Genomic DNA, 121,896 nt, shown 5'->3' with positions numbered 1-121,896 from the left:
TATTGACTTTGTCACCACGTCTAGTCTTTATTCATGAGGGGTGATCGTTAACTTGCTTTTCACATTATAACAAAACCTTCAATTTATTAAGTCCATCAGTCTTTTGTGTGTCATTATTATGCTTGAGAAAGCATTAGTCCCTAATAACAGCTTTAAAATTTTCGTGCTTCTCCATCATCTTTATTCATTATTTTTACCATCTCAAGAAAAAAGAATAAACTCTATTATTTCATGGAAACTTTCTATAAAGAAACTTTTAAGGAAATTTCTTTACAATCTATACTGAGATGACTAAAACTGTATTACATTGTCGGTTTTTTTTTCTTCTTCGGGAGAAGATATTTCACCCCCTCTGTAGTACTCGTTCGCCCACCTTAAACGTGAACAGTGGGCAACTTTAATGCTTTTTGACGTCAAATCACATTATAAGGGGGCGAATGCATACTGCAGGGGGGTAAAAATACCATCGCCCTTTTTCTTCTTGTTTTATTCCTACAAGGAATATAGCACACCATGTAGAACAATATTAGGACAAAGGATCCTCATGTTCAACGGCTAAAAAAGAACTAAATTGACATAGTTTATAATAAATAATATTTTCAAGAATCTATTCTTATTTAAGGACCATATCATATTCTAATATTTGACCTTTAAACTGTAATAGTAATACATAGCTTTTTTTACAAAGAATTATATGTGTGCGCACGCGCGCCACACATGAAGGAGCAATCTAGTTCCATAATTGTTTGTTCTATAATAAGTTTTATTTCCATGCATCAAAAGCAGAAAAATATTACTTGTAGTGGCAAAGATCCAAGTTAGTTTGCAATCCACTAATTTATATTCTTCAATTACTATATTCATGTTATGTACTGTTCTCTCTAAATATTTTAAAGAAGTGCTCATCATCGAATGATTGAATTGAAAAATCTTCCCTAGGTTTAGGCATTTAAATTATCTATATTGTCCATAATCAAGAAGGAAAAGACATATAATATAAAAGAAAGTAGATCTAATTAAATTCTTAATCACCTCGTATCAAGTACCCTTTTTAAACCCTTCCTTTTCATACTTTGAAGTGGGCTTTTATATTATCTTGATAGACAGTAACCAAATATATACGGCCTCTTTTATTATAAAACTAGGATATATATATATATATATATATATATATATATATATATATATATATATATATAGGTGTGCTGTTTTTATTCTACTCGATTAACCCCCAAATCTTTTGAAGTGAATGTGATTAACTTTTAAATTATGAAACTCGTTTTGTTATATTAACTAAGAGGTTTTGTCTTGTTTTGAGAAGCATAGTGACTAATAAGGTGACAATTAGGCTTCTCATGGAAAACACACACACACACAAACCCCCGCCCCCAAGAGAAAGGATATGGTGGCAATGTTGAAATATTAAAGCTAGGCTATGTAGATCAATATATTAAAATGATTATTGAGAAGACAAGGCTAGTGGGGACCCGGACTTGAGCAAGTTTAGGAGGAGTTAAAAAAGAGAGTTAATGTCCGATTATGTGGATTAACTTGTGGTGATGTTATCATCGAGGACCTTTAGTCAATTTTCTAAAGAGAAAGACGACAAATTAGCGCTAGCCATTAGGTACCTTGTCCACTTACAGGGAAGAGTCACAAGGACACAAGTGCTCCCAGTTAAAAACATGTTGTCAAGAATTTATAAGCAGCAGATAGTTGTATGTTGTTACATATCAGCACCCTTGATTTTTATTTATTACTACACCCAAGTTTTGAAGGTCTATAGAAATCAACACCTACATATTTTAATAGATATCGGTAAAAAAGATACCGGGAAATCACTATTTAGTTTGCACAACTAGATATCAACAAATCATAAGTTTATAACTTGATCAGAAACATTAATCTGAAATTTAATATAGACCAAAAGTAACTAATCATCCCACTCGTAACATAGCAATATAGTTCAAGAGAAATGTTTAAAACCTGACTACTTAAAATATATTTTGTTTCTTCAAACACATAGAAGGACAAAAGATAATGCACTGAGAAGCGATGCCTTTTCCCCTTCCTTTAAACCATTTCCTTTCTACTAAAGACTAGAGAGCAGTGAACAAAAAAAGGTTCTTCGCCTCTGGTGTCTGTATTTATGAATTATGGCTAACTTTTTAGTTTTTACACTACAAGGGGGTGGCCCAGGGAAGAAAAGGGGACGGATATATCATCTCTTTAACTTTTGTACCACATAACCCACTCAGAGAGAAATTGAGAGAGAGGTGAAGTGACGTGTGATGTGGACTTGGGAGGGCATGGGGTTGGTGAATTGTCCAAGGACGGATCGGATCGGATCGCCAACACAGCTTTATCCCCTTCTCTTTCTCAGGTTGCGCCCTAAAACCCCGGGGTTTTTTCCTAGAGCCTGGACAAGACCCCCCTTTATGTATCTCCGCCCCTCCCCCCTCCAACTGCCCAAGCAAAGAGGCAAAACTGCTGCCCGCCATGGCTCCATGTCGATCGACGCGACGAGACTTAGAGCCCCATCTGCCCGGGTTTCGCGGGCAGGTTGACCAATTCCCAACGAAAGCGACAGCTGCCTCGTGGCCGACAGCTATACCTCTCCTTTGACTTGGAGACCGCACGTGATCTACCCTTATTAACCCCTGCCCTCTCTCTCTCCTCTTTCTTCTTCCTCTTCTTATTATTAACTTCAGGGTTAAGAGAAACTGACCGTGGTCGAGTTTAAAAGCTATCGGCTCGAAGCCGGCACGAGGAACCAACCTGCGCCGAGTGAAGCCTGCCCTGGTTGATTGTGGTGTGGGGTTTTGGGTAGGTGGTGGGATCGTCCGATCCGCCTTTTACGCTGTTTTTCTTGTGGGAGTTGGCAAAGGGAGTGGCAGAGTTCCCAAGGTAAGGGTTATTGTCGTCATTTTCATTCAGCTTTGCTTTTCCCTTCTTGTGTTGTGAGGGATCTGTCTGCATTCTTCTGCATTGCGATGGCACTTATCAGCGCAGTGATATCCCGCCCACCGTAACAGTTTTCGTTAACTTTTATGAAGTTGGAGAAGCAACCGTAAACTCCAAAAACATAAAAGTTAACGATTTCTGTTAACAGGGGCGATATCACTCCCCCTTATTATTTGTACCCCCTCCCCCAATCTTTTAGTAAATTCCTCCCCTATCTCTCTACTCTTGGACTCTGCCCGCCCTCTGTTTTGCTAACTTCCACTGCCATTATTTTTTTACTTCATGTCTCATTCATGAAAACTATTTACTTCTATTTTGCTAACTTCCATTGCCATTATTTTTAAATCATAAGATTATTTGGCTTCATGTCTTATTCATGAAAACTATTTATGAAAGTGATTATAAAGAATAGCTGCTTCTATCTTCTCAGCTTATAATGAGAGAACGAAATTGAGATAAGTATTGATACCTATTATCCTATTATACATGGGTAGAAAGATACAGATTGTCACGCCCCAAACCTCACCCTGGACGTAGGACGTGGCAGCGCCGTACACCTGCAAGACAAGTCCCACAAATGTACAAGGCTACAAAGCAATAACAGAAATAACCTGGCATTTCATAACTAAAATATATTAAAGTTCAATTGATGCGGACCCATCAAAGTCAAATCAAATCTCATCTCTCTCCAGAGTCAAAGCAAAATAAAATAGTAAAGTTTTTACATCTTATTCAAAGTACTCACTTCATAATAAACTGAAAAAAGCTAAACTAATCTCTAAACCAAAGTCCAAATCCAAAGCTAAGCGTCATGTTCTTCGTTAACCTCACGAGGGTCAAGACGAAAATATCATATAACCACAGTCTGCTGAAAAGCTCAATACATAATAAAGCACTACTCTAAGTATAGTCTATGCATGCCAAGGTTCAATATGGTTCAGATAACATAATCAAAGCTGAATACTAAGGTCTCAACTGAATCAACAGGCACCAAGCAGATACAAGTGCATGTCAAACAAGGTTCTAAATCAAAAGTGCAGCAAGGCAATTCAATGACTTAGTTATGTTCAAAGTCAAAGGTTTTCAGAATTCAAATACACGTCAGAGTCATCGGCATGGTTTAGAAGACATGTTATTGCTTATACACCGACAGTCAACGGTGTTCAGAACTAGTTCATCAAGTTCATATAAAAGTCGATAGGGCCAACGTTTTATCCCACTGACGGGCAAGAAGTTTCAGTGTACTACCCCCACGGTCAACGGTGTTCAGAACTAGTTCATCAAGTTCATATACAAGTCGATAGGGTCAACGTTTTATCCCACTAACGGGCCAGAAGTTCCAGTGTACTACCCCCACGGTGGGTCCATAGTTGCCAATTATTTTACCCCCATATGGCAGGGTCCTGAATTGCCAATTGTTTTACCCCCATATGGCAGGGTCCAGAAATAATCCAAACCTCCACAGAAATGTTCAGAAAGTGTCCAATGTTCATATTCAAATAGTTCTAAATATTCAAAGTTCAAACTGATGGTTCTCAATAGTTCAAAGTTCAGAATAGGTTCAGAAATCCATATTCAAATAGTTTCAAAGATTCAAAGTTCAAACCAATGGCTTCAAAGGTTCAAAGTTCAAAACAGTTATTTCAAAGGTTCAGAATTCAGAACAGTTATTCTAAAGGTTCAGAGTGCGGAACAGTTACTTCAAAGGTTCAGGATTCAGATACTCCTAAATATTCAAATAGTTCTAAAGATTCAAAATTCAAAATGTTGGTTCCAAAGGTCTAAAGTCCAGACAGATATTCATACAGTTGTTTCAAAGGTTCTAAAGTAGCAGTAGGTGAAACAAGTGGCATGCTAGACTCAAAGCTAATTCATAAGTTCGAAGATATCAATCACAGGGTTCCAAAGTCAATTCCAATTTCAAGTAAAAAGGGTGTATGAAATAGCCAAAGTAGTACGTTATTACGTACCTCAATGATGAAAACTTTTTATTTTTCTTAATCACCTTAGTTACCTGCAATTAAGAATATGGATATTCTCCATGAGTTTCATTATTAATTTCTTTCTTATCGGACCTATATGTTCTCATACTGACATAAGACACCATTTGGTGTCCCTTCGAAAATGAATCGGTAAACCATCCTAGGGTTCTTTTAGTATTTTTGAAATTTTCATCATTTAAGAGTCTCCAAAACTTTTTGAACTATTTTTAACAGGAAGTACTTGTTTCCGGCATATCCGTAGTGTACAAGAGCATCGAAAACGTACAAGAAACGAATAAGTTATGAATTTTCGAAGTTAAAGCTGCCGGGGGAAGAACTGTTGTGCCAGACGTCCGGGAAACTCTCAGTTATCCTGAATAGGTTCAGACGGACGTCCGCCCCATGCGCGGACTCCAGTTTTCCCTTAAACGCAATTTTCACCTTTTTTTACACTAAAACGGTCATAACTCATTCGTTTGACATCCAATTCGCGCGTGGTTGGATCCGTTGAATTCGTATCGATGAGAGGAATCCATCTAATCTAATTTTACGCTTGAAAATTCTCAGATCTAATTACCAAAAATTAATCAAATCTTTTTAGGGATCGATTTGAACCCTAACCATATTTCTAAAATCAAAGTTCTCTTAGGGATCCATGAATTCATCTCTTAGAATCATACACCAAATCTAATCAATTTAAACTTTATCAAAATCTGTTAATCTTATTTTTAGTTTGTATCAAACGAAGAATATTCAAAGTTCTTGCTCGGATTCACGGTCGAAGGCTCTGAGATTGCGATCTCCTTGCTCTTCTCCTTCAATCAGGTTTTCTCTTTCTTTCTCTCTTTATTTCTTTCTCTAGGGCTGAACAAAACGTTTAGGGTTTGTTTAGCCACGAAACGATATATTTATAGGCTTTCCTAGGAAGCCCTAATCAGAGTCAAACACAAACAGACAAAAACTCCCCTCTTAAAAAGAAGCGGACGAAAATTGAAAGGGGGGTTTTTTGGGTATTTACACAGATCGAAGCAAATAGTTCTTAATTTATTTATAATTCCTTGTTGGATGCTACAAACACGTTATGAAATGTAACAGCCAATAAAATGTATTAAAAAAAAAAAAAAAAAGGAAGAAGAAGAAGAAATTAGCGTACACATGTGATACCAAACTCTACCAAAGAAGGGTATATACTATAAAGATTTGGGTATGTTTGGTTGCACAAAAGTTGGATGGCTTAAGAGTTTTGCATGCCATTTCGGTGCCACATCAGCAAAAACCCCTTATTTGGTTGTTCATATAGCATTAAAATCCTTGGAGACTACAAGAGAGATGTCTGGTGGTTAATCATTTCATGCATGTTGACTTGTCGCCCCTGTCTCCTCCCAACAAAACCCAATCAAATGGATAAACCAAACTATTAACTTCTAAGTATATAACAGCTATCCTAAGTTACTAATTATTTTATGATCAAACTAATGCTATATCAAATCTGCTATTCTCAAGTATTTCTCTAGGTCCTAAAATATATATCAAGATAGTTAAACAACACATATATAAAGTCTCACACCATTATAATAAGTTGAGTTGTTGCCCTTACGTGTAATACATTCATAAAGTTTCAACTTCTAAGTGTCAAACAACTATTCATACTTAAAAACCAACTAATTATATTTTTACCATATTTACATAATTTTCTTACTGATCTTCTTATCCATCAAGGATGGCGATCCCAGACAACCCAAACAGTTCAAAGGATGGCGAGTTCTGCCTCCGAGGTATGTCGTCAGTTTCTAATACATATACATCAGTGTAAAAAGAATCAAAATCCAGGTCAAAATTTAGCTGACCTTCTGTGATTAGAAAATTTAAATAAATATATTGCCATTAAAAATAATAGAATATAACAAGTTGAATTCTAGGGTGACGAGGGTTTTTTTTTTTTTTTTTTCTAATTTTTGGTTTGGTAAAGCTTTGGTCGCACATGCCATAGCGCTTCCATAGAGACAGGGTTCATTGGATTCGAAGTCATGATCTCGTTCGGGACAGTCAGTACCCAATTAGTACCAACCGAATTAACTGCCGTACTAAAATTAATAAGAAAATTCCAATTAATCACGTAGAAAAAGAATATTGTGTAATTTCATCAATATTTGTAGCTTGTTGAGAATTTTAGCTTTGCTATCCATACTGCACCAACCATGTGTGAACATTTAACAAACATCATTGGTCGAGAGAGGGGACCCCATGTGCTAGCTAGAAATGGTCCCACTATCTGCACCAACCACATTACGTGGTTGGTGCATCGGTTAGTATTTTCTTATCAGAAGTAATAGAATATTCCATTAAAATATATTAAAAAATAAAAACAGTTTTATTAGTAAGATTTTTTTCAAATAACTTTAAAATATATATTGAAAAAAAAAAAAACTTCCATGGGATACACTAGGGACCATCGCAGAAGGCATTTTGTGGACCGGCTGTTGCATGAGAGTGCAGCTACCTCAGATGAATTAAATGAATAAGACAAAATCTGAGCATATGTGACTGCGGTCCATGCAACAGCACATCTGTGAAATGCCCTCTGCAATGGTCTCTAGCAAATCCCTACTTTTATTAGTAAGATTTTTTGTAAAATCAGGGTTCCTTAGGCAAGGATTCTTAGAATTCAAACCTTCATCCAGTGCCCCCCACCACACCACGTACAGAGATCCTATATTACAAAACGACCCATATGGAACAATTTTAAGCTTATGATGCCTTGATTAATGGCTAGGTTCGTCTATTTGAACTCCAAGGTGGGCCCATTTGGGTCGATGGATGGTAACTTGGCCACTTGGGCAATCAGTAGGTGGGCTAAAACAGAATGTGCCTCAGTTAATTGAATCCCATGATTTCATCCGACGTGATCGAAAGATGGGGAGATGCCACGACTGAGGAAAGTAGTGCTACCGAATGGATCCGAGCCGTTCAATCCTTCGAGTCTTGCTAATGAACGGTCGAGAAAAAATGAGCGCGGTCCACCGTCCACGTTCAAGATGTTGACAGAATGGGTGGAAATGTTGGAATGGAGAGTGATTTCCACTCTTTGAATTGAAAACAAAATTGCTATCGGCTAAAAGCCAAGCCGACGGCTACAAGGAAGGCAAGCCGAATGAGAGAAGGCCGCCCAAAGAGACAAGATGGGGCCCACCCGCCGCAGCCACTTGCCCTGTTGCCCATACCGTTCGCTTGTAACCGGGGCCCCACTCACGTACTAACCCTAGGTCAACTTCTTAACTAGAGTTAACCACTCATCTTTCTTTATTAAAAACCTTAACAAGTCTTATCATATCACACACGGACACACAGATACATACGCCCCGTCTCTCCCTCTCTCTCCCTTATTATTTATTAAAATCGTGTTCTAAAAGAATAGCTTCGTTTCTACAGACGACTCCTCTCTCTCCCTTTTCTCTGCACTCGATCCTCGTTTTCTATTTGGTCTTAGGGTTAGGGTTCGATTTCCGGACCTTTCGTTTCTCTTTTTTATTTAATATTAAAATCCAAATTTCATTTTTTTTTTCTTTCTTCTTCCTTTTTTCTTTTCTTGCTGTGGATGTGTAGATGGCGGGGTTGGATTTAGGCTACATCCACCAGCTCCACCGGCAGGAATTACACCGACAACAAGATTCCGACGATGATAACGCACGTGCTCACTATTCCGGCGACCGAGACGACAACAGCCAAGGCTTAGACCTCGTCACAGGCAACACCGGCCTAGGCGACATCGTGGGCCGCCGGCCAAGAGGCAGACCTCCTGGTTCAAAAAACAAACCAAAACCACCGGTCATTATTACAAGAGAGAGCGCCAACACTCTCAGAGCTCATATCCTCGAAGTAGGCAACGGTTGTGATGTGTTTGATTGTGTTGCCACGTATGCTCGCCGGAGGCAGCGAGGCATCTGCATCTTAAGCGGCAGCGGTATAGTCACCAACGTAACGCTCCGCCAGCCGGGGGCTGCCGGAGCGATCGTCACGTTACACGGCCGGTTCGAGATTTTGTCTCTATCGGGTTCATTCTTGCCGCCACCGGCACCGCCGGGTGCGACTAGTCTGACCATATTTTTGGCGGGCGGGCAGGGACAGGTCGTCGGAGGGAGTGTGGTGGGAGCGCTGATTGCGGCGGGGCCCGTGATCGTGATTGCGGCGTCGTTTACTAATGTTGCGTATGAGAGGTTGCCGTTGGATGAGGAAGAGCCGTTACAGATACAGCCGCCAGTCTCTGGCGGTGGCGGGATCGGTAATCCGTTTCCGGACCCGTCCGCGGCTTTGCCTTTCTATAATTTGCCGCTTAATATGGCGAATTGTCAGTTACCGGTGGACTGGGCGGGTAATGCAATTGGGCGGCCTCCGTACTGAGAAAGATAAGGAGTTATCGATCCGAAAATTGGCGGCAATGGATTTGTTGTTGTAATCTTTGGGGTGAGGGAGATCAAATTTAGGGCGGAATCGATTTCGTCTTATTGATTGGAAAGGTCAGGATATTCATGGATTCTGTACAATTAGTTTTCTTGTTCATTATGTAGTTTTGTTTTTTGTTTTGATCCTGATTTCCTACAGATCATCTTGTTTGTGTTCATGGGACTTTCTCTCTTTTTTTTCATAAGCAAATGGTTTGTGTTTTTGGGCCTTGGTGCTTGATTACAACCATCATCTTCGTGTTTAGTACTAGCAATTAGTATTTCTTCTACTCTTCATAGTTGGGCACTGCACTATGATTCTCTGTTTAAGAGCTGTAGATGATGTGGGGTTTTTTGTGACTCAACTGTTCTTAGATAAATCTTGCAAGATTTAAGGTGACGGATTTCTACTTTTCAATTTTTAGTCTTTAGTATTAGAATTTAAGAAGGTAGGGTTCCTAGCTGTTGGGATTTTTACTTGATTTCCTCAAGTGGGCTTTTATGGTATAGTCTACGAAATATGATGTCTGTCTTGGAAACATTGCAGATTCCACGTTTGGATTTCACTAAACTGCATTAATTGTAGTGTGACTTAAGGTGTAAAAAAATAGCTTACAATGCTGGCAAACTGGTTGTTTTTGTAGATCTAGTAGTTCTATATGATAAATGTAGCAACAAGTTCTTTAATCAAGCATCTTTATCTTTGATAAGTTTACAAACCTAAAATACTCTTTGTTATAAGTTGTTCTTTTCTTGATTGAAAAGAATAATACTCAGGATGACATAGCAAAACTTTATATTCTTTAACTTGCACCAACTTTCGTTCAATATTTTTCACTACTTTCCACCTATCCTTTTGTTGTTATTATGGAGTTTCTATTATATAAGCTCTCTCTTGGTCAGGCATTGCTAGAGTTTAGATGACGGCCTCCTGTTATTAGTTGGAATTCCAAATGCAAGGTTCCTTTGAGCTCATAGATTTACTTGGATTTTACACTTAAAGTTCAGCCAATAGAAGCCCAGAAATGTTCTCCTCTATTTTTTCCTACTTCTCGTCTCTTTCTCCTCGTCCACCACCACCTGGTGTCTGTCTTATAAACTCATGAATATTTGCTAATTGCCTAACAATTTCATGTTAACATTTTGTTGGGTTCCCATATATAAGCGATCAGTGATATGAAACTCAGTGCAAATTTTTGTATTTTTAGTCTTTATTACCCCTCTCCCTTGCCTTATTTTTGGTGATAAATGTTGGTGACTTCAATGACATAATTTATAGTAGTTTATAGTCACTCTTTTTAATTCCTTCAATTCTCATGTTCTCTAGAAAACAACCTACCATGGAATCGATGGTTGGAATGGTTGTGGCCTACAGTAACAATGAATTCAATCTAGTATTCCATAAGTTATACTAACTCTTGTTCTATAGTGAAACTTCTCATTAGAAGAATGGGAAAGTCTTAGCTGTGAAGGAAAGTCCCATAGAAGAAATTATAACCAATCAGCAATGAGTGCTTAATTAAATCGATTGCCATGTCTACAAAAAAAAAAAAAAACTTTCATGGAAGATCAAGAGTATCTATCAATTTGGAATTCAGTCATCCCATGGTGAAAGATCTTAGATGCAAGCTATTGAGATTTTCTTTAAAAAATCATATCCCTTCAACGATTTATGTGTTATTGAACCTCTTTTGCAGAATTTCCGTAGCATATGTATTCATACTTAATTGTAAACATGAAAATTAAGAGTCCTAATGTTGTTAATAGACTTCTGATTATATAAGATTAGCCCAAATCAATGGTTATACCTGTTTTCATGGAATCAGAGCTAGGTTATCGTGTTCATCTCAGACTGTTTTCAATAAGATGGATTTTCATGGTCTCCCAGACAATAAAAGGAATTAATATATCTAGTAAAACTTCTCTATACATGAAATTAACATTTACATTTAAATGCTACAAAAGAAAAAATCCAGAAAATTGGATCAAATTAGCCTCAATCTCTAAGACTGTGTTCAATGTATCTGACCATTATAACTCTACAGAACATACTTGTCCTCCATCCATTCATTCTTCTACACTCCTTTTTTTTAATGGCTATTCTTCTACACTCCTTCTGATACAACCTTACAGTTTTGATGCTTGACAGCAAAAGAAGTTTTTAAATTCAATCAAATTTTGCACTTTACGGTTAATGTTCAACAATTACACACGAGGATACAGCGTGTTTGTTAATTCAATTCAATGTGAATAGAAAATAATCGAGGACACCCAAATTGGGTTCTTATGGATTGCAGGTCATATTGTTTTCAAAATAACTTGTGGTCTTTAAACAATTTTATAACCAATATTTGTGTTGTTTATTTTCTTATTTTTCCACGAAGTGAACTTTTAGAAGGAAAAAAATTAATAGAACAAGGCGATGGTTGGTTTTATTTTTAATTTTCTTGGGTGAGTCAGCTGGGGTCAAACCCTGACACATTGACGCTGCAACTTGGATCCTTCTACCTAATCGCTAGATCACGAGGCTCACCCGGCAAGTTGTTTATTACAGTTTGGAAAACGAGAATGAAGAAAATGAGAACTTGGAAGAAAAGAACCACCAAATTAATTAAGACGTGAAAGAAAGAAGAAGATGAAGTAATAATAAAATAATAAAAATTGAAAGGGTTTACAGAAGACCTGGTCTTCAGCCTTCCAGCTTGACAATTAATTAATTAATGTTAATCATTATTAAACAACTGCAGTTTAGCATTGTTAGGTATTCTGTCTCCAACTTGTGTCCCTCACAATGATCAACGAGAACCAAATTCTCAAACTCCCAAGTACTTCAAATAATTGTCAAGCACACTAGCAACATTTATATATGTATGCGTATATCAGTCCAATGAATGTAGAGATTGTTTCACCAAGTGGCTACAAAGTGTAACGCAGCGGCGTTGGCTGTTCGGCATGAAGTCACGGGTTTGCTCCCTGTTGACGAGTGTTCGAATCCCGCCCCCGACTTACCTTATACACGTGGTGAGTGGGTCGTTGCATGTATCCGTAGGGACTAGTCCTACTCCCGAAGGGGGTGGGGACATCCTATGTCAAAAAAAAGTGTAACGCAGCGGATCAAACGTGGAATCGTACTTAAAGCATACGATCCGATAATTGTCCTAGAATCCACTAGGAAGAAGAAGACCCTAGAATCTACTAGGAAAGGGGAGAAGAAGAGAGAGATGTCTTTGATATTATTTCATTGATTAATTCTAACTCACATATTCCAACCTTTATAAAATAGAAAAGCAATCTCTAAAGAAGTAAACTTCTCTTAAAAGAAAAATCTAGAATCCTAACACATAAAGAAAGTAACTAAATTAGAACACCTATAATTAGAAGGGTAATCCTACTACACTTAGGAAACAAAAACCTAATAAATCAAGAAACTAATGACCTACTTTCTAAATGATAAAATCCAAAGAATTAGTAACTAGTGTCCTACATCAGTCCCTCCCACTTGAAAGAAACTCGACCTCGAGTTTAGACAAAAGGAAGAAAACAAGCTTAAATTTACACCCTTAGTGGAATAGATCTTTGTGGATAAACTGTTTGCTTCGACTTGGAATTGAGATCCTTTCCATCGAACTAGGTACTTCTATCTGCCTCGTAGAAGGTTAGACTTGATTCGACTGCAAATCAAGGCCTCGATAAACTCTCTGATCCTGGGTAATTGTGGAAGAACATATCCTTCACTTTGCTCGGTATCAACATCGTTGTCATAGAGAGAGAGTTTGTCTGCCATTTGTGACTCGCACGCTCCAACTAAGAATTTGATCACGATTCTCCGTCGAGTGATCTTGGCTCTCAAAGCTTTCTGAATGATGTTTGCGGCATATTTTGTGCACAAATGATCAACTTGGGCGATCTTTTCACACCACCAGCTTTGAATCTTAATTGCAGAGCTCACGTACCTCTTATATTCGCTTCTGGCCCGGTATATGCGCCATGTCTTTTGTATTAAAAGACACGCGGCTTTTCTCTTTGCACGAACTTTGTCCTTCCGGGCTTTCTCTCGCCTCATTTTAGCCTGGATCATCAAAGACTCTTGATAGGCAATTTGCGCGAATTCTTTTATAAACAAATCACGTAATTCATACCAACAGTTGAACGATGATTGTCCCAATCTATACCGTCCTTTTTTTTCAAGAAAGATTTTGCATGAAGGCCAAAGGTCGCCTTTGTACACTTAATTGCTTCTGCGTGGCTCAAGCCATATCTGTATATATAATCTTCAATGGAATCAATCCATGCCGACTCACAATCAACACATCCAAATAAAGGAGGGACAAAACTTAGATCCATGGATAGTTAAGGTGAATTTTGCCTACTTTAAGGGTTAGGAACAAAGGTGGATAGGTTTGGAAAGGATGCTTGCACAAGGTTTCAGGAGATAAAATAGAAGGGTTTTGCGGCTAATACGTTAAATGGGAATGAGCTAATTTGTTTCTAAACAAGGCTTTGCAACAAGTAGAACTTGATATTCTATGTGAGGTCAAAAGTTGTTGACCCTGGGTTGTAATATTTTGAGATTAAATTCTCCTCTATCCAAAAGTTAGAAGATTTTGATCCATTCTAAAGTCATTATGACAGTTTAAAGAGGTGATACCAAATGAGTAAGAATAAAGAAAAGAGAAATAAAAGTTAATGTGATCTTGTTTTATTTAGTAAAGAGAAACTAAGTAATCTTAAACTTCCATCATGAATAGAGTATTATCCTTAAGATTATAAAGAGGAATTGCTATATATATATATATATATATATATATATATATATATATATATATATGAGGAAAATGATTGTACGCTCGAGTGCTCAATCCCATGTGGGCTCACTTTGTTAGGATGATCCAAAGCATTCATTTGAAAGGCCCTTACATAGATGGGGTGTGTACCAAAAATCAGCTCCATAGGACCATCCTAACCCATCCGTTTGTGGAGGGCAAAATGGACAGACCACAAATCTGCCCATTTTTGCCCTTCACTTTTGGAGGGGTTTGGATGATTCAATGGAGCTGATTTTTGGTACACACCCTATCTATGATAGGGCCTTGTAAATGAATGCTTTGGATCACCACAAAAAATGTGGGACCCATGTGATTGGGGCACTCGAGCGTACCATAAGCTTGGTACGCTCGAGCATACAATCCTTTTCCTCTATATATATATATATATATATAGAGAGAGAGAGAGAGAGAGAGAACGGTTCCTACACATATGTGTAGAGAGTTCTCTACACACTAGCTTAAAATACAGTGGGGACCCACATTGTTTGGGTGATCCAAGCCATCCATTTTAAAGGCCCTCACATAGATAGGGTGTCTACAAAAAATCAGATCCATAGGATCATCACAACCCTACGATCTGTGGAGGTAAAATGGATGTCTTTAAACCTTCACAAATTAGTTCATTTTTTGCCTCCAAAGTTCGAATGGTTAGAATGATCCTACGGATCTGATTTTTTGTGGACACCCTATCTATGAGAGGGCCTTAAAAATGAATGGTTTGGATCACCCAAATAATGTGGCCCTCAGTGTATTTTAAGCTAGTGTGTAGATAACTTATCTACACATGTGTGTAGGAACTGTTTTCTCATATATATATATATATATATATATATATATATATATATATATATATATATATAGAGAGAGAGAGAGAGAGAGAGAATCTATTGTAGAATGGAGATAGTAATAAAGTAGTGTGGGAGCTAAATTTTCGAGGTTTGTTGACAGCCAAAAGATACGAATTATTGGGTCTTGGCTAACAAGGAAATGTGATTTTTTATTTTTTTTAAAAGGTGAAACTAGGTTGGGATAGCTGATATGGAGGTTTGGATCAGATGGTTAATGTTCTAAGAAAAACAAGGGTAAGAGCATTGATTAGAACATGGCAGAATCGATGGGTTTTTTTTTTCGTGTGGTGGATGGTGGTAGAGATGGGAGATGAGATTTGTTGATGGAGTTTGGTAGGATAAAGATGAGATTGAAGAACAAAACCTAGATAAATATCAGAAAAACTTGCTTGTGCGGGAAGTCCGTGTCTTAAATCCAAGCCTTCTTGACGGTGGTGTTTGCCGTTGAAGTAAGATGGTCCGATCCGAGGAGACCTCGCTCTGATACCAACTAACGCAGTGGATCAAATGTGGAATTGTACTCGAAGCATACGATCCTATAATTGTCTTAGAATCCACTAGGAAGAAGAAGAACCCTTGAATCCACTAGGAAAGGGGAGAAGAAGAGAGAGATAGAGAGACAAAATGTCTTTGATATTATTTCATTGATTAATTCTAACTACAGCCTTTATATAATAGAAAAGCAATCTCTAAAGAAGTAAACTTCTCTTAAAAGAAAAATCTAGAATCCTAACACATAAAGAAAGTAACTAAATTAGAACACCTCTAAGTAGAAGGGTAATCCTACTGCACTTAGGAAACAAAATCCTAATAAATCAAGAAACTAATGACCTACTTTCTAAAATGATAAAATCCAAAGAATTAGTAACTAGTGTCCTACATCAAAGTGGGTCACTCATAAATCAGCCTTTCACTTTTTTGTAAAGGGCTGGGATTGAAAAACATGTTTTCCAGTGAGCCTAATCTCGATCCTTCACATATTTGTCAAAGGCTGATTTTTGGGTGATGCACTTAGTCGTGTAGGGGGTGAAATAAGCCCATGGATATAATTATACATTGAAAACCACACGTGGACATACCAAAGTTATGTGAGTAATTGATGTGAACGAAAACTACCAAGAACGTACGGCGTGTAACAAGTATCATATTCATCAACTTCTATTTTTATCATCTTACTTGTGGCCTACTTTTCAGTCATCAAACCATGTCTGCTTGGCTTTTATTCCTATCTAACGAGCCCAAGGTCAAGTGATTTGGACATGATTTGACGATGTTATGAATGATTTACGGATGTAGTGCATAACTATTACTGGATTTCTATTTTAGGTTATTTTATTTATATTTCTTTTATTTAAGTTGTTTTAGATGGAGGATTCAGATTAGTTATTTCAGTCTTAAGTTATCTTTTAGGGTTTCTTAATCTTATATATAATGTTATGAAAGTATTGTAATGAACTTCTTTGAATTATTGAATGAAACTTTGCCTATAGTCTTTTGAGTTCCTTGAGAACTTTTGAGTATTTTCCAGTTTCAATCTGAGAAACTCGACTTCGACAGAATCGAAGTAAATCTCTTCATGTTCAATGATCAAGTATTATATTCCTTATGACGGGTGATTGAATGGGCATTTTTCTTCTTTATTATGTTTATTTGCCTTCGTTATTGCGCAATGAGAAACCTCTAAGTTTTTTTACTACATCAGTTGGTATTAGAGCTGATTCTTTCCTTGGGCTAAAGAAGAAGTTTGGTAGCGAAGTTTGTGTCGATTTGTGATGGCTATAGAGTATCTTTGATCACTTAAAGGAGAGTCGTTGAATGCTAAGATTAGGGGTAACATCGGGCTTAAAATCATTTTATTACTAATTAGAGCAGGAAATCATAAATTGTGAGTCACCACTAATATATGATAAATATTCAGAAGATGGATATTAAATCTTTCTTGAAAGTTACGATGGTGAATCATTGACTTTTGATGGTGACAAAGTGATCAATGGTTCACTTGAAGATTGATGTGTCCTATGAAATCATAAACGAATAACTTAAAGAAACTAGATCCGACAACATGGAGATTGGAGTGATGGGTAAATGCAGAAATATTAGGTCAATTTCTTCGTTAATGAGTATCGATCCATTTTTATTAGGTCATACACTGAAGGCTAGAACCGATATTTATGAATTAAAGCCGGTTCAAGATAGAGAGAGATTATATTTTTATCTTTGAAATTATGCAGCAGGATTTGGTCATCGAGATGATTAACATTCTTCGACACTTCAAAATTCGAGGATGATTTTTTCTGAACTAGGGGAGAATGATTTTGACAAAAACTACCTAGAACGTACGGCGTGGATCGAGCCTCATATTCGTCAACTTCTATTTTCATCATCTTACTTGTGACCGAGTTTTCAAGCATTAAACCTTGTTTGTTTGGCTCCATTTTTATATCATTAGAAAGGTTTTTCGATTACTTATCTAACGAGCACAAGATCACGCTATTTGGACATGATTTAACGAAGTTATGAACAATTTACAGTTGTGCTATATGCCTACTACGAGATTCTATTTTAGGTTATTTTAGTTATGTTTCTTTTATTTGTGTTGCTTTAGACAGATGATTTAGATTAGTTGCTTAGGTCTTAAGTTAGCTTGAAGGATTTCTTAGTCTTGTGTGTGTGTGTGTGTGTGTGTGTGTGTGTGTGTGTGTGTGTGTTATGAAAGCATTACAACGTACTTCTTTGAATTATTGAGTGAAATTTTGCCTTTAGGCTTTTGAGTTCTCAAAGGACTATTGAGTATTTTCCAGTTTCGCTCGGAGAAACTCAACTTCGACGGGATCGAAGTAAATATCATTCCCTTCGAGGGTGATTGAATTATTCTATTCCCCACGACGGGTGATTGAAGGGTCTTTTTCTTCTTTATTTTATCTATTTAATTAGCCTTTGCTGCCATGCAACGAGGAACCTCTGGGGTTTTGGACTGCATCAATATGACAGTGTGTTGCAACCGTGTGCATGGAAAAAGAAGAGTTCAACTCTTGCATTTGTGCTATCCATGAACTTACAAGAGGGACAATTTGAGGTCTCTCAAAATATGAATAGCAGTATCAAGATGAGGTTTACGTAGTTGGTGTATGAATTATCAAAGAATATGAATTGAGAAAGTGATTTTTGACTGATTGATGATGAGGTATATGAGTCGATCAATTAGACAATAGTAACAAACATGATCATCTAGCAAGTCCTCATCTATAAAAGTGAGTTTTGAGGTTCCGTTCCATAAGCAAAGTGAGCGGTCTAGTTCCATGGAGTACCATGTCATGCAATATTTCCATTGAGTGAGAAAGATCCCTTGGATCGAGTAACCCCAATGCTAAGAAAATACTTTAATGGATCAAGGTCCTTAATGTGAAAATGGTTGTGAAGAAACACTTTTCGATCATCAACAGAAATTTGATTGTTGCACCAATATAAACCCGGACAACAATGCTTGTGGATAAATGGATGGAAAGTAAATAAAACATACAGTAGTTGGCTTTGGATTGCTTGAAGCTGGCGTTTTGGAGCGCGGTGGAAAATTGGTAGAACAACTCTTGGATGTCTATTAAAGCCCATAAGAGAGACTTATTAAGATGAAAAAAAATCGAGATGAAAAAAATTGATGCTTCCCTTTTGAGAAAAATAGGCGGAATAGCCATGTAAACTTCTTTGTCCAAATCACAATGTAGGGATCGAGGCATTATACACATACATCTAATTGATAGAGGGAGCAATTTTGAATAGTAGCTATAGCAAGTAGACAATGAACAATGACATGGTTGACTATTGGTGCAAAAATCTCGTAGTAGTTGAAACCATATTTTGGGTAACCATTAGCCACAAGACGTGATTTGAATCGTTCAATAGTCTTATGAGAATGATACTTGATTTTGTATACACATTTAATTGCATGAGAGAGAGAGAGAGAGAGAGAGAGAGAGAGAGAGAGAGAGAGAGAGAGAGAGAGAGAGAGATTTCCACATTTTTTCCCAAATTGAAATTTTGTCTATTTTCTAAGAAAATTTCAACACCGATGGACCCTGGATTTTTCCTTTTCATAGAATTTCAACCCGAGTTGCACCCCTATGGCCCTATGTAAAATAGGGGTGTTTGGATGACACGGGAGCTTTTTGATCATTTTCTATGATGTAGTCTATTTTCTTCTCTTAGAAATTTTGAAGTCGATCAAAAAGCACCTTTTGAAGATTCAAAATAGTAATTCCTCTTGTTTTCAAAAGCTCTTGTTTTTTGTGATGAGTTGAAATTTGAACCCAAGACCTAGGGGTGTGTGAAGGGGGTTTCAACCCTAATGCAAGAATATTTAGTCCCACATTAGAACTTTCAAGAAAGTTTCACCTTCTTATAAGAGGTGGAGTGGAGGTAGTGGCCCGAGGTTTGAGGTCCGGGTCGAGTTTAGGTTTGGGTAAATTCTTTTTTTTTTTTTTTGGAAAATGAGGTTTGGGTAAATTCTTTTTTTTTATTTTTTGGAAAATGAGGTTTGGGTAAATTCTTACAGTTGTGAAGTGTTTCATCTTCTCGAATAATCACAAAAGTGACGAGAGAGAGAGAGAGAGAGAGAGAGAGAGAGAGAGACGTTTCCACTCTTTAGTGGGGAGTTTTCATATTAAAGGCAAAACTCAAGATGGAAAAATCAACAATAGGTTTGATGTCCTTGTTGAGGAGGAGGCTGCTCCTGTGCATAATTTGCAAAGATGATGATCATTGCGCCCTTATTCGAGCTAAGATCTGTACTATTCACTTATTAATGCAAATAGCAAGGAGCCTCATATGATTAAAGTTGTTAAGATACTTATCTTTATCCCAAGAGCCCCAATGCGTTGTTGATATGTATACAGAAATAATATATACTACAAATATGAAGAGGGATTCGCTAGCATCCATCGCAAAAGGCATTTCGTGAATGGGCTGTTGCATGTGAGAGCAGCCACACAGGCTCAATTTTCAGCAGATTTTGTCTCCATTCGCGAGGTGGCTGCTCTCACATGCAACAGCCCATTTGTGAAATGCCTTCTGAGATGGATGCTAGCAAATCCCATATAAAGAAGAGCTTCAAATTATTTTTATGAAGGCTTGCATGTGAGAGCAGCCACACAGGCTCACTTTTCAGCAGATTTTGTCTCCATTCGCGAGGTGGCGGCTCTCACATGCATAGACCATCCGTGAAATGCCTTCTGCGATGGACGCTAGCAAATCCCATATAAAGAATATCAGTAAAGAAGAGCTTCTATTTTTATGAAGGCACCCCTGAAAGGAAATTACTCTATTACTATACATCGGTTTTTGAATGGATTACACTAGCAGTCAAATGTTTAAGTAGAAGCTTTAGAGTTTAAATGAGCCCAATTCATCCTTTATCGACAAAATTATTACCAACCCAATTCTTTTCTAGGGAATCTCTTGTGCATCAAGTTTGAGCTTCGAAATCTAGATGATTCAGATGTTCTGTAATTACTTTTATTTGGATGACATTGTATGCCCCATCATGGGTGGCGGAGCCAGGATTTATACATAAGGGGGGCAGGCTTAAAATTTTAAAGGAGACTGGGCCCAATATAGTTGGGCCTATTAAGGAGTTTGGCCCAACTCAACAGGGGCAGCTCCCCCCAACACACACACACACACATTATGCTACATGTAGCTCCGCCCCTGCCCATCATCTTGATGTGCTCCTATCTAAGGCCGTGTTTGGATTGCAGGAATTTTCTAGAAAAAGTTTGGAAGCAAAAATTTTTACTAAAAATTCCTTTTTTTTTAACACACGGACAAAAAAGATAACTTGAAGTCTTGAACCATTACTACTTTTCACCTTTTAGTTAAGAGGGTTCTTCAATTTAATATAGTATTTCTCTAAATTAACGATAATTATATCATTTCCCAATAAATCATAGAAAAAAAAAAAGGAAAAATCCCCATGACAAATTTTCCTAATAATTTTTTTTTTTCCTGCAATCCAAACGGGCCTACATGTTTTAAAATTGACAGCACCATTGAAGTCACAACATCGGATTATAAGGCATTCACAATTACTTATGTATCAGGGAAATTAAAGTAGAGAGGAGCACCACTCAATTGGATTATAAGACATGTAAATTACAAGTCCAATCGTGTATGACTTCCTCAATCATCTCTTTTAGTGTCTCGAACATTGTTTGAAAACTCCAAACTCGGCTGAACCCGAATTGTGCCGAGTTGAGTGAACCCAACTAAGTTACAGTTTCAACCTATTGAAAAGTATAAAAATTCAAATGGGAAATCATATCCTCCCCCCCCCCAAAAACGGTTTCTGTGGGGAAGGTTCACTGCTTGAGCATAAAATCACCCCCTGTAACTTTTTCCTTTTCCTTTAAAACTTAATGGATAACGTTAAGGGGGGGATTTTTCCGTGGGGGGGGGGTGAATATCATTTCCCTTTCAAATTTGTGCATGGTCCTTACGTATTCTTGCTGAAAATTGCCTATCGGATAGTTTGATGACTACAATTGATTTGGGAAAACAGTTTGAAAAGGGATTCCATTTGGAAAATAAAAACGGAGCTGAAATGACTGTTGATTTCACCCTTGTCAATGTGTATTTATTGCTTTTATGGGATTTGAGCTCCCTCCATTTGTCTTCTAGCAGACGTGGTTCCACTTATAACTGCTCCTCTTTTTTTTCCCCCAAAACAGGATTCCGTTTTCCTACCAGTGCTCGTTGATTTTTACGTGAAGCTGACTTATGACTACAATTGATTTTTCCATGGAGTTAAACTAGCTGAGTTTAGAGTCAACTTGTCAAGTTAAACTGGCTGAATATCATTTCCCTTTCAAATTTGTGCATGGTCCTTACGTATTCTTGCTGAAAATTGCCTATCGGATAGTTTGATAACTACAACTAGTTTGATAACTACAACTGATTTGGGAAAACACTTTGAAAACAGGATTCCTTTTGGAAAATAAAAACAGAGTTGATTTGACCCTTTTCAATGTGTATTTATTGCTTTTATGGGGATTTGAGCTCCCTCCATTTGTCTTTAATGCCCCTTTTTCCCAAAACAGGATTCCGTTTTCCTACCGATGCTCACTGATTCTTCTGTGAAGCTGAGTTATGACTACAATTGATTTTTCCATGGAGTTGAGTTAAACTGGCTGAGTTTAGAGTCAACATGTCAAGTTTTAGTATTATGAACTCAAACCATGCACCTTCGGGTCCTACCTGTACACCAAGAGTGGTCAGGGGTGTTAGCCTTTTTGAACAACCCCCCTCTAGCAACTCAATTAGATGTCAAGTGCAATTTTTTTTTTATAGGCAAACTAGGTGTCAGAGAAAATCCGTAGGGCAAATCGAATCCAATCGTGCATAAATAAACAGAAAAATAAAATAAATAAACAACCCGTAGGATGAAGACCGGGATTTTAAGTAGTTCGGCCAAGATGCCTACATCCATAGGGAAGAACATGATCTTCCACCATGAGAAAAACAAAACTATACAAATTACAATGGGTTAACCTGAAACCCACAAACCCGCAACCCTTTCCGTTGCTTTCTCAACCAAGACTGTACACAAGAGAAACCCATGAAAACCCAACATGAAAAAAAAACCAAGAAGAAGTCAACTTCTTCTTTGGCGCCGCCAAACAAAGAGCCTCTCACCAAAGAGAAACATGTTTTCTCTCCTTTTTATAAGGGCGATGATAAATTCACACCCCTGTAGGGTGATTCGCACCCTTTTTACACGTAAAAAAGCATTAAAGTCTGCCACAATTCACATTAAAAGGGGTGCGAATCATCCTAGAGGGGGTGCAAATTTATCATCTCCCTTTTGCAAACGTAGGTTTTTAAAACCCAACGAAAAAGAAAACTTTCATCTTTTGTTTCCCACCACATCTAGATTACCTAGTTAATTTAAGAAATAAGGCAACTTTTCCAACAATCTACATCTTAGCTTGTTTCCTAGCTGCATAAAGATTCTTTGTTGATGTTGCCACCAGTATACTGTCACCACAGACCACCATTAGCCTTTCGAAGCACCAGCTACACATCATCGAATCATCATGGTTTGACCTTAGATAACTCGGTCAACTGTAGCTGTTAATCCATTGACTCACCCAGTCAACCCTGGAGAGAGATCTCAATCCGTCCTCCCCATCACAAGTACTACCAACTCACCATCGGCTGCAACTTAGAAACTTGTCTTTGCACCAACTATGAAAGAGACCATACCCATGCGCATGCCACTCCGTTTCCAACCAGCCATCCAGATCTTATGAATGATAGTCACATTGTCTCCGACTAGACGATATAATCTGCTACACTCGATATCCGTCATCTTCTCTGGCGTCACATCCATCAACCTCAAAGCCTTAACTAGGCCCCATTGAACATGGATACCCATCACCCTCATCTATCATAGGGTAAAACTAATCTTTCCGTTAAATCTATCGATGCTAAATTGGGTAGAACTGATTTTACCGTTAGCTCAAACACCCTCAGTGCAGAGCTCCACCTTGAACAAGAATTTATCGAACAATCTTTCTACCACCAAAGATCATTCTAACCGTGATCCCACTACAACACCCATGATCGCTTCAACCTTAGCTCTTATATTGCTTGTTGAGAAAAACCGTCAGGCAAATCCAATCCGACCGTGTACAAATAAATAGAAAAATAAAATAAACAAACAAGCCGCAAGACGAACATTGAGATTTTACATGGTTCAGTCACTATGCCTACATCCACGGGCGAGAACACGGTCTTCCACTATGTGTAAAACAAAAGTACGAGGATTACAATGGATAAACTTGAAACCCACATACCCGCAACTCTTTCCATTGCTTTCTCAACCAAGATTTTGTTGTTCTTAATGTACATGTCGGAAATAAATCAGTAATACCGAACTTGTATTAAAAGAAAAGAGAAGAAGAACTGAACCAAATTAAATAAAATTCTCACCGTTGGATCCTTTTGGAGTTTGAGTGGGCAAGGTTGTTGGATGAGGTGACCTAGATAGATTAGGCATCTAGATTGGATTAGAATAATCCCTTTCTACAGTTATTAGATTTGATTATATGTTTATCACATAAGTGCTCTATATAATGACTCTCTGATTCTCAGTAATTCATCAAAGAATTAGTAGAAATTCCCAACTTTATCATCTATCACAATGGGTGATCCAGACAGTTCATCTGACGGCCCCTGCAGATAGTGGGGCCCACTAGTGAATGGTCTGGATCATCAAACAATTGCAACCCCTTATCGGCTTTGATCATTCTGTTCCGTTGTTCTATAATCTTGCAAAATAGCAAAGTTGCTTCGTACAGTGTTTTGCTGTGCTTAATTGAAGAAAAGACATATATTCATCCTCCTGTTTTGGTACACTTACGTGTGTTCATATTTAATCTAAGAGGGCTGCTACCAAAACGGATTTCCGTTTTGTAAAAGAGACAAACCCTATGTTGTGACGCATGTGCAAATGACAAGTGAACTCCAATGCCCACGAAATGCAAAGAAACATTGGAAATGACCAAATCGTTGGTTAATTTCAGTTTCCTCTCTTATTTTCCAAACAAAATCCCCCTGTGGAAGTGTTTTACTTAATCTAATACCCGGCCAAAAAGAGAGAAACGAGAATTTGTTTTGTTGGTCACTATACTAACGATGCTAACCTTATTTGCAACATGTCACGTAGCATATGAGGACAACCCATTTTTTGTGAATTTGCTTAATCATAGATTCTAATAAAATGCGTATGATGTGAACTAAAGTTGTGCCACTAGGAAATTCACAATCTCCCCACATTTTATATTGATCATTGCCATGAAAACCCAGCATTGGAGCCAAGAATCACATCATCAGGTGTATTGGAAATGTGGATCATGATTCCTCTACAGGCTTTAGCATATCATTCGATCTTAACCATCCATTTTCACTAGCATCTTACATCTATTGATGATTTTAGCATATTTAAGTCTGCTTCATGAATTTGTTAGGTGGGTCATCCCTCCCTAGTCGAGGCTTTGCCATATGATTCGATCTGGACCATCTAATTCGATCTGCAATTAGCATCTTTAACTACTTTCCATATTGGTGAAGAGGGGTGGGGGGACTGTTTGTCCCCATGGCCCTCACCCATTTGTCTCATTTGCATTTACAAAGCTCAGACTCTCTTAAATATGCTTCGATATAATAACCCTTTTGACTGATACATATAGAGACAGAGTAGTAAGTGTTGAAATGTATTTGAGAGTGGGAGACAGGATGAGGGAGTGCATGCCACATGCCTACACAAAGACCCAAAGTATTTGAACATTCAAAATAAGGAGGGAAAAGGCAAAAGTGGTGCACATGTCCAGAAGACGTGAAATATCTCAGCACTAAAAAAAAGAAAAAGAAAAAGAAAAGTAATGAGACAAAAAAATTACACTACTAATAAAATGTTAATGTTTTATAGAGGAATAAATAAATGAATATTAAAAAATAATAATAATAATTAGGAATGAAGAAACGTTATAATTAAGGACTCGTTTGTTGTTAGTTGTTACACATTTTAGGTAGAAAGTAGGCGCACTCCATTTTCATTTCCCTTCTGTCATTTTCCCTTTTTAGGAACGCGAGGGTCGGTGAAAAAATTAAAAAAGAAAGGAAAAGAAAAAAAAAAGAGGTCTCGCTTAAACCCTAAATCCGAAGCCCCCCCTTTTAAACCCTAAAATATTGTCTCCTTTGAACCGATTATTGTACCAGGTAACATTCTCTTTTCTTCTTTTACTTGCATTCTGTTGTTTTGATTGTTTCTTGCCCTATTTTTCTACTTTTTGGGGTGGAGTTTGGTTAGAAAAATGAACCTGTTTTGCTTGGTATCTGCTTGATTAGATGTGGGTTTGAGTTTTACTTTTCGTTTTTCCTTGTTGGGTTGGTGAAAAAGATCTGAAGAAAAAAAACCCATTTCCGATTTTACATGATTATTTGTGAAGAAAAATGTGTTTTGGATAGGTAAGAAGAAAAATGTTCTTCATGATTGGAACTAGTTTGACAGAAATTCCAATCGCTGTGATATGTTTTTCCCTTTTTTTTTTTTTTTTTTAAATGTCATGTTTTTTTTTTTTCTTATGAAATGCAGTCTACTGTTTGGGAATGATTGAACCCTTTTTCTTTCTTTTTGCTGTTGTTGCTCTTGGAATTACAGCTGTAGGAACTGAAAGAAGGGTTTAAACGCAAGAAATGTAAATTTAAATAAGAAATTGGATTCAGTTTTTAGATTCCCTAAATGGATGCGAGGGAAGCTATACGACTAGCGTCTTCTGAACCGCAGGGTATGATGGTAGGTGGTAATTCTTATGGTGCAAGCTTACAAAATAATTCTATGACTAGTCAGAATTCAACGGGGATGATTCAAAGCATGCGACTTCCATTCAGTTCAGTAGTTCCTCCTTCCATGTCAAAACCAATGGATTCTTTGAACTCTCCGTACGGTGAGGTGTCATCAGGTGTGAAACCGGTTGGGTTTAGCATGAGTGATCCTATGAAAAAGAAGAGAGGAAGGCCAAGGAAGTACGGACCCGATGGTAATATGGCATTAGGCTTTAGCCCTCTCTCACCAGCTTCAGGGTCTGGGTATTCAAATACTCCATCATCAGAACCATCTGTTAAACGAAGAGGCCGCCCCAAAGGGTCAGGAAAGAAGCAGCAGCTGGAAGCCTTGGGTACTTTCTTATGCATTTCTCAAGTATGCTTGCTTTGTAGAGGGCACATTTCTAAGAAACATACCCAATGTTGATCTTTTTAAGTGTACCGTTGTTGACAGTATTATGTATTTTATTTATCAGAAAATTACTTTTAGATTTTCAAGTAGTTTGAATCTTGTAGTTTTTTCTCAATGTGACAACTTCTTTCTACAAAATTGTGAGGAGCATTCGTTAGAAGTTCATTTCAAGAATAGTCGGGATATCAAGTTGGTTATCCACTGACATTAATTACATAAGCTTTTACCCATGTCAGTTCACTGCCGCTAAATATTCATGTGCATGGCTATGTGTATATCTTCTCATTTTTACTGATATTTATGCACACATTTGTTTGCTTAATTTGTGAAAAACTGGTGCTTATTGGTTGTTTTTTGACAGGCTCTGCTGGTATTGCTTTTACTCCACATGTTATCACTATTAAAGCCGGCGAGGTAATGGATCTCTAACAGTATCTATTTTTCTTTATGATTACTAGCTGAGCAACCTTGCTACTTCTTGATGCTATTTATTGCTGGCATTTCATTAGACTTCTCATAAGCAAGGTTTTAAATTTCGGTTTTGGAAAGCGTTTTGGTCCTCAACGAAACCGAAATTTTAGGCTGGAATTCCTAAATTTCGGGCGAAATCCACGAAACTGAATGCAACTGTTGTTTGATGGCGTAACTTATTTCGACGTCGAAATTTCAGGATAATATTATATAATCATAAAAAAAACCAGATTTTTTGGTGAAATCCCTTAAATTCTGGCCGGAATTTCTGGGGAAAGAAATTTCGACCCAAATTTCAATGGGAACGAAATTTAAAATTTCGACCAAAATTTTCTAAATTTCGGTCGAAATTTTTTAATGTTTCAAGTTTACATGATTTCGGTTTCATTCTCCACCGAAACCCGAAATTTCGGATTTCAGTCGAAATTTGAAACCTTGCTCGTAAGTCACAACTCATGCTGTTAATTCATCACCTATCAAAAGAGATCATGAACATCTTTAGTTTTATATCAATGTGATGCATCATTTTAAAATTAGCTTGTAATTATCAGTCATGTCATCTGCTGATAATAATGTTTATGGAATTTTTGGGACTAAATCATGTAGATTTGTTCTCTGATCATGATCTCATATAGGTTTACAATTTCCAATATGCCATAATCATTATATTGTCCTAGTTCTTAGTTATATTTGCATAACATACATGCAATTAAAGTCAGCCTCTTTTAACAATCTAATATCAGTTTTATGACATGGGCAAGTTGGAATAAATTTGGCCAAAAGAGTGTCGGAGAATGTAATATTACATCCCATAAGAAGATGTGCAGCACGGCACTATTATAAGTTATTGTAATGTTTGCTTTCAAATTTGGAGGGATGTGGAGCACTCCAAGTCCGAGTAACTTGGGAATTGGTGAAACATCAATGTGTCGACTTCTGCAATTATTTTATCGGCCCTATCAACAAGACTAAGATGTGTAAAAAAAAAAAACTAGACTTAGATGCCAGAAATCTTTAGTGCCTGACACTCCGACTGATTTTTTATCTACAATAATTGAAGTAATATAAGCAGAGCCCTGAATGAAGTAAAGGAACAATGACAATAGAAGATTTCGGAAACATACCCGGCTGCCATGTTTTGAATGGTCAAATTTCTTAGAAGATTTGAAGGTGCCAAGGTGGCCATAGGAAACCTATTTCGGCCCTCGGCATTCTGCCTTTCAAAGGAAGACATGGTTCAATTTCCTTATACAAAGTCTTAGAAACATTGGGGCCTGAAAGAGTAGTATTGTGATTTTGCGCAAATGTTCTTTGCCTGTTACTATATTATGTTGGGTGTCTTTTGGTCCGTAATAGTTATAACTCACTGTATAATGATGTAACTTGGGGGAGATACCTTAAAAAAAAAAGATATAACTTGGGGGACCAAAGGGGCAAGGCCGAACTCATGCTATATGCTACTCTTTTTTTAATCTGTTCCAAGGATTGACACTTCTTTGGCTTCAGATTTTGTCAATGTGCACCATTATTGTAAAAATGATAACGGAGCAGGATGTCTCTCATGCTATATGCTACTCTCTTTTTTAATCTGTTCCAAGTATTGACACTTCTTTGGCTGCAGATTTTGTCAATGTGCACCATTACATTTTTTAATAGGTTCTTCTAGCTCAGATCTAAGTCCATATTTATCAAAATTTCAATCGCAAGTCGAATGAAAACATCAGCTCTGTCTATATATAGTTTAAGCATCTGCAGATCAACCTTTTAGATGGATTCTGCACAGAATAATTGCATGTTCGGCAATACTTCTCATTCTCGCCTAATTAATCGGGCAGAAGCGGACTCACGAGAATCGTCGGAAGCGACTCTTAGTCAGTCCGAAAAATCTCAGATTTTAGCCGAGATAAAAGCTGGAAACTTGGAAACAGACTCAAAGTGGGTCGGTAGCCGAACGGCCCGAACGTGATTTTCGATATTTCTTTGCTTTTGTCATACTCGGCATCTAATAAACCGGGAGAATCCCGTAAAAGAATTGTTGCCGAACACGCCCTAAGCCTCCAAAAGTCAGACCTACTGCATTTCTTTTGCCTCCAAAGATTCTATTTTCATATATATGTACTTCCGTGTCTAAGCAATGCTCTGGACTAGTCAAATGGATCTCTCTCTCTCTCTCTCACACACACACACACACATACATTCTCTCTCTCTCTCTCTCTCTCTCTCACACACACACACACACACATTCTCTCTCTCTCTTTCTCTCTCTCTCTCACACACACACACACACACATTCTCTCTCTCTCTCTCTCACACACACACACACACACACACTCTCTCTCTCTCTCTCTCTAGACACACACACACACACACTACATGGGCGTGCATGTGTGTGTGTGTGTGTGTGTGTGTGTGACTAATCAGAGAGAGAGGGAGGGAGGGGCTTTTGGGGTTGCCCTATGGGCACTAATTGCTATGATCAAGAAGTCGTAGGTTTATTTATTCCAATTTCCATGCACATGCACAAATACATGGAAGTGAATTGTCACATTGAAAGAATTAAGGTAATAGGTTAGATCATCAAGAGTCCACATATGAAAATAGAAGATCGGTTGGCAGTTGCCTTCCTGAAGTGGTTGGGAAGGAAGGCCAAGGCTCATCTCTTCCACTCATCATTGATGTAAGCCGGAAGACCAGCCCCGCAATATCTCACTTAGAAAAGGTAGGAACTTCCATTCTGATACTTATAGAAGGCATTTCACTCACCCCTTCAATCTGAAAAAGAGACTTGAAGTGATTCAACACCGTTTCTTCTAATTTCTTACCCTACATTTGCTCTAGATTCCTTCCCTTCATCTGAGTTACCGCACCGGGTTTTGCCTTTCTTTGGAGTCGCGAATGGCTCATAACAATCCTACACTGTTGACAATAGTGCCTAGATCTTTGCTAGAAAAAAAAATAGAAGGTTGCTTTCTAAGCACCACTTGAAAGTGTGTTGGTTACCCCATCTTTAACCCACCCACTGCCACCGCACACACAAGTACACAGCCATCAACTTAAGAGTTAAGTCCTAGTTTGACAATTGGCCATTCCAGAACTAGTTCAAAACCCTAGAAAATGCTCTTCGTGCGGACATCCGATTTGTATATATTGCTGAGCCAGTCTGCTCATCAAAACTAGATTGACCCACAATTTAGCTAATTGGTGCATCCCACGGTGGAGTGATTGCAACAATCCAATCCATTCAGATGTAGGGAAGGCTGTGTCAATAGAAAAGATGAATTCAATGAAGCAGGCCTAGAGGGAGCACCATGAAGGTGGTGTTGATGTGCACAGGGTGGAAACCAAGATTAGCAACAAGAGTGGAGTTGACGGTGTTGGATAGAGGAGGTGGAGCTTCGCCCAACAGAGAGATGGGAGAACTCAGTGGCACACGACAGTCAAATCAGCCTGCCATTTCTAGCTATGACACTGGTAGAGGCGAGGGTCGGGGTTCTAATGGAGGGTGAGGCTGACTGAGTGTGGCAAAGGTGGAAGACGGGTGATGGTGGCAGAGGCGACGGCTGGGATGGCAATGAAGGCTGATGCCGAAGGAGGGGGAGGCAGGGCCCGGGGCGACTTAAGAGAGATGAGTGTGAGAGATTGAAGTTGATTTTTTGCGGAAACGGAGTTAAGACTTATATCTGAATCAAATTTTATGTGGTTTTTGCCTAGAATTCTGATTAGGGGAAATAGATTTCCGCAGAAATTGGACTCTATTCAAATAGCGCTAGATCAATTTCCACATAAGCCTATTTCGGGCATCTGACCACCACTACTATCCCCATCTCTGTTTTCGGGCAGAAGCTTCATGAACAGCCTACACATTTCTTGCAAATCCATGTGTGGGGTGGAATTTGCCAAAATGAGGCAACCATGTAAAGCTTGAAATGTCATAAAAGATGTGTGTGATTAGACTGCAACAATAATGTCTTCCAACACAGTTGGCATGGAGAATGCATATTTTTGCATTCTAGGGCTGCTGCACACTCTTGTGTCCTTGAACTTCTCCTTATTGTTGTGGGACTGTGCCTCAATAGCCATCTAACAACATTATATAGGCATTGGAGAGCTGGATGGCTTCACCTGTTATCTCACTAACCCAACAAGCACTTCCAATTTACATGCTCAGCCATCAAATTTAGATTTTTTTAGTCTTTTAGTTGTTTTATATCACAAAATTTGCTTTTCCTTGAACTGGGAGTATATCCTGTAGATCTTGTAAAATGAGCATGACATTCAGTTATGCTTAGTTTTTTGAATTGTGTTCATGTTCTAATGATGAGGAAAATATAGTAATGCACTCTTTCTTCTACATAGTGGTTTTCGTTGTTAATTTCGCTTAAGATAAGAGTTCTGATTGAAATGAGAGGAATCGAATGATTCATGATACACAGTTGTTACTTGTAAGTATGCTATCTTATGTGTTGCTACGGTGTCATTTTCTTTCGCCAGGATGTAGCTTCAAAGATCATGGCTTTTTCACAGCAAGGGCCGCGCACAGTTTGTATTCTTTCGGCAAATGGTGCTATTTGTAATGTCACTCTTCGCCAACCAGCGACATCTGGTGGGACTGTGACTTATGAGGTTTGAATGGAACTGAATTTATACAACCAGTTTTATTTTAATATTAGTTCAATGTGATATTGATACTAGCAGTAACCTCTAAAATAGATTCTTTATATTCTTGTCTGCTTTTTAATGATATATTGATTCATATGATTAGCTAATTTTAATACAAAGGATTCTTGGAATCCGATGGTCCATACAATAAAAGCCATTAAACATGCAAACCAGACAGCTTTGTATGTGGCATGGGCAAAAAACATGGAGACCAAAAGCAACCAGAAGGGATTTCATTTTAACAAATATGTTATTGTAGTGTTAATAAATAGTGTATTAAGATTCTAGTAACATTCAAAAAAAAAAAAGTGTATTAAAATTTTAGATAATCTATAATGTTGAGCATCGAAGCCATAAACGTCATAGGAAGGTGGGAAACACGTTTCCGAAACGGAAACAAAACGCCTAATAAAAATAGAGGAAACGTGCGGGAAACGTTCGTGAAACGCATGGAAAACGCACGGGAAACGTTCGGGAAACGCGTAGGAAACGTTTCACTCCTGTTTCCCTTGTGTTTTCCCACCTTCTTGGCGTTTTCCACCTTCCTCGCCATAGTCAAATGCATGAATCTTTCACTCGCGTTTCCGTCTCGCGTTTCCCAAGACGTTTCTTAGTGTGTTTTCCAAGACGTTTCTCTATCGTTTCCCGTTTCTCATTTCCCCTTTAATTTTTTCGCGCATTTCACGTTTCGCTTCCCATATCCGTTTCCCGACCTGGTAACTATGTGTCAAAGTAACATTCGAAAGCTCAGGAATTTCCAGTCAAACTTTAATGGATTGTAATTGATCATATATATATATATATATATATATATATATAGGTGTATGTGTGTGTGTATTTGAAGGAAATGCAGTAAAATGTAATTGTGAACTGTCCTGCTTTTCAGCACATATAGGTGTGTGTGTGTGTGTGTGTGTCCTGCTTTTGATAAAATAGAAGACCTATTAGCTTTTAACAATTAAGCGCAACGCTATTGTTGATGAACTTGTCATGGATGCCAAAACTTTCGTCTGTTTCAGTTATCAACAAGAAAGAGGATGTACGGTTCATATCAGTTAAATTCAACATCTTCTGAGAACGTACTATCATTTCAGTGTTAACGTCTCAAGAGTTTGACCATGAGAAACACACCTTTGTACTATCATCACCCTGACCTGCTTCCCTTGCAAACACTAGCTGAAATGGCCACTTCTAAGTGCCTACTCTTTTAATTCATTGATCACAGATATATTCATGGTTAATCACATTATCAGTGTTCTTTGTGCATTTCAAACACTTCCTTGGAACTGAAGGTGTGTGATCCTTAGTTCTTATAGGTGAGGGCAAAGGTCTAACCATCACGCTCTAACCATCACAGTCCCATGCATTTTATTGGTCCCAACTTTTTTGTTTTTTGAGAAATTTGGTCCCAAAGTTTATGAGTAAATTATGTATATTCCAAGCAAATTTCTTGCTCCCAAAGTCAATGAAGGTTGTGTGAGTTCCTCATTTTGGCAATTGTGGTTCTTAGTTCTTACAGGTGATGGCAAAGGTCTAACCATCACTGACCCATGCACTTTATTGGTCCCAAAATTTTTGTTTTTTTAGAAATTTGGTCTGAACTTTTATGGGTAAATGCGTATATTCCAAGCAAATTTCTTGTTCCTAAAGTCAATAAGGGTTTAGTGTCAGTTCCTCAATTTCGTGATAACCTTTATTACATGTTTGTATCTACTTTTATTTTTTTTAAGGTAAGGATAAATTTTATTGAAATATCATGGAAAAACATACAAGAATGGACAAGATGTCCCCAGTATTACATGTCATCCAGATAATACGATTGAGAGATACATGTTTTAATAAAACATGTAATATGTTTTAATACATGTTTGTATCTACTTTTTTTTTTTTTTAAGGTAAGGTAAATTTTATTGAAATATCATGGAAACATACAAGAAGGGACAAGATGTCCCCAGTATTACATGTCATCTAGATAATACGATTGAGAGATACATGTTTGTATCTTGTCTAACCAGTTGATTGAGCATCTTTAATTTCTACTTGTCTTATCTCAAGAAAAGTTTGGCATCATACGGATTGACTGTTATGGGACTATTAATTATCTATGAGAAAAAGAAAAACAGTATTTGTTCTGTTTTGTTGGTAATGAATCCTAAGGGCCTTATGTCATGATTGGTATTTAGCCATGGATACCAAATTTCCATATCCCAGTTTTATGATTCATAAGCTTTCTAAAATTAATATATTTTTTATGTTTAGTGTTTATCACATGCGTCTTTCAGAATCTTTGAATTATGGCCTTTCATAGTTACTCTCTCTCTCTCTCTCTCTCTCTCTCTCTCTCCACACACACACATACACACATATACAGTACAAAACACAATTTTATTTAACAATAAAGGAAAATGTTACAATAAGTCCAGATTGGAAAAATAATATCAATAATTACATATTAGGCATAGATTTTGTTTCATCAATGCAATGCAATCAATTCCAAAGTTTGCTAGCTTGTGTGCCAACAAATTCACTTCATGGTGAATGTGTAAGATACACACTAGTAAAAAACTTGAAACTTCTCCTCTCAAGAATATTTGCATCGATTGCACTGCTGCTAGGAGGCTGATGCACTCTCCAGATGTCCAAGACTTCCAATGTCGCAAGTTGCCAAGTGCACTTACTAGATATTAATGTAGCAATTGATATAAATCAATGTTGAAGGATCAAATTAGAAAGAGCTAGAGATCATGAGAGAAAAAGAGATAGAGATGAAGAAGAAGAAGAAAGAAAGAAAAAGGGGAGAAAAGTGAGAGAAAAAAGTTTGTGTGTTTGGAGGAAACCCAAACCACAACTAGACATCAATGTAGCAATTGATATAAATCAATGTTGAACGATCAAAGTAGAAAGAGCTAGAGATCATGAGAGAAAAAGAGGCATAGATGAAGAAGAAGAAGAAAGAAAGAAAAGAGAAGGGAGAGAAGAAAGTGTTTGTGTGTTTGGAGGAAACCCAACCCACAAACCTCTTTCTTTATTACTTGTGCAAGAGAGAGCAAACTCAACCCACAAAATTGGGCCTACACGCTTAAGTCGTAATCATAAGTTAATGATATGCGGCTTTACAAGTAAAATGACAAAATGACACTTCTACCTCTCCACTAAAAAGCATATTTATCTAGTGACAATGCAAGATAGGTCCTATCTGTAGCCCTTAATTCTTCTACACTCACCCTTAAGCTAGAACATAAATATCACACATGCTGAGTTTGCCAACACTCATGCAGACGAGCTCCCGTCATAAATATATAAGCTAATTGAGATGCAGATCAAACGAATGGAGTAAAGAAGGCCTGAGAAGACTCACAAACAAACTGAATGTTCACCCCGATGAGCTTAGTCCTCTTATGTAGTACTGGATTAGAGGTAATACATACATACATACATATGTGTTAGGATGGGCAGATTAGAAGTAATGGGCAGATTTTTGGACAAACTGTGTCTGTCCATTTTTTCCCATTTTTCCCTCCACTATTGGATGGGTTAGAATGATCCTATGGATCTGATTTTTTGTGGACACCCTATCTAGGTAAGGGGCTTTCAAATGAATGGTTTGGATCACCCAAACAATGTGGGCCCCCACTGTATTTAACCCGACCGAGTAGATAAGCTTACCTACAAGACCGAGTAGCAACACTCCCCCCCCCACCACACACACACACACACACACATATATATATATATATGGCGGCTTGATTATTGCAATGATGGTGCATTGGAGTAGAGACCTCAACATCCATATTTGTGAGATTCTAAGTTGTATATTTCGTTTCGTTTCGGTCGAAATGGGTCAAAATTTTGGTTTCAGTCTGGAAACCGGAACGAAATCCGGTCAGAATTCGTTTCGGTCCGTTTCGGCCGAAATTGTTTGAAAAGGCAGAAAAAATTAAAAAAAATTACAGGAGCTGTTGGGACTGTTTTTGGCCATTCTACCCTCATTTTATGACTGTTTATGACCGTTTTATAGCCGTTGGAAGGGTATTTTCCATCTTTTCGCATCCGCAAGCATTCGCACCACTATATATACCCCATTAACCATTGTTTTTCCACTCTTCTCTCTCACCCTTCTCTTACAGACTTCATTTAAAAAATTTCCTACCAACTAAGATCTACTCTAAAATCTTCTTTTAAGCTCTTCAAGCTTCTCTAATTTTCTAACAATTTTTGATTTCTATGCATTTTTTTCATATTTTTAAATATTTAAAAAAAAATCCCTCTGGAAAGCAGAACGAAAAGTTTCGACCAAAACGCGAAACAAAACGGCCGAAACACCGAAGTGTTCTGCTCCGGTCGCCAAAATGAAACGGCTAACGAAATGGATTATACAACTTAGGTGAGAATTGTATAAAGCTACATTACCTCAGATGTAGCATGAGCCATCAATCAATATTTGGCTAAGGAGCAACCATTGATTGTTTCTTACTCTTCCACGTTACCAATTTACCACCAACAAACATGTAATAACTATTGGTAGATCTTCTATCATCTCGTAAGCCAGCACATTCAGCATCACAGTACCCTCAAATAGCCAAGTGCCCATGATTTTGATGCAGAATGCCTTTATCTGGTGTTCCTTTTAGATACTTTGAAGTACATCCTCATGATGATGTTTGTATGACTCATGCATGAATTGACTTACACATCATAAGTAATGTCACATAAATGTGTACCCAACCATTCTCTTATAGTGCCTAATATCTCTTAGATGATCTGAAATCTATTCATGAACCTGATGATTCGACTCAACAGGACTATCAACGAGTTTTACTCTAAGAAGACCTGTGCTATTTAGAAGATCTAAGACATATTTCCTCTGATAACAAAATCTGTCTGTCCTCTGTAAGACATTCCGTCTGCAAGTTTTATCCCACCAAAAATTGGAACAATAGATAAAAAATCATCTCGTTTACCAAACATGTGATTAGGTGGGGTAATGAGACTAGTTGGAAGTGTGATGTGCAGTTGCATATGCTGATGTAATTAAAGTCTTCTTTGAATTGAAGGCTAATGATAGACTTGAGGGCAGCAAGCTTTTTATTAAGCTCTTGAATCACTCAATCCCCCGGATTTTGAATATCCTGAGGTAGAAAGAGTATTGGAGTTGTACTTCCCCTCAACTGGAGCAACATTAGCATTGAAATTTCTCTGCTGCAGTTTTTTTGGACGATGTTGAGGATTCAGAACCCATAATTAATCTTTAATGTTCATTACTAGTCAATTCTACATTTCTCAATCTCCATGGTATGGATCATCTCCTTTTCGGCTCTTTAAATTTGCCCCATTTTTTAGGCTTTTATATAAACATTCTTGTCGACTGAGCCCATTCAAGATAATTTCTTCCATTCAATCTAAACTGTTGTGATCATCAAACCTGGGTAGTAATAGTGACTTCAGTTAGACTCTTGCTAGTCTATTATCAGTCAACTCACTTATAATAGCTTTAAATCATTCTTCAAGGATAAAGAAAAAACACAGAATAACCAAAACCTAAATGACAAGTTGCATTTATTATTCTTATTAACAAACTCTAAAAACCTCCACGGGAAAAAATTATGTCGGGTTCCAATCAGATTTCAGATAAAAAAACTGCTCCGATACCATGATATAAATCAAGGTTGAATGCTCAAAGTAAAAGAGCCAGAGATCAAAAGCAGAGAAAAAGAGAGAAAGAGATGAAGAAGGAAGAAGAAAGACGAGAAGCGAAAAGGGAGAAGACATTGTTCTTGTGGTCTTAGGAAAGCCAACCCACAGACCTTTTTCTTTATTACTTGTGCAAGAGCGAGTAAACCCCACCCACAAAATTGGGGATTTGGGGCCCACCTAGTCACAAACTTAAGTTTTAAGATATGAGACTGAAGTACAATGAAAGATGAAATTACATGTCTTCCAATGACCCATCCACTAAAACCGTCGACTGAAAAGCTTATTTACATTGTGACAGTACAAGCCCTTGATTCTTCTACAACTATCACATTCTAAAGGTCAACCTCCATCCATAATTGGACAAATAACTCCTCTACATAATTTCCCCTCATTTGATGAGCTCATTTTGAGTCCACATTTTTTGTTTGTTAGTCCTTTGTTCTGACTAATGCAATGCTCAGACTTTTAGAAGCGTAGTTATTTCAAGGACAATCTCCTCTGAGCCATGCATTGGCTCATAATCACCTCATTCTCGCTGTGTGGGGCACAGATGTTCAGGTTACTCCAGCCTTAAGCCTTTCGGCCTAAACCCTCAATTCCCTACCATCTATTGATACACGCACTTGTCATTTGAACATGAAAGCAAACACTCCACTGTTGTAACACACTAACATAATGTTTTATATGGATTAATGGCCATGTCTTGAAAAAATGTGTAAATCAGATTGTGTTTTCTTATTGGAGTTTTGAATTTGGTTGTCAAAATAAGGATAAAATGCTCACAGAGAGATCTCATTTGTGCAGGGTCGTTTCGAGATTATCTCTCTATCAGGTTCCTATTTACTTACAGAGAGTGGTGGCACCCGCAGCAGAACTGGTGGTTTGAGTGTGTCATTGGCAGGATCAGATGGTCGTGTTTTGGGTGGTGGTGTGGCCGGGATGTTAATGGCAGCTGGCCCTGTACAGGTCTGAAATGCTGAATACTCCTATTGTAATGATCCATTTCTTTGTGCTGATTCTTAAAGTTTTCTCTCAGGTTGTGGTGGGCAGTTTCATTGCAGAAGGTAAAAAACCAAAGCCCGAGTCCTCAAAACCTTTATCAACGACACCACAGATGTTAGGCATGGGTGCAAGTGCCGCGACCAGCCCACCCTCTCCAGGTACCACGAGTGAATCATCTGATGAAAATGGTAGCCCCCTTAACCAGAGTGCTGGAGCCGGCAACAACACTGGCCAACCTCTTCAACACATGCACACATATATGCCTGTTGGCTGGCCAGGTTCTCACTCTGCCAATCAGCACAGGCCACAGGCTTGAAGTATTTTCATAAATAACCATATTTGGTTTCGACATTTTAACATAGTAGGATTCTCCTTAGCTCGTAGAAATCGACTCTTGAAGCTAACCGATGGAAGTGGGGAATGTTGAGGAGATTCTTTCAGTAGTCTGAACTTGCTGTTCCATTCCACGCACAAAGGGTTTAGTGTTTCTAACACGGTTTTTTTCTCTGATGTGGAACATGTTTTCGTGTTTTGAGAGCCAGAGTACATGGCTTCTGTGGCATGTGCAGATCTTATTGGTCTTGTATCTTTAAGAGTTTGGGTGTTTTAGTTCTCTTAAAGTGAAAGTGTAGCTTAAGTTAAATTTGATGTGGATTCTGTAACCTGAGCTGCATGAAGAGGCTTCTCTATGCACTTTATATATTCCTTCAGTTGTGTTGTTTGCTAAACAAATATCATCCTCCTGCCTTTTGAACGGTGGCTTTTGTGGATTTTTAAGATTTGGCAAGGCTTTGAGCTCTGCCCTCTACCCTTGGGTATATTGAGCTTGTGCCATCTGATATGATGCCTCATAAGACTAATATGGGTATCTTTGGATAAATCTAAAAGCCATTTGCATATAATCCTACGAGGAATTGCTCGCTACAGACCAACATGCAGATGCATATCTATGTATAAATTTGAGTCCAATAAACCGATTTGAACTCACAATCTAAAACGAACAGGCTTGGGATGATTACAGTTAGAAGTGAAAGGCTGATTTCTGGGAGATGCACTTGGTGACAATGGCGGCAAAATAATCTCCCAATTCTATCATCTTATTTCATTGTTGTATTGATGGGGTTGGTAAAGCAAACGCATCTGATTGTAGAGTGATATAAGCAATTGCCTTCGCTGAACATTTAAGAGCATTGCTGATTTTGGGAGCATTTTTAGTAGCTTAAACATTCTTTACGACCCACAAAATACAAGAAATAGACTCTTATCCACACAAGGGAGGCCAATTTATCTCATTAGTTAAAGAAAAACATGCAAATCAGATTCTGTATTTTCTTATTAGTTTTGCATTTTGGTTTTGGAACAGGGTTGAAACGTTCACTGAGGCATCTCATATGAGCAGGGTAGCTTTGAGATTCTCTCTATTAGGCTCTACAAAAGTTGGTCGTGTACATGTCTAGCCACAGTTTGTCCCCCTCAATCTCAAATCTCAGCACCCAATGGATGATCCAAACTCTCATCAATCAGATGATCATAGCCACATGTTCAGTGGCCAATTAACAGTGGATGAATAGTTCCATTCACTGTCACCAAAACAGCTTTTTCCACTGTTTCCATATTTAACTCCGAGAGTAAACACTAAGGCCATGTCTGGCCACCATGAAAAAGCAATCCATGAAATACTTGTGGGGCTAATTGTGACATATGGGAGGAGATGGAGAACTTGAGAAGGTGGGAGCATGGAAAGCTCCTAAAAAACAGGAAAACAAAAAACAACTAAAAAATTGGTAATTTTTTCATTAGTTCTTAGGATTTTTTATGCGAACTCCTCTTGTGCCAACTCAATTCTATTCCTTTCCCACTTCTTAGGATGATCCTGACCCTCAGATCTCTAGAGATTTCTACATTGTCGCTACTGTTTTGACAGGATCTATAACATGTGAATAACTAGTTTCCCTATCCTGACTTTTATGGCAAATTATGGACAGAGGTTTGGAACAATTTAAATGGTATCTCAACAAAATTTAGCATGGATATTTTTTTTCCCATGGAATATTAGCTTACCAAGTGCTGAAAGAGGGGTAGGGAAAGTGGGAGATGGAAAGAATTGAGAGGCATGAGTGAGGAGACGATGCAAAGTGGCTGAAAAATAAGGAAAAGAAAAGGTCAATTTTAAGTAGAGTTTTTCTTTTCCCTGTTTTTCAGCCACTTCTCACCCTCACCTCACTCTTGCACTCTCAATTCTTGCCCACTCCTATTCACCTTGCCCCTCTCCCACCACTTGATAAACTAATATTGCATGGAAAAAACTTTCATGGTTGCCAAACATGGCCTTTTAGTTTCCCAATCTGATATTTCCTCCTATTCACATAATTTTCAGGAACTGAACAAAGTAATGGGTCTCAAGGAGCTTCATCACAAACCCAAGAAAATGGCTTTTCAAGATTGTTACTTTTCCACAGCAACTGATTCCAGGCGCTGGGTAATTCTCTTTAATGACTCTTTCTCAACAAAGACATTCACATAAAGTATAAACTATATTAGATTTTAAGAATTGCCACCCATACTTGCTAACCATGTTGAAAACTTAATGAAAATTTCTGTCATGTTCATATTTTTACTAGAATGAAAAATTAATAACAAATTTCAGGTCATACATAGCGTCTGTTTCTATCAACAGATGCAAATTCTTCATCATTCCCTGCCAAGTCATGTAAGAAAAAACTTTTATCAGGAATGTAGCCTTCATCCTTCATTTGCAATATCAAACTCTCCAGAGTTCTATGTATTCTATCAAATTGCAAATGAGATCTATCTCTTGCAATAAATAAGTGAACAGAACATCCCACCTGAATCCAGCTATTCCCAGGTTTCTTTATCAAACCCCTCTCTTTTATCATTGTTCTAACCTTTTTTACATCTGCCCATCTCCCTACAGAAGCATATATATTAGATAAAAGAACATAATACCCCGGATCATCCGGATTCTTACTAAAAATCAACTCCCCAACAAGCTCAGCAAGCTTGATCTTCTTATGAACTCTACAAGCTCCAAGTAGGCTTCCTAATACATCGATACTTGGTTCAACAGGCATTTTTCTTATAAATTCCCATGCCTCCTCAAGGTGCCCTGATCTACCAAGAAGGTCTACCATGCATGAATAATGTTCCATATCTGGAAGAATACCATACCCATCAATCATGGAATTATAAAAGAACCAACCACTACCAACTAGTCCCCCATGACTACAAGCTGATATGAGTGCAATAAAGGTGACTTTATCAGGCTTAATTATTTCTTTCTTCATCTTATTAAAGATAGAAAAAGCCTTAATTTCATGTCCATGCATCCCAAGTGCATCAATGATTGTGTTATATGTCACAATATTCTTATCAACCATCTTTTCAAAAACCTTCATTCCAAGTTCTAAGTACCCACATTTGCAGTACATATCTATAAGCGAATTCTCAACAGAAACTACAGAGCTAAGGCCACTTCTAAATGTGTAACCATGGATTTCCTTTCCATGTCTAAGCTCGGCCAAACGGGTACATAGTGGAAGGACACTCATAATGGTTATAGAGTTCGGACAAAATTTTGATTTGTGGAATCTCTGCAATATCTTGAAGGCTGAAGCAACATCTCCAACTAAGCATACCCCGCAATCATTGAATTCCACATCACGATGTCTCTATCGGAACTAATGTCAAAGACGAATTCTGCTTTGTTAAGGGACCCAAATTTGGCATACATATCTACCAATGCACTTGCAACAAATACATCATACTGGAATCCATGTCTTATGACATAGTTATGAATCTCCTTTCCTTGTTTGATTAGTTTCAGATCAGCAAACCCGGGAAGAACGCTCGCAATCGTAACAGAATTGGGTCTTATATCTGATCCCTTCATTTCAAGATACAAGTCCAAACTTTCATTGTACTCGCAGTTTTGTGAATGACCAGATATCAAGCTACTCCAACTGACTACATCTTTTACTTTCATTCCACTAAATAGACGACGGGCTTCATGGGTATTTGCACATTTACAGTACATATCAATCAAAGCATTTGAGACATACAAATCACTCTCTGCTCCAATCTTTATAGAAAAACCATGTAATCCCATTCCTTCTAACAGAGCTCCCAATCTACTGCAGGCTGGAAGAACGGTAGCTATGATTACTGAATCAGGACTGAAACCTTCTAATCTCATCCTTCTAAACAGATTCAGAGCTTCAAACCAGTCTCCATCTTGCACAGCCCCACAAACCATTGCACTCCATGACACTAAATCTCTCTGAGACATTTGATCAAACACTCGCCGCGCTTCGTTCAAGCTGCCGCATTTCGCGAACATGTCAATCATGGCACATTCCACAAAAATATTGGGTTTCATTTTGTGGTGAGTTTCATTGAAGTAGATCAATTTCTGTATCTGTTTGCCTTGTTCTAGTGCACATAATTCAGAACAGGCCTTTAAAACAAGAGGGTAAGTGAAATTATCAGGTATCAGATCTTCTTTCAGCATCAAGTGATAAAACTCAATTGATTCTGAGAACTGACCCACATTGATCAAACCTCTGAGAATTGAATTCCAAGCAAAAACAGTCCTTTTAGGCAGTTGGTTAAACACAAGCAGAGCTTCTTGGAGACTGTCAAATCTAACATAAATGTACACAAGTTGTGATCCCAACTCATTACTACTACTTGGGTTGATAAATCCACTAACCAACAAAAGCCCATGCATTTTTCTAACTTCATGTATAGTAGTGGAAGATCTAAGAAGGACAATGTGGTTATGAAATTGGGTTCTTGTGGAGGTATGCAGAGATTTTGGCAGCTGTTTGGTTTGAATTAGAAAACCCAGATGAGAATTTTGTTGAGTGGTGTAATGAATGATATGTTTGGTTTGGGTTCGACATTTGGGGAGTGAATTAGTTAGGATTGTTGAAGTGGGTTTGAATGTTAGTGTTTGATTGGCTTTGGTGGGTTTTATTCTGTCAGAAAGTCTAGCCAACGAAAGCATGTTCTTGTGTTTGGGTTCTACATTTGGAGAGTGAATTAGTTAGGATTGTTGAGGTGGGTTTGCATGTTAGTCTTTGACTGGCTTTGGTGGGTTTTATTCTCCCAGAAAGTCTAGCCATGGAAAGCATGTTCTTTTGTTTGACGTAGTAGGATTCTCCTTGGCTCGTAGAGAAGCTAACCGGGTAGTAGCAGGGATTGTTGAGGAGATTCTTTCAGTAGTCCTAACTCTCTTTTTTTTTTTTCAGAAGATATCGAAAATTGCATTAAATCAGAGTTCAGTAGTCTTAACTTGCTGTGTGTCACCAGGAAATCTGGCTTTCAGTGTTTTTTTTTCTTTTTTGAAGGGCTTAGATTAATCTTAAGAAGAAGGTTTTTAATCTCATTCAGCCCTTCACAAATCTATCATCCGATTTCATTGTAGTATTGATGGGGTTGGTAAACCAACTACGGTTGATTGAAAAAGGCAATAAGCAAGTGCTTTCGCTGATCATTTGAGGATATTGGTGAATTTTGGACAGCATTTTTAATAGCTCATCTACCCTCAAAATATAAGAAGACCACCCCATCCACACGAGAGACCAATTTATCTTATAATTTAATGAAAAACATGTAAATCAATTCTGTCCTTTCATTTTTCAATCTCCACTCTCAGTACCCAATGGATGGCCAAAATCTAACCAATCAGATGATCCTAGCCACAGGATCAGTGGCCAATCAACAGTGGATGAACAGTTCCAAGGGAGTTCTTGAACCCGGCACTGGCACTGGCACTGGCACTGGCACCAAAACAACTTTTTCCACCGTTTCCATATTTTATTTCCGAGTGTATATACCAAGGCCATGTTTGGCCACCATGGAAAAAAATCCATGAAATATTTGTGGAGCCAATTGTGATTGTGACAGATGAGAGGAGATGGAGAGCCTTGATATGGTGGGGAGCTGAGGGGAGCATGATAAGTTCCTAAAAACAAGGAAAACAAAAAACCAATTCAGAATTGGTAATTTTTTTTCATTAGTTTTTAGGAGCTTTTTATGCTATCTCCACTTGTGCCTACTCAATTCTCTTCCTCTCCCTCATTCTTTGCCCCTTTCACACAACTGGGCCCACGAATATTCCACGAAATAATTCTTCATAGTTGCCAAACATGGCCCATAAGATTTCGATACTATAGGAACCAGACCGAATATCAATTCATTATTTATATGCAAACATCTTGCAAAATTCTGAAAATCAATGCTTGCTATAGATGGAAAAACTGTTATTTCTTTCAAATCGACTGTGTCACTCGAGATAGTTCAAACACTTCCACAATCCCAACTGAGGATCACAGCCTTTACAACAGCACAACTGAGAGGAAATTCCTCTCCAAAGAATCAAATGCCCTAAAGAAAGAAAATGGTACAATAATAACAAGACGCTCTCACTTTCCACAGGAGAAAAGGATGGTGTTACCTGACAAATGAGGCAAATTAATACTATGTCGCCCCGGGTCTGAGGTTCGCTTCTTCAAACACTTGCCCTCATCCGCCCCCACGTCATACAAGTCTTCACAAAGCTGCCAAAGAAAAATCCCCGAGAGTCTATCTAGCATCTGACCTTATACGACCCAGCTTTGGTAATATATCGGACCGACTCAACTGTATTGTATCCAGTCTTTTCCCACACCTAGTTTATGAGATTACTACAGTTGATCAGGTTCCACAAACAAGTAGTACAAATGAAGCTTAGCAAATTACTGACATATATATACCTTGAGAAATCGTACTCGTAAACCGGATGCAGTAAACATTGGAACCTGAAGAAAGCAAGTTTCCAATAATCAATTATTGCCAACATGCATTTAAGATACTAATTACTGATTAGGAGCAAATGATATTAATATGGATGGATCAAGTGGAACCCACTTATGAAAATGTGCTTCAACTACCATACATAAGACAAATTTAGACACGTATAAGCCAAGTGACACCATGGCCATAGGAGAAGACATTCTCTTTCTTGTTTCCTTGCTATTGCATGTACATTCATATGGAAATTTTTACTGCCACCCAATTGTTATTTTTCTAAGATAGGAGATTTTATTGTTCATTAGCCGACCCCAACTAGTTTGGGACAAAGGCTTAGTTAAGTTAAGTTGAGTTGATTTGAGTTGAGTTGAGTTGAGTTGAGTTGAGGAGATTTTAATGTACAAGAACCTGATTGGATGGATAATAAAATATTTTCTATTGTAGCATCTTTATATTGCACATGTGAAATATAATATATTGCAAGAGGAAACACATTCTGTTATGAGATATTCTCCCCTTGGGGACGTGCACAATAAATTCATTATGGAATATTTTTCCATGCAATACTTTTTTTGAAAAATATTTCCAAATAAAAATTATATTTTGCATATGCGTAATATAAAATTATTAAAATAAAAACATATTTAGCTTGTGTATTCAATCAGTCAACAAACCTACAAAAAAAGAATCTAAATAAAGACAAGGGTGAGAAGGATACCAGAAAATTAGGGTGGCAATACCACTCCAAAATTTTGTATAGTTTTTATATGCTTCCATTTATCAAGACAAATTTCCTATACTTTGCCTTTACGAACTAATATTTATGTGAGTATATTTTTCATTATACCATATTACTGTATATAGTATCAGCTTCTTGGGGTTTTCAAGGACCCCTATTTATGACACCTCATGTCCATGCTCAACAGCGACATGCACCCACATCTAATTTACATAGGATTTTGTTGTGAGGGGACTTTCTTTAATAAATTTGAAGAACTGGCATTGATCAAAAAAAAAAAAGCCAGGCGACCTGTGTAAAGGCTTCCAGGGCACCCTCAACTCTCACGTGTAAAATACTAAACGGCAGCAGAGCATGTCCAGTGGCTTCAATTTACTTTTTCCTTTTTTCTCATAATTAGATGACCAGCAAGAACCCAATTTTTGGAAGACTCGGCATATCATAGAGAACACAATGGCTTTTTGTTGTGTGAAATTCCTAACAATTTTGTTAATGGTTCTAATGGCTAAATATCTACTTGAAATAACAATTGTAAAGTAAAATGTATCAGTTAATCAATACAATATTTTCAATGTTCCCGTTGAGGTCTACATAAAAGAAAAAAGAGAGCAAAATTAAGCAGTGTGCATGTGTAAGAGTGCATTAAGCAGTGTGCACGTGTAAGAGTGCACAAGGGGAGCCAATGTTCACAGTAAGTACAAGATACACGGGGCATATGATAGGAAGCAAATACTCAATATGCCAAAAGCTCACGTGAATACAGTGTATAGCTGTGCTACATGTACATATGCTATAGATAGATGTACAGACTTCTGTAGTGGTCCTCAAACACACCAACTGTCCCACTGTAACCTTTTTATACATGGGGCATATGATAGGAAGCAAATACTCAATATGCCAAAAGCTCACGTGAATACAGTGTATAGCTGTGCTACATGTACATATGCTATAGATAGATGTACAGACTTCTGTAGTGGTCCTCAAACACACCAACTGTCCCACTGTAACCTTTTTATACATGGGGCATATGATAGGAAGCAAATACTCAATATGCCAAAAGCTCACGTGAATACAGTGTATAGCTGTGCTACATGTACATATGCTATAGATAGATGTACAGACTTCTGTAGTGGTCCTCAAACACACCAACTGTCCCACTGTAACCTTTTTATCTCAGGATTGAAAATTATAATAAATAATCATCTATTCAACAAGGAACCTCTCAACAACAATATGATCATGCATCCACTGATCCTTAAGATATAAAGGAAAAAGATTTAAAGACACTTTATGATTGTCCAAAACAGGCACCTTAATGTTGCCAACTTGCCATGTGGACCAAAATAGAGCACGTTTATCCTTTTACCAAAAAAATAGGGGATAGTTATAATAAGAAAAAATTGTTATTAATGTGGTGTCGCATACATGCCAGAAAAGGGAGGTCCGGCAGGGAGGCAGGGACCTCCCTGAAACGGGCATGTTTTCATAACAGCTCTCAGATATAAATATAAATTATGGTGCCAGTATGAATTGATAACACTTCTTTTATTTCCTTATTAGGTAATGAAGTCGGTGTGTTTGATAATGAAGCAGTATTTCAACTAGCTTAAGAGGTTGCAACTGAAGATTAATACGGCACCTGAAATTCCATTTGAATCGGCGGCCAAGTCCATGACTTCTTTTCTAGTGGAAATCAACTCTACCTCGGCACTCATGGTTGGCTCAGTTTGTCCAGGGAATTTTCGTATCCTGCAAAGTTTTGAATATTTTAAATGCTTCAAAGCATCATAAATGTACTTAACTAGGAAAAAATGGTACATAACAGGAAATTCAGTAATAATTTTTTTGAATGGTGAAATAATTCAGTAATATTGAAACATGTGTATTGACACTACGATACTTTGTTTATAAGAAAATTACTGGATTGAACTGCACGGAAAAAAATATAGGATACTTTGTTTCTAAGAAAATTACTGGATTGAACTGCATGAAAAAATTCAGTAATATTGAAACATATGTATTGACACGAGGATACTTCATTTATAAGAAAATTATCCATATGCATGCTCCTTTCATGGCCAGTCAAGTTCCCAAGGAAATCCATCTTCCTTTCTTGATGATTCCAACTATTACCAATAAGAATGCATAACATGCAGGGATCTTTTGTTCTATGTAGACATGAAAGGAGCTTAGATTTTTTATTCCTTCTCTTTTTTGCTTTTCCAGAATTTAGAAGGATTAGTTTGTGTTCTGACTTCTGAGTACTTTGCATATGTTTTAGCAAAGCTTAATTGTAGACTACTCGGCATCTCTAGGAATCGAATAGGCCGGTAAGAGTTGATGGGATAAAATTTATGTGAATAAAAAAACAGTAGACACCGAATGGATAGGACTGTTCCTGCAGAATTATAATTTGACCAGTAGTTAATGTCCACCTAATGGAATTATGACCAAGATAAAAAAATTCTGACTATGGCCATTCAGGTAAAAAAAAAAAAACTTCTGAATATGGGCCAAATGGAAGAAACAAGCCTAACTAGAGAATGTATGCATCTATTGATGGCACATGGAAGATAGAATGCCCTTAGATTTTTCTTGGAAGCAATTAGGTTATTTTCTTAAGTGCAAGGGGACTGATCATTTCATCAAAGATAAGGCTACTATCAGAAGTTAGCAAAAGGAATAAATCTAATGATATTATGGCAGCTTCATGGTTAAAACTTTAGGATTTATAAAACCGCGGGACTGGAAATATAGATGAGGAATGATATGTTCAGTCATTGAATAGCCATCTTTGGGTGCATGCAACACTAGAAACATGAAAGGAGGGTGGGGGTGGTTTTGTGTGTGGGCATGTGTGTGTTGGGGTTTGGTTGGGGGGGGGGGGGGGGGGGGGGTGGGGGGGTCGGGGAGGGCTCTAATTTGGGTTGAGGGTGATTCAACTAATGTTTTCTCTTGACATATGGGAGAAATGGCGTTCCATGGAGTTTCGCTAACTATGTTCTGCAGATCAGAGAGATTTTAGCCAAGATGGATTCTAACATCGTACTCATTCCCCGGTTGACAGAATAATGATTCTAATGTATTCACAAAGTTTACTGAAATTTCATAAATATGGTTGCCTATTTAGGTGTTATAATCTTGTTCAAAGTAAGGTAGCCCCTCTTCATTTAGGAGAAGCAGGTGGCTCTGCAGCTACAGTGACTCCATCCAGAACAAGTTCTTGTGCAGTCCTTTGTGGCTCCAAATTCTATACCTTCTTCCGGTAGAGGAAGGCTCTCCGATCTCTTCGTCTAACATTGAGGCAAGCTCTGCCGTGGTCTTAGTGTAGGCACATTGTGCCTTTTCGCTTGTAGTTGGAACTCCTGGTCCCTTTTGCTTAGTCTAAAACTTTTTTAACTTCTTTTAAAAAAATTCTGATTATCAAAAGGCAAAATGATACTTTTCCCAATGTATGAATGTCAGAAAGTGAATCTTCTTGAATTACGGAAAAAACAAGATGGCATTATGAAGCACATAAGTTATGTCAAAATTGTAGAAGTATTGAATACTCACTTCCAGACTATGCAGTCAATAGATGCATTGTACTTGGCTCGACCAGATGTCACTTGAAAACTTGTCTTTGCTGTTTGCCTTGGAACAGGAACCTGACAACCACTCCAAGAGCAAACATTTTTGCACCAAAGACACTCTTCACCTGCAAAATTACAAGCAGTAAGAATACTGGTGAATCATGAAAAGATGAAATATGCAACATATTAATGTCAACTACAAACCTTAACATTTACTTCCATCCGTGTTCTACCAAATTCCTTGATTGTTGGCAACACCCGAAAGGGAAGTTTTACACCCTCAGTGATACGATACCTATGAAAAACCACAGGAAATGCGATATGATAAATGCACATGTGGTTAATCAAGGCAACCGTAACAACAATCCTATTCCATAGTGGTGTAGAAAAGTCTATGGTCTGCATCAAATTACAAAGTCAAAAAAGAAGTTGCTTCCTTTAGTTCACTAAGAACATGCAATCTAAACTTACATTTGCACAGAGGGATGATGTCATTCAAAATTAGCGGACCTCAGTTGATGATCAACCAGTGAAACAATGGTCCAGTGAATCTATCAACTACTGAAGATCATCCATCTACGAGCAAAAAAACTACTCTAGCTAGAAACTCTCAACACCACTATGGTGGACTAGAAATACCTTGCAAAAGAAAGGATTTGCGTCATATAATCAGGAAATGTTTTGGATTCCTAGTCCCCTACTTCAGAAAGAAGTTAAATGGACACTTAAGAAGAAAACAGGATGCCACTGCACACTCGTATGTGTTCTGTCCTTGTAAGAATGAGTCCATGTAATGAGATCTCTCTTTTCTAATGATTCTACACTGGTAAAAACATGTCCATGAATCTTCGAAAGGTCTTCCCGGGAAACCACACCTTCCACATGATTTGTGTTGGAAATTGACAAGTATGGATGAGCAGCCATAGAGAAAACTTGAGCATGACATAATGAAAGGAAGACATTAATACGTGACAACATCAGAACATCTAACCCCTACAAAATCACAAGAATCAGCAGCTTACTCTCCAGTAATGCAAATATATGGTATTGGGAGGACGGCTTTAATTTCAACATGTATATTAGTATATCAAGTGGATACATTCATGTCAACTACCCAATTCAGCCACTGATGTACCGATGTTCATTTAACAACCATCCCTATACGCAAGGGGTATGCCAGATCCACAGATACTTTATTAAGAGTTTCACAAACGTTGATTTTCCTTAGCTACAACCCATCATATAGAGCACATGCACTGGCCATTCATATGATAATGGCTTAAGGAAACCTAATGCACTGACTTGTACTACTAAGAAAGTAATTGAAACCATATTCACTCGTTGCAATTCAAGAGTCTTTAAAGCAAACAAGATTCCATATTTTCCTCAGTTCACTACAAGTCATTTCAAGTCTGCGACATTTGAACGAAACAGATAAAAAGAAGAGCATTGGATAAGATATATGAGAGAAGAATATTATGCTTACTTCATTAATTCAAATTCACCGTCAGGTGGCACAAAACTCACAGTCTTCTCTGAGTTGAACCTCGTTAAGTTTACACATTGGTGGAAAGTCACATCATCGAGCTCAATGGTCTTTCCACTGCAAAAGAGAGCAACTTCCAATGCTAAGTTAACAGACAACCAGAAGAATATCAGCAACTAACAGTTTTAACCTAAAAGAGACCACATATAAAGGGGAAACAAAGACTAGCAATACCTTTAAAAGCTACCAATGCGAATTTACTACGCTAAAATCCAACTCAAAACATTTTAATGGTTAAAAAATTACTAGCTGAAGAGAGAAACAACAAGATGAAATAAGTGCAAGCACTTCAGAATTCACAAGATGAAACAACACATTGACCTACCAACGTTAAGGGAAAAAGCACCCTGGAGAATGACCAGTCAAAAACTACCTTTTAGCAGGTCGGGATTTAAGTTGTGATTCCTTTTCAAGGCCAATTTTGTCGTTTAAGCCCAACTTTAGATCCGGCATTCCAGATAGAAAGCACTTCATGAAGAATATTCCCCGTCACATCACAACATAGAACACTGCCTATAATCACCCAAATAATTGGCGGAAATAATTAAACAACCAAATTAGAAACAATAAAAATTTTGCAATAAGAGAAATCAACACCTGGGAATCCATTACATACCTTTTGAAGACATAAGAAGATTCACACTTTCTACAATATCTAGGGAAACCTACAGTGTAAGGACATAAGAAACCTTTTTGTCGGTCGATTGTCTCGCCATACACAACTGATAACAAGAAGCAAAAGAAAAAAATGTCACCTCATTCTTCTTATACAAGAGACCCTCATGTCTCCAACCAACACCACCTGTAACTTGTAGAGTTGTGTTGGGAACAGGCTTGTCTGCAGGCTGTAGAATATTTTCATATTGCAGAAACAAATGGTTAGAAAAGTTCCAATTTACAATAAATGTTAGACATTTACATCGAGCAGTCCTTATCTGTATGTTTAACTAAAAAGGGGTCACCTAGGAGACAGAAATTATAGCTATGCTAAGATCTGACATTGGATGAGAATGGTGAACGAACTCCTTCCTGCTTGATGTAAAGCTTCAAAATTTCAGGAGAAAGAATTTTGGGGTAACCAAAATCCATGATTTCTACATGTTAAATAGCATTTGTCATATAACAATCATAACACCAACTGAATGATGACACAAGATAGATCTTTATTTGCAGAGAAGTATAATGTGCAGTAGAGAAACCACATAATAAAGTCAGCTTCTTGCATACAAAAACCCCAATGCCAGAATAAGAGAAAAACTAACACATCAGCTCCGCAGAAGTAACAACTCAAAATTTTCACGTCAACCTCAGTAAAAAGTAAGTACAAAGTTACACCATAATAACCTTGTTAGTTTAGAAACCCATGGGCCAGAACAAAGCAATCGATTGGATCCGGTACAAGCATTTTCAAACTTGGAAATATAAATAGATGAAATCAACGGAAAATAAAAAACATATAATATTTGAAATAATTGGTGAACTGGACTGAACAGCCCAAAATACAGAATGCTAAAAATACCAAACCCCTGAAAGGGTCCAAAAAAATGATTTGAGGGAACAGCGAAAATTACATTATGATTTTACTGCACATGTACAGACAAAAGAGCTGCGTTAGAATCCTCGGAAAAATTCTAGGTGACCATAGAAAAATTGACGAAGCCTTCAAATGCTAAATAGAATTAAACGGAAAAGGCAGAGGAAAGCAGCTTTATTTCCTACAAGATATCCTTAGAGTCGCACTAGCACAATTCTCTTACTTCAGCCAAAATCCCATTAAGTACAATTGGAAATTCCAAACATTGTTTACTTAAATAGTTCCTGCAAAGCTATGTAAGAAAATAGATAACACCAGTAACTATATTGCTATCCAATGACAACAAATCTCAAAACAGCCTTAGCCATAATCTGATAACAAACCCATCCCTCCACTTTTAGCAATTAATGTGGGTCAAAGATAATTAGAGCAAGAAAATCCCTATAATACAGATAACTAACTGATTGTACAAACTTACGGCAAAAAACAGAAAAAAAGAAGAAGAAAATGAAAAGGAATGCCTCTTGAGGTTCATTGCATCAGCACATAAAGAAATGGGATAGAATGAGTACCATCCAAAAGTTCATAAATCAGAACGAAATTGTTACGAATAGCATCTTCATCAAATGCCCCACCAAAATAAGATTTGAACAGTGCAACCGCCTGTTCCAAAAATAAAGCACCCCCTTTATCAGGCTATATGATATTAGTAGTAGAAGCAGAACAACTTATGGCTTAACTGACTTAGATGACCAGGCCAAAAATTTATTACGGCACAGTGGCAGCCTCGAAGTGGTGAAATTTTATTAAAAAAAATACCAGAATCAACAAAATCACAACGCGTCTGTATAATAAATCCTACAATTTGAAACATCCTTCTGTTTTCAATAAATTAAATACTAACTTATTGCTGATTGATTAAACTTAGATTTCTAACAGCATCAAGGATCCAAAAGCAACCTAACATCTTGATGTTTTGAGAGAAATTAGATTTCTAAAAGATCTAAGAGCCAAAAGCAACCATAAACTAAAAAACTACAAAAGGGGTGGCGTTAAAGGTATATGCAATGTAGTCATTGTAACAAAGCAACCATAAACATAAACTACAAAACAGGTGGTGTTAAAGGTATGTGTGATGTAGTCATTGTTGCATCAGCAAGTGTTGGGAACGAGAGGAACCAAAGTTATTAAATTTGAACTACTAAGGATGGGACACAATACCATTAAATCATTCCAAAATTTTGATAAGAGGATGTGTTCAACTCAATGGCCCAAAATTTGATGGTTTCTGATTCAAGTTCTACATTCGTAAATTGGTAACCCCATTTTGATACTTGATAACCCCAATCCCAGAGACTTGAAAACCCCCTTCCAAAACTCCAGTACCCTCGGTCAATTTTCAAGGACTTGATAAGCCCATTCAGAAATTGGTAACCTCATTTTTTATACTAGATAACCCCAATCCCATAGACTTGAAAACCCCCTTCCAAAACTCTAGTACCCTTGGCCAATTTTCAGGGACTTGATCACCCCATTCAGAAATTGGCAACCCCATTTTTTATACTAGATAACCCAAATCCTAAAGACTTGAAAACCCCCTTCCAAAACTCTAGTACCCTCGGCCAATTTTCAAGCACTTGATAAACCCATTCGAAAATTGGTAACCCTACTTTTGAGAGTTACTAACCTCCTTCCAGAGAGTTGATAAACCCCTTCTGCCACAAAACCCCCTGCCTATAGCAACTCTTCTAATGGCATTACAATTTTGCTCATGATAGAAATAATAAAAGAAATGGATGTTGCTTTCATTAAATGTGCTTCATATATTACATCCCAATTTGTGTATTACAAAAAAAAAAAAAATTAAGTAAATCAAAAAATGTGTAGCCATCCGTTCATGTATTACATCAACTTTTTCTTATACAACAACTTGTCTTCCAAAAAAGTGAGTGAAGCCATCAATGCATTATCTCCAGAACTCACCCTAAAACACAAATCGCTTAAACCATAAACAAGATAGATCAGAAATAGAGGAATGAAAAATAGTGCAAAACCCTAAAAAAAAAAATGAAAAACAAAACCTAAATACAAAGAGATAGATCGTAAGAACTCAACATTCAAGTTTTCAAGATTTGCCAGCAACAATGGTGGCTGAACATGGAGGAAGATGACTAGTAGGATAAAAATAAAAAAAGTGATAATGAAAAAGTAAAAGAAGAGGGAAGAAGGAAAAAACAACGTCAAAACATGTTGTAAATGCCAGAGGGCATTTTCGTCCAGCTTTAACTAACAAGACCTCTTTTATCCCTCGTTGATAATTTTTGAAAAGCATGGTTCTGTTGATAATTTTGCCTAATGTTTGGCCTCCATTAGTAATTGTTCCAACAAAAAACTCTTTTTACCCTCTAAGGATTTGGCCCGAGGAAGAAAAGGCGGCGAATATCCCTTTACTCTTTGGAATAAGTTTAGGCATTATTAGTCCAAAAACTCTTTCGTCTTGAGCTGTATTTGCGTGACGTGATAGCATCATTATGACTCTCTGTTGGCACCATCTCCACAATACAAGTGGCACAGGTTCGATCTAGACCGCCCATCTTTTCAATTACAACATCCGGATCATAGAGATATCTTATCCATCAGATCAGGAACAGGCAATTAAGTAAAACTTGGACAAACATGAAGCATGGTCCACATTCAAATCACATCAATCGGACGGCTATGATCTTTCAAGGGCCCAACACCTCTCTACAAATCACCAAGCCCCCTTTTTTCTTCTTCTTGTCGGTTCGGTTCTGTTGCCGCTCTGATCTTTTATTTATTTTGTCTTTTGAGGTTTGAGGGTTTTGGTCTGAAAACCAGATGAGATTTTTGAGACGGATTGCCGGCATTTTCGGATTCTTGAAGGACGAAAATCACGAAACGAACAATAACGAAGAGGAAAACGACAACGAAGATCGTGGGGAGAGAGAAGAGACGCGTCCTCGTGGCCCTATGAAAGGGTTTAGCGTCAAGGTTCCTGTCCCCGTTGAAAGAGCCCATCAGGGTCCGGTTCTCGCCCCATGCAATCTCGGAGAAGGTGGAGTCCAGGTACTTCTTTTTAATTATAATTTTGGGTCTTTTATCACTTCCTTATGCAATCTTGTCTATTTAATTTCTGAATTTAACCCTAGAATTTCCCTCATTTTCCTTTAATCATCAAGGGTTGTATTTGATTGCTGGGTTACACGCACAAATGTTTTTAATTCAGTAAAAGAATCTGTTCCAATTCTGAACATACTCTTAGTTGTGGTGGGTATGCGTTTTAGGGTTGTGAGCCTGTAAGTGCGTAGATAGGGTTGTGATGTGGCGCTACCTTTTGCTTGTATTTATGAAAAGTATATTCTAGTGAAAATGCAGAGAATTTTGAAACCAAAACAGAAACTTTCAAGAGACTCATGGTTCCTCTTGAATTGAACCATTATCAGGTCCGTTTACCTCGAATAATCTGGGCTCCCAACATTTCTCTATCCATGCTAAAAGCAACTGCCACATGTATAGGCTCGAGACCATTTGATACTCAAAAGTCAAAACCTTGCACCTTTCTAGGGAGTCAAAAAATTTTCCCCAACGGATCTATCTGCAATTATTGCTTCATCAATCTCCATGCGCCCCCATATCGATAGCAGTTTTTGAGGCAGGAATTTGGTCATCCAGAAAAATCCTTCTCCCCCTCGAGTAAGGACGGGGGCAGGTGCCCAAGGGCTTATGTGTGGACTAAGGATCGCAAGCCCTCTATATCCATTTCTCATGGAGTGTGACAAATTTGGATTGTCGATTTCTTATTTCTTTAGAAACATGCACATATATACATAAAGTGTGAGCTTTGAATCCCTGATTAGTAGGGATTTATTCCTATCCTAGCATGTATATTTCTATCTTTACAAATGTGTGAATAGGTAACTTTATATACAGCCACAATCAAACAATACGGTGAGCAAATCACGTGATATCATGGATATCACAGTGAGCTTTCCTAATACTCCCCCTCAAGTTGGAGAGTGAATAGAACTCCCAACTTGCCAATAAGATGATGAAATTGAGCTTTGCTGAGAGGTTTGGTGAAGAGATCCGCAACTTGTTGCTTACTTGGAAGGTAACGAGTGCGGAGTAATCCAGATTGAATCTTCTCACGAAAAAAATGACAATCAAGTTCAATGTGCTCAGTGCGTTCGTGGAAGACGGGGTTGGCTGCGATGCGTATGGCGGCTTGATTGCCACAAAATAGGGTTGTTGGTTCAGTTAGTAAGACACCCAAGTCGTGTAGGATATATGAAAGCCAAGTGAGTTCACAACTCGCTGCAGCCATGGCACGGTATTGTGCTTCTGCGGAAGAGAGAGAAACCATGGGTTGTTTCTTTGATTTCCATGATAATGGAGAGTTTCCGAGCATGGTGCAGTAGCCAGTCGTGGAGCGACGTGTCATCGGACAGCTCCCCCAATCAGAGTCACAAAAGACTTGCAATTGTAGGGTGTTATTAGAGGGCAGGAGAAGACCTTGGCCAGGAGATCGCTTTAAGTATCGTAGGACCCGCATGGCTGCATCAAAGTGAGGCTTACGCGGTTGATTCATGAACTGGATTAAGATGTGAACAGAGTAGACAATATCGGGTCGTGTGATGGTGAGATAGATCAAACGCCCCACAAGACGCCGATAGGATGTGGGGTCATGTAAAGGATCACCATCATCAGTGTTCAGCTTCAGGTTCTGTTCCATGGGAAAATCGACAGGCCTAGCTCTAAGAAGACCTGCATCATCAAGGATTTCAAGATTGTATTTCCGTTGTGAGATGCATATTCCTTGACGAGATCGAGCAACTTCAATTCCTAAAAAGTATTTCAAGGGGCCTAGGTCTTTAATGCGGAAGCGATGATGAGGGAAGGCCTTAAGAGATGTGATGGCGGCATCATCGTTGCCGGCTACAATGATGTCTTCAACATAAACCAAAACTGTTGTGAAGGAGGAGCCATTGTAGCGGGTGAAAAGTGAGTAGTCAGCACGAGATTGTTTATAACCGCGTCTTGAATGGTAGAAGAAAATTTGGAAAACCAATTTCGAGAAGCTTGCTTTAGTTCGTAGATCGATTTGTGTAATCTACAAGTAAGATGCTCCCCCTCACGAGAATATCCAGGTGGAATATCCATGTAGACTTCTTCGTCAAGATCACCATGAAGAAAGGCGTTGTGGACATCCAACTGGTGAAGTGACCAATTGCGGATAGAGGCAACGGCAAGGAGACAACGAACGGTCACTAATTTTGCCACAGTTGTGAATGTCTCATGATAATCCAAACCAGCCGTTTGAGTGTGGCCTTTAGCGACAAGACGAGCTTTGTATCGTTCAATGCTCCCATCAGAACGATATTTGATTTGATATACCCATTTGCAACCAATGCGTTTTTTGTCTTTTGGAAGAGGTACAATAGTCCATGTATGATTCCTTTCAAGTGCATGAAGTTCAGCCGCCATGGCTTCACGCCAAAGAGGGTCCTGCACAGCTTGAGCAAACGTTGCAGGTTCGGAAGTAGTAGAGAGGGGGGTAAACGATCATATGAAAGGAAATTAGATAAAGGAAAATGAGTACCTTTGATAGGAACCTGCGATGAATCAGATGATGAAGGCTGGTTAGATGACGTGGCGAGAGAACAATGAAAATCACGCAACCAAACGGAGGGTTGTCGTGGCCTATTGGAATGTCGAGTGGTGGGAATAGAAGAGGTGGGATTGGGAATGGGATTGGGAGTAGGTTCGGTATCAACAACTATGGGGAGGGCATCAACATGTGGTGTGGATTGGGGAGATGGGGGTGTTGAGATATTGGGTTTCGAAGAAGGGTCAAAGTCGACGGCTGAAATAGGTAGAGTGGGATGTGTAGAGGAGGAAGTGGTGGAAGTAGAAGAAAAGGGAAATGTGGTTTCTCGAAAAATAACATCACGACTGGTGAAGATTTGGTGAGATTCGAGGTCGTATACGCGGTAGCCTTTTTGTCCTTGTGGATAACCAATGAAGATGCATTTTGTGGCACGTGTGTCAAACTTATTCCGATGAGAACAGGTGTTGGTGGCAAAGCAAAGGCAACCAAAGGTTCGTGAGTGGGAATACGTAGGCCTTTTATTGAGTAGAACTTCATGGGGGGTTTTGTTAGAGAGAAGTGGGGTAGGTATGCGATTAATGAGATACGTAGCAGTCAAGACGCATTCTCCCCAAAAAGTAACGGGCAAGTTTGCTTGAAAACGAAGGGCCCTTGCAACTTCAAGAAGATGTCTATGTTTACGTTCAACAACCCCATTTTGTTGGGGTGTTGCAACACAACTGTGTTGGTGTAAAACGCCATGTTCTTGAAAAAAATCTCGCATGGAAAGAAACTCATAACCGTTGTCTATTTGAATGGATTTTATTGTGCAATTAAATTGGGTTTGAACAAAAGCAAAAAAAGACCGTAATAAAGATTGTGTTTCACATTTAAATTTCATAAGGTAAACCTTAGTGCATCGAGAAAAATCATCCATAATGGTGAGAAAATAATGTGCACCAGAATGAGGTGTGGAATAGCCACCCCATATATCACAATGAATTAAATGAAATGGTGTAGTAGTAGAAATTGAACTAGATATAAATGGTAAACGAGTTTGTTTTGCTAAAGGACAAATATCACAAGAACATTCAGAATTGAAAGAAACATCAGGAATAGACTTAGAGAGTTGTTGAAGCCGCGTAGAGGAGGGATGACCAAGACGTCGATGCCATAATTCATGTTGATGAAATTGAGAAGTTGTGCCAGCAAACAGTGTTTCTGCAAAGAAGTGGTAAAGTCCGCCATGTTCTCTACCCAGTCCAATCATCTTCTTCGTTGTTAGGTCCTGGAAGACGCAAAAATCAGGAAAAAAAGTAACTGAGCAATGAAGAGAACGTGTGATTTTGCTAACAGACATGAGATTAAAGGTAAAAGAGGGAACACATAAGACATTGTCAAGATGAATATTAGAATTGAGAGAGGTGGAACCAATGTGAGTGATGGAGGCTGTGGTGCCATTAGGTAATTGAACAGGGTGTAGTGAAGTGGGTGCAGAAGAAGAGTGTAATAAGGTGGGAGAAGAAACCATATGATCGCTCGCACCGGTATCAATAATCCAAGAATAAGGGCTTGAGAAAGAGGAGTTACAAGTGGATATACCTGCAAAATTTGCCATAGGTTGTGAAGAACCTTCATTAAGCATATACTTAATTTTTTGATACTCCTTTGGCGTGAAAGAAGGAACAAATGATTCAGCAATGTCGGAGACTTGCTTGGAGGAACTTCGACTAGATTTGTGCAATCGATGTCCCGGTGGATAACCAATCAACTTATAACAACGAGCTTTGATGGGTCCAACCAAACCACAATGTTCACACGTGGAGCGTTCTTTGCGATTATTGCGAGTGTCAACGGAGGAAGAGCGTGTGACGGCATTAGCAATAAGAGCAGCAGCCTCAGTTGTGGGAATCGATGCCGTAATTTCACGTTGCTTCTCTTCTTGAAGAACCAGGGAATATTCTTTATTGCGTGGAGGCAATGGGTCCATGAGGAGTATCTGGCCGCGAATGGCAGCATATGAATCGTTCAAACCCATAAGAAATTGGAAGACACGTCTCGTTGTTCATGATCTGAAAGAGCCTTGAGAGCCCCACAACTACAAGTGGGTAAGGAAATGTAGGATGCAAGTTCATCCCAATAACCTTTTAATTTATTGAAGTAGGCTGCGATAGAAGTTTGTTCTTGAAAATGAGAGGAAATGGATCTTTTGATTTGAAAAATACGTGGACCATTACTCTGAGAAAATCTTTCTTTGAGATCAGACCAAACTTCACGGGCAGATTCAGCATAGAGAACACTATTTGCAAGGTCGAGAGTGATCGCATTAAGAAGCCATGATAATACCATGTGATTACAACGAATCCAAAAAGGATAATCAGGAGATGTTGTGGCTGGTTTAACAATGGAACCATCGATAAAACCTTGTTTATTTTTTTTGAACTAAAGGCCATGATTATGGCACGACTCCAAGAGGCATAGTTGTCGCCATTTAAAGGTTGAGAAACGAAAACAGTATCCGGATTATCCGAGGGATGTAGAAAATAAGGATTGAAAGAATCAATCGATGGTTTGATGGAAAGAGTACCTGAAGCGGATTCGGATTCACGAGGAGCCGACATGACGAAGTTAGATGGGAGTGCGTCAAAAAAGAAGTCAAAGATTGACGTGAGTGCTTCGAAAAAAAATGATGGCAACAATGGTGAAGATGTGCCTGTAAGATTGGATGGGAAAAAAACTGTTGGAATTGCAACGATGGAAAGAGAACGATTTTCAAAATCTTAGATTAATGGCAGACGGAGGCTCTGATACCATGACAAATTTGGATTGTCGATTTCTTATTTCTTTAGAAACATGCACATATATACATAAAGTGTGAGCTTTGAATCCCTGATTAGTAGGGATTTATTCCTATCCTAGCATGTATATTTCTATCTTTACAAATGTGTGAATAGGTAACTTTATATACAGCCACAATCAAACAATACGGTGAGCAAATCACGTGATATCATGGATATCACAGTGAGCTTTCCTAATAGAGTGGGAAGGAAGGGAAGATGATCTTGGTTGGATGGGTGGAACCAATAGCGAGAATCCTGGGACAGACAGCCACAAGAAGTGTATAGAAAAGTCTTGGCCTCTCTATCTAGTGTTGTTTCTGCCACTTTAGATAATAATAACAAAGTGATGTTTTGACTAACTTTGTTGGTAAAAGCATTTTTTTTTTTTGAATGGTACTGTTGGTAAAAGCAATTAATATATCCTTCTCATAATCTCATTAGATATTGTTGTTACGCTTTCCAAATAGTGTTTTATATCTTCTTGAATCTTCGAGAAATTCTCTCTTGTCGAGTCAATTGGTTTAGTTCATAATAGACCAGCTTCATATATGAGATCCAAAATGTTGGGGTTCCACACAAACGCAAATAGTCCCACATCGGATAAGTGAAGTGAAGTGGATGTGCACCCAGTTATAAGGGAATGTGCACCAAGTTATAAGGGAATGTGCACCCTCCCTCTAACGGCTAGGTTTTAGAGGTTTGTTCTACCCTTTTAAATTCTCCTACACAAAACATACTTCCGTTGGGAGGTTGGCACCAACTCTAGAACGAGCTACTTCAATTCCAAGAAAATGTCTTAATTGTCCAAGATTTTGGCTATGAAAATGTTGCTTCAGATATAGCTTCAACTCCTCAATGCCTCTATGATCAGTACCTGTAATTACAATGTCATCAACGTATACACTGAGAGAAACCACTATATCTAGTTGTATTCCAACGACCAAATAAAGAGTGATTTGCATGACTCCTACGCTCTCATAGGACGCAACATTCTTATTAAATTTGTCAAACCAAGCTCTAGGTGATTTGATTCAGGCCATAAATGGCTTTCTTTAGTTTGCAAACAACATTCATCTCCCCATGAGCAACAGACCTATGTGGCTGCTTTATATGTACATCCTCTGCTAAGTCTCCATGCAAGAAGACATTCTTTACATCGAGGTGAAATACTGGAAAACCTATGTTCACAACAATAGATATCACGACCTGGACATAACTCGATTTGATAACCAAAGAGAATGTTTCTAAGTAACCCGCGAACTGCTAATGTAGAGTTAGTTGGGGTAATGGCACCGGCACACTATTCGTCTAAATAAGTTCTCCTTCGTCTTTTGATAGTTCTGACATCCAAAGTGAGCTCCGAGTCCACACCATATGACTGAGTAAAGCCCTTGGCAACTAACCGAGCTTCAAGATGTTCAACAGAACCATCCAGATGATACTTCATATTATAGCTCCACCTACAACCAACCACCTTCTTCAAATGAGGTAACTGAACTAAATCACATGTTTCAACTTCAAGGCAACAATCTCCTCTTGTATAGCACTAGTCAAGCTAGGATGAGACAATGCTTCATGATGAGAAATAGGAGCAGAACACGAGGCCAAAGAGAGCAAAACTGCAAAAACTTGGGGGAAGGCCATCAATAGAAACAAACTTAGAAATATGGTGGCAATTACATGAACATTTACCATTTTGAAACTCAACAGGAAGGCCATCATCTAAATTTTCATTAAGAGAAGAAGGTTGCAGATGCGGATTATCAGCCAAAATCGATGATGGTGGAGCATCTTCGGTGGTTAGTTCTTGTTTTGTTTGAAAATGTTTCCGGACATGGACTTTGGTGGCCCGAGGAGATACCTTACTATGCGATAAAGTTGGAAGAACAAGACCGATCCGGTTGGCACGAAGATGTCAATTCCTCAATCGAATTCAAATAGAAAGGGGTAGATTCAAAAAATGTAATATCGGGTCTCACAGAGTGTTTATGGAGAGAGAGAGAGAGAGAGAGAGAGAGAGAGAGAGAGAGAGAGAGAGAGAGAGAGAGAGAGATGTAATGATGATTTCCCTCCTGAATACAAGAGTATCCAAGAAACATACACTTAGTTGCACGGGGATCAAACTTGTCATTCCCAAGACCCAAATTATGAACAAAACACGTGCAGCCAAAAAATTTTGGTGGAAGATAAAAAAGTGATGCTGTGGGAAAGGGAATGGTGAACTCCGATTTACCATGCAGAGTTATATAGGAATATTCACATGAAGCATGAGCGCTCTAGAAACATCAAGAAGGCACCATTCAAGGAAAAAAAGAAAAAAAAGAAAAAAAAAAGGAAGAAAGAAACACCAAGAAGGTACCGAGTTTTCCTTTAAGACACTATTTTGTTGCGGAGTATGAACACATATTTGATGAATTATTTCCTTATCGGACAAATAGTTTTGAAAAGTGTGGGATATATATTCTTTATCATTATCAGATCTTAAAATTCACATATTCACACCAAACTTATTTACAATTTCAGCATGAAATTTCAAGAAGGCAGAAAATAGCTCATGGCTATCTTTGACCATAAAAGATAACCACGTAATCGCTGAGACTAGGGATCTTTTGCGTTTAATTAAACCACAAATAACGCACATAAGGAGATCTGCTAATGAGTTGGCCGACCATTTGGCGAAGGAAGAAGTGGAGAAGCTAAATATTGAGATGTTTCAATCTCTCCCACAAGGTGTTAGATAACGGATTTCGGTTATTCTCTCCATCTGATGCCTCAGTGTTGATTGTCATTACACTATTGATGCATACAAGTAATCTCTCTTATGTAATCTCTGGTGGGGGACTGTCACATGCTTTCGTTCTGCTTGGTTAGAGTTGTAATCTGTACGGGGACAACTTGTCCCTCTGCTGTACTTATGTTCCCCATGAAATGAATCTTGTTACCTTTCAAAAAAATAAAAATGACCCTAAGTTGAACAGAGGTCCTCCTATTATTTGATTCCCAATACCAGTGGTTATGCAAAGCAAACAGTTTTTTCTATTTTTTAATGGCTCAAAACATACAGCAATCATGATATTTAGGGAAATGGGGGGCATTGTTGGAGGCTAATTTTGTCCTCAATTCTATGTGGTGTTAAGGTGCACAACTATAAAATGTTAAATGCTTCGATGGCATTACTTCTCAGTTGATCATCACTACCAATTGCATTATTAAATGGGTTTCCTTTTTCCCTGCCTTGATGTGTCTGTCTTTACTTGTTTAGCCTCAGAGTGAGTTTGATTCTCTGAGGCAAATGAGGCGGAAACAAGAGCTTTGTCGTAGGGCCTGAGATGGTTTGCATCAAACGGCTCAGGTCCTCTCATAGTTGAAGGAGATTCATCCCATGTTATATCATGGGCAAGTGGCAAAGCAACCAGTCCTCGGGCGGTAGCTAACATCATTGACTAAATTAGAGATTTGGTGGAGCGAATTGAGATAAAATTTCAACACATGAAGAGGTCGGCAAATGAAGATGCAGATAGTTTAGCCAAAGAAGGGGCGGACAGAGAGGATATGGTAATTATACAACGCATTAGCTGCCACAAATAGGGACTACAATTTTAGCGGTAAAGGTTTCTCCAATACAGCAAAGGGGTTGAGTGGCGTGGGTTGTTCACATTTTTTAGTTGAGCGTGTAGCTGCTAGGGCCTGGGGTGCGGAGGCCGGTCACATTCCTTTTATTTTAATGTTAGCTGCGCGGATGTACTAGAGGACGTCTTGTCCCCACCATTATTTTATTTTTTGAATGGTGAAAGATATAATAAAACGACCGAGATGGTCGAAAAATACAAGATAAAGATACCGGGAAAAGATAAAGCTAAACAAACAAAGAAAGAGAAAACAACAAATAGCTCAGGGAGGGAGGGAGTCGTATTTTTCCAATGACTCCAGATGAACTCCACTCCTAGCAAGCTTATCCACCACACCATTGGCCAATCTTCTAATATGATTTCTCGTCCCCACCACTATAGTGTAGCTTTTGTCTAATTTAATGAAATCTTGTTACCTTTCTCAAAAAAAAAAAAAAAAAACACTCTGTGGACTAGAACCTGTAGCCCACTTTGGTAGTACAACATTGTCAACCTCCCCCCATTGGTTTGTCCAAGCTATACTTTGATGGTTCTAGCCTTGGTAATCTCGGGCCCATTAGTATAGGGGGTGTCCTAAGGGATTCAACAGGGGAGGTGGTTTGGGCCTTTTCAGGGCCTATTGAAACGATGCCAGCGAAGCAGAGATTAGGGCGGTTTATCATGGTTTAAGGCTTTTGGATAGAGATAGCATGGCCCAAACTATTGTAGAAGGGGTCCTCTTGATCGGCCTATGCTCTGATGTTCGTCCTGACATGCATGAGATCCTGTGTTTCTCCTATCAATGGGAAGGTAGGCATTCAATTGATAGCTCCCCTCTTCCGGCTGGTATTCCTTCCTTTGATGCTTGGGTGAAATGGGTGCTCGGCCCATTAGTAAGGCCTCTAGTTCATCATTGATTCCCCTCGTATGGGTATCTCGTGACCGACCTTCCATCAACTCATCATGTTGTGGCTCATATGATGCTGCAATCTAATCTGGTGGGTACCACTAAACCTCTCTCAATGCTGTAAGGTGGCTTAAGCGCTCGTTGAGATTTGCACGGTTCTTTGATGAGATAAAGGATAGAATGGAAGGCTCCTCTCTCACTTTTGTGTATGTGAGGAGATCGGCAGATGGGAGTGCTGACAAACTAGCTAGGGAGGGAGTACGTAGACAGAATTTAGAGTTCGATTTTTTGCCTCCTTGATTGGCCTTTTTGGTTATGTTTCGGTTGTTGGGCTTTTCTGTTTTGTTTCCTTTATTGTTAATTTTCCCACTGTTTCTTCTCTTTGTATTCTCGGGAAGCCTTCTCAGTCTGCTCTGTTTTCAACGAAATTTGTTACCATTCAAAAAAGAAAAGAAAAAAAGAACCTGTACGCCCTCAAACTCAGTGTTGTTGGTTCCACCGGATGGGGTACTCCCACGGTATGAGGTATTCCTTGTTTAACCTCAGAGTGAGTTTAATTCTCTGGGGACTAGGACCTGTAGAAAAATAAAGGGCGGCCCAGTGCACGAGGCTCCCGCCATTGCAGGGTCTGGCGAGGGCTAGATGTACCCGTGTACGCAGCCTTACCCCTGCTTTGCAGAGAGGCTGTTTCCGTGACTCGAACCTGTGACCACAAGGTTACAATGGAGCAACCTTACTGTTGCACAATGTGACCACCAGGTCACAATGGGGACTAGAACCTGTATGCCTTCAAATTCAGTGTTGTTGGTTCCATCGAATGGGGTATTCCCATGGTATGAGGTATTCCTTGTTTAACCTCAGAGTGGGTTTGCTTCAGGGTGAGCATTTGCAGGTTCATCCAGAGACACAAAAGCTACGATGGAAGGGTTCAGACGTTATATCTCCTTCTTTAACTTGTTTATTGGACTTTGCCATTAAAGTTTAATCCCACAATTGCATCAGATGGCTGAACGGCCTCAGTGGGGGCCAAACTCTGGATGCAAGCCTAAGGGGTAAAACAGTATTCTAAAACAGTGGGGACTTATGCCACAGTTGTGCCTTAGCATTTATGTTAAAGTTATTGTGTGTGATTTCAGCTGATAATTTTATTAGAGAATTTTGAATTATTAGGTGTAATGATCCATATAGACTCAATAAGTGCATAAATTGTCAAAGCATACTAAGCAAGTTATTCCATTAACTCAGGACTGTTTTCCCTTCATAACATGATTTCTTTAGCTTCATCTATATAACCTTGTAACCCCCCAATGACACTCGAATCCCCCCATAGTAACCCGATGCTCGTGGTTTACGGGTGATTGTGCGCATCCAAAGGGATTAGTCCCGCACTAAAATGGGGTGGGGATGCCCTATGTCATAAAAAAATATCTATATAACCTTGTTTTATTTTCTCTCCTATGTTGAATCAGGGTCTGGGGTGGTACGTGAAGCGCCTAAGAATAGATGAAGACGGGGATGTCGCAGACGAGTTCCTCGATGAGGTCTCGCCGGAAGCGTCAGACAATCAGAAAGTTTTTCCCAAGTTTGAAGTGAAGTACAGTACACGGCCAGCTAAAGTAAGGAAACAGATGATTTCCATGGATGGAAATATCCACCTCAGTGTGGAGCACAAGGGCAGATTGCAGTGGGTATAAGTAGCATGTAAGCCAGATTTTTGGGTTTCTCAATTCTTTCTGATTAATCTATATTGTATCACCTTGTAGAACAAAGTTATTGACATTTTCCTTGAATACCTCTTATTTTACCACGATACGTGCCTCCCTTTTTTCTGCTTTCACCCATCTTTTTTATTTAGAATTCTTCATTAATTCGTACAACTTATAGTAAGTTCTACGAGCCAATGGAAACTTTCTGCATAAATCAGATTTAAGGTCAAAGATCAAAACAAATGGAGGTGGCAGTATCAACTCTATAGATTTTTCTTCTTTTGTATTTGTGTATTATATGAAACTTGGGCACCTATGGTTTCTATCTCTGTTCTTTATAAGGGCACCTCTCTCTGTCTTTACATTAAACAAACCTTGGAATTGGGTGAGTTCAATATCAAACGCAGGAAAATTGAAAAAGTGTTTTCCTATTATAAAAACAAAAGGGGAATGATATTTCCCCCTCTCTACGGATAAAATCTCCTCCCCCCACTAACACTAACGAATAAAGAAAAACGTTAGAAGGGGTGAATTTATCCTCAAGCAGTGACCATTCTCACAGGAACCGTTAAAGGGGGGATTTTACCCCGCGAGGGGGGGGGAGGGCGGGGTGTTATATTTCCCATACAAAAATAGGAAGGAAATGTTTCCCACTATAGAAAGAAGAAGAAAAGGAACAGCACGGCAAGATTAGCAGCATCAGGATCTTTATATCTAGAGATATTTTGTGGCGGGAGTGACTCCCGGAGGTGGGTAAGTTGGGATCCCGGTTCCCTCCGTGATGCCAAACGAGTCCGGATAGTGGTGGCCATGGTGCTCGTGGGAGGCCATGAGACGGTCTTTTCCGAGCATGTGAGCCTTACTTGGGTGGTGCATGGCCAACTCATGGGAGTACCTCTGATCAGCCATGTGCTCAGCATTGGCTAGGTGCATATGCATCTTAGCTTCTGCTTCTTTTGCCTTCCTCTGCTCGTATGCTATCTCCTTCTCCACGAAGCTACTCACTGATGCATTCTCCTCCTCCTCCTCCTGCATATTTAAGATGAGATTGATATTGACACCCCCTTTCTTGTTCCTTTTTTCATTGAGAAAATAATCTATGAAGGCAATGGAATCAATATACATACCTTATCATCCAGCTTGGCCTTCACGTTACTCAATTTCTCCTTTATAACCTGCATTTTTCCTTTCTTTCTTTCCCTTAATTCTTCTTCTTATAGTAATCACAAGGATGAACTCTGAAAAGGTCTCCTCCTTTTATAGCCGTATAGTAAGGCTGTTGGAGAAGAAAATGAGAAACTGTAGGGAAACAGAGGCTCCTTCATTAGAGGAGGGATTGTCTTAAATAAGATTTATTTTAGGTTCTACTTCTCTTTTGGATTGCCTTAAATACTTGGGGTCATCCGATCAATCTCTCCTTAACTGCATTTGGCCTGTGTTATGGTTGATCGATAGATCTGATCACATAAACAAGGAAGAAGTGGGGCTTAATGGCATTCGGCCTGAGTTATTGTTGCAGTTTAGATGGATCGATCTGATCACATAAATGAGGAATAGATGTGTTCTTTTTGTAGTTATTTTAAAAGCTCTGCTAATCTGCTTTGAGTCTCAAGCGAACGGTGCCAACGGTGACCATAAGTCCAGCCAAATACCTCCACTGAGAACATTTTAATGGGACGATTCTAGGACCTTATCCATCGGGCCTAATTTAAAATCCTGCCAAGAAAAACTAAACCACTGATTTTTTTTCTTGTCTTTTACCATCGGCATACTATGAGGGTCACTTCGTGAAGTTCTAGAAAACCAACGCTCATGATTTCACATCCCCGTCTCTCTGCGGGGCCTTTTTTTTTTTTTTTTTTTCAGTTGAGAACAAAGAATGGGCTACCAAAAGTCGAAAAAAAGTAGAACGTGCTTAAGCCAAGCATGCACTAAACCATCCATGATTGGAGGGAGCTGTTGCAGTCCACAACTGAATGTAGAAACTGAAATGATGTGAATTAGCTGACAACTAATCAGTTGCATACCCACGATAATTTTCATTTACTTTGCCGAAAACATAATAAAAAAGAAACTACTAATGAAGTAATGAGAACAGTACTCTTTGCATTTCTGATCTTGGTTCTGTATTCTATTCACATTATGATTTCTGGCTTTACAAAATGTGACTTGATCTCCTTATGAGGCAGAACAATTACTCCATTGAGGAACAATGTGTCTCTGACATGGACATCCTCTCCAAGCACTGCCATGCTGCTGACATGGGCTGACTGGCCAATCGTCGAATGCCATCCAATTATGCTGCCAGTTACATGGGCAGAACTCTTCACCCTAACCCCTTTCATAAGGGTGCATGATGAGAGCCGTACACCTGACTCAAGCACACAACCTGGACCCACAGCCACATCGGGACCAATCAAGCACCCTTCACCAATCTTTGCACTGTCATCGATCAGAACATTTCCGATGATATTGGGTCCAACAGCGAGTTCTAATGATGATTTCCTTCTCAGATAATCTAAGTAGAGTCTCAACCCTGTTAGATAATCCTTGGGTTGCCCAATATCCATCCAGAATCCTGTCAAGACCATCGCATAGAGCTGTCCTTCACTGGCAACGGAAGGGAAGACTTCCCGCTCTATAGACGTGAGTCTCGGTTGAATCCTATCAAGAATGGAGGTGTTCAGTAGGTAGATTCCGGCATTGATCTTGTTACCGACAAATACTGCCGGTTTCTCAACAAATTTCTTGACCCTCCCTGTTTCCTCATCCAGAATCACGACACCATATTTGGAAGGCTCATCTACCTATCCACAATAAACTTCTCAATTACTTTTTCTATTTACTTGAATGGTAGGCAATATTTTATGCTACAACTTTTTCAACCTTGCTTAACTAAACGACTTTCAAAGAAATAACAGACAAGAGAAAGCGTAAATTATGAAAACCTCTTTTGTTTCAAATACTGACGTCATGAAATACAAAAATTTATTGCAGCAACTCAACGGGTAACGAAGTCCAGGGATTTTGGTATTCTTTCATAGGAATAAATGTGGGAGCAGGAAAGGAGGCAGGGAGCGAGTGAAAGGAACACTCTTACCTTGGTTACCAGAATTGATGCTTCTCCTCCATGGGCTTTGTGAAATTCTATCATTTCTTCCAATGGATACTCACAGGTAATGTCGCTGTTAAAGACGAAGAATGGCTCGCTGGGCTGCTCCATCAATTTCTCCCTTGCAAGGGCCAGTGGACCCGCCGTACCCAACGGCTCTGTCTCCTGTGAGCACGTTATCTTGATCCCAAGCTTTGTCTCAAACTCTTCCAAGTAGCCCAGCATAACCTACATAGTATCAATGATCACTTTTGAGGACACAACCATCTTATGAATTTCATAGGTTTATAATCGTCCATCACGGTATCTTCCATACCTGTGGTTGGTAATTGATGGCTAAGATAACTTCTGTTACTCCAATGGCTTTAAGAGCTTCGATCTAATAGATTAGACAGCAGATTACAGGCGATTATGGTCTAGTTTCATGGGTTTATAAAGCTGTAACTATGATAATAACCTTGACACAAAGCATTTACAAATGTGGCAAAAGAAACACTAATATCAGTAATGAATTTGGAATGTTGATAAATTAAGGACAGTAATTTAGTTATTGTGAGTAGACGATTTTGGTTTCAAAGCACCTGATGAAGAATCATCGGTTTATTGGCAAAATCAACTAGCGGCTTTGGTTTACTAAGTGTCAAGGGCCGCAAGCGAGTCCCAAATCCGCCTACCAAGATGAGCGCCTTCATAGCGATATTCTGCTATTCCTGTCAATGGTGGGAATATATCAAGAACAATTGCTTCACACTTAAACTATGAGTGTATGACCGAGCTCCACAAATTGACTTGGAAAGGGATCTTTAGAGTGATGCTGCACAGTTTAGCTTGCAAATTAAGTCTACTATCCTTCAACTTCTTTCTCTGTTTAAAAAGAAGAAAAATAAAGTCAACTTGTGATTGTTCAACATGAATTCTTTTTTAAGAAACTAATATGTTGACAGTTTGGAAATTAAATGAAGAAAACAAAAGAGAATAAATTTCTACCAATTCATGAAAATAATAAGCAATGAATATTTACTTGTTGCAATCTTTTAATTTCATCAAATCAGTTTATATTTACCAAAACCAACCCCCCTAATGATTATCACAAAACTTATCACTACAGACACAGTAAACAAAATGCCTGCATGAAGGAACAAAAGTCAGATTAACAGTAAAAAGAAAGGGTGGCCCAGTGCATGAGGCTCCCACCATTGCAGGGTCTAGGAAGGGCTAGATGTAAACAGCCTTACCCCTGCTTTGCAGAGAGGCTGTTTCCGGTTCATGTGTGATTACTCAGAGACTGGAGAGCCAAGTAAATCCCGGAAGGGTCTTGGTTACAGGTCACAAAGATGTGGCAAAGCTCCAATGACTATACTATCCGTTTAAGATATGCTTTATTCGTCCATGTTGATATTTATACAAGAAGAAGATTCATTCAGGTAACAACAGCAACTTGAAGCACCACTTAGCACCAAGCAATGCATGTATGAAACTAGTAATGTATTAAGTGTACATCTAAAAAGGGTAATTTAACTTAAGAGAATATAATTGTTTAACCATATTTTGGTCAACTGGTAGGATATGGTTACAGAGCCTAGGCATATATGTATGAAGGGGCAATCTAAATTGTTTTACTATAGAAGCGTATTGGGAAAAAAACAGAGGTAGGAGAAGGAATTCCTGTATTGTGAAACTTAAAAATTTCTTTTTTGTGCTTGTTATAAATTAGTAATCAGTAAGAACTATGAATTGAACAAGGTAAAGTAAAATCTGGTTGAAACTACTACATTCCTTACTACTTCAATTTCTGCCAACTTAAAGAACGTGTGTGTGTGTGTATGTGAAATGGCACAAAGCTATGCAATTACAGAAGATAGACAATGGCAGTCAAACATTAGGATAGAGGCTTATACCCCGTTCGTTTAAGATTATGCCAAGCGATTGTGAGCCCAAAACCAATTAGTGGACTCAAATTCACGTTTAATTTGAGTCCAATAATTGGTTTTGGGCACACAATCGGTTGGCATAATCTCAGACGAACAAGGCCTTAGTGTTTATTTGCTAGATTATGACTTGATGGAGCACTAGACACAATATGACAATAGGCTATGTGGGCATGTGAGGCACTGTAAAAAAAGACATAGTATTGAGGAAACCAAGTGCCATGTCACTTTTAACACCTTGCAGAGAATCAGAAATGGCCCATCAAATTTGAAAGATGGTGTGATGGAGAGAAATTAGATTATGATGGTGTGTGAGTATGAGGATGAGTCAATGCTCGAATAGTTATAACTGGAACCTTCAGACTCGAAGAATTGTCAAGTGCTAGCTGAAATTCCCTGTGAGGAATTGACTTGTACAACAATGATACTGAAACTTGTAATATCCTATGATCAAAGCTACAAGACCCTCCAGATTCAAATTCCCCAATAGTGATCTGAAAAATGACGAGAGTCTTGATTGCAAATCATGTGCTACTCAAATGTTGTTACTAACAACCTTCATGAGACAAAAAACATCTTCCTGGTTATGATATGTGCTACTCAAATTATGTTTTTGCACAGAAAGGAGGAACGACCCTTCCCTCGAAGTGGGTCAAGAGGCTGATCTTCTCTCTAAGAAGATGAAACCGTTGCGAACCGCTCTGGGTTCGTAACAAACGGCGAGTCTAGGAGGACATATGTATATTCAAAGAGAAACCCTTATCAAGTTCCCAATCTCCATTCATTAAAAGAAAAAGAATTCCTAGTCTTCATTAAAAGACAAGAAACCCTAGAATTTCTCAGTCTCTGCTACAAATGAAATTCAAACAACTGTATATAAACCATAGAATCATATATATATATATATATAAAAAGAAGAAGCCAACGATGACGAAGAAGAACTATAATAACAGGACTTGAATTCTAGAATGGAAAAAAACAAAAAGTGAGAAATACGAACCTCGAAAGCTGCTTAGAGATTAAGACTGCAAAACCTAAACGAAAGGAGGAGGGTATTCAACACTGCGAAATCAAAAGATATGAAGGAGAAGGAAATGAAGAGAGATAGAATTTTTGGTGCGATTAGTAAAACCCTAGCAAAAGGAGAGACAGAAATGCTGAAAAGCAGAGCCAAATGATTATATAGTACGATATTTTTTCGCCCCACTGTGGGATAATACACCCGCTTGTTGACGTAAAATCAAGTTAAAAGGAGGGGGTGTATTATCCTACAGTGGGTCGAAAAAATCACCTCCCAATATAAATTACACTCGGCGGTTTCCCGCCGAATCTCATTCTCGTGGCTTCAACGCATACCTTAATTACTAAATTACCCTCACACGATCGCAAAAGTCGCACCCAATCGTTTTCTTTTTTAATTTTGCAACGGAAGAAGCTAAAGATACCGATATTGCATGATCAAAAGGAGAAGGGTGCAAATATCAACTCCATTTCTTTTGGACTCCCTTGCCTTTTTAAAAATCAAAGAATCCTCTTGCATCACATTCGTATGGGTCATCCTATGGAAATGATTTTTGGGGCACAACCTAATTACGTTGTGCCCAAACAGATGAACGGTTTGGATCATCAAACCACTCTAACCATCTAGGGTGCTTCACTCCACCGCTTCGCCTAGCAGCACGACGCTTGTATTGCTCTCCCACAACCCCGTTTTCACGGTTTAGGCTGCTCCCATTTCGCTCGCCGCTACTACGGGAATCGCTTTTGCTTTCTTTTCCTCTGGCTATCCACGATCAGGATGAAGCTTGGGTGAAACTAAGTGGAGGTCCGAACCGACTAATGTTGAAGAATCAGCGGATGAGTTGTGGTTAGGGGTGAAATGCCACTCGAACCCAGAGCTAGCTGGTTCTCCCCGAAATGCGTTGAGGCGCAGCAGTTGACTGGACATCTAGGGGTAAAGCGCTGTTTCGGTGCGGGCCGCGAGAGCAGTACCAAATTGAGGCCACGTGTTTTCACGGCCACCCATCATATAAATTCTCTGGAAGAAGATATAATATCCACACTCCCTTGTTCTGATGATGGTACTCAACACCGGTTACTGGGACCTACGTTACACAATGATCAAAACCATTCATTTCTTGGGCCCCAAATTAAATAAGGCAATGCCCCGAAAATTGTCTTCATAGGATGATTAGTCATGCAAGTAAGGCATAGGGGAAAAGATAGGGATTAATAAAAGAGAAAACTACTGTAAACCCCCTACATCAAAACGGATCTATTAGAATCCCCCAAAAAGTACGGTAAGACCTACTCCATAGGATGATACAAAATGTCCATTTGTTGGGTTACAAGGCAAATAGGTTGTGGCCCAAAAATCATTTCCTAGGATGATACTAACCCTCTGATCTAGAGAGAGACTGCACATTATGGAAACTTCTATAGATCGAAGGGTTAGATCATACCGCACAAATATTATCTCTCTCTCAAATGTATCCATTCCCCTCCCACCATACCCTCTCTCTCTCTCTCTCTCTCTCTCTCTCTCTCTCTCTCTCTCTCTGGTAGAGTGTTGTACCTGTTGTGCGGTAGAAAGGGGTGAATTCATCTTTATTGGGTGTGAATTTATCAGTGCCCATATCTATTTGAGGGATTTGCTAAGCAATTCCACGGAAAGCCATTTCGCGGCTCACCTTTGCAGGAGAGAATAGCCACACGGGCTTACTTATTAGCAGATTTTGTCATATTCATTCAATTCATCTAAGTCACTGTTCTCTCGTGCAAAAGTCATCCATGAAATGGCTTAATGCGAAACTGCCTCGCAAATCCCTTTAATTGAAAAATGAAAATGAAATATCTAGACTCTTCTCCCCTGGTTGGTTATACCAACAATTTTTCCTACTCCCAATAAGCTGTCTTACCAACAAAAGATTTTTAAATTAGGAGTTGGGTGTATCGATTGAAAAAAAGGGTGTAAAAATCAGCTCATATTAATAATTCTATAACATATAAGTGACGAGAAATTATAACTAGCGGGGCATCTGCCCTTCATATTTGATCCAACAGCAGCCCCTTAAAAAGTTGAAAAAGTGGGCTTCTGTTGGATCACATATCAAGGGTAGATGCCCTGCTAGTGTACGTGCCCGATCGGGCCGTGTAAAATCTCTATAAGTGACACCTGCAAAATGGCACAACTAACACTAATAAGAGGTTTTGTATGGTGTGGCGCGGTGGCGGTATAGTCCATAGTTTAAAAAAAGAGTACTGTACAGCCCAGTCATAGGAAGATCCTAACCATCCATTGGTGTTGAGCCACAAGGTAAATAGGTTGTGCACCATAAATCATTTCCATAGGAGATGATCCTGATCCTCAGATCCGTAGAAGTTTCCATAATGTGCAGTCCCTCTATAAATTGGAGGGTTAGTTAAATGGACGGCTTGGATCACCCTATGGACCGGATCATAGAGTACTTTTTGAAAAATAATGGACTGCAGTAGGGGTGGACATGGTTCGGTTCGGTTCGGTTTTGGGGTATACCCAGAACCGAACCATATATAATCGGTTCCCTAAAATTGGAACCAGAACTGAACCATATATGTTTGGAACCGAACTGAACCAGAACCATATATAATCAGTTCGGTTCGGTTCGGTTCTGGGTTTACCCGACCTTCATCAAATGTAGATATTTTGCCTAAACGTATTTATAATCGGTTCGGTCCTGTTTATATATGAACTACAAAGACTAACATGTATGAATTTGGAATAATCAGGCACAAATTTGCACAAATTTGGACAATGTAAAAATTATATATGACCTACAAACATGCACAAATTTGGAATAATCAAGCACAAATTTGGGGTGTGAATTAAAATTTTAAAGGCAAAGCAACATGGTAAAGAGGGGTGAATTAAAAGGGGGTAGGGTGATTTTATCAAGCGATGAGGCATTGGGTTTTAAGGTGAGGGTCGGTTCTTGGTTCGGTTTTCGGTTCCGGGATCCCAAACCCAGAACCGAACCGAATTTCCATCGGTTCCAGGATATCAAAACCGGAACCGAACCATATAAATATGGAACCGAACCGAACCGAACCGAACCATATGTGCCGGTTCGGTTCGGTTCGAACCGGAACCATGTCCACCCCTAGACTGCAGGGCCACACACACTAAAAAATCTCCCCTTATAAAATTCATATTTAAGGCTCAGTTGTTGCGTGTTGGTCGGAATCAGGTGGAAACAGATGCAATTCTGTTTTTTATTAGTTCAATGCAGATGCTCTTTCCTGATACAGGGGGTGGAAATACCATTTTTGCTTTGAAATCACGATGGAAATTGAGGGTTTGACAGAGATAGTGTCAATGGACCACTAGCAAGTAGTAGTTGAGGAGGTCCCTTCAATCTCTTTACCCACTTACGGAACAAATATCATAGTTAATGGGATTTAGTTGGTATACGGTCGCATGTAGTTTTTCTAGGCACATACTTCTCCGTTAATTAAACATCTTTTAGGGTAGGCTCACCATTCTCAAATTTTTATATGGAGCACGAGAATGCTCTTGCAGTTCGAAAGGTATATTAAGGCCCCGTATGAACAAAATATTTGTTGGGTTTAGGTGAGACCCTCACTTTTGATTGATTCGAGGCTATGATAGAGAAAGATGCGTGGGTTAGGTTTTCTAGTTAGCCTACGACTAGGTAGAGGTTAAGTGTCGTAGGTGTTTTCTAGTTTGATTAGGTTTAGTGTCCTAGGTGTTTGACTGTTTCCTAGTCTTCTTGGGAATTTCTCATGTAGTATAAAATTGAGAGCGCACTTTCTCTTTATTTTTCGTGTACGGTCTTATTTAAGAAGAGAGGAAGCTGGCTACGGTTAGTGGATTTAGGGTTAATGCTGTCGTAATCTTTGTTATCTTTTCTCATGGTGGATGATTGTATTTTTGCCCGTGGACGTAGGCATATTGGTCAAATTATAACCCGGAAGAGTGTGGCTCTTTGGCGTAAAGTCATGGGTTTGCTCCCCATTGACGAGCGTTCGAATCCCCCTTGCTTACCTGATACCCTTGGTTTCCGGGTGATTGCGTGCATCCGTAGGGAAATAGTCTTACCCCCGAAGGGGGTGGGGACACCCTTTGTTGCCAAATATATATATAGAGAAAACGGTTCCTACACACATGTGTAGATAAGTTATCTACACACTAGCTTAAAATACAGTGGGGGCCACATTATTTGGGTGATCCAAACCATTCATTTTTAGGGTCCTCACATAGATAGGGTGTCCACAAAAAATCAGATCCGTAGGATCATCCTAACCATTCGAACTGTGGAGGCAAAAAATGGACTAATTTGTGAAGGTTTAAAGACATCAATTTTACCTCCACAAATCGTAGGGTTGGGATGATCCTGTGGATCTGATTTTTTGTAGACACCCTATCTATGTGAGGGCCTTTAAAATTGATGGCTTGGATCACCCAAACAATGTGGGCCCCCACTGTATTTTAAGCTAGTGTGTAGAGAACTCTCTACACATATGTGTAGGAACCGTTTTCTCATATGTATAGAGAAAACGGTTCCTACACATATGTGTAGATGAGTTATATTGGTGAAATTACATAAAATTTCAATGTATAATATGAATCTTGCGGTTTGTTTCTTTCTATTATTTTGTTTCTTTGCACATGATCGAGAGGTTAAGATCATCCTAAGTCTTCTATGGGCCCAACTAGTTGTAAGTTTGAAACTTTTTTTCCCCAAACCCACCTTTCTTTAATGCTTTTATTTCATATTTTTTTGTATTTTCATAACCAACATTGTTGAAGTCGGGTCTATTGTTTATGAGCCTACTTGTTCATTGGGATGTCTATGGGCTAGACTCAATCATAAGTTTGAAAGAAAAAAAAAAAGAATTGTCCGAATTCAGGTCCAATCTGATTGCAAGGTAAAATTTGGATTCGATTAACACATGTATTTTTTCAAACCCATCTGCTAAGCTTAATTATTTTACCCGAAGTTCCTCAACTTCAATGTGACACTGCAGAAGATAATTTCTTTTCCCGCCCAGCAAATCTTGGGGTTGGTTCTTGAAAATCCATAAAAAGAGGGACTCCTTGAAGTTCACTTGCATCAGTAACAGAGAAGCAGACATCGCCATCATCACATAAAATACATCAACCGCGTTTAAAGTTACAATGAAAGGATATGAAAAAGAAAGGAAGAACATTTCTAGCGTAGAAAAGAGGTGTAATAGAAATCCCGAAGAGAAATTTATAGACTGGCCATTTCTAGCTGATAAGGAGGAATCATTCTTCTTACCTCAACCCAACCCATTAGAGAAGTTTAGAATAGAGAGATTAGTGCCTTATCAGAGTAAAAGAGTGATAATATCAACTCTCTTAATTGAAAACATCATCTAATTAACTACTTTCATGCACGAGAGCATACCAATATGAGGTATGCTAAACTCAGAGGAACCCTTGTAGAAAAGGACTACAAGGGTGGCACTACTGGAGCCACATCATTGCTTATACGGTTATCTGTGCCATTTTAAATGCACAAAGGCTGATGTCGCTCCAATAGTGCTGCCCTTGTAGGCTTTTTTACAAGGGCTCCGGTGAGTTTAGAAATTTTCCAATAATATTCATAATCGAAAAAATTGTTACTTAGTAAATCTACATGATGACATCTCAGCAAATAACAATGTGAAGATTAATAAATAGAAAACATCGTAAAATTACATGATATAGGAGAGGCAGTTAGAGTGCTATGGGCGAATTGCAAAGGTTACATGAAACACGAGCTCCTTTCTTATATGAAAATCCTAACCCTAACCGTATTCTAAGTTAAAAGTTATTATTTCTTGAATTTCAAAAGTAACTTCAATTTTATGATAATCTAAAATCAAGACTGTTGATCTTGTAGAAAATTGTTGAACAAATCCGATCCGATCCATTCGTGCCCAAATAAATAGAAAAGTAAAAGTAAACACAAACAAAAAGATGAACACTCATCTTGAGATTTTACGTGGTTCGGCCTAGATGCCTAAGTCCACGGCAGAGAACACGATCTTCATCTATGAGAAAACAAAATTACAATGACTATAATGGAATTAGCTTGCAATAGACTCGTAACCCTTTATTTTGCCCTCTCAACTAACTCTATATAGAGTACACAAGGCTTTGTTTGGATTCTTAAGCATTCTTTGGGCAAGCAAAACCCATGGAGGAGGGTAGGATTTTAAAATCCTGGCCAAGTAAAGTCTCTGTGTGGATGCAAAGTTAACTAGGAGAGGGAGAGCTTTTTTTTGTGTGGGGGAGTGGGGGACAGGGGATTAACTAAAAAGTTTCTTCCTTTTTAGGTTATTTCACATGGAAAGATATGTGATGCCACATCACTGGACATGCAATTATTATACCTGTTTCTTGTTTGGTAGTTTTTAGGGATTTCAATGCTTACATTGGCAACCAAGCACCATAAAGTTTAAGAAAAGTGATTTTTTTTTATGAGTAATGCTAATGAGACCAAGAGTCCCACCGAGCAGGGGACCTAACAAATGATTTATTTCCACAACCTCACAAATGACGTAATCCAATCCTTAAGTTTAGGAAAATCAATCAAAAGTAAAATTTTGTTGGACACATGGCATATTTTCATTGTAGGTCTCTTATTCGGTGGTACTCTCTGTCACCATATCATTTTCCATTTTTTTCTTGGAAATGGCCTGAGGATGCCTTGCATGTGACATTCAAATCGAGCCTCTTGCCAAGAAAAACCCAATAAGAAGCACTCCTACCTCTCCCCTTCTCTCTCTTGTCTCCTCTTTGCACCACTCCACACAAAGAGCCTCCTGCCAAGAGAAAAACGCCTCTCTCTCTCTCTCTCTCTCTATATATATATATATATATATATATGAGAAAACATTTCCTACACACTAGCTTAAAATACAGTGGGGGCCCACATTGTTTGGGTGATCCAAACCATTCATTTGAATGGTCCTCACAGAGATAGGGTGTCCACAAAAAATCAGATCCATAGGATCATCCCAACCCTACGATTTGTGGAGGTAAAATGGACGTGTATAAACCTTCAAAAATTAGTCCATTTTTTGCCTCCATAGTTTGAATGGTTGGGATGATCCTATGGATCTGATTTTTTGTGGACACCCTATCTATGTGAGGACCATTCAAATGAATGGTTTGGATCACCCAAACAATGTGGGCCCCCACTGTATTTTAAGCTAGTGTGTAGGCAACTTACCTAAATGTTTTCTCTCTCTCTCTCTCTCTATATATATATATATATATATATAGAGGAAAAGGATTGTACGCTCGACCGTACCTAAAGTTAGGTACGGTAGAGTGCCAAATCACATGGGTCCCCCATTTTTGGTGGGCATCTAAACCATTCATTTGCAAGGCCCCATCATAGATATGGTGCATACCAAAAATCAGCACCATTGAATCATCCTAACCCCTCCAAAACTGGAGGCCAAAATGGGCAGATTTGTGGACAAACACTGTCTGTCCATTTTGGCCTCCACAAATGGATGGGTTAGGATGATCCTATGGAGCTGATTATTGGTATGCACCCTATCTATGATGGGGCCTTGCAAATGAATAGTTTAGATGCTCACCAAAAATGTGGGACCCATGTGATTTGGCACTCTACCGTACCTAACTTTAGGTACGGTCGAGCGTACAATCTTATTCCTCATATATATATATATGAGAAAAGTGTAGCTACACATATATGTAGCTAACTTAGCTACACCGACGGCTTAAAATACAGTGGGCCCCAGATTGTTTGGGTGATGCAAACCATTCATCTGATGGGCCCTCACATAAATAGGGTGTGCCCAAAAAATCAGCTCCATAGGATCATCCCAACCCTACAATTTGCAGAAGCAAAAATGGACGTGTAAAAACCTTCACAAATCTGTCCATTTTTGCCTCAGCAGTTTGAAGGGTTGGGATCCTCCAATGGAGCTGATTTTTTTAGCACACCCTATCAATGTGAGGGCCTATCAAATGAATGGTTCGGATCACCCAAACAATGTGGGCACACTGTATTTTAAGTCGTCGGTGTAGCTAACTATGTGCAGCTTCACTTAGCTACATATATATATATATATATATATATATATATATATATATATATATAGAGAGAGAGAGAGAGAGAGAGTTCCTCAGCTAGAGCTCAGATAAGCTCAAAAACACATGTGGCCCCACATTTTTGGGGCATCCAAAGCATTCATTTGGAAGACCCTTCCATGGATAGGTGTGTACCAAAAATTAGATCGATAGGATCATCCTAACCCAATCAAAGGTGAAGGGGAAAATTGATAGACACCGTGGTCCATGTTTCTGCCCATTTTTTCCCTCCACAAATGGCAGGGTTAGGATGATCCTACAGGGCTGATTTTTTGTACAAACCCTATCCATAGAAGAGCCTTCCAAATGAATGCTTTAGATGGCTAGAAATTAGGCTCCTATATATCGAATGATTAGGATTATAGTATGGAAATGGCTTGTTAGGAACACCCTATCTGTATTTATAGTGGCTTGCTCAGGCTGAGCTATAGCTCAGAAACCTCGCCCCTATATATATATATATATATATATATGAGGAAAATGATTGTGAGCTTGAAGCTCGTATAGCTTATATGAGCCGGAGGGCCCAAACACATGTGGCTCACATTGTTATGATGATCCAAAGCATTTATTTGAAAGGCCCTATGTGTACAAAAAATCAGCTCCATAGAATCATCCTAACCCATCCAAAAGTGGAGGGCAAAATGGACAGACACCGTTTGACACAAATCTATCCATTTTTTCCCTCCGCTTTTGGAGGGGTTAGATGATCCAATGGACCTGATTTTTTGTACACACCCTATCTATGATGGGGCCTTGCAAATGAGTGGTTTGGATCATCACAAAAAATGTGGGGCCCATGTGTTTGGGCGCTCAAGCTCAAATAAGCTATATGTCTTGCCTTCCCAATATAATTAGAAAACTTATTATATTAAGTAGCTAGTCGTGGTGGGAAAGAAGGCAACTTTCCCAACAAAAATCATGAGTTTTCTTGGTAAGACAGAGGACTACAAAAATGAAAGGTTTTCTTGCGCAATAAATTGTGGCAACCAAAACTAAGTCTCCTTTGGGTTAAAAATAAATAAAATTTGTTCAAGCAAACATGAAATGGTCCATTTAAGAGTTGGGCTTTCAAACATCCTCTCCTCTTTCTAGTCTCTTCTCCTCTTCCTATCTTTCTCAATGAATTCGAGGCGGAATGCTCACTGCAGCTAGAGTTTGGCCCTTGCCATCTCATCGAAAGGCGTTGTGACCGTGTTGAACCTCACCAAAAATCTCCCCCAACTACAGTGATGCATAGATATTTTCCTCTTTCCCTTGTTAAAGACGTTGATTGAACACCTGTTGGGAAAAAGGTGCTGAAAAACATGTTACCCTTTTTTTTTAGTGGGTATGGATGACAGTTCATGTGACCATGTTTACAATATCATATACGACGGCATGGTGGGTGCAACGTAACGACAAAGATAAAGGAACAAAATGGGATTAAAATACAAGTTTTCTTTTCTTCTCTCTATCACCACACAATCGTAACGAGTGAATAGGATGTTGATTGTTTTCTAGTCACTAAGTTGTCTGTCAAATGGACCAGTCGGCCCACAACATTATTGGCAAAGATGTCGTTTTTTACTAGCCACTAAGTGGTTAGTACTTAGTTGTTACTCATGTTTCACATGCAGAAAAATTGTGTTCTTCATTTTCCTTTTATCTACAGTTTATCTACGTACAAGGTTAATAATAGAAGGTGGAACATGGACTTTGGATTCCCCAAATGCAGTCTCTATCCTAAAACTGTAACAATCATGCTCAACATATATGTTCAGTTTTTAATTCCATTTCTTTTCTTTTTTCTCTTACACTGTCAAACTTGCAACTTAGTTTAGACATTTGTGGATAGGTAGGCCCAATACATGGAATTTTTACTTACTAATTGGTCCTCATAGAATTGAATTTAGTAGCTGATTAGATCGGGCCAGTCGTCTACTTGATTTGGTTTGATATTCTCCACTTTGCATCGATACATACGATCAGACCAACAGAATGTAGAATCATTAGAGTCTATAAATAGTTGGGACAAATTGGTACGGAAAACGATAAAAAAGGTAGAGAAGCAAATAAATAAGAAACCCAAAGACATATAAATAGGCAATGCCCCCAGAAGATAGAGATGAAAGAAACGGGAAAATACTAGAAACCATCTACCCTTACATCAAAACGTATCTACAAGAATCCACAAAATTTTTCTTAATTACGTTTTTGGTGCTGCAAATAGCTTTTATTTTTTCTTTTATCCATTTTACCCTTCCTTATTTACCCTTAGTTATAGATAAGGTAGAAATCCCTCCCTTCATCAATAAAGTCAATATTAAATGAAGGGAAATGTTACCAGCACTATTGTATTTTGATGAGGGCACTCTCACTTTATTCAAAGTACGGTATGGCCCACACCATAGGATGATCCAAACCGTCCATTAGATGGACCACAGCCTAAATAGGTTGTGCCTCAAAAATCATTTCCATAGGGTGAACCTAACCCTCTGATCTGAATGTTAGAGGGTTGATCCTAACCCTCTATAGATCGGAGGGGTAGGATCAACTTATGAAAATAATTTTTGGGGCACAACTTATTTAGGCTGTGGCCCATCTAATGTATGGTTTGGATCATCCTATGGTGCGGGCCATACCGTACTTTGAATAAAGTGAGGAGTGCCCTCATCAAAATACAGTAGTGCTGATAACGTTTCCCTAAATGAAGGCAGGTAGAAATCCCTCCCTTCATCAATAAAGTCAATATTAAATGAAGGCACTCTCTCTCTCTCTCTCTCTCTCTCTCTCTCTCTCTCTCTCTCAAATAAGAGATTTTATATGATGTGTGGCTGTATAAATCTGTGTTTTTCAAAAAGTGCGGTGCAAGCGAGGTTTTAAATTTCGGTTTCAGCCAAAATCCGAAATTTCCGAAAGCAACTTATTTCGGTCGAAATTTCACCGAAATTACAGGAAAAATAATATTTTTTTTAATCCTTTAACAAATTTCGGCCCAAAAATTCAAAATTTCGTCGCCCATTACCAAATTTCGGCGGAAATTTCCGGATTTCGGCTGAAATTTCGGTTTCGGTGGGGTTCGAAATTACCCCAGAAACCGAAATTTAAAACCTTGGGTGCAAGCATGCAACCCACTCCATAGGATGATCCAATCCACCCATTTGTTGGGTTACAACATACATAGGTTTTGCCCCCAAAAAATCATTCCCTAGGATGATACTAAGTTACTAACCCTCCAATCTATAGAGGGACTGCACATTATGGAAACTTTTATAGATCGAAGGGTTAGGATCATAATCATATGAATATGCTCTTTTTTTGGTCTCTCTCTCTCTCTTAAACGATTTAAGGTTGTTGATTGAGAGATACCAAAAAAAAAGAGGAGAATCCTATGAGGGTATAATGGGAGGGAAATGGATGCATTTGAGAGAGAGACTATAACGGAGGACAAAATGGGTAAAAGAACAAATTAAAAGCTATTTACGGCAGAAGAATGTACTATTGGTAATTAAGAAAATTTTGAGGGGATTTAGATACGCTTGGATATAGGGGGTTTCTAGTAAAATCCCCGATGCATTCCTACTCATAGAAAGAGGATTAGTATACGGGATGGAGAAGCCGACATGTTAGTTTCGTTTTATTTTTGGCTATTTTCTATATGCTGATTCTTGTTAGAAAGAAAGAACAGTTTCATTATTTGACTATAGTGACTCCTCCACCCGCCTTTCCGATTGATTTGATGATCGAATTTTAGGGCATGTGTATCCAGCTTGCAAGAAGGTATATCCCTTCTAGCTTTAAGATTCCTATGAATCTTGGGTTCAGATGGTTACCTCAATGGTAATCTTCTCCTGAAAAGGATTCTGCTCCTGGGGTTGGGGTCAGTGGGAATAGTTGTTCTCCTTTCCACAGGATGATTTGGGAGTGATTTTCTATCTCCCTACGGGAAAAGGTTGGGAAGAGCCCTTCTGCTCAATCTCGATTATGGCCATTTAAGCAACTCCACCCAGTTGCTATTTCACCCTTTTTTTGCATGTGTTCATTGCTATTAAATGTGGTTGTGTATTTATTTATTTGATGGATTTAATAAGCAATTCCACGGAAAGCCATTTCGTGGCTCAGTTTTGCAGGAGTGAACAGACACACGGGCTTATTAACAGATTTTGCCTTATTCATTTATTAATTCATCCGAGGCGGCTCTTCTCTTGTGCAAAAGTGAGCCGTGAATTGGCTTTATGCGAAATATCTAGACTCTTTCTTCTTGGATGGATATACGGACAATTTTTCTTACTAACAATAAGCTGTCTTAAACCAACAAAAAATGTTTAAAATAGGAGAGGGGTGTATCCATTACAAAAAGGGTGTAAAAATCAGCTCTCTATTGATAATTCCACAATATATAAGTGACACCTGCAAAATGACACAACTAACATTAATAAGAGTTTTTGTAGGGTGTGGCCGTATAGTCCATTTTTTATTTTTTATTTTTTAAAGTATTGTACGGCCCACTCCGTTGGATGATCCAAACCGTCCATTTGTTGGGCCGCTAGGTAAATAGTTTGTGCACCAAAAATCATTTCCATAGGATGATCCTAATCCTTAGATCTATAGAAGTTTCCATAATGTGCAGTCCCTCTATAAATCGGAGATTTAGGATCATCCTACGTCAATGATTTTTGGGGCACACAACCTATTCACCTTTTGGACCAGCAAATGGACGGCTTGGATCACCCAATTCAGTGTGCTGTATTAGTTATTTGCTTTGAAATCACGATGGAAATTGAGGGTTTGGCACAAGTAGTGTCGATAGACCACTAACAACCGGTAGTTGACAAGGTCCCATCCATCTCTTTACCCACTTACAGAATAAATAACATATTTAATGGGATTTAGTTGGTAATCGGTTGCATGAAGATTTTTCTAGGCACATACTTTTCCATTAATTAAACATCTTTGAGGGTAGGCTCACCGTTCTCGATTTTTTATAAGGATCACGAGAATGCTCGTGCAGCTCAAAAGCTATACCAAGGCCCCATATGAAATTATTTGCTGGGTTTAGGTGAGACCATCCCTTTGATTGATTCTAGGCTATTTTAGAGAAAGATGTGAGGGTTAGGTTTTCTAGTTAGTCAAGGACATGGTTTTAAATTTCGACCGAAATCCGAATTTCGGATTTTGGTGGACACCGACACCGAAACCCATAAAAACCGAAACGGTCATTTATTTCGACCGAAATTTCGGTTTTCCCGAAATTTGACCAAAAAAATCTTTTTTTAATATTTCACCAAAATTACCGAAATTTAATATTGAATAAAATATTACTTTCAGGGTTTTGTACCAGATTTCGACCGAAATTTCAAAATTTCAAACTCCGAAACCGGTACCGAAACCGAAATTTTAAACCTTGGTCAAGGACTACCTAGTGGTTAACTATCCAAGGTGTTTCATAGTTTGATTAGGAAAGAGAGAAACTTAGGTTTATACGAGCTATTGAATACCTTGGGAGTAAGTGACAAAAACCAAGTGTACGGGTTTCTAATGTCAATCAACACGTCCTTGTTTGGTTTTCTAGCAGCACTAGCAGTGCCGACTCACCCTGCATGGATGGTGAGGAAGGGTTCATATATATATATATATATATATATATATATATATATATATATATATATATATATATATATATATATATATATATATATATATATTTATTTATAGCTGTTAATTTACCAACTTCTCCAAAAGCTTAAGTTGTTGGAGAAAGGCGTTATTTATCTTTTATACTTTAACACTCTCCCGCACGTGTGGCCCACCTGGCAAACACATGGCACATGTGGTCCGACTCTGGGCATACCATCACATGTGGATTTTTGCTATCTGGGAGGTTTGAACTCAAGACCTTTGACTCTGATACCATGTTAACTTACCAACTTCTCTAAAAGCTTAGGCTGTTGGAGAAAGACGTTATTTATCTTTTATACTTTAACAATAGCCCAAGAACTTTCTCTCCCTTTCCGATGTGGGATCTTACAATCCACCCCCTTAGGGCCCAACATCCTCACTGGCACACCGTAGTGTGGGAGGTACAACTTTGATATCATTCTGTCAAAAACATGCCCCTGCAGTCTAAATATTGTTGTTTGGGGTCTTAATCCGCCCCCACCGTTTAAATATTGCCCGGTTCTGGGTCTCAATCTACCCTGGTTTTGTTTTCCAGCAGCAATACCATGCCCGACCACCAAAACTGAGAGTTTTTTAATAAATCATAACTTAGTCATTCAATAGTCATTCTCTCTCTCTCTCTCACACACACACAAACAAGGGAAAGTGGGGCAGCCCAAAAACCAAGATCAAACAAAACCAAGAAAGAACAAGTAACATGAAGAACTTGTATGAAATATCACGTATGTCGTGAAGATAAAATTTTATTCAATCTAAAAAACTCCCCCAACTCCAATCGTACATCTCTTTTATTACATCTCTAAAAGATTTCCAAAAGATTTCCACAACCTAAAAAGTAGCTAAAAATGATATTGACATATCTATCTAAAATATTAAAGTTTCCTTAGCTAAAAACTAGCTACAAATAAGAAAAGCAACTAGAACTTATCAAATCTAGTAAATAGCTAATTTTGAAAATGATAACCTTTCAGGAAACACATTACTTAAGGGAATAGGAAATCATATTTTCCAAATCTTAAAACTTGCTAAATCTCAAAGCTTTTCAAGAATTTAAGTTTCCCATATCTCAAAATTATGTAAGCTTAGCAAGTTTTCATTCCGCCAAAACACCTCCTTATTCATGAAAACTTTCCGTATTTTTTACTTGTGAAACTTCCACTTATGAATCTTTCTAAAATAGCCATCCTCAAAATTTATTGTTAATTTTTGGATTACATCAGTCACCCCTGTTGAGAAGAATTCGCCCTCGAATTCGATATACCTTCCTTCGACGAATCACCTTTGCTTCATCGTTTCAACAATACACGCTTGTAGGAATTTGGATGATCTATGAAGTTAATTTGTAACTTAGTCACGGTAGACTCTGGATGGATGTTCTCACAACTGTTGTTGATAACCAATGAGTAAACCTTTTCAGCCACTGTACATGTAGTATGAAAAATATTATTTTTGAGCCAACTATCTGAATTGTTTTGATGTGAAACCATTGCATTTCGAATGACCAAGGATTCCCCAACGTCGCCATGTAGTTCTAATACTTCATCCTCGTCCTCGTCCTCGTAGTCATCATAAATGGGTTGTAGGTCCACTATATCATCTTCATCCCCGTACTTATCAAAGACGGATTCATCTTGACTTTCTATGTCTATATCAATAAGCAACTGCTTGCCTCTCGATTCTGTAGAGTTTGATAAAGAAACTGAAGACATCTAAAAGAGAGGAAGGCTTCCTTCATTTTCTTCTTCATCTTTTCCCAAGTATTGATTTTGGATATTCCACGGAAGGGTGTCACTTCCAATTGTGTCCACCATGCCGAGGCACGTCCCCTCAGCTTCAAAGCCACAAGTTGGACCTGCTTGTAGTTTGAAACCCCTTTGAACTCAAATATTCTTTCCACCGTACGTAACCAATCCAAGAACTCTTCCGCGAACAATCCACCATGGAACTCGGGCATCTCTATTTTCAATCCGGATTCCTAACTGCAGTTGTCTCTTTCACGCGGGTTCACTGGAGCCTCCATTTGCACCCTGTCATGGAAAGGGTTCAGGCGGGTTTCATCTTCCTCTTCGGTTTCTTCATCTTGGCCAGAAGTTTCCAAGTGAAGAATCCAGGCCGTCAAGTCTTCGACTTGTCTTCGAAGCGTGGCTAGTTCGTCTCGTGTATCAATCTCCGTCATCGGAACGGTGCGAGTGCCTCTTCTTTTCGGTGGCATGATGAATCTGCTGCTAACCGCAGGAGGGAAGTAGCTCTGATACCAACTGATGCAGTCCAAAAATCTGGACGCTCTTCGTGGCGCAACAGCGGATGCAAGATTGATACAATAAATGAAAAAGAGGCCCTTCAAACATCGTCGTAGGGGGAATAGAATACTTTGATCACCGTCCAAGGGGATGTGATTTATTTCGATCCCGTCAAAGTCGAGTTTCTCAGAGCGAAACTAGAAAATACTCCTGCTGGTGCTAATCCAAGCAACCAAAAGTTCTCAAAAGAACTCAAAAGCCTAAAGGCAAATTTCATTCAATAATCAAAATCCATTACATTACTTTCATAACATCTACTTATAAAAAAAAACCCCCTAAAATCTAACTTAAGGCTTAAGCAACTAATCGTAGCCGTCAATCTAAAATAACATAAAACCTAAAATTTGACTAAAACTTACCTAAAATAGTAATTCCGTAATATAAATATACCATATTCGTAAAACGCCTATAACTTAGCCAAATCAAGTCCAAATCGCGTAATCTTGAGCTCTTTAAATAGATAATCGAAAAACCTTTCTAAAAACACCCAAATCGGGCGAAAAGGACAAGATTTGATGCCCTAAAAAAATACTACAAATAAAATATCGAAAATACAAATTAAAATAAGAAACTTGTTCCACACCAACGAATCGAACTATTCTTGGAGTTTTTGAGATTGAATAAAATTTTATCTGCGCCACGAAGAGCATCCAGATTTTTGGACTGCATCAGTTGGTATTAAAGCTGACTCCTTCCTTGGGTTGAAGAAAACGTTTTGTAGGAAGTTTGCGTGGATTCGTGATGGCTACAGATTGTCTTCGATCACTTCAGATAAGAGTTGCCGAATGCCAAGATTGTGAGGTAACACCAGAGTTAAAATCATTTTATTATTACATAGAGAAGGAAATCATAAATTGGGAATCCCTACCAATTTATGATGAATATTCAGAGGATGGATATTTGATTATTGCTAAAAGTTCATATCAGAAGTCATTATCTTTCAATGGTGACAGAGCGATCGTCGAATCACTTGAAGCGATGATTGTTGTGCCGCTTGAAATCATGGACAAAGAACCAAGAGAAATTGGATCTAATAATATATTAGGTGAACTAATGGAGATTGAAGATATGGGTGAATGGAAAAACAATAAATCAATTTTTTCATCAATTCATATTGATCCGTTTTTATTAGATCATACACTCAAGCTTACCGTGGATATTCGTGACTTCAAGCCTATTCAAGATCGTGATAGATTATCTATCTGTCTTGAAGATTATGAAGCAAGATTTGATCTTCGACAATTTCAATTGATGAATGTTCTTCAGCACTTTAAAACTCGAGGACGAGTTTTTTTTAACCAGGGGAGTATGATGTGGCATGCATCCATCAATGGATGCTTTGTTTCTTTTCTATATTAGATACTTGAAACATATTTTGACTCTGTGATATACTTTCATCATCAGTGAATCAAATTTGTCCTCATGGTTGAAACCATTTTTGTAAGAATTTTTTCACTTCAGCAATGCTTCCCCTTCCACACACAGATAAGCAAGATGCAGGTCATTCTCTTATTCAACATAAATTGAATATATTTCTCCACTTCTACCAATTCTTTTACCGTATAAAAACCAAGGAAACAGTTCTTTTACCGTATAAAAACCAAGGAAACAGCAGCACCACTAAACTAATTGTGAGATTACCATTTTCATTTCTGATCGCTCGAGTTTCGGATTTCGCATGAAATACCTGAGTATATGATACCTTTGAAAGGGCAGATATGATTTCATATATATAGTCTCTTGGGTGTATGCATGGCCACATTTTAAAAGGAGCATCCCTCCGTTGCGTTAATTATCAATTATCCACCATGGACTATTTTAAGCAATTGCATTTTTAATTTGCATTCTTTATTAGTGGCCAAGATTCATAGCTTCATCCTTAATGATGATTTCTATTGCATTTGTTTAGTGATAGAACCATGGTTTAAAATTTCGGTTTTGGTACCGGTTTTGGACCGCCGAATTTCGGTCGAAAGTCCAGAATTTCGGTCGAAATTTGGAATAATTAAAAAAGCTTATTTAATTCATTTTGAAATTTCAGACCGAAATTCCAAAATTTCGGATGAAATTTTGTAACAGTGGATTTCGGCCGGAATTTAAAACCATGTATAGAACTATGAAAAAAGTCTTCAAGTGAAAATCCAAGAATGTTCCGCACCTCAACAATGAACCCACATCAACAATGGACCCGAGAGTGTAACACGTGGCACCCTACCTTCAAAACGCAATTGTTTCAACGCAAGAGAGTCCAAAAATAATAAAACAGCAAGTTTTTAGGCACCCTCCCTTCAAAACGCAATTGTTTCAACGCAGGGGGATCCAAAATATAAAAAAGCAAGTTTTTAGGAAACAAAATCTAAGAGGAAATCAACAGCGTGCTAAAAAATTAGCAAGATTTTAGGAAACGAAGTCCAATAGGAAATCAATAGCTTGTTTAAGGTTTTCTTCCTTTTCTACCTCTCTCCATACAATAGTTCCTTTATAACATAAAATTCTATTTCTCTATCAAACTTTCCCCCTTTTCGATCCTATTGATTTTCATATGTTCATGCATAGCTCTATTTAGGAGGAATTTTGCAAGTTGGCATGGTCCTTCCATTGCTTGGCTGGTTTCAATACCCTATGGTAATGCCCATCACGAATATATGGTAGTAACATTCTTGATTTTGAATAAAACACATAAATTAATCTTAGGGTTCAATTCTTTTTTTTTTTGGTGTGCTACAATTTCTTAGTTATTTTTTTATCCGCCATCGGTTGTCGCTAACAAAAATCTTTTCTGATTATATTTTGTTTTGACAAATCCAGGAAATGGTTTGGATTGCACAAGAAGATACGTTTTGGGCTGCCAAGAATGCAAAATCTCAAAACTTCTATGGTTTGCTCAATTTCATTGGTTCTTTTGCTATGGATTTATTTTTTGTGTTGTAAGTAAATGAGTATTATATTTGTATTTAGTGATTTTTTATTAATTTTTTTCATATACGGAAGAATTGTAATTCAATAACTTATTGCACTATTTATTTTTTCACTTTTTGTTTGTTCTCGATCTAAATTAACATTGAACCCGTGATTTTTTTAACTACTCACTGCTTTGTTAAAGAAACATTAGGGCGGCCTTTTGGAAGTCACATTATCTACATAAGTTCTTTCTCTCGCCCCATGCAACTCATGGGTTTGCAACTAGTTAATAGTAAATTCCAATATTATTATAGAGAGGTTTTATATGTTGTCTATAGGTATTCTTAATCCAGTGGGGCTTACCTCCTTTGAAGATCCGAACTATTTTGTTGGATACAACAAAAATAAGCAGTGCCCAACCTATTTAAGGTAAGCATACCGACATGAAGGGACATTGTAATAATGTAATCGCCCAGATCTAGCTAGATCATCCAAATGGGTTGTCCGACGACCTGAAAATAGATCCATCCAAGGTTTTTCATCAACCATATGCTACAAAAGTGAAGCAGCTCTTTCATTTTCAACGTAATGTGTTTCTACCCTAGCGGGCCAAGCCCAATTAGGACTTGCCGAGGAGCTTGAATGGTGCAATCACCATTAAAGTTTTTTTTGTTGTTGTCGCCAGGTCGATTAGCTTTGCGTCATCGCTCCCGTCAGATTTGGTGTGGATCCTGATCTCCTAATCCATATCCATCTCGCCTTGGTTCTATCAATCCTTGGTTAGAATGAAGCAAGAAGATGAAATAGAAAGCCTAGGATTCTAGGAGAATCCTCAGCATGAAATGACATGTCACCGAGGCATTGTCAAGCATGTGTACTGGCTGTTTTAATAAAGGGTATTGGACTTTGCACCTCATCTTGTCACCTCCTTTGTCCTTTGGAAAATACTCAGCATTATCTTTCATGCAAAAGACACTTGGTAATCTCACTCTTTCCCTTGCTTCCTTTCCGTTCAAGTTTTTTTATTTATTTCAGAAATCAGTTATGATGAAACTTGTTGTCATCATATCAAAAAGCCCTCTCAAAAGGTAGAAGAAGGAAGTAGGAATTTTCACATTACCAGTGGTTCACTACCATTTGTCTTTCATGAAATATCTACCCTCCAATTGATAGTGACACACTGGCACTTACCTTTCTTTCCATTTTTTAGGTTATCTACCCTCCAATTGATAGTGATCACACACTGACACTTACCTTTCTTTACCTTTTTTAAGTTTTGCCATTTGGGTTTTAGAGAAATCACTTCTCATGATATTGCTTTTGGCACCCCTCTTAATTCTATCTCCGCTATTGATATTTGCACTCCTCCATTTATGTCTAAGGTTTGGTATGATCTTTGATGTTTGCAAATAATTGTTGTCCCTAAACCACTTGTTGTCGCTCTCTTACTTATTTTTTCTTTAATTTCGTTTCTCCAAACTATTTCAGTTGAGGTGCTTTAGTCCATGGAGGTATATGCCTCATACCTTTGGGGTGTATGCCTGAAATAGTAGCGACTCTACTCAATTGAGGTACTTTAGTCCATTGAGGTAATATGCCTTGGACCTATGGAGTGTGTGCCTGAGAGAGTCTTCAACTTCTTTGTGGATCATTCCCAAAAGTCGATCCATCTCTTTGCTCATTTTGGCATTGGTCCATTGTGACCCGTTTTATGTAGACTCGCCCATCGAGGCCTTGAGTCACATCTAGCCCATTGTGGCTTCCTTTCGGCAACTAGCATTGACGTGCATTTGGCAAGAAACATCAATCAACGTTAATGGACTTTCTTCATCAACTTGATGTGTGTTACACTAGAAGATTCTGCAGTAGGCCGTTATGTGTGTTGGGGACATTTCCTTGTAATTAATTTGAGATTTTTTTTTATTGTAAGCAAACGTATATTGATTTTCAATCTATATACGTTTGAGGGGGTGTGTTAAGATATGTGGATCTAACTGTTGGATTGCGTGGTGGCAGATTAGGTAGTTGGTTTAGATTATGATGATTAGATAAGGGAAGATGATTAGATTAGGGAAGTTGATTTAGATTAGGAAGATCTGCATCTATTGTTCTTATGTTTATGTCTTTTCTTTAATGTTTATCTTTATCTGTAATTGCTTATCTAAGCAATCTCTATTATTAATTAAAACACATACGAGATTAGAGAAAATCACAGAATTTAACACATCTACGTTCGAACGGCTACTAAGGTTATCCTACAAAACAAAGAATCCAAAGATCAAGAGGCCAGACTTATATCAATGATGTATAGTGGGCCCCATAGTTTTAATAGGTTCTTAACCACGTTTCAAGTGTAATAATGGAATGTGAATTGTTGAATGTTGATCAGCTTTTACTTAACTGCGCGTTTTGGAGCCTCATGCATTTTTTTTCTAGACATAGATAGGGGTGTAAACGGATCAAATTCGGAGCGGATATGGCTATATCCGAATTCGATTACAGTATACACTATCCGAATTCGGATTCGGATTCGACGGATATTTAATATCTATTACCGAATTCGTATTCGTCGGATATTGTTCGAATTCAGATATTATCCGTATCCGTTTATCCGGTAAATTCGAACATTTTATTGCAGCACTTTATCTTTTTTCTCCTACTTACTCAAATGAATTTTCCAAACCTTAAAACTAGACCTTTACATTCTCTTCACAAAATTAACTCTCAAACCCTAAAATATATGAGATCATCTTCTTCCTTTTAAAACAAAGGCAGAGAGAGAGAGGGAGGCGATGGGGATGGATGATAGTGTTGGTAGTGGTATTTGGGTTTTTCCTTTTTTTTTGTATATGATGGAATGAGTTTGGGCTATTTTGATGGAATGGGTTTGGGCTATTTTTGTTTTTATATTTTTTTTCTAAAAAGAATATTCACTTTTCTTATAGAAACAAAAGATAGTGTGTCATTACTAAAAATAAATATTAATGATATTATTAATAATAAATAAAAAGGATTTACTTCTCGGATTCGGATGTTAAACGGATCGGATATACCATTTACTAGATTCGCATCCGCTAAGAGCCGGATATCTCATAAACGGATTCGGATAATATCCGCTTGAAACGGATTTGGATAACATTCGCTTTAAACGGATTCGAATGCGGACGGTAATCGAATTTCCGAATATCCATTTACACCCCTAGACATAGATAAGTAGGGATGAATGAATGGTCAGGATTGTACAATCTAATGATTTTAAGGGTAGCATCTAATTGGTAAGACCCTTAGATGAAGGCTTTGGATCATGTCAATGTCCTATAGGAGAGATGTGAGTCCAGATGAAGTTATTTCATAAGAGGTTTACAAGAAAAACATTTCTTGAGGAAAAAATTTTCCTAATTTTTTTTCCTTTTCACAACTTAGTGGGAAATGATAATTTGATATGATTATAAATTAAGGATAGTGCTCTATATTGTAACATCGGTTTATCCTCGTTTTTTTTAGTTAGCTGGGGCATCGATCTGCGTTTCTTCTAGTTCCCGTTTCTCACAGCAGAACCAGTGACGATGATGATCGATTTGTGAAAAGGGAGATCTGGTTGCAGTGGAAGGAAGATCTGACTCCAATTGGGTTGAATATTGAGAAATACGATGGCACAATCTTATCCGAAAAAAGAAGTACCCTTCTTCTCTAGATAGTTTCTTGAAAAAAGAAGTACCCTTCTTCTCTAGATAGTTTCTTGAAGCCCCAAAAGGAGATGTACAGAATGTTCAGTTTTCTCCGCTCAAAGATATTTCAATTGCAACACCAGATCGGTTGAGATGGGTTTTGGGGGTTTTTGAAGGATAGCTTTATTTCTTGCCCTTTTGGAGTTTGGGAACAGGTGCTTTCTCCCTCTGCTTCTACTTTTCTGTAAGTGGGTTTGAGTTGGGGTATGTGAAAACTTTGAGGTTTTGGGTCTTTGTTGGGAATCAATTTTGTGGTTCTGTGGTATAGGTCTCTTTGCAGAGACCATTCGTGAAGGGCACGGTTCTGTGGTATAGGTCTCTTTGGCAGTTTAGTTGCAGAAATGCTCTTGCAATTACGCCTCCTTGATGTTCGATGAAATGCCTCAAAGAGACTTGCCAACTATTGTTTGCAGGGACATTCCAGCAGTGATGCCCACCGGGTGTTTGAAGAAACGTCTATGCGAACTATATTGCGAAGGGGCATAGCGTAAACCCATATAATCTCTTCCATTTTCGGTCTTTATATAGCCCATTCATCATCACCAATCTCAGCCGATTGCACCACGGATTGTCGACGGTCATTCAGGAATCACTCAATACAAGTTACTCTCGGAGAGATACTATAAGTAGGAGCCGTGAGGGCTATACCCGCCTTCTAGTGCCACCGCACCGTTAGTATCTCAACACCTGGACACCTTGTGTGTAAAACGGACATAGTTCGTATGCTGGACGATAGTCACAGCATACAAGTAACTATGCACCCGGCCAGGTGGACCTCACGACATTAAATCTGGTCGCCATCTACAGAAAGATTCTCGCACAAGGATAATTTTGCAGGGAGAGGGATCTTCTTCTCATCTGTATCCTCTACCTCTTCTTCTTCAGCTCCTTCAGATTCGGTGTCTTCCTCCATCTCGGTCTCCGCGTGGGTTTCCGATCCAGAATCCGGTGGATTCTCACGGCTCGGTGGTCGGCACATTTTGCAGAGCGGAGGAGGATTCCGTGACAATTATGACCTCCGTCGGGGTGAGAGGTGTTGGGGGAGATCGCCCTAGATGGGCCAGTGGGGCGAATTTGATCCCTCTTGGGGTCCGGCGGATCAACCCCGAAGCAGGCCTTTTGGGCGATTCTGTAGGAGGTTGGAAGAAGTTTGGCTCTGAGCCGGCAGTTGGGCAGAGAAATTGGCCTCACCGATATGAAGAGGAGGAGTGGCTACCCGTCCGAAGCAAGAAGGGAAGACGAATGGAGAGTGCCTTCCACAAAAGAAAGAATAGAGAACTGGGAGATTGGAGATGTTGCAGATGTGCTTTCAGGAATTTTCGAAGGAGGGTTAGATGTTGGAAGTGTCATAAAGTCTGGTCCAGTTCGGACTTCAATTTTCCAGGGCACCAAGAACAGTCAGCGGATCCGATGGTGAGGAGGGGGCTTGTTCCTAAACCAACAGCGCCTCAAGCAGAGAATGTTAGAATGGAGCCGTTGCTTCCTGCAACTTCGGAAGGTGTAGCTTTCAACCTTGAAGTAGTCCCCCTTAAGTCTATTAGTAATGCAGACTTAGGCTTATGGGGGAAGATGAAGGAAGGGTGGGATGGTGATCTGGATGCGCTGGAAGACTGGCTCTCTCGCAATAGCAGGACTAAAGCTGTGGTGTATAAAATTGCTCCTTTAGAAATCCAAATTTCCATCCCAGCGGGCGCTAATCGATCTCACTTAATCAGAGATTGGTGCTCTCCATCCCATTCTCCTCTGGAAGATCTACAGAAGTGGGATACAAAATTTCCTAAGGCGGGGAAGCCTTCCTGGTGGAAAATAGAAGGAGTTCCGCCTGAAGCATGGTGCGCCGATAATTTTCAGCGTATAGGGAGGAAAATAGGCCAGGTGGTGGAGGTAGATTTGTCGTGTTATGCGGGTTTCGGATATGAAGTGGGTAGGATGCTGATCATGTCTGAAGGACGCCCCGGAAGTGAACTATCTCTCCAAAGCTCTATCGATGGCACAATTCGTTGGATTCTAGCCTCCCGGGAAAGAGTTGACGACGACTTTGCAAAAATCTCCTCTCCTTCTCCGGCTGGGCAGATGGTTTCCGAAGAAGAGTTGGGTCTTCCTTTAAATATTCCTACTGAAGGGGTAAGTGAAGCTGAAGTAGTTCACCATCCCATAACTGCAATCTATGATGTCTTCAATGCCATCAATGAAACCTCATCATTGCTGTCGGTGCCGGAGATAAATGCTGGGGTCGCCGGGTTGGTGGAGTCGGAGATTCCTTCACATTCAGCCTATTGTGCGCAGAAAGCGGCACCGGTTAGCAGCATCTCACCTGGCAAAAATGCTGAATTTCAAAAAGAGGGTCCCTCACATGCATACAGGTGGTCCAGTGTAGCTGGTCCTATTCAAGACTCATCAGCAACAGCTACTCCTTACTCTAAGGTCAACAGCTTTGAAGATATTATCTCAGCCTTATCCCCTCCGCACCACAGCGACTCTCCTCGAGTAGATGTAATCTACGTGCCCGATTCGGGTCCAATGGAATTTTCTGAAAGAGAAGTTGCTTCAGAGGACCTTTGGGCTTCTCCACTGGCGAGTCCTGGGAACCAGGAGGAGAGCCTCATCCACGACTCAAGCACAATGGGCGCTACTCTCACGTATTCTGAGACTGAGGAGGAGCTCGGTGACAACCGGGTGTGGGGGCATAGTCTGCAAAGTCACAAGAGTAGATGTATCCTTATCTCTCGTGATGACCGTTTCTTCATTCAGTGCCGGGTGGGGCAAAGGAAGGTGATCATTGATTATAGTGGTTTGGGAGGTATAAAGCATTTATTCTCTGGTGAAGTTAGGGAGTGGTCTTTTCGCTCGCTCGTCAGGGTATCGCTTGGAAGTTTCTCCCATCTTTGTCCACTGAGATGGTGTAGCAAGGCGGATTTTCAGCTCCTGCCTTGTGACTCAGAACTATCTTATGTCCCTCCACGGAATGACTCGGGCTTGGTTTCTTCCCAACAGGTGCTTGAATTGATGGTGGATCATACCATGCACATTAGTTCTCATCTGGGTCTAATATTTCCGGGTCCCGTTGAGGAATATAGGTCTAGCATAAAGGAGGCAGAACTACGAGAGGTCGCTGGAGTGTCATCTCCAGTCTCCATATCCGAAGTAAACCTGAAACGCACGGAGCGCGAATTGGTGAGACTTCAATCGGATATCAATTATGATTCTGGATCGCATAGCAAAGGTCTCACATCCCAGAAAAAAGGAAGAAAGTCTGGTATCAGGGCGGGGAGGAATTCATCGGAATATAGTTGTTAATGAAGATTTTATCCTGGAATATAAACGGCTTGGGCTCTCTGGAGAAAAGAATTCAAATCAAAGCATTAGTTAAACATCGGCGCCCTGAGGTTGTTTGTCTCCAGGAAACAAAGATGGAGCAAATCCGTAACATAGATATGAGAAGCATGGGGTTCAATACTGACTGGAATTTTGCTTTCTTAGCATCCAAAGGAGCTTCAGGGGGCATCTTGGTGGCTTGGGATTCAGTCTTGTGGGCCAGCACAGATGTTTGGCGTGGAGTTTTCTCTCTCTCCGTTGCTTTCCGTAAATGCAATGATAATTCAGTCTGGTTCTTCTCAGGTGTCTATGGTCCTTTGTCATCCTCTGAGAAGTGTCTTTTTTGGGAAGAATTAAATCAGACGCGTCGCCTATGTTCCGCTCCTTGGTGTATCGGGGGGGATTTCAATGAAGTTCTAGGATCAAGAGATCGACTTGGGGGTCAGCGAGTCACTGCGGGCATGAGATCTTTCGCTGATTTCATCGCAATCAACGAGCTCGCAGATTTACCTTTGGGTGGCTCCTCTTTCACCTGGGCCAGAGGTTCGAACCGGAGTCGGCTTGACCGATTTCTTCTCTCGGGTGACTGGTTGGCAATTCTTTCTGAAGTCTATCAGCAGGCTTTACCCCATTCAGTTTCCGACCATTGCCCTCTCCTTTTGTCTCCTAAAATGGAGTTCTGGGGCCCGCCCCCCTTCAGATTTGAATTAGCTTGGCTGGAAAATCCCCAAATGGAGGCTCTCTTAGTCCGATGGTGGTCTGAAAGCGTCTTTGAAGGTCCAGGGGACGTAGTTATAGGCAAAAAATTACGCTTCATTAAGGGGAAATTAAAAGAGTGGGATAAGGAGCAGAAAGAAGTGGACCAAGGCAGGAAGAGGATTCTTGAGGACAGATTGATGGAGATAAATACATTGGCAGAGAGTGGTTTGGCCTCGGCGGAGGATTATGAGCAACAAGGAAGATTAATTCAAGAGCATAAAGAGTTGTTGATGCTTAAAGAAATCTCTTGGCGCCAAAGATCTCGAGTCAAGTGGTTGTTGGAGGGAGATAAAAACACAGCCTTCTTCCATGCCATGGCTAGTGCTCGCAGAAGAAGGAACAGAATTGAATCCTTAGAAGTGGAGGGGGAGATTGTATCTGACAAGGAGCGAATTATTGAAGAAATTATTGAATTCTACAGATCTTTATACTCAGCTGATGGGATGTTACGCCCAATTCCTCAAGACATTTGTTTTGCTAGCTTAAGCCTGGAAGCCTCAGCCGGATTGGAAATCCCTTTCTCTGAGGTGGAAATCCGATCAGCACTATTTTCTCTGGCAAAAGATAAAGCCCCTGGACCCGATGGTTTTTGTTTGGCTTTCTTTCAAACTTGCTGGGAAACAGTAAAATCGGATATTCTTCGATTCTTCATAGAATTTTTTGAGGGAGCCATCCTTGACAAAGGGACAGGTGCAACTTTTCTCGTCCTCATTCCAAAAATTGAAGGAGCAACAAAAAGCTCGGATTTTCGCCCGATTAGCTTGGTGGGCAGCCTTTACAAAGTCCTCGCAAAGGTTCTGGCGGATCGTATCAAAGTGGTTCTTCCTTCAATTATATCGGTCTGTCAAAGTGCCTTCATAAGCAACCGGCAAATTCTTGATTGTTCTTTAACAGCCAATGAAGCCATTGACTATTATCGGAGGAAGGGGGAAGGCGGCATTCTATGCAAGCTTGACATGGAGAAGGCATATGACCGAGTGGATTGGGCAGCATTAGATTTTCTCATGGGTCGTATGGGCTTTGGGGGAAGGTGGAGAGGGTGGATCCGGAACTGCTTATCGTCCGCCTGGTTTTCTGTCCTCATCAACGGATCAGCAAAAGGATTCTTCAAATCTTCTAGAGGATTGCGGCAGGGCGATCCTCTCTCTCCTTTTCTTTTCCTGATTGTGGCCGAATCACTGTGCAGACTGCTGAAAAAAGGAAGTGAGTTGGGGCTATATCAAGGGTTCCTTATTGGCGAGAGCAAGGTGGAAGTATCGCTTCTTCAGTTTGCGGATGACACTCTTCTGTTCTGTTCTCCGGTCATATCCCAGATTCTTAACCTTAAAGCTATGCTTCGTTGTTATGAGATGGTTTCGGGTCAAAGATCTAATTTCGCAAAATCTCGGTTGTTCGCGATCAACGTTTCTGAGAACGATGCATCCTTTTTCGCCGGAATTATGGGGTGTGATTTAGATGTCTTTCCAGCAACCTATCTGGGTCTTCCTCTTGGTGTGGGTCGACCGAAACACAACCTATGGGCTCCTATTATTCAAAGGATTGAGCGACGTTTGGCCACCTGGAAGCGCCGGTTGGTTTCCAAAGGAGGTAGATTGGTGCTTATAAAGGCCGTTCTATCCAATATGCCGATATATTTTCTATCTCTTTTTCAATGTCCCGCCTCGGTTGCTAAACGCATCGAACAAATTCAGAGACGCTTCCTGTGGGGCGGATCAGGGTCTTCCAAGGGGGTCTCCCTGATTAAATGGAGTATGGTCTGCTTGCCTACTAAAAATGGAGGTTTGGGTATCAGGAGGGTTCAAAGTTTTAACCAGGCCCTTATGGGCAAGTGGCTGTGGAGATTTGGCGAAGAACAATCCTCTTTGTGGGTCCGGGTCATTGGAAGTAAGTATGGTTCAGATCATGGGCATTGGGACTCTGTTGATAATTTTAAACTCAAAGGTCTCACGGCTTGGAGGGACATCTTGAAGTTGAAGTCGTTATTTGCTCCTGGCGTCCGATTCAGAGTATATAGGGGGGATCGGATTCGGTTCTGGCAGGATCCTTGGTGTTCGGCCGATCCTCTTCAAGTGATGTTTCCTGACTTATTCATCGTTTCATCTCAGAAAGAGGTCTGGGTGTCGGAATGTTTTGTAAGGGAACATGGGAAGGTGGCTTGGTCTCTTAAGTTTCGCAGAGACTTCTTTGTTAGGGAGTTAAACTCTTACAACGCCCTCCTCTCCTTATTGGATTCTTGCTTCATCAAGTCTTCGGGCGTAGATCGTCGGATTTGGATTTGGAATCCTTCGGGGATATTTTCAGTCAAATCTTTTTATAACCATCTGATCCCTTCTTCAGTGGAGCATGTGTCCTCCTCGTTTTGGAGACAATCTTGCCCTCCGAGAGTTGCTTTCTTTGGGTGGTCGGTTAGCTTGGGCCGCATTCAAACTATGGATTTTTTGAGGAAACGAGGAATGTGGTTGGTAGATCACTGTCCTCTATGTTTATCCGCTGGGGAATCCATTGACCACCTTTTCATACACTGTAAGGTTGCTCGCCATATTTGGGGTCTTATTTTTTCTCGTTTTGGAATCAGTTGGGTCCCCTCCAACTCTATGGCTGAATTCATTCAGAGTTGGGCCTGGACTCCTTGGAAAAGGAAAGGCAGAACGCTGTGGAAGATGTGTCTCCTGGCCTCATGGTGGTTCTTGTGGAAAGAGAGGAATGCTCGTATCTTTGAAGGGAAGGCTAGATCTCCCTATTGGATTTATATTCAGTTGATAGCTGCGGTCATATCCTGGGCTCGAAGCCTTCCTCTGTTTCGTTTTGTTTCAGCTTTCGACCTCTGGGAAGGATGGTCAATCATATGCTTGGAATCGGCTACCAAAGTGAAAATCCTCCCCTCCTGGATTCCTCCTCCTCCGGGATCCCTGAAACTTAACTTTGACGGATCGTCTATCGGCAATCCAGGAATGGCAGGAGTAGGGGGGTTATGTAGAAACCACAAAGGGGAAGTCCTCTGGGTCTACTCGGGACCTATCGGAGTGGCAGACTCAAACGAGGCAGAGGTCCGAGCCGTTCATAGCGGGCTTCTCTCGATGCCTCGTCTAGAGTGCGACAAAATTATCGTCGAAGGGGATTCCTTAAATGTTATTCGCTGGCTTTCGGGTAACGCTTCTCCCCCTTGGCGATTTTTGCCTCTCTTAGAGGAAATAGAGGACAGGGCTAAGGGCTCCTCAATAGTTTTTCGCCATGTCAGGAGATCAGCCAATGCGGAAGCAGACTCCCTTGCCAAGAAAGGAGTCTTTCGGGCCGCGTTTGAGTGCTTTGACTATCTACCTCCTTGAATTATTGTACTGCTATCTTTGTATTATCTTTGTTCCTTCAGGACCACCTCGGTTCTGTTTTTACATATATATATATATATAATCTGTTGCCCTTTTCAAAAAAATAAATTAAGGATAGTGATAAATCCACCCCCTAATATCTTAAATCGACCCCTATATCTCTCTCCCCGTCCTGTCTCAAACGGTAATTAACAATTTCTGTTCACAGATAAAGTTTCTCACAAAAGCCCAAATCCCAACCACCTTTCTCTCTCCTCAATAATGCCAAATAATGCCAAGTCATACAAAATCTTCATACCATGGTTTCCAAAGACAAATCCTGACCATTGATTCAGTGGGTAATATTCCTCCATATAAAAAATGAACTGCCCCTTTCTCCGTACAAATCTATGTACCTTCTAAACCTCCTCTTTCATGGTTAGCAAAAACCAATCGTGACCATTGATTCAATTGATCGAGCGGGGGTAATATTTATCGATATGAAAAGACCGAACTACCCACATCCATCTATAAATATTTTCCCTCTAAAACTCTTCACACAATCTCTTCTGTTTCATCTTCCCTTTTCATTCCTCCCTCTGCTTTTCCTCTGATTTCTCTGACTTTTCTAATCTCATCTCTAATTTTTCTTTGGACTAGCTCTCACTCCTCTTTCTGCACTCTCATCTTGGCTCTGTAATCTCTCTCTAATTTGTCCACCTATTTGTCCTTGTCATTTCTCTCATCTATATATCACTGTTCCACATCTAGTCTTCTTCTCTACCTTTCATTCCAGACGCTCTCCACGTGAGTACGATGGAGTTTAGACCACCTCCTCTCATAGACAAGGTCACAGGTAGATATTTCCCTTCCTCTTTTAAGATTTAGAGAGAAGCTGTGGATATTAAGGAAGCTCTGGGTTGGGATTATCCATGGCTTCCTCTTTAAACGTAAACAACTTGTGCCCAAAAAATCATTTACATAGGGTTATCCTGTCCGTATCATCTATGGAGGAACTGCATATCCAAACCGTTCATCTAATGGGCCACAACTTAAAAGAAGTTGTTCCCAAAATAAGATTTCCATAGGATGATCGTTGCTGTACGATCTGCATATTTACGCAGCTCTATAGTTCAGATGGTTGGTTCATCCTATGACTACTTTTTGAAAAATACTGTTATACAGGTTAACTAGCTATATGGAGCAGGTGACATAGGAAAAAAAGAAGGTATGTCCTTACTTTCTTTCAATTCTTGGGATTTGCTAGCCTCCATTGCAGAAGGCATTTTGCCGATGGTCTGTTGCATCTGAGCATCGTGAATGAAGGCATAATATACTAAAAAGTGAGCCTCTGTGGATGCTGTCAGATGCAACAGACCGTCCTCGAAATGCCTACTGCCATGGACGCTAGCGAATTCCTCATTTCTTTTATTGTTACCCCTTAAGTATAACAGAGAGCTGCATCTTGCTTTTTTTTCGCCTTTTGCTATTTCTTTGTCTCCATTTTAGGCCTATTCATCTCTGATTTTAATCATCTCTGTCTCCATTTTAGTTAGTATAATCATAGCCTAATAAAACCAAAATCCGGTAATTCATTTTCTTCTTAGTGGTTGCATGGGCTTAGCTTACTTTTCATTTTTGAGGAATGGGTCCAGCCAAAGGGAATTTCTATGTGCTTCAATTTCATGATGAAAAATTCTGATTGGGAAAGACTAACGACATGTTTGGATGTATTTATTTTAGTTTCTCGCTAAAACTTTCCTATTAAATTAGCATTTATGGTCTGTTCATCTTAAAGAAAGAAGAAAACTGTGGTAAGAGTTATTATTTCCTTTCTAATGTGCTTAGCAGCTATTCTGATTCTGCTTCTTTATTTTAATTTTGATTAATTCTGCCTTTTATTTTGATTCTATCATGTTTGGCAGATGATAACACAAAAGAATAATTTTTTTTTATATTTAAACAAGAATCACATTTGGTTGAAAAAATTGATTATTCACTACAAGTAACAGAGTAAGGGTAAAATGTTAAAAAATCAAGCGATGAATCAAGAGTAAAAATGTAAAAAAAAATAAAAATCAAGGGATTAATGTCCTCCATCTCTCATTGTTAAAAGAATGTAATGAAAGGAAGACCAATGACCCCCTAATGCTTGTCACATTACTTTTGCTTATTTTAAGTAAAAATGGAAAAAAAAATGTAATGAAAGAAAAAGTATTGGAAGCGGAAAGGCTAGTGAATAGGATTTTTACATAAATAGAAAGGCCAAGTTGACATTGTTTGAATGAAGAATTTGAACCTATATAGAACAACATAAATTGACAAGGGCCCATGGATTACGTATTGGTCATTCCTTCAGTTGAACAGATTCCAGGTAAAAGTCATCCCTACAAGCATCTCACATATTTTGTCCTTGAAAATTTACCAAAATTTTTTGGGGAAAGATAGCATATTAAACACAAAGACCCAGAAATTAACTCAAATTTGCACAAAATCCATTCATGGAGAGTTCATAGATTACAAAAGGATGGTATATAATCAATCAAAAGTTTCATAAAACAAGAATGATAAAATAGAGGAGAGCAATTATCATTAAAAAAAAAAAACAAACAAAGAAAATAACAATGCAGTTAACAAATTGCAGTTTAGGTTTGGGTATATGCCCATAAACATACCTCCACAGTACCAAATTACCTACACTAGCACGAGCTTTAACATAAGAAATGAATGTAATCTCATTTGGAGCAATTCCGCATTCAAGCATTTGAGTAAAAAGTACAAGGCCGTTGAAATTCGACCCCTTTCGTATAAGCCCGCTGATTGTATGGGACCCTAAGGCTGCGAGCGGCTGACAAATAGAGGATTGTGAAGGCCCACTATATGTCGCCGCTGTGACCTTAGTCTCCACGTGGGAGCTCTGTGTGGCTATCAGCGGCGCCACTCTCACAATCTAAACAATGGTGTGATACCATCCAATCTGGGGTCAAGTAACCCAAAATAGAATCGTATCGTATCGACGATTTCCTCACACGGATCAAAAATCTGATGGGAAGTAAAAGAAAGAGTCGCCACCTAGGATGAAGGGCCTATGACCTTGCATGAGACTCTGTGCTAAAACACAGGTAAATGTCCCCACAATGATGGGTTTGTGCCTAGTTACGAGTATGGTAGGTATTAGGCACCCCACTCGCCCGAGAAACCTCGGTCTCCTATGCCAATTTCATTAGTTTTAGAAAATTTAGGGTGAAAAGGCGTAAAATGTAAACAAACATCCAAAGTAATCAATCTAAGCTACCAAGTGGTCCCACTTTAGCGAATTCCCCTTTGATTGGTTTAACTATTTAGCGAATTCCACTTTATCGAATTCCCCTAAGAGATCTACAAAATTTCTGAGGGATTTCTCCCCAGAATCCCTTGGATCAGTGTCAGTGAGGGTAGTCTTATTCTCAATCTCCTTTTGCCTATGATGGCCTTGGGATGTGCAATCACATACATAACATGAAATGAAAACTATCTACCAAAAACACACAACATCTACAAGATAAGGAAGGGTTGAAATTGGCATTACACAACCCTGGTTGAAACACTAGAATCCGCTGTCTCCCTCTTATATACATTACAAGCTTAGTCATACAAGATTGCAGGGGAGGCGAGGAAGACAAGTGCAACTCCAACGTTGCATAACCCTAATACATGTGTCCAACTACATCGACGTTATCTACAACAATAGAGAAATCCAATCAGATGTTGATAGGCAAACTAATGAGCAAACAAGCAAGCAGTGGTATATATATTAGTAAAAAAGACACGTGCGGCATCTTAATGAACTATTTCAGCTGCATATGAGTTTAATATTAATCTTTAAGCTAGAAAGACAAGATTATGGATGTCACACAATTTTTTAAGAGTATGATAAAGAAAAAGGCTAAGATATGAGGAGCTACAAGTGCAGTTGTAATGCCAGAAATATATGTATCAAAATCATGTATAAATCTGTATTCTAATGGAAACTATTGTTGAAATTACAAGAAAAACAATGAAGTTTATATATGCTTAAAAGCTCATTATATAGATTTTGACTGACACGGTTAGACTTATATATCATGCACAATCCTTTACTGAACATTGATTTGAACAATTCTTCACGATGTCATCTCTTGGGCATTTTTTCATAAATTTGCCTTAGCTATTGGCTCATACAATAGATAGGATTTTAGATGTATGTCTAATCTCAACTCTGTTCAGTAAGTATAAAAACAGTAACCGAACAAATTCACCAATTAACAAAACCATCTATCCTAGACAAGTGAATAAAAGCTCCCTTGGGAGGCATATAATCAAAATTCATAATCATAATGGTCAACGAAACATAATACAATGGGAAAAAAGATATACACAGAAGAGGGAAAAACACAAAAGCAAGAAAAGTAAATATTAAAGTATTGACATTGGAAAAAAGTACTGATGTTGGAACTACCATGTTTTTATTACTTCACGAAATCATAGTCTTTTTTATTTAAACAGCTGCCAAATGTTATTACAGTTCCCAACGAGCTTTTAAAACCCAATTAAAAAGGAAATAAAAGCTAATTTTGTGCAATTATTAAATACATTGAACAAAAAATCCCACCTAACTCTCCTATCGGATACATCACCCATGAAAATGAAACGCTCACTTAAAAGAGAAGTGATATATCCGCCCCTTTTTTATTACTTGGGACATCCAGCAATAGTGTATGTGGCAATCAGCTCCATGAAATCATTTTGACGTGAAGTACATCAGCCCCATTGTAGTCATTGACATACTGTTGCAGGGTATCCCGACTAATCAAAAGGGGCGGATTTATCACTTCCCCACCTAAAATTCTGATCATGATCACTGTAACAGAAAAATGATAGCATTTTACAGAAGTACAAATTTTCACTGTTGATACAATAAAGGGAATCATACTACGAGGTACACCTATATGAGACACGTTCATCCACTTGATTTTGGAGTGATAAAATGGGAGGTGTCCCAAAGGATACAACAAAATCTTTTGATAAGAAAAGAAATTATGAAATAAAACAAATAGATGCAGAAAATAGGGATTCAATAGGAATTAGGGATTCTAAAACTGAAAATCTAAAACAAACAGGGGCCATAGTGATAGAAGGGCGTATGAAAGCTTTATTGTTCAAACCGTAGGAGGAAAAAAAAACACATGGGAGATCAAGAGCCCACACTTCTACACTCCATGTTATGATAGGTGGGATTACCATCCCCCCCTAACCCAGGTGGAGCCCACAATTTACACCTCATATTTTGATGTAGTGGGGTCCACTATGTAGAGCTTATGTTCTGATAGGAACGACCCACTATTTTATACTAATGCCTATCATGGCCCAAGCATGCTAGTGATTTAATAAATTCCAAGCTTTTCCAAAAAAAAATTGCAATCCAAATAGGGCGCTAGGCCCATTTACCGGTGTAGTGGGCCTACACAGGCTAGAGTCCATTAACCACTCAATAACCCTAGTGTATCTCTGTATATAGGGGCTGGAGGCAGCAAACTAGGTATTCCAAACTAGATACCTAGGGTGTAATGCTTCAAGCAACCTTGCTTGACCCTAACACTGGGGACCTTTTGGGAGATTCTACTTCTGGTGTTTATCATAACTCTTTAACTCCAACGGAGTTCATCTTCCATTAGATGGCATGTGCTTGTTTCATCATAGGTCGTTTCTATTGATTATGCACTGTGTTTCCCATGCCCCGCCAACTCTCCAAAAAAGTCAGCTTGTAAAAGGGCTCATAGGGACTCAGCGTCGGGCTCCTTTAGTCGCTCCACTAGAGACTAGGCTCCTCCGGAGCCTTTCCCGTGGAAAAGAAAGATTCTCAAAAGTGAAGATACGGAGAGGGCCCTATTAGTATGGCGGATTACGCTAAACCCATTTTATCACATTCAGTGAGTCTCCACTGTAACTTGATTTAGCTTGATAGGATCGATCATCCTAATCCCTTGATGAACTGCTCTAACCTCCACCTCATTAGAATCAGTGATCCCAATGGGGCTGGAAAACGCCCATATCGTTGATCTATCGTGGTCACACAGAAGACCACCCACACCAGCTGGCACGGCGTACTCAATGTTATCTCTTAATTTTAAGAATGACTTCACCAATAGTTTGTCCTTCACTTGCTTCCTCTAATCTAATGAAAATTTTGCACTGTAGATTTCTCAACTACTGAAGAACTTCAATGCATACGAGGACTCAGATGTAAAGCTGGTGATTCTCAAGGTATGAAACCATTTTCTACCCACTATCAGAAGTTACATGAAGACAAAAAATAAATGTAATTCACAGGAAATTGAAATATGGCATATGATCACATATCACATCCACACAAATTATAGTTCCATTCCATTCCTGTAGGGGAAAGGAAAGTCATTTTGCGCTGGTGGTGATGCTGCAGCTATAGCCCACACTGTAGTTGCAGGTAAAATTTCTGCCTACAGTACCTGAAAGCATCTTCTCTGATATTCAATCCAAAAGAAAGCTGGAGAGGCCCTGATAACATATGCACCTACTTTCTATCCCTATGATATTAGAGTAGTTTTTCAATTTTTTACTCAATGAAACAATGTGCTCTTGTTGTTTAGAATGGATGCAGTCATCAAATGCTCAGAAAAATGAGAATGTAGAAGTTTATTAGTATATGGTCTATTTCTTAATTAGAATCCTTTTTCACCAATTTAGTTTTGGGCACAAGGACACTGGAGTTCGGGTATAAAGATTTACGAGAAACAACTCAAGTTAAATTATGTAATGGCAACCTTCAAGAAGTCTCAGGTGACTTGCACTTTTAGAATTTTCTGTTACATTATTAAAAATATTTTCCAAGAGATTCTTGCTTTCAAAGTTTGCCCTCTGTCGTTTATCATACTAATGAGGAAGCACCAGTGAAGCTCTCACTCATAAATGGAATTGTCATGGGAGGTGGCGCGGGAATATCCATGCATGGGAGGTTTTGAGTAGTCACCGAAAATGCGGTACTTATCTTTGCTTTCTAAATAAACTCAAAAATACTACAATGTGTATGCAACTACTGCTGTTAACTTATTATGTAGGAATTTCAGTAGTTTGATGACATAATTTTCCAAGGAATTAGTACATTGAATTTCCAACTAGGCAACTACATGTGATAATAGATTTCCCTTCTAGTTACTCATTACCCATTTGATCCCCATCTTTTATTTAGAATTATCAAAACAGAAGAAAAGTAATTAAGTAAACAATTACAAAACATCAACAATAATTAAGTAAATTATTTTTAATATTAGAGTTCCTTAAAGCAAAAAAAAGAAGCTTCAATATTATTCTCAACAAATTGCCACTCTCTTGTCATATAGATTCATCCATGGACTTGAATAGATTATAAATGAAAATTGTGACAACTAATGATGAGTTCTAAAATATTTATGATAATATGTGTGTGCAAATATCTTTTGCATATTTTCTGTAATGAATTGCTTAGGCTCAAATGAATAATCAGATCAGAGAAGGTCGAGTGCAAGAAATCAATCAATGTTTGATACGAGAATGCCGAATGGCCTCTCATTAATCCTTGCGGAGAACAGTCAACAATGATTTTTTTGAGATCTTTTTTTGAGGTCTTTATGATGGATCACTTGTAGTTACTATTAGAATTTCCTGGTATACACCTGAATCATTCTAAGACAACTTCCAAATGCAGGGCTGCAGGGCAATATTGTTTGATAAAGATAAACAACCTAAGGTGCAAGAAACTCACTCTTTTATTCATTCTAATCCAATTCTAGTTTACCTAGTGATACTAAATTTTTATTTTTGTGAATCACAGTGGAATCCTTCGAAACTGGAGTTAGTTACCAAAGAAATGATGGATCAATATTTTGCCAAAGTGGATGAAGAAGACTGGGAAGATCTACAGCTCCCTGCTACATACGGCCCATATAGAGCAAAACTCTAGGATCCAAATGGGTCAAATGTCAATGGCCATAACCTCAAGTACTATTTTTCTAATGTATCCAGTAAGGGAAAGAAGCTGCATGTTAATTAATGTATCTTGAACTTTTATCTTATTGAACAAAACAGGGAAAAGAAGGGAAAGTGTTTCTCTCATTCAAAGATAGGACTTCATATTCTTGTTGAACCGTGATTTATCACAAATGCTTTAAAGAACAGATATCCGAAAAAATATACAGAACCCTAGCAGATTAATATTCGAATTATTATAAAATTTAGGAATAGTAAACTTTAGGAAATGAAAACACAGTATGGACTTCATGCTTCTGGCATGCACATACAATTTTTCTTTTACATGGCTTAGTATTAGATAGAAACTTTGTTCTGCAGTTGCAGAGACAATGAAAGAAAAATGTCCAAATCCTAATTTTCTAACTGCACTCATAACTTGTCTTCAATGGAATGATCCTCACTCATTGAACCTTCCAAAAATTGCTTATTTAACAAAAAATCCAGTAAAAGAAGAAAGAACTAACTTTAGAAATACGAAGAATGGCTAGAAATACGAAATTCTTCACCTGCTGATAGACATTATAATTTAGGTAACAAATGAAGAAAGAACTAACTTTAGAAATCTGAATTCACCTACTATCAGATTTTCGAATTTTCAATTATTGAACTTCAGCTCGGTGCTGGGTGAAGCCTGTATAGTCCAGTTAACAAACGCATTATAAAACAGCATCCAGAGAATAGTATAATAGAGATGCACTAATGACTAATTCATTAACCTTTTCTAGGAACAACCAAGTTACAAATTTGATTTTGCCACTATAAAAATCATGAAGGCCATAAAAAATAGGAATCGCACAAGTATAGGGTAATCGACATCGACCATCTGGACAATGAACAAATCTTTACCCTATGTTGAACTGTCTACCATTTCCCATCGGTTCAATTCATTTTCGGATTAAAACTCAAAAACCGTCAGCCGAACCGATGATGGGATCAGTTCATTAAAAATCTTAACCGCAACCGAACCAATGTCTAGAAAAATCGAACCGAACCAAACCGAAAGACCCGGTTCGATTCTGTTTATTGCTATGGCTGGTTTTTTGTGCAGCCCTATTCAATACCCACTTTCTTATCTTCTCCAACCTCCATGGATGAATGGAAATGGCAACTCCATCCTATTGCAATTTCATACACATTTCACCGTTTTTTCCTATGCTTTGCATTTCCTTAGGAATGAGTGCCCAATTGACCACCGATTGCATGTGTTTATTACTATTAAATGTGGTTGGACATATATTTATTTGAGGGATTTAATAAGCAATTCCACGAAAGCCATTTCGTGGCTTAGTATTGCAAGAGTGAACAGCCACACGGGCTTACTTCTTAGCAGATATTGTCTTGTTCATTTAATTCATCCGAGGTGGATGTTCTCTCCTGCAAAAGTCAGCCGCGAAATGGCTTTATGCGAATTGCCTAGCAAATCTATTTGCTTGAAAATGGAAATGAAATATCTAAACTCCTTTCTCTTGGATGGATATATGGACAATTTTTCCTACTCACAGTAAGCTGTCTTACCAACAAAAAATGTTTAAAATAGGAGAGGGGTGTATCGATAAAAAGTAAGAGAGTTAGGCTCATCCTATGTCAATGATTTTTGGGGCACAACAACCTATTCACCTTTTGGACCAGCAAATGGAAGGCTTGGATCACCCAATACAGTGGGCTGTAATTGAGGGTTTGACACAAATAATGTCGATGGACCACTAACAACCGGTAGTTGACAAGGTCCCATCCATCTCTTTACCCACTTACAGAATAAAAAACATATTTAATGGGATGTAGTTTTACATTGGTAATCGGTCGCATGGAGATTTTTCTTGGCACATAGTTTTCCATTAATTAAACATCTTTGAGGGTAGGCTCACCGTTCTCGATTTTTTTTATAAACCACGAGAATGCTCGTGCAGCTCAAAAGCTATACCAAGGCTCCATATGAACAAATTATTTTCTGGGTTTAGGTGAGACCATCCCTTTGATTGATTCTAGGCTATGTTAGAGAACGATGTGAGGGTTAGGTTTTCTAGTTAGTCAAGGACTAGGTTGTGGTTAACTGTCCAAGGTGTTTCATATATGGTTTGATTAGGAAAGAGAGAAGAATACCTTAGAACTGACAAAAACCAAGAATAGGCGTACAGGTTTCTAATGTCAATCAACCCGCCCCCGGTTCTGTTTTCTAGCAACACTAGCCGTGCCCGACCCACCCCGCATGGATGCTGAAAACGTGTCTACATAGAGTAAGGGAGGGTTCATATATATGAGAATTTATATGATGGGTGGCCGTGAAAACACGTGAAGTCTAAAAAAGTAGGTACGGCCCACTCCATATGATGATCCAAACTGTTCATCTGTTTGGGACAACGTAAATAGGTTGTGCCCCAAAAATCATTTCCATAGGATGATCATATCCCTCCGATTTATAGAAGATTCCATAAATGAATTTTGGGGCACTCCATATTCAGATCAGTTCAGATTGGAGGGTTAGGATCATCCTATGGAAATGATTTTTGGGGCACAGCCTATTTACATTGTGCCCAAACAGATGAACAGTTTGGATCATCATATGGAGTGGGTCGTACCTACCTTTTTAGACTTCACGTATTTTCACGGCCACCCATCATATAAATTCTCCATATATATAGCCCAGGAACTTTATCTCCCTTTATGATGTGGAATCTTACAATCCATCCCTCTAAGGGCCTAACATCCCCATAATGTTGGAGATACGGCACTGATATCATTCTGTCACAACCTGGCCCCACGGTCTAAAAATTTCCCCGTTTTGGGTCTCAATCTGCCCCGATTTTATTTTCCAGGAGCACAACCATGCCTGACCCACCAAAACTGAGAGTTTTTTTAATAAATCATAAATTAGTCATTCAACGTCTCTCTCTCTCTCTCTCTCTCTCTCTCTCTCTCACACACACACACACACACACACACACAAGGGAAAGGAATTGTCCCTCCTTCCCTCCCCCACAAACACAAACGCACACAAGGGAAAGGAAAACAATTCTACAAACAACAAGCTTCACGTGTACCTAAGTGCGTGTGTACGTGCCTAACGTGAAGAATTGATTCTAAAAACGTGAAGAATGGGATTAATATACAATGCAAATGTCTCCCACAAAAACTTTTTTTTTTTACGATGAACTATAGATCATTCATTACATTTATGATAATGAGTGATCTATATACAGTTGTACACAAAGGGTGAAACCTAACCATTTAATTATTATGTTCTTACACATGCATTTCAATCAGTTCCACATTTAATATCAGCCTCGATAAATGAGAGATGCATATCCCATTTCATTCATTCTTATATTCTATATTGCTTTCCGCTTCTTGTTAGTGTGTTTCTATGGCCTTCCCCAATTTGCCCAATGAAGGAGATCAAGTAATTCATTCAAGTCAAACATTCTTACGTTCTTTTTCTCTAGTCTATGTAGTAGGAAATGAATGTTGCTCTTCTACTACGATTTCCAACTAATCTAAAAGTTACACATCCTTGCAGATCCTTTGTTTGGCCACCGTGAAAAAATATTCCATGCTCTCTCCAGTCCTACCTTCAGCAAAACTCCACCCGTTTCTCCTTCTCAGGTCCTCTATCACAATTGGACCCACGAATATTTCATGAAATAATTTTTCATGGATGCCAAACATGCCATTATTGTCTTTTAAACTGGTGATGAGCATCATAACTTTATATGTCGTTACAACCACCAACATTTTCCCCTGTCGGCAATCATGCAATCAATCTTCTAATTACAAGCTTTGTTATGATCTTTCTAACCTTCTGTTTGTGTCTTGGAGAGAACTTCATTTGCTTTTGCTTGTTTTCTTAGATATTGAAAGAAGAAAAACATCGCGCGGGGATTTTGATATAAATAGACCTAAGAAGTTTAATGCACTCTCATTTAATATGGTAAGTAGGATTTGGATTTCCTTGATTGGTTACTCTTCTTTCCATCATCACTTTCTTTGTTGTCATGCAAAACTGAGTCTCAGGCAATGTTTTGGAAGGGAGCTTATGTTTTGTATCTAATATTTGAATTGTGAGCCACGGTAAAAATTAACACCTTTTTTAGAGTGGGTCCACCACTTTCCTTCTGAAGAAAGCAAGGAGGTTGTGGGGCCATTGATCCTATGGATTTTGACCTAGGAGGCCTCCAAGAATCAGCCCACAAAATAGTCCATAGACATCGGTCCACAAGAGACCTACACTCAACTACCCATAAAAGGTAGCCCGCATCACAACCATCTGCCAAAACTTGGGTTTGAAAATGAAATCTTTCTTTTAGAGTCCAACTATGGTAATAATGGCTAATAGGGGCAATCCTTATGTGATGAGGTCCATTAAACGTAGTCAGGCCTATCACGCCCTTGTTAGTCTTGAGTGGAGTTCGCGAATGCTGCTTGAGAGTTGCTGATACAACTGTCCTAAAATATTTCAGTGCCGACTTGATACGGTGGACTTATGCCAACTGGGGGCCTTTTGGGAGATTCAACTTCCGGTGTTTATCATCACTAGTCAACTCCAACGGAGTTCATCATCCATTAGATGGCATCTGCTTGTTTCATCATAGGCCGCTTCTACTGATTATGCTCTGAGTTTCCCATGCCCTGCCAACTCTCCAAAAAGACTCCAGAGACTTTGCCCCTCCGGAGCCTCTTTCCTGTGGAAAAGAAAGATTCTCAAAGTGAAGATATTGAGAGGGCCCTATTAGTAAGGCGGAACACGACCCGGAAAGATAGATGACCCAAACACCATCCTTTCACGGTTCCAAGTCAATTACATGAGAAAATATATAACTTTTGATTTGTTCTTTTACTTCCATCTGCATGTTAATGTTATCTCTTTTCTTTCTTCCTTTTCTGAATGGCAAAAAATGCAAGAGAATCGTGGAGATTGAGATGATAAAAAAAAAATATGACAAACATATTAGTGACTTGTTCAAACTAAGAAAGAAAAATACAAAGAATACCAAACCAAAAGCCGTCAAGGAGGAAGTAAATCGAAAGTTTCCAAAGCTGCCCTCAAGACTCCCTCCCTGGCTAATCTACCAGCCTCACTTTTAGCCGACCGCTTTAGGTGATGGAAAGATAGAGGATCCAGCCACTCGGTCCGAGATCTCATCAATCCACTGCGCAAACTTCCAAGGATAAGGAAGACTACCCTTAACCCACTTTATCACATTCAGTGAATCTCCCTCCACTGTAACTCTTGACCCAGCATGCTAGGATCGATCATCCTAATCCCTTGATGAACTGTTCCAACCTCCGCCTCATTGGAATCAGTGATCCCAATGGGGCTGGAAAACCCCCATATCATTAATCTATCGTGGTCACACAGAAGACCACCCACCCCAGCTGGACTGGGGTACTCAATGTTATCTCTTAATTTTAGGAATGACTTCACCAATAGTGTGTCCTTCACTTGCTTCCTCCAATCTAATGAAGATTTTGCACTGTAGATTTCTCAACTACTAAAGAACTTCAAAGCATACGAGGACTCGGATGTAAACCTGGTGATTCTCAAGGTATGAAACCATTTTCTACCCACTATAATAAGTTACATGAAAAACCAAAAATACATGCAATTCACAAGAAGTTGAAATATGACATATGCTAGCATGTCACATACATGCAATTATAGTTCCATTCCATTCCTGTAGGGGAAAGGAAAGTCATTTTGCGCTGGTGGTGATGCCGCAACTATACACACCAGGTAAACTTTCCTCTTTATTATATGGTTTATTTCTTAATTAGAATCCTTTTTCACCATTTTAGTTTTGTGCACTAGGTCACTGGAATTTGCGTATAAAGATCTACGAGAAACAACTCATGTTAAATTATGTAATGGCAACCTTGAAGAAGTCTCAGGTGACTTGCACTTTTAGAATTTCCTGTTACGTTATTAAAAGTATTTAGACCAATTTTTTCTTTTAGCCATTTTACCCTTCCTTATTTACCCTTAGTTATAGATAAGGTACAAATCCATCCCTTCATCAATAAAGTCAATATTAAATGAAGGCAGAATGAAATCCCTCCCATCATCAATAAAGTCAATATTAAATGAAGGCTCTCTCTCTCTCTCTCTCAAATAAGAGATTTTATATGATGTGTCTCTGTATAAATCTGTATTTTTCAAATAGTGCGGTGCAAGTGTGCAACCCACTCCACACTCCATAGGATGATCCAATCCATCCATTTGTTGGGTTTCAACATTCATAGGTTTTGCCCCAAAAAATCATTTCCTAGGATGATACCAACCCTCCAATCGATAGAGGGACTGCACATTTTGGGAACTTTTATAGATCGAAGGGTTAGGATCATACCCATATGAATATGCTCTCTCTCTCTCTCTCTCTCTCTCTCTCTCTCTCTCTCGATTGATACCAAAAACAAAAGAGGAGAATCCTGTGCGGGTATAGTGAGAGGAAAATGGATGCATTTGAGAGAGAGAGAGAGTAATGGAAGACAAAATGGGTAAAAAAACAAATTAAAAGCTATTTAAGGCACAAGAATGTACTATTGGTAATTAAGAAAATTTTGAGGGGATTTAGATACGCTTGAATATAGGGGGTTTCTAGTAAAATCCCCAATGCATTCCTACTCATAGAAAGATGATTAGTATACAGGATGGAGAAGCCGACATGTTAGTTCTGTTTTATTTTTAGCTATTTTCTATATCTACGCTGATTCTTGTTAGAAAAAAGAAGGGATTTTTGCTGATTAGTCCCTACATGGCAAACTAATTGCTTATTAGTTCCTAAGAAAAGCATATTAGCTGAACAGTCCTACTTTTAGAAAATATTTGCTAAAAGGTCCATAAAACTCACGAACTTCATTTTTCTACATTAAAATTTTTAAAATGACAAATTTACCCCCAACCCATGTAATCCATTTTAGCGTTTTTTGATTTCCTTTTCAATATTTTTGGAAAAAAACTAGGAAATAAGCAACAATATTATCTCTTCCAATATTGACTTTCCCTTTGACATTCTCCCTTCTTCTTCTCCTAAGATTAGAAGCCAAACCCTAGTTCTTATTCCCAAAACAAAACTTCAGAAAGGAAAAAAAATCTAAAATCTCTTATTTCTTACACAAAAAAAAAAAGATTAGGTAAACCAATCCTATTCAATTTTTCAGTTAAGTTTATGATGTTCTCCCTCTAAATTAATCAAACAAAATTCCTCAGTGAAAAAAAATTTCCATAGAAATAATTTTCTATCAGAGATATTTTCTTGCAATCCAACCAAGATAGGAATTTCTTAGAAAAGTTAGAAACAAAAAATATTCCTAAAATTTCTTACTTTATTTATCTATGAAGAAAAGATAACTCAAACCGACCTTATTTAATTTATTTTAGAGGGATTTTCAATTTATTTAATACCTAAAATGATTTTTTGTTGAAGTTTTTTTTACTTGAATATTGGAAGAGATAATATTGTTGCTTATTTTCTAGTTTTTTTCCAAAAATATTGGAAGGGGAATAAAAAAACACTAAAACTGATTAAATGGGTTGGGGGTAAATTTGCCATTTTAAAATTTTAAAAGGAGAAAATTGAAGTTTGTGAGTTTTAGGGACCTTATAGCAAATATTTTCTAAAAGTATGACTGTTAAGCTAATATGCCTTTCTTAGGGACTAATAAGCAATTATTTTGCCATGTAGGTACTAATCAGCAAAAATCCCTAGAAAGAACGGTTTCATTATTTGACTATAGTGACTCATCCACCAGCCCTTGCCCTTAAGATTGATTTGATTATCGAGTTTTAGGGCATGTGTTGTCGGCTTGCAAGAAGGTATATCCCTTCTAGCTTTAAGATTCCTATGAATCTTGGGTTCAAATGGTTACCTCAATGGTAATCTTCTCCTGAAAAGGATTCCGCTCCCGGGGTTGGGGTCAGTGGGAATAGTTGTTATCCTTTCCACATGATGATTTGAGAGCGATTTTCTATCTCCCTATGGGAAAAGGCTGTTGATGAAGGATCTGTAAAGAGTTGGGGAGAGCCCTTGAGCATTCTGCTCAATCTCGATTATGGCCATTTAACCAACTCCACCCTGTTACTATTTCACACCCATTTCACCCGTTTTTCCCTTATCTCCACTCTCTATGCTTTGCATTTCCGTTAATTGACCACCGATTGCATGTGTTCATTGCTATTAAATGTGGGTGTGTATTTATTTATTTGAGGGATTTAATAAGCAATTCCACGGAAAGCCATTTCGTGGCTCAGTTTTGCAGGAGTGATCAGCCACACGGGCTTATTAACAGATTTTGTCTCATTCATTTAATTCATCCAAGCCTCCCCTTCTCTTGTGCAAAAGTGAGCCATGAATTAGCTTTATGCGAAATTGCCTAGCAAATCTATTTGTTTGAAAATGAAAATAAAATATCTAGACTCTTTCTTCTTGGATGGATATACGGACAATTTTTCTTACTAACAATAAGCTGTCTTACGGTCTTACCAACAAAAAATGTTAATAAATAGGAGAGGGGTGTATCCATTACAAAAAGGGTGTAAAAATCAGCTCCCTATTGATAATTCCACAATATATAAGTGATACCTGCAAAATGACACAACTAACATTAATAAGAGTTTTTGTAGGGTGTGGCCGTATAGTCCATTTTTTCTTTTTTTAAAAAAAGTATTGTACGGCCCACTCCATTGGATGATCCAAACCGTCCATTTGTTGGGTCGCTAGGTAAATAGTTTGTGCACCAAAAATCATTTCCATAGGATGATCCTAATCCTTAGATCTATAGAAGTTTCCACAATGTGCAGTCCCTCTATAAATCGGAGATTTAGGATCATCCTATGTCAATGATTTTTGGGGCACACAACCCATTCACCTTTTGGACCAGTAAATGGACGGCTTGGATCACCCAATTCAGTGTGATGTATTAGTTATTTGCTTTGAAATCACGAATGGAAATTGAGGGTTTGGCACAAGTAGTGTCGATAGACCACTAACAACCGGTTGTTGACAAGTCTCATCCATCTCTTTACCCACTTACAGAATAAATAACATGCTTTGTTGGTGGGATTTAGTTGGTAATCGGTCGCATGAAGATTTTTCTAGGCACATACTTTTCCATTAATTAAACATCTTTGAGCGTAGGCTCACCGTTTTCGATTTTTTATATGGAGCACGAGAATGCTCGTGCGGCTCAAAAGCTATACCAAGGCCCATATGAACATATTATTTGCTGGGTTTAGGTGAGAGCATCCCTTTGATTGATTCAGGCTATGTTAGAGAAATATGTGAGGGTTAGGTTTTCTACTTAGTCAAGGACTAGGTAGTGGTTAACTGTCCTGGGTGTTTCATAGTTTGATTCGGAAAGAGAAAAACTTAGGTTTATTTGAGGTATTGAATACCATAGGAGTAAGTGACAAAAACCAAGAATAAGTGTACAGTTTTCTAATGTCAATCAGCCCTCCCTGATTTTGTTTTTCAGCAGCACTAGCCGGGCCCACCCCACCCCAATTGGATGCTGAAAACACGTCTACACAAGGAAATGGAGGGTTCATGTATATAGAGCCTAGGTGAGATCTTACAATCCACCCCCCTTAGGGCCAAACATCATCACTGGCACACCGTAATGTGGGGGGTACGGCTCTGATACCGTTTCTATCATGACCCAACCCCACGGTCTAAAAATTTCCAGGTTATGAGTATAAATCCACCCTGGTTTTGTTTTCCAGCAGCACTACCATGCCTGACCCTGACCCACCAAATGGATAAAACATCCCCCCCCCGGCACTCTTCTTTAATAGTTTATGTGAGAATGGTTCACTGCTAGAGGATAAATTCACCCACTTTAAAGTTTATTTTTTCTTTGCCTTTAAAACTTAACGAATTAAGTTGGGGGGGGGGGGGGGGGGGGGAATATCATTTCCCAATAAATCATAAGTTAGCCATTCAATAGTCCCTCTCTCTGTCACACACACACACACACAAGGGAAAGGAATTGTCCCTCACTCCCCCACAAAGACACACACACAATAGAAAGAAAAACAATTCGATCTACAAACAACAAGCTTCACGTGTACCTAAGTGCATGCGTGTGTACGTGCCTAACGTGAAGAATGGGATTAATATACAATGCAAATGTCTCCCACAAAAACTCGATTAAT

At 38.8% G+C, this 121,896-nt stretch overlaps 6 protein-coding genes and 3 pseudogenes across 10 annotated transcripts in view; 4 read left to right on the top strand and 5 right to left on the bottom strand.

Annotated features, from left to right (window-relative positions):
* The first annotated feature begins 8,294 nt into the window (after nt 1-8,294).
* LOC143876514 (Putative AT-hook DNA-binding family protein) lies at nt 8,295-9,607 on the top strand. The gene has a single exon (XM_077378214.1). It carries the CDS (start codon nt 8,550-8,552, stop codon nt 9,342-9,344), a length of 795 nt encoding a protein of 264 aa, XP_077234329.1. The 5' UTR covers nt 8,295-8,549; the 3' UTR covers nt 9,345-9,607.
* Nucleotides 9,608-25,629: 16,022 nt separating this feature from the next.
* On the top strand, nt 25,630-39,383 carry LOC143877237 (AT-hook motif nuclear-localized protein 10-like). The gene is made up of 6 exons (XM_077379173.1): nt 25,630-25,829; nt 26,272-26,788; nt 27,209-27,261; nt 31,810-31,941; nt 38,476-38,637; nt 38,708-39,383. Exons 2-6 carry the CDS (start codon nt 26,353-26,355, stop codon nt 38,987-38,989), a joined length of 1,065 nt encoding a protein of 354 aa, XP_077235288.1. The 5' UTR covers nt 25,630-25,829; nt 26,272-26,352; the 3' UTR covers nt 38,990-39,383.
* Nucleotides 39,384-41,222: 1,839 nt separating this feature from the next.
* Nucleotides 41,223-44,239, bottom strand: LOC143876513 (putative pentatricopeptide repeat-containing protein At3g01580 pseudogene; annotated as a pseudogene).
* A 706-nt stretch (nt 44,240-44,945) lies between these two features.
* Nucleotides 44,946-53,751, bottom strand: LOC143876951 (AP-2 complex subunit mu-like; annotated as a pseudogene).
* A 1,883-nt stretch (nt 53,752-55,634) lies between these two features.
* On the top strand, nt 55,635-67,647 carry LOC143876512 (uncharacterized). Its single transcript, XM_077378213.1, has 2 exons — nt 55,635-55,964; nt 67,310-67,647. Exons 1-2 carry the CDS (start codon nt 55,737-55,739, stop codon nt 67,532-67,534), a joined length of 453 nt encoding a protein of 150 aa, XP_077234328.1. The 5' UTR covers nt 55,635-55,736; the 3' UTR covers nt 67,535-67,647.
* Nucleotides 56,890-61,106, bottom strand: LOC143876432 (uncharacterized; annotated as a pseudogene).
* A 613-nt stretch (nt 67,648-68,260) lies between the features above and the next one.
* Nucleotides 68,261-68,727, bottom strand: LOC143876950 (uncharacterized). The gene is made up of 2 exons (XM_077378626.1): nt 68,674-68,727; nt 68,261-68,575 (listed from the first exon to the last, which is right to left on the bottom strand). Exons 1-2 carry the CDS (start codon nt 68,725-68,727, stop codon nt 68,261-68,263), a joined length of 369 nt encoding a protein of 122 aa, XP_077234741.1.
* A 796-nt stretch (nt 68,728-69,523) lies between these two features.
* Nucleotides 69,524-73,744, bottom strand: LOC143877236 (mannose-1-phosphate guanylyltransferase 1-like). 4 transcript variants are annotated; one of them, XM_077379169.1, is made up of 5 exons: nt 73,587-73,744; nt 71,240-71,522; nt 70,975-71,037; nt 70,647-70,886; nt 69,524-70,353 (listed from the first exon to the last, which is right to left on the bottom strand). In XM_077379169.1, the coding sequence occupies exons 2-5, from the start codon at nt 71,348-71,350 to the stop codon at nt 69,682-69,684; spliced, it is 1,086 nt and encodes a 361-aa protein (XP_077235284.1). In that variant the 5' UTR covers nt 71,351-71,522; nt 73,587-73,744; the 3' UTR covers nt 69,524-69,681. The 4 variants fall into 4 exon arrangements, with proteins under 4 accessions (XP_077235284.1, XP_077235285.1, XP_077235286.1 ...); XM_077379170.1 differs by lacking the exon at nt 73,587-73,744 and adding an exon at nt 72,943-73,461; XM_077379171.1 differs by lacking the exon at nt 73,587-73,744 and adding an exon at nt 72,824-72,845.
* Nucleotides 73,745-115,010: 41,266 nt separating this feature from the next.
* Nucleotides 115,011-121,896, top strand: part of LOC143877234 (3-hydroxyisobutyryl-CoA hydrolase 1-like) — a 19,981-nt gene continuing 13,095 nt past the window's right edge. The window contains exons 1-2 of one of the 2 annotated variants that reach the window (XM_077379168.1): nt 115,011-115,149; nt 115,267-115,352. Coding sequence is in view for 1 of the 2 variants with exons in the window: in XM_077379165.1 (XP_077235280.1) it covers nt 117,597-117,635 (39 nt within the window). In the remaining variant the exon portion in view is untranslated. Of the gene's footprint in view, nt 115,150-115,266; nt 115,353-117,596; nt 117,636-121,896 lie in introns of those variants that run through there. The other variant, XM_077379165.1, reaches the window with a different exon arrangement.

The sequence above is a fragment of the Tasmannia lanceolata genome, unplaced genomic scaffold, assembly GCF_043159265.1.
Source record: "Tasmannia lanceolata isolate RefF3 unplaced genomic scaffold, GAP_Taslan_0.1 ptg000005l, whole genome shotgun sequence".
Lineage (NCBI taxonomy): Eukaryota > Viridiplantae > Streptophyta > Magnoliopsida > Canellales > Winteraceae > Tasmannia > Tasmannia lanceolata.
This window is presented reverse-complemented; position numbering and strand designations above follow the sequence as displayed.

Bases quoted from the DNA above. Each gene is read 5' to 3' on its own strand.
- LOC143876514 (XM_077378214.1), top strand. From the start codon at position 8,550: ATGGCGGGGTTGGATTTAGGCTACATCCACCAGCTCCACCGGCAGGAA.
- LOC143877237 (XM_077379173.1), top strand. From the start codon at position 26,353: ATGGATGCGAGGGAAGCTATACGACTAGCGTCTTCTGAACCGCAGGGT. The intron at 26,789-27,208 runs GTACTTTCTTAT...GTTTTTTGACAG, and splicing joins GCAGCAGCTGGAAGCCTTGG to GCTCTGCTGGTATTGCTTTT. The intron at 27,262-31,809 runs GTAATGGATCTC...TTCTTTCGCCAG, and splicing joins TCACTATTAAAGCCGGCGAG to GATGTAGCTTCAAAGATCAT.
- LOC143876512 (XM_077378213.1), top strand. From the start codon at position 55,737: ATGAGATTTTTGAGACGGATTGCCGGCATTTTCGGATTCTTGAAGGAC. The intron at 55,965-67,309 runs GTACTTCTTTTT...ATGTTGAATCAG, and splicing joins TCGGAGAAGGTGGAGTCCAG to GGTCTGGGGTGGTACGTGAA.
- LOC143876950 (XM_077378626.1), bottom strand. From the start codon at position 68,727: ATGCAGGTTATAAAGGAGAAATTGAGTAACGTGAAGGCCAAGCTGGAT. The intron at 68,576-68,673 runs GTATGTATATTG...TTAAATATGCAG, and splicing joins AGGCCAAGCTGGATGATAAG to GAGGAGGAGGAGGAGAATGC.
- LOC143877236 (XM_077379169.1), bottom strand. From the start codon at position 71,350: ATGAAGGCGCTCATCTTGGTAGGCGGATTTGGGACTCGCTTGCGGCCC. The intron at 71,038-71,239 runs GTGCTTTGAAAC...CTAATCTATTAG, and splicing joins AACCGATGATTCTTCATCAG to ATCGAAGCTCTTAAAGCCAT. The intron at 70,354-70,646 runs GTAAGAGTGTTC...TATTGTGGATAG, and splicing joins CATCAATTCTGGTAACCAAG to GTAGATGAGCCTTCCAAATA.